Source organism: Spermophilus citellus (genome assembly GCF_964194105.1).
Source record: "Spermophilus citellus genome assembly, chromosome: X".
Taxonomy (NCBI): Eukaryota; Metazoa; Chordata; class Mammalia; order Rodentia; family Sciuridae; genus Spermophilus; species Spermophilus citellus.
The window spans coordinates 17723625-17867803 of record NC_138190.1 but is presented as its reverse complement, the minus strand read 5'-3'; positions in this window follow the sequence as shown (position 1 = coordinate 17867803).

The window sequence follows — 144179 nt, the reverse complement described above, 5'->3', positions numbered from 1 at the left end:
ATTGCATGAAGATTTTGGGCTAATGGAGTGCCCTTACTTTTCTGGTAGAGTTAACCTCAGCAATGTTGACTGATAGGCAGTGTTATAGGAATGCCATCTGTGACTGGTAATTTTACCATCATAGGGTCTTTGCAGTTTCCTTTTCTGTTGCTGGTTTTCTCCAGAAAAGGTAGACATTATTATTTCATTTTTCACATTGATGTGTCTTGAATCCTTCAACATATGCTGAATTGAAAGTATTATTTCAAATTCCTGATCAGCAGGGTTTTTGTCTTATTGTGTTCCACTCTTTTGAGACTAACCACAAATATAATACAAGTGTTTTTTTTTTGTTTGTTTGTTTGTTTATGTTTGACGGATGATCATTTCAGGTGATTGATGTAATGAAAAAAGGAAAAAGACCCTGAGGTTTCATTATGTTTCTTTTTGTGTGTCTATTACACGACTTGTTCATTCTGACTTACATCTATTTACACATGCACATGAAGCTCTTTCTACGCCCTCACCCACCTTGGCTTTTGCCTCCTAGTCATCCTTCAGATATCATACCATCATCATTTCTTCAGGGAGGCCTTCTGTGTTCCTCAGTTTTCTGTTACTGTGACAAAATACCTAAGAATAACAAGAACAGGAGGAAAGATTTATTTTGGCTCATGGTTTCAGAGGTTTTAGTCCATGACCAGCTGGTTCCATTGCTTTGAGTCTATGGTGAGGCAATACGTCATAGAGGATGTACATGCTCTTCATGGTAGAACAAAACTCCTCACCTCATGGGGCCCACATAGTAGTAAGAGAGAGAGGGAGAGAAAGGGGATGGATGGGGGGGGAAGGGTCTGGGAACAAAAGATACCCTTCCAGGGCAAGACACCAGTGACTGACTTCCTCCAAATAGGCCCTGTTTCTTATTGTTTCCACTGTCTCCCAATATTCCATTCAATTATGAACCCATTGGTGAACTAATCCACTGATAAGGTTAGAGCCCTCATGATCTATCTCCTCCTCAAATCCAAATCCCCACCTTTGAACATTGCTACATTGGGGACCAAACCTTTAATATATAAGTCTTTGAGAGACATTCTAGAACTCAACCTATGATATTCCCTGTCATTGACCAGGAAGTTTCCCTTTCTTATATACTTTCATGGTCTGTGATCACATATGTAGTTTCCACTTACTGCTTGCTGTCTGTGTAGTGTCTGCCAGTAGGATGGGGACTTGGACCTTGCCCATGACTGCATTCACCATTTGTGTTCACTATATCAGCATAGTGCCTGCTCACTGCTTGCAAATGAACGAACAACACAATGAACATCCTTGAGTAGGGCCTTCTTCTTTTTATTTTTCATGTTTGACCTGCTTATTTGTCCCAAACACATAAAGAATTGATGTACACCTTGTATTATTGATTTAAGTCATCTCATATGTAATTTTCAGTAGTGATGCCAATATTTTAGTGGACATAGCTTACCACTTACTATAAATTTATTAAACATAGTCCATTTAAAATTAGAACAATACACCAAGCAACATACAATGTACAGAAATATAATGAAGAGCACAAATTCTGAAGCCAAACTGTTAGAATTAAAATCATGATTCTGGGGTTTACTAGTTTATGGCAAAGTACAAGTTATTTAACCTCTCTGCCCCTTAATTTCCTTCTTTGCCAAATGAGGATAATAATACCTACCTCACATAATTGTTATGAGGATTAAATGAGTTAATGTATGTAAATAGCTTATATCAATGCCTTGAATATGTGTTAGCTATGATTGTTTTGTAATTATTATAAAAAAGAACAGCTGAGGCCATACTCATTAAACCCTCATAGCAAAAATGCTCTTTAAGTTCCTCTTTGCAACCTTTTCCCTTAGTTGAAAATGTATTTACAGCATTCTAAGTTTCTGCTTTTGCTCAATAAATTGATTTGATTTTTTTTCAGTTCTAATGTTTTAGCATCATGCAGATAGTAATGGAATTAGGTGGTTTTTCTATTGAAGTCTCCGCACACTCTGGAAGGCTAGTGAAAACTAGGGATATTGAGATGATGTTGATAGTATTAAATAATTTGAGAAGCTTAAAAGAGGGTGTGGGGATAAGAAAGACAATGGAATGGATCTGACATAATTTTCCTATGTACATATATGAATATATCTTAAACATTTTTATTGGAGAATAATATATACACAGAAAGGCATGTATATAATAATTGTGCAGACTGAATTTTTGTAAATGGACACACTCACAGAACCAACACCCACATAAAAACATAGCCAGCAGTCCAGAAGTCCCTTCAAATACTAACCCCCCCAACACTTATTACTGTCCTGACTTCTAACACTATAGATAAGTTTGCCTATTTTGTTCTTTATTTAGATAGTATGATACAGTGTATATACTCCTTTGTAGCTGGCTTTTACCCTCAATATTATATATATGACAGTCTTTCATATTGTTATGTGTAGCTGTATGTCATTAATTTACATGTTATATGTTATTCCATCATGTTGAAATATTTTCAGTTTTATTGTTGATGATAATTTGGTTTCTTCCAGTTGGGGGCTACTGTGTGCTGCTAGGAACATCCTCATGCATCATTTGGCACACATGTGTGTTTTTCTATTGGGAATATGCCTAGGAGTGAAATTACTGGGTCATGAGCCACATGAATGTTCAGCTTTAGTAGATTTTATGTGCATTTTTAAGTCCTAGAGGTGATTCTGACTCCTGGCCAAGGCTGAGAACCACTGATCTATATAATATCTACCCAAAAGGAAAGTTTAAAGCCACACTATCAAAGCTTAGATGAGCTCATTAAAGATGTAATATTTAAAGATGAACTATGAGGATCACCCACACTGCCTTGCTGCTAATGCTTTGCTGGGATAGTTAGCTTGCCTTTTCCATAGGGGTTGGGGTAGGCGGGTTGAAAATGAGAGATCCTGGCTCTCTCATTTTCTATTCTCCCTCAATTCGACCCTGATTTCTTTCAGGTTCAGCAAAGTGGAGTGCTGACCAAGAACTGGGACTGAGGGAAAGCATTGCCAAGTACTATTAATTATTAATGAAATGAATTTGCATCAAACCAGAGGGATTAAAGTGGCTTAAAATGAATAGCAAGTTCTTGATAAGGCTTTTCCTATTCTCAGGTGACTGGAATGATGCACTCATGTTGGAGCACATTAATTTAATAGAAGCACTGCTACCCCCAGTAGAGCTAGAGCTGGATGTAAGCCCAGCACAAGGACAGCAGTTTCCTAAGCAATTTCTGCTTATGTGGCTATCGTGAAGTGAAGTGACGTGAATACAACACGACTGGCTGGAAAAAAATGTTTTAAATATATTGCAAAGCAAAATCTCTTTACATGACACTACCGCAAGCACTGGGGAGGGGAAAAGGACTATGTTTTATCACATCAAATCTCAGTTCAAACCCCTGCTCATCTTTATCAGCTGTATGACTTTGGACAAGTTACCTAATCTCCCAGAGCCTTTAATTTCTTCATCTATAAAATGGGATAATCATACATACCTCAAGGAATTGCACGTAAGTTCTCATAATAGTAAATAACAATTATTATTGCATATGGTGCTGTGAGAGAAACTGTTGAGAGTATACCCATGTGGTAGAAAATAACATTAGAGGAAAGGTGGTGCTCTAGAAGCTAGCCTTCCAACAGATGGCAGGCCCATATTGAAAATGGAAATGTTTCCTGCTTCTATAAATCCAAAGAAAGTCTTTGAGTCTGCATAAAATATAAAGAGATTGGCTACCAGAATTTTCTATTAGTTCATTACATATATACACCCACAGCCACACAGATGTGCCAGGGAAGTATAGAAAGCTAACTATAAGACTATGAGAATGTCAGGATAACTCAGCAGGGCCTTCTTGACACATGAATGTTAAAACTAAAAATATTACTTGAGGAGCATTGTCCCCACTAAATGGAAACTCATATAGGTAGCCATGTTCTATTCCTTGTGATTCCATTGCTATTTGAGTACAGTTGAGTAGACAATGGGTGATTGTGCAAGTTGGGAACCTTTAATCTATGCTGCTCATCTTTTAAAACTGAGTTTGTGTTATCACTTAGAATGCTTTCCTTAACAATTTAGGCCATTAAGATTGAACCAACTGAGATGAGGTTGTGATATGATAGGAAGGAGCTAGTGAGCAGAGGGATATACTGGATTTTCTATCCAAGCCTTAGATGCCAACTGGCATGGAAATAATGGTAGTAACATAGGTGCAACATTTACTGAGCTCTTGTTTTGTTTAGGCATTGAGTTCAACACTATTTGTGCATGATCTTTTCTGACAACCCATTAAGGTGATATGATTATTTACCCCATTTTAGAGATGGAGACTTTCCAAACTTGAAGATTTCTTTGTTTCTAAGCTCATACCCTTACCCACCCTCTACACAATCTCACCAGTGGTGGACAACAATACCAGTATTGCATGCAGGCTGGGAACTGTTCTATTCTGTAGAAACCATGACCAGAGTGAATATACTACCATTTTGTATACATTCTTTGTATTTGGTGATTTAAGCTGGATTATTTCAAGTCATAGAAATACTGCTCTTGTTCAATTGACAGCAAGTCATTTATTTTGTGATAAAAAGGCCATTCTCTACATTTAAACAACATCTAATTCAATGAAATAAAGTCCTGCAGCAGCATTATTAGACCCAGTACCATATAATAAACATTTGAAAAGCATTCGGTATTTTTTTAAGGTGGCCAAATCACTAATTGCTTAGTTCAAATAGTCCTTATGTGATGAGTGAGTAATAAAATAATCTGTTTTAGGTAGAAGTTAAGGAAACCCTAGGTTTTTATTATCTACCCAAGTTTCCCCCTGAAAGAACGAATGCACGTTCAGCATTGAGCATTACTAATTCGTCATGCAACCAGTTCCTTGGTAATAAAAGAAATAAGCACTGACTGCATGTATTACAAACCTGTTTCAAGACTTGACCTATATGCTTTTTGGAATTTGATTCATAGACAATTCAATACTACTCTCAACAATCCTGTTAATTTTAACCCTGGTATATTTCCATCAATTCATTTATCTAATAAATTTCTATTTTGTAATTATTCTGTGTAGACACTGGGTTTCATTCTGCAGACACTAGCTGGGCCACATGAAGCTTACATTGGGAGATGCACAGGTAATCACCAGTGTATGGTGCTGATGAGAGTTGTGATTGGCAGATACTGAAGAGGCGGTGTTTAGCTGTGGTGCATAAAGTTTGGGTCTACTTTAAGAGCTGTGCTGATGTCCTAGGCTCTTGCCTGTCAGTTACAGGTTTCTTCTCTTTAGAACACTTTAAGAACTGAAGGAGTGGAACCCCAGAACTCTGTATACCAGTAGTTCTCAAACTTTTCTCAGTATAAGAATCAACTGGGCCCTTGGCAAAATACCAGGCTCTGCCCCACTTTGACAAGACTGGCCTCTGTGGTCCATCAGCTCTCCAGGTGCTTCTGACTCTGACTCAAGTCTCAGTTTGAGAACCATCCCCCCAACCTATGTGGGCCAACATTGTACCATTCCACTGGATAAACTATGGCAAGTGTGGCAGTTAAATATTTACTATGTTTTCTTTCTGGAATGTGGAATAGAACCTACTATAGAATATCTGATTTGAAGAGGCTTTGACTCATTGGAAACTGAATTACTCTAAGTGGGAGGATGCAATTTTATGTTTCTTTTCATGTTGGTTACCTTGCCCTTGACCTATGTCCTTGTTTTCTTTTTTCACTCATTTTCTTTGAAGTTGTTTCCCAAGAAGGAAACATTTTATTGAAAAGGGCTCTTCTGAATTCGAGATGTGGGATTAAGTAGAAAATACCAGCACCAAAACAGAGACAACATAATTATTGACTGAAGACTACATTCCTTTGGGAGAGAATCCCCATTTCCTATTTATTTTGTTCCTTTTCCATTTTCATTGAATTGACACAGAGTTCAAATCCAAGCTTTCTGCTTCCTACTGTGTGAGTCTGAGGAAGTCCCTTAAACCTTTCTGTGTTTCAGTTTCCTTATCTGTGTAATGGGTATGGAGTTGGTGATAATAATACTACCTACTGTTGTTTTGTTGTGATAGCTAACTAAAGTAACACATGAAAGCACTTAGAACCTGATACCTAGTGTATGCTGAATAAAAGTTCCTGCTATTATTTTTTTCCATTTTATCCTTTAAATGTCTTATACCGAGATTAATTTAAAAAGAACTGGAGCCTCATCAAAGATTAAAATCAAATTAAACTAGCCTCATAGTTACTACTAATAGTTTTGATAAACTATATAAGATTTAGAAACTGGGGATTAAAGTGTAGGAGCAGAACCTGTTGTCATCCAAGGGCAGTATGAAATTAAGCTTCTGAAATGGTAGACCAAAGACCCTCTGTATCCATTCCTCTGGGGTGCTTGCTTAAAAAAAACAGATTTCAGGGCCCTACCCCAGAGCTTCCACAGAGAAAATTAGCAATCTCTACTGAGATGTTCCTTTCTACCATGACACATGCCCTCCTCTCTCCTCCTTCCCAAATGTGGTAGTGGGCCCAAGATCAGAACCATGTGCAGGCTGGAGAATTAGGGTAGGCTACCATTTCTGAGATGGACCTTGAATTCATTCTTTCCTTCTCTCCCTCCTTTCCTAGCATATGCAAATTGTCAATTATATTTTTCTCAGTTTTGTATTAGATACTACAGAAATAATCCTTCAATTGTTCTATCAGAATGAAATCTGCAGACCTTAACTCCTGTACTGATGACTACAACCTACATAATCCAATTATAAAACACAAGGAGGAACCCAAACAAAATAATCTCTGGCTTTCTAGCTGCTGTGTTTATTTCTTATTGTTGTTATTGTTTTATTATATTTTTAATTTTGTTTTATCTTTGTTACAACCATTGGTGGTAATTCTTAGAGCACCAAAAGTGTCCCCAAGTTATCATAATGCAGCAATATTTTAAAAACAAAATTCTTATCATTGCCTTTTTACTCCATCTATTTTTAAGCTTCTGAGGCTCTTGGATTTATCTTCTCTTTTTTGGGGGGGGTACTGAGGATTGAAATCAGGGCGTTCAACCACTGAGTCACATCCCCAGTCCTATTTCGTATTTTATTTAGAGATAGGGTTTCACTGAGTTGCCTAACGCACCTCACTTTTGCTGAGGCTGGCTTTGAACTCGAGATCCTCTTGCCTCAGCCTCCCGAGCCACTGAGATTACAGGTGTGCTCCACCGCACCTGGATATCTTCTCTTTTGACTCCACATTTATCCCTTGTCCATGATTACAGAGCTCAGTGTCCCTAGCTTTTCCTCCATTGCTCTCACAAACATAGTTTGCATACCACCAGTGTTTTCTATTCCCAAGATATATTAGCTTTGGGTTCAGAGACCCACCCATTGGTCACTGTAGCCTGCATTTTACCCCTTTACAAGGTCTAACAAAGGTTAGACCTCAGACAATGTCTTGATGAACTTTTCTTTTCCTGTCCCTTGAGTTTTCTTCATTATTATATTTTCCCATTACAATAGTTGAATTGAACCCTAGATCTTCCCTCAGCTTTCCTTATTCTCCCCAGCTTCATCGAAAAGCTCTCTACTCCTGCTTTGACACTCACTTTAATTCTTTATTCACTTTACAACACCATTGCTTTAAAAAAATGTATATTCATCTCTACCCACCCTCTTCTAAGAAGAAGTGACATATATACTTTGTTTCCATATATAGAAATAGAACTACAACCGTAAGGATTTTGTGCATGGATAATTTGAGAAGTGAGAAAAATTTGTGCACTATATACATTTAAAATTATGGTTTACTTAGTTTTATTTGTGTTTAGCTGTTTTTACAGTGGGTGCATTTTTTATTAAGTACCTATATTTTCATCTTCATTCTCATATATCAATTTTTAAAAGAGACTTTCTTATATCACAATACCAAATTTAATGTTGGTGGCCACCCTTATACTGTATTAGTTTAATATTAAGTATTTTATCAGAAATTTCCCATTTGCTAAAGGATCAAGATAAAATTCTGTTCATAGTATTCATGTAACAATTCAAATATGTTTTAAAAACTTCTTATCTTGAAATAATTGTACACTCACAGAAAGTTACAAAAGTAATACATAGAGTCCGGTGTACCCTTCCTATCCCAATGGGGACATCTTACACAGCTGTAGTATATTATCAAACTTGGAAATTGACATTGATACTATACTTGACCTAAACTATAGATCTTGTTCAATTTTCACAATTTTGACATGCATTCATGTGTGTGTGTGTATTTCTGTGCACTCTAGTTCATGTAAACATTAGCTCAATAAAGATACAGAACCAATCCATCACCACAAAGTAACTCCCTTATGTTACTCCTTTATATTTGCATGTCCTAGCAACTACTAAGCTCTTCTCCATCTCTATGGTTTTAGCATTTTGAGAATATTATACATAATGTGATCATATGGTATGTAACACTTTTTTATTCCATACTGGAGATTTAACCCAGGGTAATTTAACATTGAGATACATCTCCTTTACTTTTTGTATTTTATTTTGAGACAAGGTCTCATTAAGTTGCTTAGGGCCTCACCAAGTTGCTGAGTCTGGCCTTGAACATGGGATCTTCCTGTCTCAGCCTCCCAAGTTGCTAGGATTACAGGTGTGCACCACCACACCTGTCTCCTTTGGAGAGCAACTTTTATCCATTAAGTGTAATGCTTTTAAGCTCCATCTAGGATATTGCATGTGTTGATAGTTTGTACTTATTTATTGTTGAGTAATATTCCATCTTATAGATGGACTGGAGTTTAATCATTCATCCACTGAAGGACATTGGATTGTTTCCTGGTTTTGCCATTTTGAATAAAAGCTGCTGTGAAAATTCATGTGTAGGCTTTTATGTAAGCATAAGTTTCCATCCTCTGGGATAAAGGCCCAAGAGTGTAATTGTCAAGGTATGTTAATCACGTGTTGAATTTTATAAGAAGCTGTCAAACTGTTTTCCAGGGTGATTGTACCATTTTATATTCCTCAAAGCAATATATTAGAGGTCCCATTGCTCCGCCTCCCTGCAAAAAGTTGGTCTTTCACTTAAAATTTTTGCCCCCATTTATAGGAATGTAGTGATATCTCATTGTGGTAAAGATCTGCATCTTTATAATGGCTAATGAAGTTGAACATCTTTTTTTTTAAAAAAAATATTCTAATTTGTTATACATGACAGCAGAATGCATATCAATTCATATTACACAAATAGAGCACAATATTTCATGTCTCTGGTTGTACACAAAGTAGAGTCACACCATTCATGTCTTTATACTTACAATAATGATGTCCATATCATTGCACTGCCTTTCCTACCCCCATGCTCCCTCCCTTCATCTCTCTCCCTTTTGCCCTATTTAGAGTTTGTCTATTCCTCCCATGCTCCTCCCCATCCCCATTATGAATCAGCATCCTTATATCAGAGAAAGCATTCTGCATTTGGTTTTCTGGTATTGGCTTACTTCACTTAGTATTACATTCTCCAACTCCATCCATTTACCTGCAAATGCCATGACTTTGTTCTCTTTTAATGCTGAGCAATATTCCATTGTGTATATATACCACATTTTCTTTTTAAAAATATTTATTTTTGGCAGACCATGTGCCCCAATCAGAGCAGAATGAAATAAGTCCTGCCATAGAAATACAAGCCAAGCTCTCTCTCTCTCTTTCTGTGGACCCTTAAGGTCAGAGGAGCCATCACAGCAACCCCAAAGAAAAAGCGAAATTGAGGTGCTCCAGAATCTAGTGGAGGGATTTTCATCGTGTGAGGATCGGCGGCGGGGGCTCGGTCGCGGGCGATTTCTCCGCACGGAAGGTCACACGGCTTGTTTGGCGGATTGCCCCACGGCCGGAGTCTGCGGCGCGCGCTGGGAAGCGGAGAGGTGGTGGCGAGGAGGTGCAGCGCTGTGGATTCTGTGGGCTTCTGTCAGCGGTGGAATGGCTGTGCTCAGTGCTTAGTTCTGGGTTTGAGACAGAGGAGGGAAACGGTCCAGTTTGGTTCTCCACACCGGTCAGTCCACGGAGGAGGCCAGCGGCCGCCATCTTGGAGAGCTGACGTAATCATCCCTGTTTTCTACTGATCTCAGCTCATTCAGCTACGGAACAGGTGATTTCAGGCTGTTATTTGCCTGCGTCTTGCAGACAGATAGCTCAGGCTCAGGGCTAGAGAACCTGCGGAGACGGCTTCTTGGAGCTCGCCCCTAGCAGAGCGTGCTCCGAGCTCTGAGCAGCCGGGTTCTGGTTCCCGGAGCTGCTTTGGTCCAGGGCTGGGGAACCCACGGAGACTGCTTCTTGGAGCCTGCTCCTAGCGGACCGTGCACCGAGCTCTGAGCAGCCGGGTTCTGGCTCCCGGAACCGTTTTGGCCCAGGGCTGGGGGAACCCGCGGAGTCTGCTTCTTGGAGCCCGCTCCCAGTAGAGTGTGCACTGAGCTCGGGGCGGCCGGGTTCTGGCTCCCGTAGCTGCTTTGGCCCTGGGCTGGGGATCCCGCAGAAACTGTTTCTCGGTCCGGGTCCTGCTGGGTGCTGTGGGGGCCAGAGGGGCAGAGTGGAAATGCCGCCTGCGCCCAGAACAGGCCAAGCGACTCGCCGGCGTGGTATCACGTCACCCCAACTGCAGCTGGGGCCGAAGAGAGCAGCCGCCCACGCCTGGATCAGGTCCAGCCACCCGATGGCGTGGTAGTCAAGTCACCCCATTTGGAGAAGGGGCCGAGCAGAGCCGCTGCCCGAGCCGGCAAGGTAGGCAGACCTGCGACCCACCGGCGGGACAGGCCCGGTGGCCTGCCAGCGTGGTGGACACATTGCACCAATTGGAGTGGGGGCAGAGCGGGGCCACTGCCTGTGCCCGGAAAAGGCCCAGCAACCCACCAGCGTGGCAGTCAAGTCACTCCATTTGGAGTGGGGGCCGAGCAGAGCCGCCGCCCGAGCTCGCAAGGTAGGCAGACCGGCGGCCCACAGGTGGAACAGGCCCAGCGGCCAGCCGGCGAGACAGACACGTCACACTGGTCGGAGTGGAGGTGGAGCAGAGCTGCCGCCCGCGTCCGGAAAAGGCCCAGCGACCTGCCGGAGTGGCAGTCAGGTAGCCCCATTTGGAGTGGGGGCCGAGTAGAGCTGCCGCCTGAGCCCGCAAGGTAGGCAGACCTGCGACCCACTGGCGGAACAGGCCCATGGGCCTGCCAGCGTGGTAGACACGTCACACCAATTGGAGTAGGGGCCGAGCAGAGCCACCGCCCGCATCCGGATCAGGCCCAACGACCCGTGGGCATGGTAGTCACGTCACCACAATTGGTGTGGGGCCAGAGCAGAGCTGCCACCCACGCCCGCAGGGTGGGCAGACCTGCAACCGACCGGCAGAGCAGGCCTAGCGGCCCGCCAGCGTAGTAGACAGATCACCCCAATTGGAAGAGGAGCACAGCCACTACCCGCTCTGCAAGGGAGATTTTTTAACTATACAAGACCAATATAAATAAATAGGGGGAAAATTTCAAAAACACAACAGTTTTACCAAGCAGAAAGAAACGCGAGCAGTATGAAAAGACAAGGCAAGAAAGGAACACAAGCAATGCAGGTCAACTCAACTTTAGAAGAGGTAATAGCTGCAACAGATGGAATATCAGATAAAGAATTCAGGATATACATGCTTCAGATGATCTGGAGTCTCAAGGAAGACATGAGACAGCAAAATCAGACAATGAAAGATCACTTTGACAAGGAATTACATAAACAAATCCAAGAAGCAAAGGATCAATTATACAGGGAGATAGAGGTAATAAAAAACAAACAAATAGAAATCCTAGAAATGCAGGAAGCAATAAACCAACTTAAAAACTCAATTGAGAATACTACCAGCAGAGTAGAACACTTAGAAGATAGAACATCAGACAATGAAGACAAAGTATTTCAACTTGAAAAGAACATAGACAGCTCAGCAAGACAGTTAAGAAACCATGAGCAGAACATCCAAGAGATATGGGATAACATAAAGAGACCAAACTTAAGAGTCATTGGGATACAGGAAGGCATGGAGGTCCATACCAAAGGAATAAACAATCTATTCAATGAAATAATACGAGAAAACTTCCCAGACGTGAAGAATGAGACAGAATCCCAAATCCTAGAAGCCTACAGGACGCCGAATGTGCAAAATCATAAGAGATCCACACCTAGACACATTATAATGAAGATGCCCAACATACAGAATAAGGAGAGAATTTTAAAAGCTACAAGAGAAAGGAAGCAGATTACATTTAGGGGTAAACCAATCAGGATAACAGCTGATCTTTCAACACAGACTCTGAAAGCTAGAAGATCCTGGAATAACATATTTCAAACACTGAAAGAAAATGGGTTCCAGCCAAGAATCGTGTATCCGGCAAAATTAAGCTTCAGGATAGAAGATGAAATTAAAACCATCCACGATAAACAAAAGTTAAAAGAATTTGCAGCTAGAAAACCATCTCTTCAAAAAATCCTTGGCAAAACATTACAGGAAGAGGAAATGGAAAATAACAATGAAAACCAACAGTGGGAGGTAGGACAATAAAGGGGGGAAAATAATCAAAGAAGAAAACAAATCAGGTTTAGTAACATTAATAAACAAATATGGCTGGAAGAACAAACCATATCTCAATAATAACCCTAAATGTTAATGGCTTAAACTCACCAATTAAGAGACACAGGCAAGTTGAATGGATCACAAAACAAGACCCAACAATATGCTGCCTACAGGAGATGCATTTGATAGGAAAAGATATACATAGACTGAAGGTGAAAGGTTGGGAAAAATCATATCACTCATATGGACTGCGAAAACAAGCAGGAGTGTCCATACTCATATCAAATAAAATAGATTTCAAGCCAAAGTTAATCAAAAGGGATAAAGAAGGACACTACATACTGCTCAAGGGAACCATACACCAACAAGACATAACAATCATAAATATATATGCCCCAAACAATGGAGCAGCCATGTTCATTAAGTAAACTCTTCTCAAGTTCAAGAGTCTAATAGACCACCATACAATAATCATGGGAGACTTCAACACACCTCTCTCACCACTGGACAGATCTTCCAAACAAAAGTTGAATAAGGAAACTATAGAACTCAATAACACAATTAATAACCTAGACTTAATTGACATATATAGAATATACCACCCAACATCAAGCAGTTACACTTTTTTATCAGCAGCACATGGATCCTTCTCAAAAATAGATCATATATTATGTCACAGGGCAACTCTTAGACAATATAAAGGAGTAGAGATAATACCATGCATCATATCTGATCATAATGGAATGAAACTGAAAACCAACGATAAAAGAAGGAAGGAAAAATCATGTATCACTTGGAGAATGAACAATAGGTTACTGAATGATCAATGGGTTTTAGAAGACATCAAGGAGGAAATTAAAAAATTCTTAGAGTTAAATGAAAACTCAGACACAACATATCGGAATCTATGGGACACATTGAAAGCAGTTCTAAGAGGAAAATTCATTGCTTGGAGTTCATTCCTTAAAAAAAGAAAAAAAACAACAAATAAATGACCTCATACTTCATCTCAAAATCCTAGAAAAAGAAGAGCAAAACAACAGCAAAAGAAGTAGAAGGCAAGAAATAATTAAAATCAGAGCTGAAATTAATGAAATCGAAACAAAAGAAACAATTGAAAAAATTGACAAAACTAAAAGTTGGTTCTTTGAAAAAATAAATAAAATAGACAGACCCTTAGCCATGCTAACGAAGAGAAGAAGAGAGAGAACTCAAATTACTAGCATATGGGATGAAAAAGGCAATATCACAACAGACACTTCAGAAATACAGAAGATAATCAGAAATTATTTTGAATCCTTATACTCCAATAAAATAGAAGATAGTGAAGGCATCAATAAATTTCTTAAGTCATATGATCTGCCCAGATTGAGTCAGGAGGATGTAGACAACCTAAACAGACCAATAACAATTGAGGAACTAGAAGAAACCATCAATAGACTACCAACTAAGAAAAGCCCAGGACCGGATGGGTATACAGCAGAGTTTTACAAAACCTTTAAAGAGGAACTAATACCAATACTTTTCAAACTATTTCAGGAAATAGAAAAAGAGGGAGAACTTCCAAATTCATTCTATGAGGCCAACATCACCCTGATGCCTGAACCAGACAAAGACACTTCAAAGAAAGAAAACTACAGACCAATATCTCTAATGAACATAGATGCAAAAATCCTCAATAAAATTCTGGCGAATCGGATACAAAATCATATCAAAAAAATTGTGCACCATGATCAAGTAGGATTCATCCCTGGGATGCAAGGCTGGTTCAATATACGGAAATCAATAAATGTTATTCACCACATCAATAGACTTAAAAATAAGAACCATATGATCATCTCGATAGATGCAGAAAAAGCATTGGACAAAGTACAGCATCCCTTTATGTTCAAAACTCTAGAAAAATTAGGGATGACAGGATCATACCTCAACATTGTAAAAGCAATCTATGCTAAGCCTCAGGCTAGCATCATTCTGAATGGAGAAAAATTGAAGGCATTCCCTCTAAAATCTGGAACAAGACAGGGATGCCCTCTCTCACCACTTCTGTTCAACATAGTCCTCGAAACACTGGCCAGAGCAATTAGACAGACAAAAGAAATTAAAGGCATAAAAATAGGAAAAGAAGAACTTAAATTATCACTATTTGCAGATGACATGATTCTATACCTAACAGACCCAAAAGGGTCTACAAAGAAACTATTAGAGCTAATAAATGAATTCAGCAAAGTGGCAGGATATAAAATCAACACGCATAAATCAAAGGCATTTCTGTATATCAGCGACAAAACTTCTGAAACGGAAATGAGGAAAAACACTCCATTCACAATATCCTCAAAAAAACTAAAATACTTGGGAATCAACCTAACAAAAGAGGTGAAAGACCTATACAATGAAAACTACAGAATCCTAAAGAAAGAAATAGAAGAGGATCTTAGAAGATGGAAAAATATACCTTGTTCGTGGATAGGCAGAACTAACATCATCAAAATGGCAATATTACCAAAAGTTCTCTATAGGTTCAATGCAATGCCAATCAAAATCCCAATGGCATTTCTTGTAGAAATAGATAAAGCAATCATGAAATTCATATGGAAAAATAAAAGACCCAGAATAGCAAAAACAATGCTAAGCAGGAAGTGTGAATCAGGCGGTATAGCGATACCAGACTTCAAACTATACTACAGAGCAATAGTAACAAAAACAGCATGGTACTGGTACCAAAACAGGCAGGTGGACCAATGGTATAGAATAGAGGACACAGAAACCAATCCACAAAACTACAACTATCTTATATTTGATAAAGGGGCTAAAAGCATGCAATGGAGGAAGGATAGCATCTTCAACAAATGGTACTGGGAAAATTGGAAATCCATTTGCATCAAAATGAAGCTGAATCCCTTTCTGTCGCCATGCACAAAAGTTAACTCAAAATGGATCAAGGAGCTTGATATCAAATCAGAGACATGGCGTCTGATAGAAGAAAACGTAGGCTATAATCTACATACTGTGGGGTCGGGCTCCAAATTCCTCAATAGGACACCCATAGCGCAAGAGTTAATAACTGGAATCAACAAATGGGACTTACTCAAACTAAAAAGTTTTTTCTCAGCAAAAGAAACAATAAGAGAGGTAAATAGGGAGCCTACATCCTGGGAACAAATCTTTACTCCTCGCACTTCAGATAGAGCCCTAATATCCAGAATATACAAAGAACTCAAAAAATTAGACAATAAGATAACAAATAACCCAGTCAACAAATGGGCCGAGGACCTGAATAGACACTTCTCAGAGGAGGACATACAATCAATCAACAAGTACATGAAAAAATGCTCACCATCACTAGCAGTCAGAGAAATGCAAATCAAAACCACCCTAAGATACCGTCTCACTCCAGTAAGATTGGCAGCCATTACGAAGTCAAACAACAACAAGTGCTGGCGAGGATGTGGGGAAAAGGGTACACTTGTTCATTGTTGGTGGGACTGCAAATTGGTGCAGCCAATTTGGAAAGCAATGTGGAGATTTCTTGGAAAGCTGGGAATGGAACCACCATTTGACCCAGCTATTCTCCTTCTCAGTCTATTCCCTAAAGACCTAATAAGAGCATGCTATAGGGACACTGCTACTTCGATGTTCATAGCAGCACAATTCACAATAGCAAGATTGTGGAACCAACCTAGATGCCCTTCAATAGACGAATGGATAAAAAAAATGTGGCATTTATACACAATGGAGTATTACTCTGCATTAAAAAATGACAAAATCATAGCATTTGGAGGGAAATGGATGGCATTAGATCAGATTATGCTAAGTGAAGCCAGCCAATCCCTAAAAAACAAATGCCAAATGTCTTCTTTGATATAAGGAGAGTAACTAAGAACAGAGTAGGGACGAAGAGCATGAGAAGAAGATTAACATTAAACAGGGATGAGAGGTGGGAGGGAAAGGGGGAGAGAAGGGAAATTGTATGGAAATGGAAGGTGATCCTCAGGGTTATACAAAATTACATACAAGAGGAAGTGAGGGGTAAGGGAAGAATAATACAAGTGGAAGAAATGATTTATAGTAGAGGGGGTAGAGAGAGAAGAGCGGAGGGGAGGGGAGGGGAGGGGGGATAGTAGAGGATAGGAAAGGCAGCAGAATACAACAGACACTAGAATGGCAATGTGTAGATCAATGGAAGTGTAAATGATGTGATTCAGCAATCTGTATACGGGGTAAAAATGGGAGTTCATAACCCACTTGAATCAAACTGTGAAATATGATATATCAAGAACTATGTAATGTTTTGAACGACCAACAAAAAAAATAATGATAAGTTATTGATTTAAGAGGATGAAAGTTACCTCTGTAATCCAGGTTTTTCTTAATATAGATTGAATTCTAGCATTCTATCAAAAAGAAAAAAAAGGAAAAAGCAGCTTTACATGTATGAAGACATGAATTGGTGTGAGCATATTTTATATACAAACAGAGATATGAAAAATTGTGTTTTATATGTGTAATAAGAATTGTGATGCATTCTGCTGTTGTGTATTTAAAAAATAAAAGCAATTTTTAAAAAAAATATTTATTTTTCAATTGTAGTTGGGTACAATACCTTCATTTTATTTATTTATTTATTTATTTATTTGGTGTTGAGGATTGAACCCAGGACCTCGCATGTGCTAGGCGAGCACTCTACCGCTGAGCTACAACCCCAGCCCCTATACTACACTTTCTTTATCCATTCATCTACTGAAGGGCATCTAGGTTGGTTCCACAGTTTAGCTATTGTGAATTGTGCTGCTCTAAACATTGATGTGGCTTTGTCCCTCTAGTATGCTGTTTTTAAGTCCTTTGGGTATAGACCAAGGAGTGGGATAGCTGGGTCAAATGGTGGTTCCATTCCCAATTTTCCACTGAATCTCCATTCTGCTTTCCATATTGGCTGCACCAATTTGCAGTCTGACCAGCAATGTATGAGTGTGCCTTTTCCCCCACATCCTCACCAACCCTTATTGTTGTTTGTATTCTTTTTTTTTTTTAAAGAGAGAGTGAGAGAGGAGAGAGAGAGAGAGAGAGAGAGAGAGAGAGAGAGAGAGAGAGAGAGAATTTTTTTTTTAATATTTATTTATTTATTTTTTTAGTTCTTGGCAGACACAACATCTTTGTTGGTATGTGGTGCTGAGGATGGAACCCGGGCTGCACGCATGCCAGGCGAGCGCGCTACCGCTTGAGCCACATCCCCAGCCCTTGTTTGTATTCTTATTAGCTGCCATTCTGACTGGAGTGAGATGAAATTTTAGACTGGTTTTGATTTGCATTTCTCTAATTGCTAGATATATTGAACATTTTTTCATATAGTTGTTGATTGATGGTATATTATCTTCTGAGAAGTGTCTGTTCAGTTCCTTGACCCATTTATTGATTGGGTTATTTGGTTTTTTTGGTATTAAGGTTTTTGAGTTCTTTCTATATCCTAGAGAAGAGACAAACCCACATAATTACACTTATCTTATGGTAGACAAAGGTGCCAAAAACAGGCACTGGAGAAAAGATAGCATCTTCAACAAATGGTGCTGGGAAAACTAGAAATCCATATGCAACAAAATGAAATTAAACCTCTAGCCATGCACAAAACTCAACTCAAAGTGGATCAAGGACCTAGGAATAAAACCAGAGACTCTGCATCTAATAGAAGAAAAAGTAGGCCCAAATCTCCATCATGTCGGATTAGGCCCTGACTTCCTTAATAAGACTCCTATAGTGCAAGAATTAAAATCAGGAATCAATAAATGGAATGGATTCAAACTAAAAAGCTTCTTATCAGCAAAAGAAACAATTGATGAGGTGAATAGAGAGCCTCCAGAATGGGAACAAATTTTTACCACACACACATCAGTTTTTTGAGTTCTTTACATGTTGTAGACACTAATTTTCTGCAGAAGAGTAGTTAGCAAAGATTTTCTCCCATTCTTTAGGTTCTCAGTTTACATTCTTATTTGTTTCCTTTGCTATGCAGAAGCTTTTTTTAAAAAAAAATGTTTAATTTTAGGTGTAGATGGACACAACACAATACCTTTATTTATTTATTTTATGTGGTGCTGAGGATCGAACCTGGGTCCTACCTAGTGCTAGGCTCCACTGCTGAGCCACAATCCCAGCCCCATGCAGAAGCTTTTTAATGAGATGCCATTCCATTTATTAGCTATTGGTATTATTTCCTGCACTTGAGGGTTCTGTTGAGAAAGTTGTATCCTGTGCCTATATGATGGAGTGTTGAGCTCATATTTTTTTTTCTAGGTGTTGCTTAGTTTCTGGTCTAATTCCTAGGTCTTTGATCCATTTTGAGTTGATTTCTTTTTACAGGGTGAGAAAGAAGGCCTAGTTTCATTCTTCTACATAAAGATAACCAGTTTTTCCAGCATCATTCTTTAAAGAGGTTATTTTTCTCCAAAGTATGTTTTATAGGTTTAAATTTTTTTTTAAACTATCAGAAAAAAATGATAAAAAATCTAAGGAAAATTCAATTCCCCTGAAGTCTATATACATTGATTTCAGAATTGGAGCCAATAGTGCTTTTCTCTGATTCCACAATCTTTTATTTTGGCTTTTTCTTCTCAAGAAATATGAGCAATATGAATTGTTTCAGTCTCTCTTATTTTTGAACACATCTTTGTTAACCTTTGAGTTGTTGATTAATTCCTATAGTTCTACAACCAAGGAAGCCAATATAGTTCAATAAACTAAAAGAAGATTTTGGCATATGAGGTTTATTATGAGAACTTATATTCACTATAGTTACTCAACTGTGGATAACAAACTTTTGAATAGTATTTGAGTAGGCTTCACATACTGTATTTCACCACATAATCATCACAGATTTTTTGCCATTTTTTTTTTGCAAAAAAAAGTGGAATTTGATCATTCTGTGAGTTTTTTTTAAATTTGTTCTGGCATTCCTTAAAAATAACTGTCTTTGGTGCAAGAACAGGATTTGTGGGATACTCATGAATACACATTAATATTGTGGTAATAATTATATGATGAAAAACCCATATCCCTGATCCATAGAATGGACAGCATTTTTAACTTTGAGAAACTATTGTAAAATATTTACCTCCTGTCATAGGTTCATCATTTTACATTTGCTTTTTTTTGCATGTACTTGAGTGTGTGTGTATCTTTAATCTTCTATATATGTGAGATGGTTTCAAATGTTTGAAACTTTGAATTCTTTAGCCAATTTCTTAGTATTTTAAATATTTTTAATTTCTATTATTACCAGTGTAAATCATATTCATTATGGAAGTTTCCAATTATGAAAGAGAATTTTAAAAAAAATCACCTGAAATTCTACCACTCAGAAAAAAAGCACTAGTATTTAGTATTTTATTCTGAACCCCTCCAGGGCCTTTAAAACATTCAAAGGCTTGATTCCTCCATATTAATCTATTCATTAGACTGCCGCATCCCGGCTGGCTAGGCAAAATAGCCAGGGGGAGTGAAAAGCAACTTGTGAAGGTTGAAACAGCGGAGCCGCTTTACTGTAGGACAGTAGAGGTATATATACACTTAACTAATTATACACAGCTTGTTTCAATTAACAGCATCCAGATACAGCAATCCTCATCATCTTAACAATTATACACAGCTTAACTCAATTAACATCTAGATACAGCAATTAGCCAATAAGGAATCTCTATCATCTTAATGGCTCGCTGGCGTTACTTCTCAAACTACTCCTCCTAGCATACTGCCAGGCGCCATCTTGACTTGTTTGTGGCTCTCGAATTATACCTTACTTGGTGTTAATCATCTATGGGAGCAGAGTCAGAGTGTCTGTACCCTGTGCTTAAAGGAATGAGATGTGACCAAGGGAACTCAGAGCTATATGGTCATTCCACTTTTATGGTCCAACCCTCTGTGTTGAGCATATGCTCAAATGGTGAATTGATCTAGACTTTGGAGAAACCTCAAGAATTCTCTTTATTCTCCCTGTCCCTCTAATTTTCTTTGAGACTCAGGGTGGGGAACCTCCCGGTTGAAATTCCTTCCTGAGAACACTTCCATGCCCCTTCTTGACTTTCTAAGGTGACAGTAGGTAGTCTTCTCCCAAGCAGAAGGCACCCATAGGTTCCATTTCTTCATACTAATTCCACAAAGGGAAGAAATCTAGCAGCAGGAGAGGAAGGTTACCTATGTCATTCTCTCATGGAAGCCTCTGCCTCCAGAGCATGACCTCAAAATGATGTCCTCAAATGCCTGCTAAAACTTTTCCTGCTTGAGTTTATAGGGAGGAGAAGAGAGTTGGTGGTAGCCTGTCTGCCTGTCTGCTTTTCCTTATTCAAAGCACAGGAGGAGGGCTGGAGATATGGCTCAGGCGGTAGCCGCTTGCCTGGCATGCGTGCAGCCCGGGTTGGATCCTCAGCACCACATATAAACAAAGATGTTGTGTCTGCCGAAAAAACTAAAAAATAAATAAAATTCTCTCTCTCTCTCTCTCTCTCTCTCTCTCTCTCAAAAAAAAAAAAGCACAGGAGGAAAGATGGTCTTCAGGTGATGTTAATGCGAATTCTACCATATGAGGTATATAACATAACCTAATTTCTTGCATTAGAAGAGCTCCAGGAGGAAGAGAATGAATTTCAATCCTGCCACTACTATAGGATCAATTGCCTTGCTCAGAGATGCATAGCAATACAGTGTACTCAGCAAGTCCTTCTCCCATTCCAAATAGCAGATTGAAATGTAAGATTGACATTACAGAGATAGCCTTAAATTGTCTCTAAGTCATAATAATAGTGAAATTGATCACCAATTTGTTGTTAATATAGTTAACAGATTGCTACAGCCCATCCCACAATTGATCCAGGTTTATGTATTAATTTTGTCACATAAAAGGCCTTGCTATCCCTTAGTAATGCACCATTTGTGTATTCTTGATCTCTAATGTCTTAGTCTATCTCCTTAGTTGTGTCCATCTTTACCTTACTTTTCTTGCTTCCTTTCTGGCCCTCTCTTCAATCCATTCACCATATTACTGAGATAGAGTGGTCTTGTAGGAAGGGCACATCTGTTCCTAATTGTCCCTGGCTCAACATGAGCTAGTTTCTGCCTACAACATCTAGCTTCACATTTTTTCCCCATAGAAATTCCAGTTTCTAGGACTTTCTAGAAGACATTTTCTGCCTCTATCCCTTACTGCACTGAGGTCCCTGCTAAAGTCAAACCTAGCTAGGAAAGAGTAATGCCAGGTAAGACTTAGCAGGCCTGCGAGACCAAACAAACTCACTGGTACAAGGCACAACAATTTCAGAGTCTTAACATAACAAGCATCCTGCCATGATGTTCTTCCTCTTTTTTGTTTTTAGAGTCCAACTAAACCTTCCTCCTTTTTGAAAAGGGTTCTCTGATTCCTTCTGGAATGCCTCCACCATCCCACAGCTCCTTAGACAAAATTCTGATTCAGCTGTGTCAGCTGTTCATTTGTTGTCTTTTGCATTCCATCTCTGGCCCTGCACTGAAAATGTGTGTGTGTGTGTGTGTGTGTGTGTGTGTGTGTGTGTGTGTGTTTTGCTAGGAATCAAGCCCAGGACCTCATACATCTAGGCAAGTGCCCTACCACGGAGCTACACCCCCAATCCTATGCTGTAAATATTTTGAAGGTGATTATGTTTTATTCAGTCTCACATCCTTAGTGTCTGAATAGATATGTCCCAACACATATTTGCTGAATCAATATGTATAATTAAAAACATATACATGTTTTTATCCTATATTGGTGTTCATATTTAAAATAATATTTCCCCAATATGTTTGTCAGATGGTTCACATTAGATCATCGTGGTTTTTTTTACAGTTTGTTTTTACCATTTTGAGAGTATTGATGCCATATAGCTCTTCTTTTTGCTGAGTTTCTTAAAAATATAGCATGAGAAGATTTTCATACACATGAGTTGACCCCTATAGACACTCATGATTTATATCATTATCAAAATAAGAATATGAATTCCACTTCTCATTGGTAGAACTCTACCTTTTAATATCACTGCCCAACTTTAGTAATCCCCAAGCATGTTTTATTAACCATACTTTCACAATCTCTGTACTGTGTTGTCTTCCCTTGAAAACTGGCTTGTCTTTACTAGCTCTTTGAAAGCATCATTATTAAGGCTGCTTCTAGTGATTCCTTTGCAACACCTGGCCTTCTTACCATTTATAATTTCAATAGACTCTACAGCTGTACTTCCCAGACTTGAGCACAGTGCATCAGATTCTCCTGGAGGGCTTGTAAAAACACAGGTTTCTGGGATTTACTCCCATAGTTTCTTTATTTGCTAGGTTTGGGATGGGGCTGTGTATTTATATTTCCTAACAGGTTCCTAGGTGATACCCATAATGCTGCCTGGGACTCTCAGCTCTACTAGCCTGCCTAATACACTGCCAATTTTCACAGATGTAGCCACTTCACTCCCACGCATTGATTTTGCTCCACCAAGGCTCTTAGACCAGCTGTACTGGGAAGGAATATAAGGTCTTTAGTTGGTTCAAGAACACCTACATTTGCTACTGATTTGACACTGGTCACAGATCTGAGCCTTTACTCAGGGTTTTGGTTCCTATATTTTAGCCCAACCTGGATTCCTTTGAGATGAAGATGCTTTTGTTTCCCTTGCTCAGTTCCTCTGGAAATTGAAGACCAGCAGGTAAACTTACTTCCCAAACCTGGGTATCTTCTTGCTTGTCTGAATCTCCATCTGTGCCCCTACCCTTACTCTTGTGTTCATTGTTTGCCTGTGCTGATTTCTTCCTGTTGTTTGTTGTGTTAGACTTTGAGGTTTGTGTGCCCTGTGCTAGTGAATCTGTATGGTCTTCCCGGCCTGCTAAGTCTTACTTGGCATTCTTCATTGATAGCTGAGTTTAACTTAGTGGGAACCTCAGGTTACCTTATTCTCTGCTACTCAAACTTTGACTTGTTCATTCAGGTGGTCAAATTTTTCATTTTTTTGGACTGTTGTTGGTTAATTTCCTGCCTTGATTTCTATAGGTCTCCAGATCCCTTAAGCCAAGCCTCTATCTTCCTTACACTATGAGACTCAATGCTGGCTTGTTCCTTATGTGAATGATTGCTTCCCTGATAAGGTTATGCAATGAAGCTTTAAGGTTCTAATGGTCATGTATGTACATACCTTATCAAAGTTAGTAACAAATTATAGTCTGTCTTTTAAAATCCGGTGTTGATACCTGTGGGCTTGCTATTCAAAATGTAGTATGAGGATGAACAGCATTAGCTTGTTAGGAGAGCTTATTAGAAATTCAGAGCCTCAGCCCCCACCTCAGACTGAATTAACAAGGTCCCCAGGTGACTTGCACACACATTAGAACTAATATATGACTTATCTCCTATATGATGTACTGCTACCACCTAAGACTAAACATGACTCACAATCTTAGAATGTCACTTTTCCCAACTTCCTTACTACCACTGATGTCATTATTAAAAGTCTGTGCTGGGTGAATTTCCCACTGACAAGATTATCTGTGATGAGCAACCCATGATTCTGCAGGAATCCAGAAACACTGTGTACATTTGTGATTTGTTATTTCTTAGGAAATCCCTTTGGCAAGGCACTTCCAACTATAGTAATGTACTAAAGGAATATTTCTTGAGTATGCATTTTGCTATGATCTTATGAAGGCTTGGGTGAGAGGCTGCCTGAGGATCCAGAGTGAGTGAGCACCACACCACATTTAACACTTTATTCCAGTTGCTTGGTGTAATACTGATCTGTGGTAGGCAACCACTCAAACATTTCTCACCTCTATTTATTGTGGGGGAAATTATTGGAAATTTATTACTCTGGACCTCAGTCTCCTCAACTGAAAGTAGGAAAAAATGAATTAAAAATATATGCAGATAATCTGTAACTTATTACATATATTCTTCCTAGTACATAGTGAATTTGGGAGTTTTTAGTATCTTGCAGATTAAATTAATCAGTATAATTTTCATGATTTTAGCTTTTGTAATGTAGTATAAAAATTCAAGTGTAGCTCCCACCCCCATAACCTTGAGTCTTTAGGCAGTCAATGAAGTGGAGCCATGGTGATGAGGAATAAAGCTTCATGTCTCATCCTTGAACTTAAGTCTTCTGAAATTCTAGAGTAGTTCCCTCAGATTTCAGCAGCAACTTGATTAAAAAATGAATGTTAATCTGTTTTTGAACAGAAACTCCTATGGTTGAAGGTTTAAATCTCAAAGACTGAAAGTATTCAGCTTATTTTATAATCAGTTCTTAGAAGTATATCTTTTTTCATAAGCAGACTTTTTCTGTATGGGATATATTTGCTAATGAACTTGCCTTTTTGGAGAACCTTATACCAGTGGTAAGAAGACTGAATATCACTAGAACACTTGGTAGGTCCTGTAACTTTTAGGTCTCTTCTAGAATTCTATGAAGCTTATTGCAGGTGCCATAGAGATGTGTTTACTTGCTGCTTCTCATTCTTGAGTCTAAGAATCACCTGGAAGGCTTGTTAAACTAGACTTCAGATTGCACCCTCAGATTCTGTGAGTTTTGGGTAGGGTCTGATGCTTATGTTGCTAATAGGTGGACACAGTTTGAGTAGCATAGAAATAGACTTTTTCCAACATCAGACGTAACTTTCCTATGTTCATATATGAATATGAATATATGAATACATGACCAGTGAAAATTCACATTATGTACAACTGCAAATATGAGATCCTAATTAGAATAAGTTTTACTCCATGTTTGTATAATACATCAAAATATACTCTACTGTCATGTATATCTAAAAAGAACAAATAAATAAAAAAAGAAAAAAAATTGGTCATCTTCTCTGTGTGTTCACCTGCCTCCCTCCTAAGGCAAGGGAAGAAAGGCCAAGCTGGCCCTCCTATCAGCCTGGAGTGGATTTATTCCTTCCTGTGGCTTGTATACCTTTTTGGCTCAGCAGTTTTGAAATGAAAAACTTTCTTTATGCCAAAATTTCTCAGTCTCTCCTTTTAATATTCTGGAGACTGGGTGAAAGTATCATTAGGAAACCTGATGAGCAGATGCTTGTTTGATTTGTTGCTTTCCTCTTGAATCTTAGAACTCAATGTAGAAAATAAAAACAAAAGGGAAAAATGTCAAACCTCAGTCTTGAACTCTTCCAGCTGGCTCCTTCACCTTGCTGTATAGCCTGTTCTTCTGCAGTGAGAGCTCACTGATAGGGCATGGCTGAAGGCTGCTGAATACACCATGGTGAGGCAAATGCTCTCCAGAACTTTAAGCCACAAATCCTTAGAGAAGCCACCGTAGAGACTCCTAATAATTTCTTCTGGGAATTTTTGAATTGCCTCCTGGTCCTCTGATTGGTAGATTCCCAAAGCAAAAAATCTGGGTCCTAGCTCTGGCACACCTTTGAATAGTTATGTGACATTGGAATGGTTTCTTCACCTTTTTAGCTCTTTTTCTCTGCAAATTCAATGTCTAATTCTGAACCTGGCAGTTAGACTTCTTGTCTTAACCAGTTAGAAGATGGAGTTCAGGGTGCTCCTTTTGCTGGCTGTTACTTCAGTCTTCAGAGTTGTCTAGCCTCATCCTCATGATCAGAATCGAGCAGAAACTGTTAAAGGCTAAGGGTCTCCTTGCATGGAAGAAGCAGAAAGGCTGAGGTCTCTCTGCCTAGTATAGAGGCTGGATAATTCAAATACCTACAATGGCCAAGTACCTTCTATAAATAAGGGAAAGTGGGCCAGGAATGGTGATGGGGGAGAGTTAGGACTGTGATTAATGAGGGAAGCATGTGCCTTGCCTAAAGAGGATAGCAGTTAAGGAGACTCAGCAGACTGGTACCATGTAAGGATGTAAACTAGAGCTGCAAGAGAAGTCAAAGCTCAAGGGGAATCCTCCTCCCCTTCTTAAGTGTGAGATAACAAATTATTTGGAAAGTTTGCAGATGTTTTAAATTACTCTTTAGGTTGAATTTGGCCTAAAAGCCCTCATTTTAACTCCTAGATTATAATAAATTGAGTGAGTAACTAGAAATTCAGTTTACTGGCTATTCAATTTATTTATTGATATGGATCTCTTGTTTCAGAGGTTTTTGATTCAACTTCCCATCTTCCATTAACTTATGTCTTAAGTAAAAATAATGATTCAACAACATATATTTTAATATTCACTAAGATAGAACTCAGGGTTCTTTTCCAAGCTTGGTTTAGAAACGGATCTAGATCTATGTATTCTGTTCTTCCCTGCTCATTTTCCTCTAAGAATTATCTTAAAGAATTGAACATAAGCATAAAAATGGTACAAAGTATTAATACAAATCTATGAAATTTACAATTTGAGGAAAATGAGTAGTGAATACCACTAGTTGAACAACAATGAGTAAATCAAATGAACTGCTATGAGCCTCAATTTTAGACACTCTTATTTTTCTCCAGAGATAATGTTGAATGTATTGTGTCTTAAACCCACAAAAAATAATAATTTTATAAAATGGTCCAAAAAAATTAAAGCAAAGAGAAGGGTAAGAATGAAGGAGAAGACAAACTTCAAATGGATGAGAGAAATATTAAAAAGCAACCAATGTCTTTTCCATACTTGCTCTATATCTATGCTGCTGTGGGGCTTAGTAGCCTGAAGAGGGAAGAAGATAAACAAGCAGATAGATACAAATGTGAAAATAACTGAAATATGGAAATCTCAAGGTTTTTTATACCTTTATTTTGTTTATTTGTTTTTATTTTTTATGGGGTGCTGGGGATCAAACCCAGTGCCTCACACATGCTAGGTAAGTGCTCTACCACCGAGCCACAACCCTGGCCCTGAAATATCAAGATTTTATAACAAAATCATGTTGAATCCAAGAATCTCTTCATAAATTACTCAAGTTGTGAAGACTTGCTTCCTTATTTATAAGGACTCTAAAACAGCAAATGCCTGCATAAACAAGACCATATTATAAAATTTAAGTCAAAGACCATCTAATATCTGTTCTTGACAACCCTATATATTTAAAAATTTAAATCAGAAACCATTCTTATGATCTGGATTGTATTTTTTGTGGGTTTGAGACACTCAAAGTTTAGAAAAGTTTCTAAGAAATAAAATCTCCACTATATTATTGACTACATCAGATTGGGAGAGGCTAGGAGCACTTCAAGTTCTTCTGTCAGAACTACCACCTGACTGGGGTAATTTACCATCTATCTTAGACTTCTGAGCTATCATATCCCTGCATTTTGGTATTAGGTGTACCTCATTCCTAAAACTCAGTTATTGTCTATGTCACTAGTGATAGTCCAAAATGGTATAATTTTATCCCATGCCAAGGCCTCCTATATTGTTAGCACCCAGAATGCTTCAAATTATTTTGGTTCTGAGAACTTTTATTTAAAAAAGTATCCTCTGACTAATATCACTTGTCCTTTCTCATGCTACAGGGTGTCATACCTGGCCCTTCAAACAAATACATATCTATCTCCATGTAGCTAATTGGTCAAATACAATGGGTTGGTTGGAGACTAAGGTATGCCTACTGCTTTGATACTCAAATAACTAGAATTTATTTTATGACCAAACTATGGGTTTTCAGTGTCATCTACTAACGCCAGTCTGAATCAATGCCTTTATGCGTTTACTTTTTGAGATCTATGATGTTCCTGTTTACCTCTACCTCATCCTCCAATGGACAGGGCCTTATATGAATGGGACACCTAGTGCTATATTTCGGAACTCCAGTGCCAGAGCACCTAGCATGCCTACCTAGAACCCTATCCTATATTTTTCTCTGATTCTTTCTCTCTTGCTTTCTCTCTGTTACATAGGTACTTTCAACTCCAAAAACTGAGTCCAAAATAAGTGTTGCAGAAAAAGCTAGACATCCACAGAAATGGATGTCTAAAAGCCACCAGAGGATGAATAGACATTTGCCTCCCCTGTGAACTCATATTGGTCCTTTACCCTTGCTATTCTGTGAAGACCAAGGCCATCTTGAGGATAGGGGTAAAGGAAAGTCAGAGTTAACCTTATATTCTCAAAATAACCATAAATTAGTTTTTCCTTAAAATTGGAAGAATTTATTAGCAAATAGATGTGGAGTTTAAAAACAGCCCTCCTCTATTATGTATGCTGTATATTGAGGACTGACTGTTCATGGTGACACCAGGTTAAGTCAAATATGACTGTCAGAGTTTAGCTATTACAAGTGAACCAGCTCTCTCAGGTCCTGGAATACCAACAATACAAGACTATGTTCACCTGCCCTGAAGGTAATAGCTTCAGGCAAGCAAGCAAACCATTCAAATAATTTTTTCATATTAGTTTAAGATTCTGAAATGATATAAAAGATGAGCAAAAAGGAACATGCAATTCTATAGTCCAGTACAACCCATGAGAGGGAAAAGGCAAATGATATGTGTATTTTTCCAAATAGGATCATACTTGACATTTATATCTTCCATTTTTTTTGTTTTAGTGCATTATAGTTATACATAATAGTGGGGTTCATTTTGACATATTCATATATTCATGGCATACAAGACTGAAATGGATCAAATTATATCTTCCTTTTTTATAACATGATTATTTTCTCCCAGATACTTCTCAAATGTATTATTCTTAATTAGTACCTAATATTCCATAGGGTAAAACAGCCATTCTATCTGGTTATTGTTTATTTCTTGCTATTATATATATTATTGAAATTAACAATTTTTTTAAAAAAATTAGTTGTTGATGGACCTTTATTTTATTATTTATATGTGGTGCTGAGAATCGAACCCAGTGCCTCACACGTGCTAGGTAAGTGCTCTACTACTGAGCCATGACACCAGCCCTGAAATCAACACTTTTTTACAGACACATTTTTACTACATAGGACAGTTGTGAAATTTCTTTCCAGATATATTATACTAACTTATACTGCTACTAGTACTGAGACTACCCTTTCATAGATGTCAAATACTGAAGACTTAGTTTATAGTGAATAATTGGTTGTTGTATGTCATGATTTATGGTAGAATTATTAGACTTCCATTAGGAGATAAAGTTAGGGAGATCTGAATTATTTGTTAAAATTCCACTAAAGCTAGCTGTGGTTCAGGATGGGATTCCATACTCAGGATGGAACATCTGAGGAAGTAGTTAAGACAGAAGCACAATTATGTGACAAACAAATTCTTTTTTAAATTATTTTTTTGCCATTATACATGTACTTTTTTGCATTACAATTCTTAATACACATATATACCACAATTTTTCATATCTCTGTTTGTATATAAGGTATGTTGACACCAATTTCAAAACTTCTTAAATATATTCTGTATAATGATGACCATCACATTGCCCCATGCTTGCTATTTCACTTCCCCCTCCATTTCCCTCCCACAAGTCTTCCCTATCTAGAAATAATCTTCTCCCATGATCTCCCTTAAGTATCACTTGTTTATGTATTTAAATATCCTATTAAATCTCACAATTCTCTAATTTGATTTTATTAACATCCCCTATATTACTGAGGGATATGTGAATTTGGTATTATTGCTAAGTAAAATAAAGGACAGGACACCTGTTTACATTTGAATTTCAGATAAATATTAAATTACTATAAATATGCCCCAAGTATTGCATGGTAATGGTAAATTATTCATTGTTTAGCTGAAACTTCAATTTAACGAAGTGTCCTGTATTTTTATTTGGTGAATCCATCCTAGACTTTGGGTAACTTACTTTGATAAAAAGTGACAGATGCAAGGCTTGAAGGTAGTTTTTAATTTTTTAATTGTAGATGGACACAATATCTTTATTTTTTATTTTTATGTGATGCTGTGGATCAAACCCAGGGCCTCATGTGTGTGAGGCAAGCACTCTACCACTGAGCTACAACCCCAGCTCTTGAAGGTAGTTTTGATGGAATCAAAAGCTTGTTCCCTTAACCTTGTGTACTGTCTCTTTTATTCCAGTAGTGTGGATTTGGCCAGTGTGACAGAGACCAAGGAAAGTCTAAGATTTAGCATGGGAATGAACATAGCTCAGAGCAATTACTGGGTTTATATCAGTAGGATTACATGGAGTTGAATGAACTCATAACTGCCTCATTCAGGATTGTCTTTGGGCCTTGGAAGTTGTGTCTGTTGCTCAAATTGACAGCTTGAATCTTATAATTTAAGTTTCTGTATCCTCCTTTTGTGTTCCATTCCCTACCTTCTTTTAACTTTATTGAGATATGATTTATATGCCATAAAATCTACCCATTTTAAGCATACAGTACATCTAATCAATGACATTATTTAGGAAGTCAGTTCATTAGAAGAAGACACAAAACATAGATTAAAAAAAACCCTACCAAACTGTAGTAAAAGTAGGTTTGAGAAAGGTAGTAGCAAGCCAGATATCTATCAATTAATGAATTCACAAAGTAAAGTATGATACAGTGGTATACTATTGAGCAATATAAAGAAGCTAACTACTAACATGTCCTGTTTATGGATGAACCTCAAAAAACAATCTCTCAAGTGAAAGAATCTCAGGCACCTATATTTTTGAAATGTTCAGAAAAGGTGACTGCATAGAGACTCAAAGTAGATTAGTGGTTGCCTAAGGTTGGAGGGTAGCATGGAAATAAATGTAAATGGGCATAAAGGATTTTATTGAGGGAATGGAAAGAGTTTTTTTTTTTAAGGGAGAGAGAGAGAGAGAGAGAGAGAGAGAGAGAGAATTTTTAATATTTATTTTTTAGTTCTCGGTGGACACAACATCCTTGTTGGTATGTGGTGCTGAGAATCGAACCCGGGCCGCACGCATGCCAGGCGAGCGCGCCACCGCTTGAGCCACATCCCCAGCCCTGGAAAGAGTTTTAATACTGCATTATAGCGATGGTTGTTGATATCTTAACAAAGTTATCCCATGGGGGCAGAATTTCTCTTAAGAAATTGTGGGTAAAAGCTTGGCCATTTAAATGCAGAAGATCTGATTATAATACAAATTTTGTGGTAACAAAATTTTATAGCATATTTTAATCTAAGGGGCTGTTAAGTGAATCCTATAAGTCTTGTTTTATACAGTGATTTTCTTTGAGGTGTTTTTAAAAGAGATGGATTAGGAAAGTCGGCAAACACCTGGGCCTGGGCAGTGTAATTCAGTCTTGAGTTTAGCCAGTGACTGCCTATGCAGCTAAACAGGTCACGTAATTTTTCTTATCCTCAGTTTCTTTCTCATTAAAACAATACAGGATTTTGTGAGGAGTAAATTTTATGTATAAGAAAGCACATCGCACACTGTAAAACTTGAGTGAGTTATCTTAATATGGCTAAATCCTATTGTAGTTAGAAATGCCCGATTTATTAAAAGAACTAAATTTGAATCAAATATGAGCTGTTTTAACAACGAGAACTTTCATGTTTTAAAGAAACTTAATTCCTAAAAGATTCCCTTCTGCTTTTCTCAAGAGAGCTAGTCATTGATTTGAAGGTTTGGACTCTATTCAAATGACTATAGTTGTGTTAAATCTCTCTGCTTTCTTAAAGGTACCATTCAACAAAACAGATCATAACACATATATAATAGCACAGTTAAACCTATTTGTTTTCTGAAATGAATTTTCAGGATATGATTTCATTGAAATCTGGCAAATCTTAATTCTCATGTTCAAGGAAATTGTCTTAAATGTAAGGCTATTTGTGGTGACAATTTTGAAGGACTTTCAGCACAAAGCAGGGAATGAAGATTTGTAAAATGCAGGTTTCATAGAGATGTTTTGTATTCATGTAATGACTAATCTTTATATTTTGAGGCATTTATAGATTTTCTCCTATGATTGACAGAGACAGAGGTGGAGAGATTATATAATTTAATTTTTGATTTAAAAAATGGAGCTTAAACTTAACATTATATTCAACAACTGGTTGGGCACTTTCAGAGATGACCTTTTAGACTCCCACATTTAATACTGTTCCTAGTTTGTGCTGGATGATTAAAATAATACCTTTTTCCAGTGAAAATACTCAATAATATTTCATATAATTCACCAACATTATTTGTTTCCAGTGTTAGAACTAATTTTATGTGTGGGTCACAAAACCTGGAATTCTGTCAAATGCAAGCCCCAAATTAAACTACCCAGAGGAGGCTGTTGTGGAAATTGTGCATCTTGTATAATATGCATGATGATTAGAGATAACTCTGGACAAAATAGAGTATAGATATATAAAATAAAGTAGATATATTCTAGAAGATATTCTTACCTACATGTAAAAGGATTTTCAGAAACAGGGAATGATATAGAGAGCAACAGTTGAAGAAAAAAAAACTGAAGGACATGATTCTCAGGTAGAAAATTCCCAGTTTTTCAGCAGGATTAAAAATATATGTAGACCCATTGGAATAAAACTTTAGAACATCACAGGTGAAAAGAAAAGTGTAAAGACTCAAATGGGTGAAGGCCTTACTTACAAAGCAAGAATTGATAAGGAATACCATGTTTGGATTCCAGTGGAATTTGGAGAAAAAAGTGTGGTTAAATTTTCTTGTCTGTGGTAGAGGTAGGAATAGGAAAGCTTAACTTGGTGGCAAAACATAAACTCAAGTGTGTGTATTACAAAATTTAAGCATAATTCCTAAAAGTTAAAAAAAGTAGACTATGACTCTTAGTAATTGTTTACTTTGTTTTTCTCCCCTTTTCTATCACTCTAATTGAAGGCAGAAAAATATAAATGAAGGGCAAGCATGGCAAGAAAATAGAAAAGCAAGCACGGAAAATAGAAATGAAATAGGTGACATAATTAAGTTCAATTATAGCGATTAAATTCAAGTGGACTGTGATCCTCAGTTAAGTCTGTCGGGAATATAACATCCTATTATCCATTAAAATTAGTAATATGGATCTGAAAAGTAGTGTGTTCATCAGCTTTGCATCACTGTGACCAAATACCTGATAAGAACAACTTAAAGGACAAAAAAATTAGTTTGGGCTCACAGTTTCAGATGTTCAATCCTTGAGCCAATTGCATTGCTCTGTGTCCAAGGTAAGGCAGAATATCTGCATTAAAATATTTTATGCAGCTTTAGTACTTAGCATAGCATGCACTTGGTACAGAAAGACACAAATAGACCAGGATCAGAATAGAGAACATGGGAAAAAAATGGAAAATTGTTCTATGAAGGAGATGACATTAAAAGTCAATGATGAAATTAAAGGCTATTTAGTAAATTGTGTTGCAAAAATGACCTTTTTGTTTTTAATGTCATCATTTTTATTCATTATAGTTATACATAAGATTGTGGTTCATTTTGCCATAATTATGTAAGCATGGGATATAATTTGCTCCAATTCAATCCTCTGTACTTACTCTTTCTCTCTCCTCCTCCTCCTTCCCCTGTTCTCTTTCCTATATTGATATTTCTAATACTTATTTATAGCTTTTAAAAAATATTAGTGCACTATTGATATAAATAAAGGTGAAATTCACTGTGGTATATTCATGTGTATGTACATAGGAAAGTTAGATTATATTAATTCCACTGTTATTCTGTTTTCCTACCCCTCCTCTCTCCCCCTCAGTCATCTTCTTTTCCTCCACTCATCTCTCTTCTATTTTCATGAGATCCCCCACACCCCCTATTTTCTTTTATTTTCACCACTTATTTTGATCTAGCTTCTGTGTATGAGAGAAAATATTCAAATCTGGACTTTTTGGGTCATGCTTATTTCACTAAGCATGATGTTCTCCAGTACTGTCCATTTACCAGCAAATTCTATAATTTTATTCTTCTTTACAGCTGAGTAAAACTCCATTTTTTGTGTGTATCATATTTTTTTGTCTATGCATCTGGTTACAGGCACCTAGGCTGGTGCCATAGCTTGGCTATTGTAAATTGTACTGCTATAAACATTGATGTGGCTATATCTGCATAGTATGTTGATTAGAGATCTTTAGGATATATACCAAGGAGTGGAATAGCTGGGTGATATGGTGGTTCCATTCCTAATTTTTTGGAGGAATCTCCATACTGATCTCCAGAGTAGTTGCACTAATTTGCAGTTTCACTAACAATGTATGTGTGTACCTTTTCCTTTAAATCCTTGCCAACATTTACTGTTATTTGTATTCTTGATAATTGCCATTCTGACTGGAGTAGGATGCTTACTTTTTATTTGCGTTTCTCTGCTTGCTAGAGATGTTGAATGTGTGTTGAATTTTTTTTTCATATATTTATTGGCTATCTATATTGGCCAATTCAAATATTGAGGTATATTTCTTGTTTCTCTAATGTTTCAGACATGAATGGGACTTTGTCAAATGATTTTTCTGCATCTATTGAGACAATCCTATGATTCTTGTCCTTAAATCTTATTTATTTGATGAATTATATTATTATTTTTATTTTTTAGATATACATGATAGTGTGTATTTTGACATATTATACATGGGGTGAACCCATATAGTTTTGATCACATTCTTGAACATGATGTGGAGTTCAAGTGGTCATGTATTCATATATGAGCATAGGAAAATTATGTCTTTCATTCTATGGTCTTTGCTATTCCCATCCCCCTCCTTTCCCTTCATTTCCTTTGTATAATCCAATGAACTTCTGTACTTCCCCTCCCTACTCTCCCTTGCTATGGGTTAGTATCCACATATCAGAGAGAATATTTGACCTTTGGTTTTTTGGGGACTGGCTTATTTTACTTAGCATGATAGTCTCTAGTTCCATCCATTTACCAGCAAATGCCATAATTTCATTCTTCTTAATAGCTGAGTAATATTCCATTGTATATATACACCACATTTTCTTTATTTATCTGTTGAAGGAAACCTAGGTTGTTTCTATTGCTTGGCTATTGTGAATTGAACTGGTATAAACATTGACATGGCTGCATCACTGAAGTATGCTGATTTTTTAAATGTTTTGGGTATAAGCTGAGGAGTAGGATAACTGGCCCAAATGGTGTCTCCATTCCCAGTTTTCCAAGAAATCTCCATACTGCTTTCCATAGTGGTTCCACCAATTTGCAGTCTCACCAGCAATGTATGAGTGAACCTGAACCTATTCCCCCACATCCTTGCCAACATATTGTTATTTGTATTCGTGATAATTGCCATTCTGACTGGAGTGAGATGGAATCTCAGTGTGGTTTTAATTGCAGTTGTCTAATTGCTAGAGATGTTGAACATTTTTCATATATTTTTGACCATTCATATTTCTTCTGTGAAGCGCCTGTTCAGTTCCTTTTCCTATTTATTGATTGGGTTATTTGGTTTTTAGCATTAAGTTTTGTGAGTTCTTTGTGTATCCTGGAGATTAGTGCTCAATCTGAGGTGCAGGTGGAAAAGATTTGCTTCCATTCTGTATGTTCTCTGTTTTCGTTCTTGATTATTTTCATTGCTGTGAACAAGCTTTTTAGTTTGATTACATCCCATTTATTGATTCTTGATTTTACTTCTTGTGTTTTAGGAGTCTTACTGAAGAAGTGTGTTCCTAAGCTGAAAGTTGGGCTTTCTTTTTCTTCTAGTATGCACAAGGTCTCTGGTCTAATGCCAGTGTCCTTGATCCACTTTGAGTTGAGTTTTGTGTATGGTGTGATATAGGGGTTCAATTTCAATCTACTACATATGGATTTCCAATTTTCCCAACACCATTGTTGAAGAGGCTGTCTTTTTTCCAATGTATGTTTATGGTGCCTTCGTCTAGTGAGAGATAACTGTGTTTATGTGGGTATGTCTCTGTGTCTTCTATTCTGTTCCATTCATCCTCAATTCTATTTTTTTGTGCCAATATTATGTCATTTTTGTTACCATAGCTCTGTAGTATAATTTAATGTCTGATATTGTGATGCTTCCTATATTACTTTTCTCATTAAGGATTGCTTTGGCTATCTGGGCCTCTTATTTTCCTAAATGAATTTCGTGACTTTTTCTATTTCTATGAAGAATGTCATTGGAATTTCAATGGAAATTGCATTAAATCTGTATAGTGCTTTTGGTAATATGGCCATATGCTATATTAATTCTGCCTATCCAAGAACATGGGAGATATTTCCATTTTCTAAGGCATTCTTCAACTTTTTTCTTTAGTGTCCTATAGTTTTCATTATAAAGGTCTTTTGCCTCTTTTGTTAGATTGATTCCCAAGTATTTTTTGAGCCTATTGTGAATGGAATAGTTTTCCTGATTACTCTTTCAGCTGACTCATAATTTGTGTATAGGAACACAGTTGATTTATGGGTGTTAATTTTATATCCTACTGAATTAATTTATGAGTTCAAAAACCTTTTTGGTAGAGTTTTTTTTTGGCCTTATAAATATGGAATTATTTTGTTGGCAAATAGGGTAGTTTGAGCTCTTCTTTTCCTATTCCTATCCCTTTAAAAATAGACCAAGCAAAAAGTTGGTTCTTTGGAAAAGTAAATAAAATCAGATAAACCCTTTGCCAAGCTAATGAATAAAAAGAAAAAACTCAAATCATTAAAATTCATGATGAAAAAGGAAATATCAACACAGACATTATTGAAATACACATGATAATCAGAAACTATTTTGAAAATCAATACTCCAATAAAATAGAGAATTATGATGACATAAGCAAATTTTCTAGAGACATATGACCTACCCAAATTGAAACAGGAAGACATGGAGAATTTAGAGAGAGAAATTTCAAGCAATGAAATTGAAGATGCCATCAAAAGCCTACCAACAAAGAAAAGCCCAGGACCAGATAGATTTGATCTGAAGAGCAGGTGAAAAAGATCTCCCATTCTATAGGCTTTCTCTTCAAGCTCTTATATCATTTGCTATGCAGAAGCTTTTTAATTTGACTCTGTTCCACTTATTATTGGTTTATTTCTTGTGCTTCAGGAGTTTTGTTAAGGAAGTCAATTCCTGGGCCAATATGTTGGAGTGTTGAGCCTACATTTTCTTCTAGAGGTTTCAGAGTTTTTGGTATAATTCATATGTTGTTGATCCACTTTGAATTGACTTTTATGCAGAGTGAAAGATAGGGATATATTTTCATTCTTCTAGAAATGGATATCCAGTTTTCCCTGCACCATCTTAAAAAAGGCTATTTTTCTCCAATGTATTATTTTGGTACCTCTGTTGAGTATCACGTGACTGTATCTATGTGGGTTTGAAGCCAGTATTATGATGTCTCCAACATTGCTCTTCTTGATCAGGATTGCTTTGTCTATTCTGAGTGTCTTATATTTTCAATTTTAGGACTGTTTTTTTCTAGTTCTGTGAAGAAAATAATTGACATTTTGATTGGGATTGCATTGAGTGGGTATAATGCTTTTGGTAGTATAGTTATTTTGATATATTCTGCCTATTCAAGAACATCTATTTTTCCATCTTATAAAGTCGTCTTCATCTTCTATTTCTGTCTTCAGTTTTCTTTCCCCCCCTGTTTTTAGTTTCTTATAATTTTCATTGTAGAGATGTTTCATCTCTTTGGTTAGATTTATTCTTAAGTGTTTTTTGAGATTATTGTCAATGGGAAAGTTATTCTGATTTTTTTTCTCAATAGATCCATTACTGGAATAAAGGAAAATAGTTTAATTATATTGATCTTATATCTTGTTACATTGCTTAATTTGTTTGTCAGCTCTAGAAGTCTTCTCATAGAGGTTTTTGGGTCTTTTATATGTGGAATCATGCAATTCCTAGAAGAAAACATAGGGTCAACACTCCAGAATATAGGCACAGGCAATGACTTTATAGGACCCCTGGAGCTTTGGAAACAATGACGAGTTAATAAATGGGATGACATTAATTTAAAAAGCATCTGAAAAGCAAGATAAACAATTAGGAATGTGAAGTGAGAACCTACAGAATGGGAAAAAAAATCTTTGCTAGCTATTCTGACAGAAGATTCACATCTAGAATATATAAACAACTCAAAACACCATAAAAACAAATAACCTAATTAATAAATGGGAAAATCAGTTAAACAGAGACTTCTCAAAAGAACAAATATAACAAATATGTGAAAAATTTCAACAATGAGGGAAATGCAAATCAAAACTACTCTGAGATTTCATCTCACACCAGTCAGAATAGCAGTCATCAAGAACACAACAAATCATAAATGTTGGAGAGGATGTGGAGAAAAAGGAATACTTTTACATTGTTTGTGTGATTGTAAATTTGTACAACCACTATGGAAATCAGTATGGGGATCCCTCAAAAGATTAGGAATGGAACCACTATGTGATCCAGCTATATCACTTCTTGGTATTAAGTATTAAAGGCATCTTACTCTAATGATACATGTATATCTATGTTTATAGCAACACAATTTACAATAGCCAAAAAATGTTTTCAGTTTTCCTCCATTCAATATGATGTTGGCCTTGGGTTTGTCATATATAGCCTTTACAAAGTTGATGTAAGTTCCTTCTATCCCTAATCTCTCTGTTGTTTTAAACATGAATGGGTGCTGGACTTTGTCAGATGCCTTTTCTACATCTATTGAGATAATCATGTGATTCCTGTCCTTAACTATATTGATTTGATGAATTACATTTATTGATTCGTATATGTTGAACCAACTTTACGTCCCTGGGGTGAAACCCAAGGTGTACTATCATGGTAAACTATCTTCTTGATATGTTTTAAAATGCGTTTTGCCAATATTTTATTAAGAATTTTTTTATCTTTATTCATAATCAGGGATATCGGTCAAAGTTTTCTTTCCTTGATGTATCTTTGTCTGATTTTGATATCAAGGTGATTCTGGCTTCATAGAATGAATTTGGAAGTGTTTCCTCCCTTTCTATTTTGTGGAATAATTTGAGAGGATTGGCATTAATTCTTCTCTAAAGGTCTGGAAGAACTTGGCTGAGAATGCATTTGGTCCTGGGCTTTTCTCTGTTGGAAGGCTTTTTTCCCTTTAATAGTGCTTCAGTTTCATTACTAGATATTGGTTGGTTTAAATTTGCTATAGCCTATGCTTATGGTTCAGTTTGGGTAGATCATATGTCTATAGGAATATGTCAATGTCTATGATATTTTCTAGCTTAATGGAGTATAAATTTTTAAAATACTGTGTAGTGATCATCTGGATTTCAGAAGTATCTGTGCTCATATCTCCTTTTTCAAATCTAATTTTGTTCATTTGGCATCCTTGCTCTGTTTTTTTGTTAGTTTGGTTAAGGATTTATCAATCTTGTTTATCTTTTTAAAGAATCAACTCTGTTGCATTGATCCTTTGTATTTTTAATTGTCAGTTTTAATAATTTTGGTTTAGATCTTAAATATTTCCTGTCTTACACTAATTTTGGTTTTAGGTTGTTATTCTTCTAGTCCCTGGAGGTGTAACATTAGATTATTCATTTGGTATCTTTATATTTTTTAAATGTATGAACTCAATGCTATAAACTTTCCTCTTAGAACTACATTGATACTGTGTCAGAGATTTTGATATGTTGTATCTCATTTGTGTCTAAGAATTACTTTTTATTTCTTCTCTGATTTCTTCAAATATTAATGCATTATTCACAAGTGTATTATTTAATCTCCAGGTGTTAGAATGATTTCTGGTTTTTTTGTCTTCATAATTTCTAATCTTATGATCTGAGGGGATGCAAGGAATTATCTCTATTTTTTATATTTGCTAAAATTTGTTTTGTGTCCTAATATATGATCTATTTTAGAGAATTACCCACATGTGGTTAAGAAGAAAGTGAATTCAATTATCAATATATTAAATATTCTATAGATATATTTTAGATCCATTTAATCAGTAGTATATTTTAGTTCTGAAGAGGCCTTACTTAGTTTGTATGAATGATTTATCTTGTTGTGAGAAAAATGTGTTGAAATCACCTGGTAATCTTATATTGTGGTCTAGTTGATTATTTTTAAAAAATTGTTTAATTGGTTCTTTTTATACATGTTATACATGATAGTAGAATCCATTTTGACATAATTATACAAGCATGGAATATATCTTATTCTAATTAGGACCCCATTCTTGTGGAGGTACATGATGGTGGGGTTCACTCTGTTATATTCAATTCATATATGTTCAAAATTATTTCATATTCATTCCACTCTTTTCCTTTTCCTATCCCCCCTCCCTTTGTTTGCTCTTTATATTGAGAAGGGTTTGTTTTATGTATGTGGATGCATTGTTGTTTGGGGCATAAATATTTACAATCATTATATCTTGCTGGATGATTCCTTTAGCCAGTATAAAGTTATCTTGTATTTGGTCTGTTCAGTTTTTCTCTTTCTTCATGGTATAGTCAAGATAAGGTGTATCAGTATAGGAATTTGTCTATTTCTCTTATGATCAAATTTATAGGCCTATAGTTGATATAAAATGTAATTTCTTCTTTCATTAGAATGACTAAGGTTTTTAAGTCTGAATGTAGTGAAGATATGAGGAAATGAGTCTTCTCATGAACATGGCTTATAAGGTTTTGAATTCATAAAGCCACTTTGGAGAAGCTTTGGGTAACATGAGTCACAAATGCGAAATACCCATATTCTGATGATCTAGAAGTTCCATCTGAAGGTATATGCCATACATGTTAATAACTGTATACAAAGAAGGAACAAGGATACTCCCCTAATGTCTACTTATACTAATAAAATATTGGAAACAAATGTCTTTCAAGACAAGAAGAAAATGTGGCCTTTTCACAAAATGGAATAATGAACTCAGTTAAAGGGAAAGGCAGCTGAATCTCTTTGTACAATCAGTGTGGTCAAATGTGTAAAAGTTGTGATTTAGAATGAATTTATGGTAGTGGTTGTTCTGTGGAAAGGGAGATGATAGATATAACTGAGGCTAGAGATCTAAGGGAATTTAAAACATTTTTTTGAAGTTCTGGGGATTAAACTTGGGGACTTGTGCATGTTAGGTAAATGCTCTATTTCTAAACTATACCCACAGTCCTCTGTGTGTTTTTAAGAGAATATATATGCATACAATTTTGACATAGTAAAAATACTTTCATACAAGATAAAACAGAATGCAAATTTAAAACTAGATTGAAATTACAATGTGCTTTTCCTTGCATTGTGTCCTTTGAGCTCTACACTGCCTTAAGAAATAGGCACAATTTTTTTCTGTGTTCCAGATGAGAAAATGAACCTTAGGATGCTGCAAGACATAGTTAGAAGGCTATGGTTGGAGAATAGAACATTGCCAGTGTTTCTTTTCTTTTCCACCAGGACTCATTTCCCTGAAGTTCAGTAATTGTCACCATCAGTGGTGTTGGGTTTCATCTGTTCTTTCAACTGGTTTCAATTGGGTACTTGGGTTTGGACTGAACTTACTAGTGGGAACTAAGTGTATAGGCCAACATTAAGACTAAACTTTCAACAGTTTTCTCAGCCAATCAGCTCTAGAAAACTAAATGTTTCTTAATAAAGAGTGGTTGAAAAAAAGAAACATGCCTGGTTTCTGTTTAAACCTTATTTTGTCCCATTTCAAAATGTCAGAATAAAGTGTGGTAATAGTAACTAATGTTGGTGGAGTTGGTACAGTATATTAGTGGTATTATTTTTTAAGAAGCAATTACAGTTGCTTAGGGGAAAGAACAGAGAAATAGAACAAGCTAAAGCTTATATTTCTTGATGCCAAAAGAAGCTTAAGAAAAGAGCAGCAAGGGGCAGTTATTTGCCATGAACAATTCTTAAGTTCTATATTTCTTACATTTGAGCCTGATCACTCTCAGTTGGAGGTGTATGTAAGTTTCTGTAAATAGAGGAAATATCTAGAACAGTGCTGCATTTGTTAAAGTGTATAATATTAGAGGCAAAATTATATGTGTGAATTTTAAGAAATGTTATGCTGCATTAAGAATAAAAATAATTTTGACTAAAAAGTTCTCTATTATTGTATATTTTTGTAACAAATACATTTAAGTTGAAAGAAAGGTCAGAATTAAGAGGATTTAGAGTCTAGTAAAATTTTAGTGGACTGTATATATAATGACATATATTTTCATTTGTTTTTGAATAAAAAAATTTTTCTTAAGGGTTTTCCATTGTCTATTAAAATAAATATTTTAGCCCAATAATAAATATTTTAGCCCAATAATGTATCTTAAAAGAAAGTAAATATTGGTACATGAGCCTCTTATTATAAGTGTCCAAATGAAGGATTTTTCATCCATAATATTTGGCAATGAGAAGTGACCAGAAATTGTTTGAAATGAGAGAATAATTCACCAGCTCTGAATTCAGTTAAATATAATTTTATTTCAATTTAAGTGATAAATTATGACAGATTGAAAATGATATATAATCTGTAGTATGAACCAAGAGTTGTCAATGTAAAATACATGGCACCTTATAAACTTAAAAAAGTATATTTAATGAAAATAATGTAAATTTTATTTTAGAATAGAGTAAGTATATTGGTATCCCATATAAGGTGATTAAAAATATGCCATCTCATGAATAAAGTTACAGAAAGTGAAAGAAATATTGGTGAGACATTAGCTGGAATGATAATTAATTCAAAAGTATCAGTGATATTCCAATTTCCATTTTTGTTTTAATTATTCAAATGTAGGGCATATTGAGGTATATAACACATGTGGATTATCTGAGAGGAGAAGTTAAGTTTTGCTGAGTGACTCATTTGTCAATATGGGTTCATTCAATTATTATTATTATTTTTTTGAGTTGCAACTCTGTTCTGTGCAGCAGCTTGAACTAGCAGGAAAAATTTTCAGAGAGACCAATAGTCATAATTCAATGTGATAAATACAAATCTTACTGCTCCCACTCTTCAAAAACAAAACAAACAACAAAAAGCCATCTTCAAACATCTGTTTTACTTAAAGCTCTACTTCCTTAGATTGACTCTCTAGATTCTTTTCATTTATCTACCTCTTCAGTTTCTTCCTCCAGCAATCCATGTTTCCTCTAATGGCCTCTTTCTACTCCCTCCTTCTCAATGTGAACACTCTGTTCTAGTTACAGTAATCCTCTCCTTGTTCTCTGAAATTCACTTTCTCTTTCATATAGATATGACATTCACATGCTTGTTCTCTCCACGTGATTCCCATCTTACAGTACTTACAGTTCTTTCAAGACTAAGTTCATATGCAGCCTCCTCTATGGAGCCCTCTCCAGCTTCTCATCTGTTATAGCAGAAATTTCCTTGAATTCCAGTTTTCTTTGTTTGCCTGTGTTCCTCTCCCATTAGGCTATGACTCCAGAAGGGCAGAAATCATATCCATTTTATGTCTATGCCTAATATGGTATTTGTTACACAGTCAGTTTATTAAATATTTGCTGAATGAATAAATGAGTGCAATAATGGAATGCCAGAAGGGTTGGAATGAATTCTGTTAAGCATTTTGCCTAAGAGCATACAGCATCCCCTGCACTCCCTAGAAATTTTCTTAGCTGGGTACCAAGATCATAGGTTGGGTATCCTTCTGTGAGACTAGGAGTCAAGAATTGTGAATGGTCTGGGGTTATGGTTCAGTAGTACAGCGTTTGCCTAGCATGTGCGAGGCACTGGGTTCGATCCTCAGCACCACATAAAAATAAATAAAATAAAGGTATTGTGCCCAACTACAACTAAAAAAATTATATAAAAGAATTGTGAACAGTCTGATATTTCCCTTGCTTTCAAGCTAAAAAGGGAGCATGCTATAGTTTCAAGGATGCTGGCAAAAGATGTGAGGTTCTTGAGTCAGAGACAGCTATACCATGAGTAATGAGGTCCTCTATCAGCATGAGCTTGCATTAGTTCCCCCAAGTCTATGGAAGTGAAACAGAGATGGGCCTGGGTGGGATTCTGTACATATAGTAGTGTTACATCCCAGCTTAAGATCCCTGAATATAGAAAGTCCCAGCCTTTTAAATGCTACTAGCCCAGCCTTTCCTCCAGTGAGAGATATTGCCTTTATTATTTGTACAGGAAACATATCTGCCTTTGCACTGGAGGGAGATACTATATCAGCTAAAACTATTTGCCCACGCAGTTCCAAGACTAGGGTAGCACGAATGTGAGGTACTCTCAAGGTGCTGACAGACACTTATGCAGCCCTTGGAGTATGTGTTTAACTTGGAACGCTAGGTGCCAAACTTGCCTCACTCTAGTCCTATTTCTGTGTTTTACAAACATCCTTGAAAAGATAGTCTGGAATGAAAATTGTTGTTACCTTTGTTGTACCTTTGAATGGGAGATACTAAAAAATAATTGTTTCCCAAGCAGATACAGTCCTCTAGTTATAAACACGTGGTATTTAAATGTCTCTCACCCCTGTATCTAACAGTGCCTCTGATGCTGATACTTGGAGAATGATGGAGAAAAGTTTTTCCTAAAACTTGTGTCTGAGTTTTCAAAGATACTTTAAGTTCCAATATGACTCAGCCATTCCACTTCTGGATGTTTACTCAAGAGAAATACAAGCATATATCTCTATAAAGACTTGTACGTGAATGTTCAAAGCAACTTTATTTTTATTTTTTTTTGACTTTTTTTAAATTTTATTGTTCAAAACATTACATAGTTCTAATATACCATATATTTTTTAAGTTTTATTTTAATTGAAATATAATGAGTTGTATATATCAATGTGATACAATGTGATGTTTTGCTACTTGTATGCATTGGGAAATGATCTAATTCAGCTAATTAACCTATTCACCATTTCAAATATTCATTACTTCTTTGTGGTAAGAACATTTAAAATCCTCTCTTTTAGCGATTTTGAAATACATAGCATGTAATTATTAACCATAATAACCATGCTGTGAAATAAATAGATCACCAGAACTTATTCCTCTTCTCTGATACTTTGTACCCTTTGACCAATGTGTCCCCTTTCCCTGTCCACCTCTGGTAATCACCATTCCACTCTATCCTAGGAGTTTGACTTGTTTTACATTCTACACATAACTGAACTCATGCAGTACTTGTCTATGCCTGGTTTATTTCAATTAGCCCAATATTCTTCTAGCTTCTGCCATGTCAAAAATGACAATCTCCTGCATTTTAAAGACCAAATAGTATTCTGTTGTGTATGTATGTCCCATTTTATTTATTCGATCATCTGTAAATGGGCAATTGTGGTGTTCTCATATCTTGGCTATTTAAAATAATGTTGCAATGAGTATGGGAATGCAAATATCTTTTTAATATACTGATATCAATTCATTTTTTATCCAGAAGTAGGATTATGGGATCAATTAATTAAGATTAATTAATAAAGAATTAAGTAGTTCTGTTTTTAGTATCTTGAAGAATGTTTACACTGTTTTACAAAAGGGCTTTACTGTTACAATACCACCAATAGTGTACAAAGATTCCCTTTTTTCTACATCCTCACCAACACTTGTTATTTTTAATCTTTTTGATAATAGTCAATCTAATAACTGTGAGGTAATATCTTGTTGTAGATTTAATTTGCACTTATTCCACTTGAATTAGTGGACTTTTTATTAGTACATATCATTCCAAATAATAGTGAGATTCCTTGTTACATAATTGTATATGCACACAATAGAAGGATATAATTTGGTCAATTTTGTTCTCTCCTTTTTCTCCCTTCCTCCCTCTCCCTGGTCCCCTTCCTCTATTCTACTTGTTTTCCTTATTTTTCATGACAACCCCCTCCAATTTCCTCCCCCTTTCTCTTTAGTTTCCACATATTAGAGAAAACATATGGCCCTTGACCTTCAGAAATTGACTTATTTCGCTTGATATAATGTTCTCAAGTTCCATCCATTTTCTTGCAAATTACATAATTTCATTCTTCTTTATGACCAGGTAAAACTCTATTGTGTATATATATCACATTTGCTTAATCCATTCATTTGTTGACAGTCATGTATACTGGTTCTGTAACATGGCTATTGTGAATTGTGCTGTTATAAACATGGGCATGCATGTGTTACTATAGTATGCTGATGTTAATTCTGGGTCGTATTGTGTTTCCAGTCCTAGTCTTTTGAGGAACCTCTATGCTGATGTCCTTAGTGCTCAATTTGCATTCCTTTCATTAGAGATGTTCAACATATTTTTTTTTCTGGTGCTGGGGATTGAACCCTGGAGTACTCTATCACTGAGCTATACCCCAGCCCTTTTTATTTTATTTTATTTTTTTATTTTATGAAATAGTAGAGTCTTGCTAAGTTATTGAGGCTAGACTCCAACTTAACTTGCAATTCTCCTTCCTCAGCCTCTGGAGTCACTAGGATTAGAGGCATGGGCCACCACAACTGGCTGAGCATATTTTCACATATCTCTTGTCAGTTTATATGTCTTCTATTCAGAAACATCTATTAAGTTCATTATCCATTTTTAATAGGGTTATTTGTTTCTTTTTACTGAGTAGTTTGTGTTCCTTTTGTATTTTGGATATTAACCCTTTATCTAATGTATGACTTGCAAACACTTTTCTCCCAACCTGTTCATTGTATCTTTATTCTGTTAATTGTTTCATTTGCTGGGTATTATTCTAGTATGATTTATATCTTTCTTTTTCTTTTTTTTTTGGTACCAGGGATTAAATTTAGAGGCACTTAACCACTAAACCACATTCCTAGCCCTATTTTGTATTTTATTTAGAGGCAAGTTATCACTGAATTGCTTAACACCTTGCTGTTTCTGAGGCTGGCTTTGAATTTGTGATCCTCTTTTCTCAGCCTCTGGAGCCACTGGGATTACAGGCATGTGCTACTATGCCTGGTGTATAGTTTGTATCATGAATGCCCCCCAAAGCTCATATTTAATGCAGGAACATTAAAAATTGAAATAATTAGATTTATAAGAGTTATAACCTCATCAACAGATTAGTCCATTTCATGGATTAATAATTTGAATGGATTACTGGGTGGTAGCTGTAGGTGAGTATGGCTGGAGGAAGTGGGTCACTGGGGGCATGCCCTTGGAGTTTATATCTTCTCCCTGGCTCCTAGCTCTTTTTCTTTGCATTCTGGCTTCTATGAGCTGAGCAGCTGCTCTCTTTCATGCCCTTCTGCCATGATTTTTCTGCCTCATCTCAGACCCAGTATAATGGAGTCTGCCAACCATGGATTGAGACTTCTGAAACTGAGCCTATTTAAATAAACTTTTCCTCTTATAAGTTGTTCTTGTCAGGTGATGTAGTCACAGTGACAAAATGCTGACTAACATAGATGTTATCTCACTTGTCAATTTTTGGTGTTATTGCCTATCCTTTTGGAGGCATATCCAAGAAATCATTGCCCAGAACAATGTCAAGGCACTTGTTCCCTATGTTTTCCTCTAGGAGTTTTACTCTTTCATGACATATGTTTAAGTCTTTGGTCCATTTTGAGTTGTTTCTTGTCTAATAGATGAGATAAGGGTTAATTTTCATCCTTTTGAATATGAATATATAGTTTTTTTAGAATCATTTATTGAAGAGACTCTTATTTTTCCCATTTTATATTCTTGGAACTTTTATTGAAAACCAATTGACCATAAATTGGTAGATTTATTCCTAGGATCTCTGTCCTATTTGATTGGTTTGTGTTCTGTTTTCATAATGTTTACCATGGTGTTTTGATTAGTATAGCTTTATAATGTATTTTGAAATCTGGGAGTGTATTATCTTCAGCTATTTTTTTGTCAAAATTGCTTTTGCTAGGGGCTGGGGTTGTGGCTCAGTGGTAGAGTGCTTGCCTAGCATGTATGAGGCACTGGGTTTGATCCTCAGCACCACATAAATGTAAATAAAGATATTGTGTCCACCTAAAACTAAAAAATAAATATTTTAAAAATTGCTTTGGCTATTTGTGGTCGTTTGTGGTTCCATATAAATTTTATGATTTAAAAATTTTTTCTATGATTAATTACATTGGAATTTTGATAGGTGGAATTATATATGTAGGTCACTCTGTGTAGTACAGATATATTAAGAATATTAATAATTATAATGCATGAACATGAGATCTCATTCCACTTACTTGTATCATCTTCAACTTCTTTCATCACATACCAACTTTATTTGTAATAGCCATACAATGGTAAAATCTCAAAAATCCAAAAAATGAGTGGTAAGAAAAAACTGTTATATCCTCATAGTATAATACTATTCAGCAATAAAAAGTAATGAATTATTGATACATTCAAAAACATGGTAAATAAATATCAAAGTGATTATTGCTGATTAAAATAAGCCATCCTTCCTTCCATCTATCTACACTGTATGATTTTCATTTATATAAAAAAAAAACCTAGGAGATGCAAGCTAGTGAATAGTGAAAAAGCAAATCGGTGGATTACAAAGAAATATGCAGAAACTTTTGGAGATGATGGAAATGGTTATTTTCCTGATTGCAGTGAGTATATACACATGTCAGAATTTATCAAATTTGGGCTGGGGATGTGGCTCAAGTGGTAGCGTGCTCGCCTGGCATGCGTGCAGCCCGGGTTCGAGCCTTAGCACCACATACAAAGATGTTGTGTCCGCCAAGAACTAAAACATAAATATTAAAAAAATTCTCTCTCTCTCTCTCTCTCTCTCTCTCTCTCTCTCACTCTTTAAAAAAAAGAATTTATCAAATTGTACTCTTTAAATGTGTGCATATTATTATAAGTCAACCATATCTCAATAAAGCTATTTTAGAAGATATTCTTTAGGTTGAGAAGTAGAGGAAGAAAACATGTTTGACTTGCCACTGGGTTTAGAGGGAGGTAGCTCGCTTGTTACCTGATGACTTTTTCCATTTGTAAGCTTTCTTTGTATTTGGAGTTAAATTTTAGAGTCAAAAGATTACCTTATATGAGTAAAAACAACAGAAAATTCATTCAGGAGCATTTTTCTACCCATATGGGGCTTTCATTGATTCATGTCTGGTGTGAATTAGCATGATCAGATGGTTTTTTCCCTATTGTGTAGTTTAGATCACTGTTTGAAAAAAGACCGGGCTCTGTGATTGTGTGTGTGTGTGTGTGTGTGTGTGTGTAGATCACTTTGGTAGTATTAAGCATTCAAGGCAGAGAGAAAGTCCGAGCTAGAGCTTAGGTTGGTGGAAAAATACTGGTGTCCTAGAAAGTAGTAGCGAAGGGAGATACAGATGTGTTAAAGATGGCTCATAAAGATAATATGCCATAGGTACCAGACAGTTATCCAATATATATTTAATGACATAGGTAGCATAGATAAATATTTAATTGTTAGATAAATGGACAAACTGATAAATATTGCCTAGGGCTGGCTTAAGGCAGAAGAAAAGGAGATTCCCTTCTCTTTACATTTCTAGAAAACCAAATTAACTGGATTTTCTGTGCAAAGTATATTCAAACTTTCAGACAACTGACTAATCAAAAATTACTTGGGTATAAACCTATATTAGAGTCTATTTCTTATGTATAATAATCAACAAGCATTTGTTGTATTGTGCTGGGACTTATAACACTCAGAACCATGGGGGTCCATCCAGCAGAAATGTTCACTCTTCTTTTTTTTTGAGAGAGAGAGAGAGAGAGTGAGAGAGGATAGAGAGAGAGAATTTTTAATATTTATTTTTTAGTTATTGGTGGACACAACATCTTTGTTTGTATGTGGTGCTGAGGATCGAACCCGGGCCGCACACATGCCAGGCGAGCGCGCTACCGCTTGAGCCACATCCCCAGCTTCTTCACTCTTCTTAAATGTTAAGAAACACTAAGCGTTGAAGATAATTTTGCGAGTACAAAGGATAAGCTGGGTTCTAGTTAGATCAACTCTCAACTGGGTTTCAGAAAAGGGAAGAGTTCACTGTGAGTTGAACTGCATGAGAAAGTTGTATATAAGCTAGGTATTTGAAAATGTATTGTAATTGGATTGGCAAATAGGAAGAGGGCATTCCAGGAGCAAAGACATATAAAGGGAACAGCCTGGTTCAAGTCGAGGTCCATTAGAGTGAGAGGCTCATCCCAGCTGACCTGCAGACCTGCAAATAATGAGTAGGAAGATATAGAATAAGTTAAGAACATGAAATGCCAGTTTAGATTTTTGTCAGTTAGAAAATTGAGAGCCTATACAGAATCATCTCAAGTTATACAAAAGTGACTTTAACAAATGAATTTTTAGTTTATTTACATTTTAAGACACCTAATAGTGCCATAACTTTGGCTTTCTGTACTCATGATTGTGTCACCTTCATAAAATGGCTGCTACAGCTCCAGAAATCATTTCTACATTCATACTGGAAAAATGGGAGAAATGGTGATGTCAGTCACTCTCTTCTCATACCTGTCCCTTTCTATAGGGAACAAAGTCTTTTTTAAAAGCCTCTGTTAAATTTCTGATTTTGTTTCATTGAACCAATATGGGCCATATGCTTACCCTTACAAACAAAGGAGACTGGGAAAGGAAGTATTTGGCTTCCAATCTCTCTAAATGAGATTTTAAGGAAAAGGGATTAATAATGGTCGTTGAGTAGGCTTGTACACAAATGTGCTTTAGACCTCTTGTGCAGTGGTTCTTGAGCAGGAATGGTATGTTGCAAGCATATATCCTATCCCAAATCGTTTCTTAAGTCCTATGCATACAAAAGGAGAGAGTTGAAATGACTTAGATTATTATTCAGTGAATATCCACTCCCTTCTCCCTACTATTATAGGTATTTATTTCTTATTTATTTATTATTTTCTCACTGATGTTGGGCTTGGCTATATGTTTTTTTTTTTTTTTTTGAGCAATGAAAGTAAAAATGACAGTGCACCAGATCTAAACCTGGACCTTAAGAAGTTGCTTGTGTTTTTTGATGTATTCCTGCAACTGCCCCTCCAAATGGCAATAGTCCTCCCTAGTAGCTTGCTGGCCCCAGTAGAGTGAGAGTGTCATCTCAGCTGACCTGCATACCTGCAGCTTGAAATAGAGATACCCTAGCTGCTCTGTAGGTCTATAAGAATGAAGATAAATGGCTATTCTCCTCTAGTGAGTTTTTGTAACTTCTTGTTACACAAAAATAGTGATAGATACAGTGGTCCTTGCATTAAAATAACCTCCCTCTGGCATTCTGTTATTCCTCATTTGTACTGTGCTCATACATAAATGACAACAATGGATATGGTTTATGCTGACAGAAAGGTTGAATACATATCATTATATACATTGTATAGACTAAAATAATAGAATATCAGAGAAGTAAAATGATCTGCTTAAGCTCACTTGGCTAGTGAATGCACTCTGGAAAACACTGTTCTTTTTAGCTCAAAGTCCACTATTTTTTTCTACCATACATGTTACTCTGGTAATAAATCTACAAAAGTGTCTGTTTTGGTTCTTATGATTCTTAATGTGTTTTCACATTTAAGTACCATGCCTAGATCATTGTAGGCATTTAACTGATGTTGATTGAATGAATTAAAGAATGAATGAATAAGTACTCAAGAAATCTATATGTGGTTAGAGGGTAAAAGTTTTCCTGATCTTTTCAACTATAAAATGAGTAGACACTTCTCTTGTTATAACCTTCTCAGTTTCATTCTGTGAGTCAAAATCCATTCCATTTCATTAAGGATAAACTTCAGCAAATTGGCCCCTGTCCATGCCTTTATTACAGGTTCAGGGAAACAAAGAGGTTATATGTATAAGAATATTAGGAGAAAACACAGTGTCTTATCGAGAGAGAGAGAGAGAGAGAGAGCGAGAGAGCGAGCGCACACATGCACACACCAATCATATGTGTTTGGTGTCCTATCTTTTGTCGTTTATTACACACATATATCCATAGCACCCAGGTAGACAGGAACAATGGAATGCTTGGTAGTTGGGCTATGGAGGTCTTCTTAATCACATATATGGGCCTGTTTATATGACAGACAATAGAGGGATGAGAAAGACAATGAAGCAGGCAAAGTTGGAGCAGACAAAAAGGAGGTCAAAAAAGACAAAGTAAAAGTCCTCTTCTCTGAAGTAGAACCTCAAGAAATAGGGCAAACACCATTTGAAATATTTTTAATTTTCCCTCACCATTTTAAAATAAGCAAAATTTGTTGTGTAATGACAATCTGCCCATTATTCTTAAAACCTTGCCAGATATGGTCAAAGAGAATGAAACAAACTTGGTTGGCATATACTCCTGGGGTAACATTGTATATAGGGCCAAGTAGTGTCAGGGATCTCTAAATAAAAAAAAATAAATAAAAGGGGCTTCTGTAGATCCCTATTATTCTTGAGTTAAAGCTAAATCTCTCTGGCATGGTTCTCGAGCACATTCAAACCTCTTTTTTTTTTTATAAAATAACCTAATTTCTGATTATTTCTTCACATTCTACACACCAACATTCTAACAATAAATTTTGAGATATTGAGGGTTTATTTTTCTTTTCTCAGTTTTTTAGAAACATGTGTTTGGTTTAATGAAATTTTGACCCAAGACAAATTCCCATGGATGAAATTAGCTAGATGGAATTAATTCTTCTAATTCTTTACTCCCTCCTTATAATAAAAATAATAAAATGATATATTCATGTACTTGCTGTGATATGTCTTAGTAGAAGAGATTAAGTTTATTTCCCTGCTCCAATCATGTAAGGCTTGGCTGTGTGTTTTGTTTGGAAAGTGGTATACTGGTCAATAGATGAGTAGAGGGTTTAAATGTGCTCACATGGCTTAGATTGGTCTCTTGCAGTTCTGCTGTTTATCATGGGAAGAACTTTTCACAAATACTTTCTGTGCTTAAAATGTCAAAGAAGTGCATTTTACATATAAAACTTGAAGCCTTTGAAGTTCAGCCTGGTTCAGCCAAGCCTGATCAAAATCGGCTGAATTGTAGCCTATGCATAAATCCATGGGCAAGAAAAATTAAGTTTGTTTTTCTACATTACTGAAATGAAGGTTTTCCTGTTCAGAATTGTTACTGTAAGAGTTGCTGAGTATACTGTAATTTCATTGCCATTTTCCAAGGTACTACATAATTCTAAACTATGGGAAGTTTGCCTGATAGTAGAGATCCAAGCTTGCATAAGTATAATAAATTTCATACGCAGCCTTTTATAGCAATAACTCTCAATAGGCACATTATTGAGTATCTACTATGCGTCTAGTACTTCATTAAATCTAATACCAAACCATGCATAAATGGAAATAGATTTTTTGAGAAAATTATGAAATATATTGAGATATTTTCCTCACTTGATTACTAACACCCAGATACTTTATTTTTATACAGAGTCTCTGATAGAAGATTTATCTTTTAGAAATCAACTTTAATACTAATTTGATGTCATATGCTTTGGGGCTGACGTTAACTCTTGTTTAGTTTGTCTTATGATTTGTAAGAATTTCATTTTTCCCCATCTGTCTTTGAAGAAGTTTCCCTTTGTCCCAAAGCAGGTGGGAAAAGCAGTGTATTTGTCATTGCAAGGAAAGACTTGAGAAAGTGCTTCAATAAGTTGCTTATCTGCTTTGAGCTCAGTGTTCCCATATTTCAAATGGGAACATTAATAAATTCCACTTTATCAAGTAGTTGTGAAGATAATTTAAAAATTATAGAAGTATTGAATTTCTAGCTCAAACATTCTTTCTAGGAAAAAAAAGGAAAAAAGAAAACTAAGAACAAAAATCCATGAAAATTTTACCTTGTCTTAAAGGGCCACACATATTATATCTGTAGTTGTTTCTTCTAGCCATACAAATTTTTTTTTGTTTTGTCTTCATGTTGGTTTAATATTGTATCCTTCCTTGCCATGATGGTTGATTGAAAGGGGAAAATGAGCTTTTTTTTTTTTTTTTTTTAATCTTTCCGTGACTTGATATTATCTCCTGCTTGAAACAGCGAAGAGGTCATTTATTCAATCTGTCTTTTTTTAGCTTTACTAGAATATAAGTTTGTTTCCTTTTTAGCTAGGTCCATGAGGCATGACATATAGAATGTACCCATCAATAGCCAGATCAAATATAGAATGTACCCATTTAATAGCCAGATCAAATATAAAATGGTTTAATCACAGGTAATATGTAGAAAAAGCATGATTTATAAAGTCTGTCAGTCCTATACTTCAGTCTGGCTACTTCACACTTACAACCTTCTAAACGTTTATGAGCTTCAATTTCCTCACTTGTCAAAGTGATAATTCCTGTTTCATGGGGTTTCTCAAAGGATTAAACAAGATCCATAAGTTGACTCTTCTTCATTTTGAACTTCAAAGCAAAGAAATCCCATAAACACTATAAATTACCATCTCCTATCTGTAAAACATGGATTCATATATTTTCCTTGGCTTAAATTTGTTCATGGTCCAAGTTCAAGTAATTTTTGGAAATATTTGAAAATGTTGCACTGTCTTTTTTTTCCCCAATAATCAGCTTTGAATTTACAATGTGAAGAAACAGAATTCAGATGGTGATGGCAAAATGTACTTCTCTGGCCCTGCAGTCAACCATAAATTCAAGGAACTCATTTGAAAAAAATTCACTTTTATTTTTGTCCCCTCTCCTTAGCCAGTGGTATGTTTCCTTGGCCTTTCTTCTCAAGGACAAAAAAGAACTAAAATGAAATGTGTTTACATGGGAAAACCAAAATAATTTTGGTTAAAAGTCTGCTTAATTAGATCTCTCAGTGTCACGTACCATCCTTGAAGTGACAATTTCAGTGGAAAGGATGCCTTTCATATTGTTTTCTTTACTAATAAATATATTTTACAAATTAAAGCATTATATTGTTTTTAGGGATCAAAACCAAAATTCAAAGAACATTTCATTCTTCTAATATTTCTAGTAGATATGAAAAGACTGCCAAGTCTATCATTATAAATCTCAGATGAATTGAAGGAAATATAATGAAGACTTTGCCCCTCTTTTAAACAAATAAGTTACCATGTTTTGTAGTTTCTGGAATCTACTAAATGTTCCACAAATATTCCAGGCCCATGTAATGATATCAGTTGCTTGTGTTAAGGCAATTGCCCTTTCATATTAATTGACACATATCCATAGTTCTAAAGTATAAAACTTTAAATTTTGGAGCCTATCAATGGAGGTCCAAGGACAATTCGTTTTTTAAAAATTTTTTTTATTAGACTTCTGAGGCAAGAAGTCTAATCAAAATATCCTTGTGATGTGAACTTTCCATTAGCTTGCTCATTAACTTATCTACCATGAAGGCTCCCTGATTCCATTCCTTAGGCAGATTTGGTGGCTCTATGGTACTTGTACACTCTCCATTCTCCACTGTGGCTCCCTACTGCTGTATTATAAAGAGTTAGAGTTAGTTACATGTCTCTTATTAGATTACCATCTTTTCTAGGAAGGCCATGAAGGGGCCCTGCTCACCAGTGTTTCCACAGTACTTCACACATGGCAGGCACATAGGAGGCATTGTATATTTGAGTTGACTTTTTTGGATGAATGGATGAATGAATGAACAAATCTCAGAGTTGAAGCTTCATTGCTTTTCAGTGAATTCTTCTGACTTCCTCAATTCTGAACTATGTTCCTGACATCTGGAAGCCATTAAAAACTGGGGAAAAAGGAAAATGTTCAAAGAAGCAGAATCAGTTGTCTTCTCAAGCTTCATGCATTAGAAAAGTCCTTCTGTCATCCACCCAAGGAAGACATGAGAAAAAGTGAGTTTCCAGCTGCTTAGAAGAGAGATTGGTGATGTTTACCATGTCATGGGAACCACATAGGAATTGGACAAGGATCAGAATTCAAGGTGCTTCCCCCCCCTTCCTTTTGCGATATTATCAATCAAAAAATGCTTTCCAAGGACATTATAAAATGATTCAAGGATTGTTCATGCTACTGTTCCCTGATTACTGCAGTCAATCAAGAATCCATTTTATATTATTTCAACATGATGCTACTTGGTTAACTCAGCTGCATACCTAACAGAGTCTTTGATTAAACACATTATTTGGAATTCAGAGAACATTGGTCTCATTCACTTAGTACACAGATCTCCCTTTGCAAATGACCCGCTAAGCACCACCCAGCAATTCTTATTTTAAATAAAATATAATTCTGCTTTATAGGAAAAGAAACAGTTCTATCCTAATTGTGTGTATTGTCTTCTTTATACTTTTACAAAGAAAAATATTTCTATAGTTTACATAAGAATGTAGTGCTCTTTCACATACATTTTCAAGGTATTTTTTCATTCAAACAATTTATTCATTTTTATGGTAAGCTAGGGAATGTGGTGTTCATGACAGCTGTTATCCTCCCTCATTCATCGGGGATCACCTACCCAATTTATCCCTAAACCCACAGTTGGAGAAAACTGCTTTTATTATTATAGCTATTCATCTAAATTAAGAGGGCACCTGAAAATTTTCAAACTCTTATCTATTAGTTGGTGCAGTTGTAGTGAATATGGATGGAGGTTGCTTGTGTACTTATTACTCAAACTCAATTTATCCTAAAATAAGTTTCACTGGCTTCTTTCCAGGTTTTCTGCAGTTGTAGAATTCTAGTGGCCTTACCTTGGAGAATGTTTTGGATTTTATTTTGGTGATTAACAACACTTATTGTGTTCAAAAATTTACATTTACTATATTTAGGATCATGCTCTATTTTATCAGGGACTTTTATACCTATTCACAAAATTATATGATAGAAAGCATTATTATGATGGATTAGAATGAAAGATCTCAATTTACAGGGTGGGTATACATCTGTATTATCTGTATTGGTTATCTATTGCTACAATAATGCAATAAACCTCCTAGGTGGTTTACAACAACAACAACAAAAAATGATTCGTCAGGTATAGAGAGGGCTTACTCCTGTGTCTGTGGTAAGTTTTTTTTTTTTTTTAATATTGGCTGGATTTGCTAAGCTTTGGATGTACTGTCAGTTGATCTAAGATGGTCTTGGTTGGGAAGACAAGAGTGAGCATCTCGGCTCAATTTCCACATGCCTTCATTTTCTAGTAGCCTAGCTCAGGAATGTTTTCATAGCAGTGTAAAGGGCAGTAGCAAGATGGTCTACTTGCACAAGTATCTGTCAGTCCTCTGCTCACATCATGTTTGCTAATATATCATTGGCCAAAACAAGTAATATGACTGAGCCCAAAGACTAAGTGAGCAGGTACTGCAAAGTTACAAGACAAAGGGCATGGAACTAGGGAAAAGTGAAGAACAGTCTTTGCAAGTAGTTGATTATAGAATATTCCATTCTAAGCCTGTATAAAGCCTGTTTCTATTTTGCATGGACTGTTCACATTTCTCCCCTTTCCTTGTTCCTCACAGATTTAAATAACTTATGCTCTTGCACAGTGGCGCTCGCGCATGCGCGCTCGCGCTCGCTCGCGCTCTCTCTCTCTCTCTCTCTCTCTCTCTCTCTCTCTCTCTCTCTCTCTCTCTCTCTCTCTCTCTCTCTCTCTCTCTCCCTCCATCTCTCTCCATCCTGGGCTCATTTTTATTTTCCTTTGCCAGATTCCGTTTGCTTCTCCCTACCCCTTATCCTTCCTTCTTACAGGGAAACGGAAACCGGAACACAAATCTAAAATTCTTATGCACATAGGTAAATTGCTTGAAAGCAGTGTTTTGGGTGGGGAGGGATGTCTTTGGAATTCTCATTTCTGATTAACTCCTTAGAAATAGAAATGTTGAAGCCTCTTTCTCCAGAAATTTAATAGTGTGGGCGGTTCTGAGGTGGGTAGGAATGGGAGAAGAGTCAGACTTAAGTTGTCCTGAAAGAAAAAAAAAGGAGGGAGAGAGAGAGAGAGAACTCTGTGAACCAAACACAGAAGCAAAACCTAAATAGATTTCCAATTTTTTTAAAAAAAGTTTTCTCCCAAATTTACCAACTGGAAATTTGAACTGGGCTTTTCTTTTTAATTAAGGGTTTAGAATAGACATGTATGCAGGTGGTATTTTCATTGGTAGTATGTGGTGACAATCATTGTTGCCATAGCTACCTTAAAAGTATTCAACAGAATAGCACTTCATGTTGGAACTTCAACTAAAGGCTGTAAAAGTTCTATGCTCCTCATATAGATTTAATTTAAAGGGAAAAAGGGCTTCTATATTCAGGATGAAGTCTGTTTCTTAATCTGTCCCTGAAAATATGGTTCAGTGTTCAAAACAGGTCAATGCAGGGGGGAGTAATTTCTTTAATAGGTTTAAACTGAGTTCATCTAGCTCCTTGCATAGACTTGGCTTACAAAACACTAATTGTATAACAACTTAGCAAAGTGAAATATATTAAAGTGATTTATTATGGTAAACATTTAATGAGGTTTCAGGCTTCTGACTGGTTTCAGAGGAAAAAGCCCTGCCAGTATATAATGCTCATGCAATATGTCAATCCTTGATTCAGAAAAAAATTTTATCTATAAAAGCCTCATATACAATAACATATACTTTTAGAAGGCTCAAAGACATTTTTTTTTTAAATTTTACTTCCATTAATCTATCTTGGGACAGCCTGGGCTGGATTCCATGTGGTTAATTCAAGTGAAATGGCAATTCTGCCTCTCAAAGCATATTATGTATTATGTTTAAGACATTGGAGAGTTTGATATGATTCCCCAGTTCTCTGACCCAAACCTCCTTCTCTTTAAATTAGACTTAGATTTCTTTTCTACCTACTGTTTCAATGGATCATTTCCTTATCAATTAGAGCCTCCTAGCCTAAATTTCTTTATAAGAAAAGTGAGGCTGTAATATCCACTTTATAGTTTTGTGAGGATTGAAGGACTGTGTAAATGAAAGTGATCAATATGCTCTTATGTGCCATACATATATAAGGACTTATCATAAACTGATGGTACACTAAAAATAGGGAAAATTCAGATAGATTTCCCCTAAGGAACTTTGATATTAATCCTTGATGAGGGCAGAATTATTGTACAATAATATAGTGTGAACTCTGATAAGCTTTTTCATTTCCATGGCATGGATTTCCAGGTATTCCTGGGTAAATGGAGTCTCTAAAAAGACTTAATTTTCACTTTTTGTAAGTCAGTTCCAAACCTTCAGATTAGGATTTGAAGATGCTTGACTATTAATCTGAGGCTGCACCAGCTGAGTGGCTTTAAAATGTGGGGCTGGGCAGTGATTCTATGGTCCTGTTGAAATTATGACACCCTCTAAGTTCAGTTCATTTAATTTCTCATTAGCTTTGAAAAGGGGCTATGTGACATGTATTTACTTACCTTGAAATTAGAGTATGTTTGGTTTGAGAGGTGCTTAGAATTTCTGAGATCCCTTGAAAGCTTAAGTTATCATCAAAACAGGAGTTGAAAAAGTTTGTTTAGATACTATCTGCAATGACTTGCTGTTGGGTTAATGGCCATTGGGGCACAGGGTGATTGGCTGTGTCTACTCATGAATGACTGGGGTCTTCATTCTGCTGCTTCCCAGTTCCTATTCAAGTGGTGAAAATGGAGCTGGTCTGAGGCACACAGAAGGTTATGTTATTTTCTGAAGAGAAGGTTTTCAGTTCCTTGGTGACTGGAAGGAAACAAAACAAAAATTCATCATTGTTTGGCTTTATTTACAATTACATTGTTAATTGTTAAAAATAAAACTACTCATTCAATTGTGACATCAGATTCATGAGAGGGTTAGGGAAATGAATGCTTTTCTGTGTTGATGTTGAAGCGATAATAGCATAACTGCATATGTTTAAAAATGTATCTGCATCCTGTATGTGTATTTTACATATATAAATATATACAATGTTCAAAATAGATATTATGGAGCTGCATTGCTTACTATTGTAGCCACTAGACATATATAGCTATTTAAATTTAACATCACTTCAGATAAAAAAAAATCACTTCCTCAGTTACCATAGCTGTATTTTAAGTACTCACTGTCCATATGTGACCAGTAGGTAATGAGTTGAACAATGGAGAATCAAAATATTTCTGCCATCACAAAAAGTTCCATTAGATAGTGCCTGTATAGGGAAAAGTGGGAATATTTTCCTCCACTAACTAAAATGTGAGATGTCTTAGGAGAAATATTAAGAGGCTTTGGTATTTTATGTCCTCAGAGAAAATTTAAGACAGTCAACTTACCTGCTTCAAAATTAAGAATGAGTCATAAAACATAATTGAATAGCTGCAACAATTTAGAAAATGCAAATATAGTTTCATATTATAATAGTATGCAGAGGGAAAAAAGGTTGGGGACAGTAAGAGCGACTCAGTCATTTAGATGTCCACATATATGCACATATAGAGACAGATGGGGGAAAGAAAAGGGTGCATAAACACTGAGGCCCTGGGACAGAGAGGGATAAAGAATGGTGGAGAGCAGCAGGAGGAGGAAGGGAAATAGAGGAATCAGAGGAAAATACCAGGAGGATTTCACCAGCTCCAAGGTATGTGTTCACTGAAGGTCACAGATCAGAGCCCAGTGTTGCTGAAAGCTGACATCTTTTATCTTCTGCCCTATCACTTATTGATGGGTCCCTGCTGCCAGCATTTGAAATGCTCTGAAGTGAGCTCCTTGGAGCTGATGTTTTCAACCTAGTTCTTTGGGTCCTAGATGGCAGTTCTTAGGGAATGGTTATCAGATAGAGCAGCAGCAGCATTAATAAGAACCAGTTAGACATGCAAATCCTCAGGTTCTACCCACCTCAATTAACAATCAGAAAATTTGGAGGCTTCTTTAAGATTCTCATGTACTCTCATGAGTGAAAACCACTGTCTCAGAGTTACAGGTAAAAATGGGAGGGTCTGTAAACTCCTTGAAATTCCATGCAATTTTTATTTATTTTTCCTGCAGAGAGGATTCCTAGCTTTCATCAGTTCTCAAAAAGTGTGTGGCTCCTGCCAAATTAACAAAACCCCCCTTATATTCCATACTAAGATGAAGAACAAAGTCCTATGCCAAAATAAAATCTATTCTTTGGTGCTTTGCACTTTAGCTATAGTGATAAGGTCAATGTTACTTGAGAGGCTAGATAAAAATCAAACTGAGTACCAGCTCAGGTTTGATCTGATCTTAAACCCTCTTATAGGAATTTGGCCTATTTCTATTCTCTAAAAATTGATTTTTACAACCAGATGATAAGAGGTTCTAGTATAGAATCAAGGTATTCAGGTACCCAACTTAGGAAACAGCAAACTTTCTTTGCCTCCATATCCTACCTTAAGGAGATGCATGGGCATTTGAAAGATCTAAATGAGATATTTGGTCTTTCCTACCTGGCATATTGCAGTACTTGCCTTGCATTGGATATATGAGGATTTTCTAGATATAATTAGTTAAAAATATATTAAGCAAGTACTGCACACTGTGGGATATTAATACATTGTAATTGATAATGGCAGCAGAGGTAGCATTGTTGTTGGCTGATGTGGAGACTCTGGATAGGCTGTTGTTCTGTTGACTGTGTGTCAGTGTGAAGCTTATGGGTTTCTTTGCTACTCAGGTGGTTCAAGCAGCTGTTGCAATTGTGACTTACGTAGTTCAACATCAATTTTAGCCTTGTAGGACTCCAAATCTTCAAAAGAATACTTAATCATTATAATCATTATATAAGTTATTAGCACTGGCTACATATAAGGACTGGGTTCTGCATGTGACCAAATATAGAGAGGTATTACCAACCAAAAGAAAGATTTCATTTTATTTTTCCAATTTATCTAATATTATAACAGCTAACACATCTTAAACCATTTTAGTGGGTAATATTTGTTGTTAACTATGTGCCAAGCATTCTGCTCAGTACTAGGCATAATACTCCCAAATTAGATACATTGGTATTCTCTCTTAGTTCATTGATTGATACACTCAATTTGTAGAACTTTAACACTTCACATTGTATATTTGTCAGTGTAGGCCAATAGCTATAATGAAAACCCTAATATGTGTGTTTTTTAAATTTGTTCTAATTAACTATACATGATAGCAGAATGCAGTTGAATTCATTGTACACAAATGGAACACAACTTTTCATTTCTCTGGTTGTACACCATGTATTTCTTGCTTTCTCACATCCAGTCTCATGCAGGTTAGTGGGGATGGAGGAAATAAGTGGATTGGAGTTTTGTTCCATGCTTTACTTAGGGTTGCTTCTTTCCTTTTGTGGCTTCACCCTTCTCTGGGCCCTCAGAGTCCTTTCTTCCTAGGTGGCAGATGGGGAAAGAACATGGGGTTCTTATTCAAGTGAGGTTTTGCCTGGCTCTACCTCAAAATGGCACACATTGCTTGTATTCCAGAACTCAGTCACAGGGTCACATGGAACTATGATGGAGGCTGAGGCATGTGGTCCAGATGTGGTACTCTGAAACAAGAGGGAGGCAAGGAGACCGTTGACCACCAGCAGCTTGAAGGGGCAGAGCTAGGACTGAAACTCACATTTATCTAACTCCGAAGCCCTGATCATTGTGGAAGCAAAACTTATATACTTATTCATAAGGGAGGTAGAGTAAAATATATGACAGGTTTAGCAGTTAGAAGGCAAAATCCCTTTGAACTTTGTAGTAAACCCAAAGTAACAAGTTCACCCTATCTAGTTCTCTAGATCTGATTTTACAATGAATGACATTTGTATGCTTGGATTCATCTGGCTAAAATAAGTTTAACGTTGACTCCAACAATGCTAATTTCTGAAGAAATGACACAACCTTTGATAATCACACAAAAAATTTCTGTTTTTCTACCATGAATGTACTGATAGATTAATGGAGAAAAACAGAAGATTTCTCTCTCTCTCTCTCTCTCTCTCTCTCTCTCTCTCTCTCTCTCTCTCACACACACACACACACACACACACACACACATTTTTCAAAGTATTAATTCAGAAGCCCAATTCCTTTGTATTTTATTGCAAGACCCCTTTTATGTTCTAAATGTTTTGTCTTTAATTTTTTGACATCACATTAGTTCTCACTCTCAAATTTATTTCATGTCTTGATTAATTTCCTAAGTATTTTACTTCATATGATAGTTATGTTTCTAAAAAGTTCAGTATAAAGCAAGTTGTTTTCACGTTGAATCCATTTTAATGCAGCAGAGGACTTGTTATTTAAAGAAAATCTGTTCTTTGTGTTTTTCTCAGCTGAGTGAATGGCACCAGCACTTTAATCAAGTGTATAGTTCCCATATAATTTGCATGTCATTATTAATAGCAGAGATTTCACATTCAAATGCTTTCATGGATCATGCAGTTACCAAATGTGTGAAGTGGCTACTTATAAAGCAATAGGGAATGTTAGGGACTATGGGAAACTGTAAAATACATGCTGTATCCAAAGGCATACAAAGTTAGAGTTCTTAAAATTACTGTTCTAGTGAGGAAAAAATGTGCACGTGAACTGAATTGCACCAATAATCTTACATGTAATGTAAATCTTTTAAATTTTTTTTTAGTTGTAGATGGACATAATACCTTTATTTTGTTCTTAGGTGGTACTGAGGATTGAACCCAGTGCCTTCCGCATGTGAGGTAAACACTTTACCACTGAGCCACAACCCCAGCCCACATGATATAAATATTAACCATTTTCTTAAGCCAAAGTATATATTAGACAAGCATAATTACCTAAACTATCAAGAGCATGACCAAATTACTGTTGGAAAAAAACATCTAGTTATGATTTTTGCTACTCTTTTATAATATCTACTTTATGGCAACTATCTGTATTTACTTCTATAAAACAAAACAAAAAGCTTTTCCAATGTTTAACTTTTAAAAAATTAGTATTTAAAGCATTTATAATCCGGATCCAGGACCAAGCCATACTCTTTCTAGGGAATGTATGTATTCTTAAAATACTTCCTTGTATGTTGGTCTTCTGCATTGGGAGCACAGTTGGACCATGTATAAATGCCAATATTCACCTTTTTTTTAACTTACAAAGCCACAGATTTCATGTGGTTAATATAGTGAAGACTTCAATTCACAGAAAAGTGAAAATGTACATTCTTCTCTCCTGAGAGTTAAGTTTGGTAGTCCAAATTTCAGAAAGACAAACTGTCTGGATTTTGGCAAATTGATCTACAAGTTAGAAAGGTCATATTGCTGTTTTCATCATTGACTCTGGAGCTTTGTTATTTCAGAAAAATATGATCACAGTTTAAAACCAGATCACTCGGGCCTGGATATGTAGCCTGAAGACTAATTGATTTGGTAAATGGCATTTTCTCTATCTCAATGATAGAGGGCAGCTAGCCTCACTTTTTAATTGGGAAAGTTGGCAATACCATAGATGTATATTGCCACAATGTCATAAAACTTGCCTCCTAATGGCAGAGCATTCTTTGAAACTTATTGGGCACAACACTACTGTTCACTAGATAAATCCATCAACACATCAATGAATTCCTAATTAATGGAGAGATGGAATGGCGCCACACACTCCAATAGTAATGGTGGATTACATATGATTCATAGAATGGAAAGGTAAATGAAAAAATTTCAATGACTGATGAGGTTTATTATGTCATTTGAAATTCAGTAGATTAATAAACTGTAAGTTATTACCAATTAGAATAGATTGATGTCATGTATAACCAATTAAAACAAATAAAAAATTAAAAAAATAAAAAGAATAGATTGATGGCTTTAATACTGTCCTTCTTAAAACATGTGATTCTGGTTCTAGAGAATATTTGCATCCCACTTAGGGTACTTCTGACTGGTGTTATTTAGCTATGTTGGAAATGCATGAATTTGCATGGATAGTGAAATAGTTTCCTGCTCTAGAAAAAAATTAAAGCAGGGTACACATATACATATATCATGACTTTGACATTCTAGGTGGCAAATCTTCATGTCTGCTTGAGCTTGTGCCAAAACCAGGAAAGGGGTCAAATTATGAACTCGAAGAATTCTGAATTGGGTACTTCCTGGACACTCAGACTTTGAGAAATAGCTGTTAGCATTTTTCTGGTCATGAGTGTCTATTATAAGGAATGCTGTATTTAACTACATAATCTTTGTAGATTCTATGCCAAATTTCTTTTGCAAAAATGTTGTGTATGACCATTATTTGAGACATTTTTTAAAAATGTGTCACTATTACTTAAAAATAATTTTCCCTAAACTCTTTGATGCAAGATTATGATGCATAGAATATTCACAAGTATGTGTTAAAATTGAATAGTTCAAATTGATACATATCGTTTCTTTGTGACAGTTTAGCAAACATTTCTCCAGTCTGAAAAAAATGTTACCACATTAGTTGCTGTTGATTTGTGCATTATGGTCAAATTATTACACTTGAGAAATATATTATAATGTTGTGAAGTATGGACATAACAAAATTTAATCTTCTGTGCCTGAAGATATCTCCACTGCTGTCATTGGTTTCATTATCTGATGTGCAGTTCTCAGTGCCAGTCATATAGGGTATGTATTAGTACTGTAGCACTCTAAATAAACAAACCCACATTAGCTTTCAGAAATATATTGACAATACATGTGTGCTGAGAATTCTAGGCTTGTGGCTTACAATATGTGAGAAGACAAATATGTATCCATATGCTACTGGTGAATACATTGCAGCTCTGTTTACTTTTTCACTGGCACTATGAACAAAATTATACCATGTGATTATGCAATGAAAGATATAAACCAATTTTGGGGCTAAAAACGGGGTGCAACAATTATGTGGTGGTCATGATTATGCAATGGCAATGGTAATGTAGTAAAATATGGTACTGCAAACATGGTATAAACTATCAGTTGGATATTTCCATTCTGGATTAGGCAGTGTAGGACTTTTGTTCACACAGGGTTGACCAGGCCTGAATGGATTCCATGGACAAGAAGAAATGATATATGCAAGAATTGGTTAAGTTGGGCACCACAAAAGTTTGCATCCTCCAGAAAAGTGCCAGATGATATATAAATGAAAGTGAGTTAGAGCCCTCCAAGTCTCATACACTTCCCAAAGTAACATGGCTCTGGAAGAACAAGAGTAAGTATGATTTACTGATGGGGCAAATATGTATGTTCATAGTGTAGGCTACTGGAAAGCAGTGGCCACTCACCTAATAATTTGATGCCCTCTGGCAGATGGGAAGATACGAAAATCAGCTCAGTGGACAGAGATAAATGCGACAAATGGAATCTATAAGGAATTTCTAGTTAAGAGGAAAATCATATCACCATGATTTACAGATATTTGGGCTGTCAAAATGGATTCGATATAGTAGCTGGAACCCGTAAAACCCAGGGATGAATTAGTTGGAGAACCTTCTGTTGGGGTAACAACTATGGCAAAACCATGAATAGTATGTTGAAGTTATAATTTAGCAAGTTACTGCATTCTAAAGTAAGGTCGACACTTTGGCTCATAGGAATCATGTGGTTCTTCCTTACCAGACAGGTTCTGAACTATAGGATAGAGAAAACGTATCACAATGTTGTTCTGGGTTCAGAGTCACATGGTTCTAATATTGAACAATTAATAAGTACATGCCTGGAATTTGTCTTCCATGCCAACAGTTGCAATCCAATGTCAATCTTCAGTATCATCAAATACTGATTTGAGATGGACATAATTGGCAGGCAAATTGCACAGGACCTACATGGTTACTAATAGGATCTAACCACAATACGCATATTGTTCAAGTGAAAACTAGTTCATATGCAACCTTGGATACTTTTAAGCCTATTATCAACTATGCTTCCATTCTCTTAACAAAATCTGCAATTCTCTGCCCTGCTTTATACTTCAGGGAGGACATTATTTTGAACTTTATCATCTAACTTTCCTTGATAGTTGGTATCTACCAAAGAGAGGCCTTAGCAGATGACTGGAGATATGAAAAGAAAGTGATCTAGTCTAGCTTACTTGAGTCTTTGAAATCTGTGAAGAGAGCACTTGCATGTCTAAGCTTTATACTTACTGTACCTGTTCATTTGTTAAGGGAGATTCAGTCAGTATTACTCTGAATACTGTTTCCTAATCATTTCCAGGACATACTGTGGTATCAGCATAGTGACACTCTTAAGTGAAATGCATTTAGAAGCCCTGTGGCTTTTCATATCTATGATGGCATAAACGATCCCTCAGAGTTTTAATATTTGCCTAGTGTAGTTAACAAGTTATATGTGACAGGGTAGTTAGAAAAAAAATTATTTAGGAAAGACATAGAGAGGCAGTGTGTCTGTTATGACCAAAAGTTAAGGACTTTAATCAGGTTTTAAAATTTAAATCAAATAAAGAAATGTATATAAACACATCTCAACCATGTAAAAATACTTGGGGATAAAATTAGCCCCAAACATTAATAACACATTATTTTTATTGTTAAAATTTTTTATTTGTTCTTTTTAGTTATACATGACAGTAGAATCTATTTTGATATATTTATAAAAGCATGGAAAACATCTTATTCTAATTAAGATCCTAGACAATAGTACTTATTTTCAATGTGGAGGGATTTAAAGTGTACATTTTACATATTTTTTTTTTACTTTCTGATCTTATTTAAATTTAGCTTAACAGAATTAAGTAGAATAGTGATAATAGGGACAGATAGGGAAGAGTTTGAATTTAACTTTAATAAACTGTGACTTTTACCTTTTTATTGCTAAAATTATAACTATCATTGTGGACATTGTGTTTTAAAGAAAGAGAATTTATCACTATTAGTCCACTGTGCTGCCAAAAGTACCATAGTCTAGGTGTTTTAAATAACAGAAATTATTATTTTTTTTTTACAATTCTGGAGGCTGGACTTCTGAGATCATTGTGTCAGCAGGGTTGGTTCTGTTGAGGACTATCTTCCTGGCCTGAAGATGACCACTCTATTGCTGTGTTATTACATGGTGGAAGAGTATGGGAGCAAGTTATTTGGTATCTCTTATAAGGATATTCCTGCGAGTAGGACAGAATGGGGTCTGACTTTGAGGAGTTCTAACAAACCAGGTGTGCACACTTGCCCAAGAAATCAAATGAATAAAATGATGAAGTAGGAAAGGAATTTATTTAGTATATTTATATTGGGAATACAGGGGGACAAGCATCCTCAGCTCCACCTTTAGGACTACTGCATGAACTTCATGTTTAAATAGGGAAAGAATTGGGGTTAGAAGCAAGAGGTATGCATAATTAAGCAGTCTTGGTCAAACTGCTCTGGGGGATCATCTTCTGGTTCAACAAGGTCCTAGAGAGGCCATTATTGCTTGAAGTGAATTGCTATTTCACTTCCTATCTCAAGATGATTTCTCCTTCTTTTGTGTGTGTGTGTGTGTGTGTGTGTGTGTGTGTGTGTGTGTGTGTGTGAAGGGGCGCGGGGCTCATCATGGGCTCATCTGTCTGCAAGGCTTGCTGTGCCTGGAAGATTTAGGGCACTAGAGACTTATAGAAACCACCTGGTCTAGAATGACACTGTTGACTATGATTTCCCTGTAAATCTTAAAAATACCTCAGTTAGTCTTACCTTGTTGTCTCTTGACTATGATGTCCTTGCCAAAAGCAGTATGCTACCTTTTCCACCTGCTTTATTTCAAACATGACTGAATTTACTTTGAAATTAGACTTTTTTAATTTTGAAATTCACCCTTTCATTACTCCAAGGCCTTTTGCTAGGGTTATTAGGAATGACCACGGAAGTCGAAGAATTTGATTATCACCTGAAAGGACAATCTTAGAGATCAATAAGTCTCAAATTTGTCTGTATCCTGGATCATCTGAGGAACACCAAAGTTACTGATGTCAGTATCCTCCAGATATTGTAATTTAATTGGTATGGGGGTATTGCCTGAGCACTGAAAATTTAAATTTAAATTACTCTCCCTAGGTAATTCTATGTACAGAGACAGATTTGGAAACCACTAGTATTGATCAGGGATTGGCAAACTATGGCTTGTTGGGCCCATCTCTTGCCAATTTTTACATACTCTATGAGCTAAAATGTTTTTTATTATTCTAAAAGGTTGAAGAAACACATCTAAAGAAGAACAGTATTTTATGATCATACTCCGTAGTCAGTGGCCCTACAAGATTGCAGCTTCTGGGGAAAGAGACAGTGTGTGGTTACTACATTTGATTGTGTATGAGAATGTCAGGTCAGACACTTGGTCTTAATTATAGATTAGTAAAAACAACTCACCCACTATGCCTGTCCACACCCATGCTTTCTTCTAGCAAAACAAAAACATTGAGTTACATTCATGTAAGAAATATATTGAATAGAAGAAAAACAGCTTTTGTAAAGCTTCTGTGCAGCTAAAGAGGAGGAAGGAATTTTCCAGCATGTTTCTTTTTAGGTAGTTGCATGTGTGCATGTGTAGTTTTAGTTTCAGCATAGTGAAAATGCATTACTCTCCACAACAAAAGCTTTAATGTGATTTTTTTTTAAGATTTTTCCAGTGATGGTAGAAGTGGGAGGGGGAGTTGTTGGGTAGTCTTTAGAAAGCTAAATTTATGGTGGTTTGTATTTGTTGTTTTCTTCCATTCATGTGAATGAATTATAGGAACAGGCATACAATATGTTTGGCCTTGATATGTATAGGGAATGAAGTCATCCAAACTAGATGACAGAGGCCAGCAGTGTTATTGGTAATGAATTAAACTCAAGTCTACTCAATCAGTAGTGTGGACTAAGTGAATTCCATTACTGTTTAAAAATCATGAGAAACCCCTGGACACTTAGTCAGCTGGTTTAGAACCTCTTCTTTACTCTGTGGCACCCTTGTGTATATTTATTTCACTACTTATAACAAATCTGGAAGTAAAGATGCAATCTAACTCCAATCAATAATTATCTATTTTGCTTTTAATCCATACCTGTAGGGCTAATTGGATGTAATATGTGCTTACGCTGCAGTTCAGATGAAAACACTGAAATGCAAAGAGGCTTAAAGATTTGGTCAAAGAAAAGAGCCAAAATAGAAGTCTTCTCAGTGTGCAAATAAGCACACAGTACTCCTTCTCTCTGATATTTCATTATTTTTAACTCCAAAGTCTCAGGGTCTTTATAACTAAGTAATACATCTTGAATCCAAAATGAGTGATCAAGGGCATTAAAATGGGCATGTGACAGGACATTTGTCTATAAATAAGTGACTGGCAATGGTTGATGTGATAAAACTTGTAGGTTCAAATATGGTGTTTTAAAACCTAATTAAATGTGGTCTCTGAATTTTATGTACAAATTATCCTCTTAGGAAAGCCATGCTATCTCACTTTGATACTGCAGCCTGCTTGGGAAAGCTGCCTTAACTTTAGAGAATAGTTTTCAGCTAAATATAATCAAGTTTTAAAATTTAAATTTCTTTTTCTTTTCTTAAAAAGGGTGAATGTTTCAAAGTGGTAAAAAAAATTAAAAATACACCATTCCTTTTGAGATGTGAAATGGTTGCCCTAGTTCACCCATAACATTCTGAAAGCTGGGGAGGAGGGGGTGCTACAAGGAAATAGCTCTCTCCTTGTTAAAACAGAATACAAGGCTCCAAGTTTTGGCTTTGGAAACGGTGTCCCTGCTGTGTGTGGTGAAGTGGGTATGGCTTATTCAGTTACTTCATTAGTTCATCTGAACTTCAACTCTTCCCTCTTAAACTCTCTGGCCCAAACAATGATTAGTTGGTGTTTACACATAGGTTTTGTACTAGAATACAACAGGCAAGTACAATAAGATACAAGCAAGATGAGGACTCTGACTTACAGAGCTCTTATCTTGTCACAGCAAACTTTCTCTCGCAGGCTTTCAGACTTCATCCTATCCCATATAGGACAGGGATCTAACTTGTTTCACCTGTTAATCTCTTGGCCCCTTATCTGTCTGCTATTGCACAAAGTTAGTTCCTTTACTGAGGATAGTTTCCCTGACTGACTGTAGTGGATGCCATGGTGTTTATTTCAGATTCTCTCTATAAAGGGTTGAAGCTCTCATTCCTTAGCTGTTGTGGCTATTGCTTGCTGATGGTTCTCACCTCACTTCCTCTCAAGGCCTTACCCTTGGCTGAAGGGTACTACCTTTTCTAAGGTTATATCCTTCCCCAAGGGGTTGCCTTCATCCATTGATTTAGAGGTTAAATGTACAGGCACAGAAATTTGGCCCCTTACTTTGGATCTAGAAAATTCTGAAGGGCCCTCTTCACTCCATTGTGTCCCCACAGAATTGGCTGAAGTCTCTGTTGCAAGTGCATTACCGCTTAACTTCTTCCTCTGCCCAATCTGGCTTTCTTTGCCTCCTGACTAGTGGTATTCCTGAGAGCTCTCCCCAATGAATGTCCTTTGCAAATCTATCTTTCAAAGTCTGTTTCCAGGGGAACCTGACCTAAGACATAAACACATGCATATGTGCCTTTTCAACAAATAATATAGTATTCACCCGTTTAGCTGGGAAGCAGTTCATAATTTCCTTATTTAAAAGTGAGATTTAGATCACCAAAGACATGGATCTAGTAAGCAGTTGCACCAGGCATCTCAAACCAAATCCTGCATTCTTATCTACTCTGACATATTGTTCCCTTTTATTATTGTGATTTTTTTCAAATATACAGAAAATAATAAAATAGACGCACACATATCCACTTGGCAGATTTGATGGAAGTTATTATTTTACCATCCTTCTTTCAAATCTTTAAAGAAATGATACATTGCACATTGGCTAAATCCTTCTCCCCCAAACCTTTCACCTTCATTCTTTCCTGATTCCTTAAAAACAAACTATCAGTCAAATAATAAATGTACACATATAAATAAATTAACATGATATTCTTACTGATGAAAAATTTATTGTAAGTTGGCCCACTTGCTGGAAGCAAAAAATAAAGCCATATTTTAATCTCAATTAACATATCTTACTTAATTTTGTACATTCAGCATGACTCAAGAATGTTTTGCTAAATGTTTTTTACTCTCAACTTTCACAACTATATTTAATTTGAGGGAAATCAGTTCCCATATGTTTCTAATTAATATACTTTACTACTCATCAGACTGTTGTTTGTATAGTCAACTGACAACCGAAAAAAGCTTTTTCAGCTTTTATCCTTAGGTTGAACAGGAGGAACTTGTCAGCAAGAAATAAAATTGAACTAAATACTTTATTTGAAGCATGAACTTAACTATAACAGAGTTTCAGCTCATTCTGGATTTGGGAAAGCAGTCCTATACTGCTTACTCATGCATTTATTCCTCTTGCTCTTCTCATTTTTTCTTCCTCACCATTATACTATTAAGTGTTTGAATGTGAGTATAAGGTCAGGATGTTAGTGGCTTTAGGCTAAAGTAGCCTAATGTTGCCTGACTGCAGTAATTCAATTATAACCAAAGAAATCAAGAGTTTTAGGATGAAAGCCCATTTATGCTAAAAAACATGGGGTTTGATGGTATCAGGCATAAAATAGCATTTGTGTTCTATGATTGTGTCCACATGATTGTCAGGAAGTGACAGAGGGTCAAGGGACTGTATAAATTAGACTGTATGCTGGAATAGAAGCAGCAGTAATGATATCTTGGAATAACATCTCCTTTCCAGTATCCTTGAAGTACTGATGCTATCCATTTGCCCAGGGCCAGGACAGTTGAGCCATTTGATCCTGGACAGTCATGTGGAGGTAGCATCCATAAATTAGGGGGTAGAATAAATGATATAGTGATGTATAGAAGTACAGTTTGAAACCATTGCCTTTGACAGACATATCCCCCAAATTAGGAATGCTACCGAGACCAGTAATTAACAGTTTGAATTTGGTATCATGTCACTTAACAGAAACCAGGAAATATGTCTTAAAGTTTGGAAAATTTTCTGATATTATTTGATTGAAAAGATTGTGCATGTCTTTAGTTTGTATTTTGGAGTCTTCATCTATCCTAATGAATATTAAATGTGGCCTTTTAATGTTATCCCAGATTTTTTGAATATTCTGTTCATGGTCTCTCTCTTTTTTAATGGTTGACTTTATTTTCAAGATTATCTTTAAGGGCTAAAAATCTATCTTCAAAGTTGTTTAATCAATTGGTAATACTTTCCATTGAGTTTTTAATTTGTTTTATTGATTCCTTCATTCCAAGGATTTGTGTTTCTTTTTCAGAAACTCTATCACTTTATTGAAGTGATCTTTTACTTCCTGTATTTTATCTCTGATTTCACTCTTTACTTTCTCTTTTAGCTCATAGAACAGTTTATGAGCTTTCTAAATTCCTTGTCTGACATTTCCTCCACTGTGCTGTCAATGAAGTTGAAGCATTATGGACAATTTGGAATGTTTTTTTTCCTTTGTTTTTCCATATTGTTTGTATGTCTACCCATCTATTGCTATAGTTATGATTTCTTTTAAACAAATGACTACTTTGTGAGCCTTTTTTCCTTAAGAGCCCTGGATGGGATGAATATCCAGATAATGACATTTTTAAGTCAATGTGTGACCTCTGCTGATCCCAATATCAGCACCACTTTAAGAGATGCCACTGAGCCATATTTACTATAATCACTTCTGAGCCAAGCCTTGTTCTATTCAATCTTACAAGAAACAAACTGGTTGCAATTTTTCTTTATGGTTCCTCAAATTCAGGTATAAACTGGTCATAAAGTTCTAGAATAGGTAATAAAATTATTTGTTAAATTTAGTAAATACTAAGTGAGGGCTAAAAGTAGAAGGGAGGATTGTGCAAAAATTACAGGGAAAACCAAAAAAGGATGTAAAAGGATAAATACATCAAAGTAGAAAAGAGAGACGAATGGTCGGTATTTGAGGTTGTAGCAAAGAGGATGAGTAGTGGGTAAGAGGAGCAGGTATAAACTAGAGCTGGCAAAACACAGGAAGATTTTGTTTTTACAATTAATGCTTTAAACCATTAGATGAAATACATTCAAATGGGTTGAAGGTATCATTGTTGGCTATTTGGTTAATAATTATTATTCAAGTTAAAGAGTTATTTATATGATCAAAGTTGACATTAGATTTATTTATAGTAAACCATGTCAAGATGAAGAAAATTCTTGTTTAATCTTGTTTTGGATTTCATTGGGGTGTGGACATTCAGCAGTCTTTGGTCAATTCCCTAGTTGCTATGAACCTCCTATCAGGAGGTTCAGCTCAGGTTTGTCAGCTCAGGTTCCTATAGCTGATTTCTTGGGGTGGGGTGCAGTGTGGTGGGTTGGCTGTTTCTATTGTATGCAGTAGTTCAGGATGCAGGCTCTGGAATGTATCTGTTCCCCTCTATAGGATCTTTTCCACAGTAGTGAAGATGCTGGTGGCTGTCTGTGAGCACAGGAACTCTGGTTGTGGGTTTTCCGTGGGTATTCTGTAGTGCAGTAGTATTCCCTGAGGCATTGCCACTCTCTGAGGTACTATAGTGAAGGATCACAGGTAGTTAGTTCATTTGGACTCTTTTCTATTGCAACAGATTGTGAATGGTGGGTTTTGATTCTCTCCATTTACTAAGTCTGATTTAAGGTCCTTCCTGCAAGTATTCAAACAATGCCCTATCACTTGCCAGTTGTGATCATGGTTCAGGCTGTGTACCAATGAAGGCTGTGATCAGCCCCTTTCTGCTGTGTGGACTCTGGTAATTTCCCACTGTGCATCTATGTCACTGATACTCAGGCAGCTTCTCTTTGGTATTGACCAGCAATCCAGGGGATCATCCCCTAGGCTTCCATCAATGTCAGTGATCAGGACCTGGTGAATCTGCTTTCTTTTGTTTGGAGCTACATCTTCTTCATTTTTGTCTGTGAGCAGATACTGCACAGAGCTTTCTGCCCTTTTCTGGGTCACAGAAGTTGAGTAGGACTAGGTGTACTTCCTGGCACAGGTCCCCTCCAGCCCATTCAATTCCCCTTGTTTGTGGTAAGGGGGAGGTAGAGAGGGTTTTAGCAAATTTCTGCTAGCAGTGTTCCTTCTAGAAGATTTTTCTGGCTCTGGATTCTTAAGAGGTCCCACTGCAGAGGACTTCTCTTTGGTTTAATTTGAAGCTATCTGGGTATGGGAAGACACCAGGCTGATTTAAGGGGGTGACTGGTTGCTTGTGGAGCCTTCAGTTTTCTTTTCACAATTTGGGTTTAAAATGTATGCGCTGTTTTAAGGACCCTTCTGTTACAGTTGCATTTTAAATTTTGTCTCTTTCCAACTCTTTTCAAGTGGGTGAGCTTAAGAGATTTTATGATCCTCCCTTTTTCTTTCTCTGTTGTCCTTCCTCCTTCTCATCCCCAGATCTAGGTTGGGGTTAGGGGACTCTGAGTTTGTTTTCTACTCTAGTAACTTGTCTTTGAGTCTCTCCAGGACTCACACTTTGTAATAATGAGTCATAGAGCATGTATTTTGTCACCAAACTCTCAATTCTGCTTTTTCTTCACTGCCTTCTTTCTGTGTTGTGAGGAGATCAGGACTCCTTACCTCATTCACTTCTGCCATCTTGCCCTGGCTTCTCTTTATAGATTATTAAGTGAGGGTGATTCTTGCTATTGTGTTGGTCATTATTTTAGGTTAGTCATATTTTCAATACATTTATTGGCATAGAATCATTTTGGTCCTGACTACCAATATGAGAACAGTTTGATAGAAATTATTTCTCTCACTTCCTTTGTTTAGGATCCCTCTCATGACCCCTTAAAGGAACACTTTGCTGTTGGGCTATTCAAATGTGAAAGTCTTTAAGAGAATTAACAAAACAACACAGGGAGAAAAGAACAGTAATGTGAAGGGATCAAATACTAAAAACATCTGCAAATCTGTGACTCACATAGTACCAAAACTGTTTTATTTTGAGTTGTGACTGCTTTAAGTAGTTAGCTGGAGTTGAGCAATTTTCAGGGCTGAGGTTTCAGGTAAGAGGTCTCAGGATGATGATGAGGAGACACTTTTACTGTTCCCAGCATGAGAGCCACTGGCAGAATCTTTAGGGGATTTGACCTGTATCAGGTCCACCTGAATTCTCTGCTGCAGGTTTATTTCAAGCTCACAGAGTTAACCTCCAGGCACCAGACATCAACAGAGGGATTTTCCTTCCATGTCATTGTGTGCTTTTTCTTCAGCACTCAATGGGACTAGTCAGTGTTTATCAGGCCTTTTAATCTTTTGATCTTTCGATCTTTTAATGGCTGTGCTAGTGGGAAACAGAGCACTGGATCCAATCAAAATGTTTTCATAACCACATGATCCATCTTGCACCCATGCTTCCCAGATGAGCAATGGGTGTGGGATGTATGCAGTGTCTGGAGACTAAGTGCTCTGGCCTCGATGGCTAAGAGGGTTGCCCAATCAAATATAGGATGCCTAATTAAAGTTAAATTTCAGATAAAGAATTTTTCCAAGTCTTACATGGAACATACCTATGCTGATAAATTATTTGTTGTTTATCTGAAATTCATATTTAACCAGGTGTTCTATATTTTTATTTGCTAAACTGGACCATATACTGTGAGCTCTGTAGGAGCCTGTGGTAAGTAAGAGAGAGACTCTATGCCCAACAGCTAGCTAAAAAACCAAAGGTCAACAGAGCCATATAGAAGCAGAAGGAACAATGAGAATGATGAATAACATCACAGTTTATGAAGTTTCCATGCCTTCTTCTCTTTTCTGGCCCCACTTAATTGACAGTGGAACCCATAATTGATAATTTGGGTGGGGATTTAGAACCAGATTTAATTTGATTTAAAAAAAAAAAAAGGAATTTGGCATTCTTGCACTTACATATCATGGAGAAAATTCTCACTGACTCAGCTTTTTAATAGATAAAATAAGAAAAACATTACCTATTTCATAGGCTTGTTGCAAGAATGAAATATTTTAGTTGAAACAATTGACACAATATTTGTCCCTTTATGCTTATTAAGGGCTCAATTATATCTATCTATCATCTATCATCATCATGATCATCATCAGAGAATGAAGGAAAGCTAAAGAGAAATTTCAGAATATCCTTAGAGCTATTCCTAGAGAAGCTACTTAAAAATAAAATAGCCATATTGAACAGTTTCCTTCCATAACTTAGATATTTTCTCACTCTCAGTTCTTGGGCTTTTTAAGCTTTGTGTTCTATCTTCATAGATTAGAAATGTACAAACTTTGCTGCAAGGAGAAATGCAAGTTTGGCTAAAGCTTGGACAAATACAAGTATTTCAGATATTTCCTTTAAAATATGGTGGTATCTCCTAAGAATACAGAAGGAAAAAATGTTTCTTCCCAAGGTTTTTCTAAGCATTATCCTAAGACCCTGAAACTAAATCTTCCCTGCTGAGTATAGTTGATAGTTGAGATATTGTTAAAATAATCAACCCCAGGAAGTTTGGTTTATGATGGTGAATCAATGATTGGTTTGTAATACAATGTAAAATACATTGAGAGTGATAATTACAGATAAATTTCTATGTTGTAAGACGATGAAGATCTACTATATGAATATTGATCTGATAAAGAATTTCCTATCAACTTACTCAGTCTCTCAATTGCTAAAAATCTTAGACCTGGTAAACAGGTAGTAATCTTATAGCCTTTAAACTTTTAAAGTAGTTTTTCAGAAGACCTGGAAATATAGTACATAAATTTCCCATATACCATTCACCCAGCTTGTGAGATCGTTTTATACCCTTCAGTTACTCCTATTTCTAGAATTATCCTAGGTGCTGATCACAATAGGTACACTCCTGCCAAAGAGATTTATTTAGAAAGAAACTTTCAAAAATGCCAACAAACAATTCCTACAACATAATGGGCCTCAAACATCCCCCCCCCTTTTTTTCTTTCCAATAGATGAAGAAAAGAGCTGAAAGCAAAACAACACTGTTTACTGTTGAGCCTGACCAAAATTCAAGTGGTGTCCTTTGCCAATGATGAACATGGGATAATATTTGGTGTGTTGACAATCTAAAATAGACCATTAAGCATTAAAAATCTGAATTCTCTGCTTAATATACTTAATATTATGAGGAGTGACTTTTTAGACAAAGCACTGGCTAGTGACTGCCCCAATGGTATCCATAGTAGTCCTGAAGGTGCTGTCATCTAAACTGAGGACATTAGCCTTTTTGCTGCTGAAACTGATGTCACCAAAGCAGCTGGTGGCCTACTCTGAAGCTCAGTTGGTATTCCCCTCCTTTTATAAATAAACTTCACTCTAACAGGGTATACAGTGGTATAGGGCCAGAAGGGATAATCTGAATTGAAAACAGTGCACACATCCCTCTATTATTTTGGAACTTCTTAGTTCTTAAAACATAACTCTGGTTATACTTCCATTCAAATCTCCCTGTGTGCCCAAACTCAAGTTGAAACTGGAGTGTGGTTTCAAACAAGCAGTTTAATTGTCTAATCAGCTATTATAGTTTCCCTAATTATTTCATATATATCATCTATTGAGACAGAAAGAGTGAGTTTATGTGTGTGCACACACACGTGTGCGTGTGTAGAACTCTCAACTCAAATGCCTATAGTGGTCACTTTCCTAACTTAAATGGATCAGGTGGAGACAGTGGCAAAAAAGAAGGCATTCTATCTAAAGAGGGCAGTAGGTTTTCATCATCAGGTGGTGGCTGCAAAATGTGATTATTTGGGCAATGTTGCTTGAGTTTCTTATTTTTCAAAAGGAACTGGAAATCAAGATATTTATACTAAATCTTATGATTTAAATGCCATCAACTAATTTAACATTTTTAAAAAATATTTTTATAGTGGATGCACACAATACCTTTATTTTATTTTTATGTGGTGCTCTAGGATTGAACCCAGTGCCTCATATGTGCTAGGCAAGTGCTCTACCAACTGAGCTATAGCCCCAGCCCTAATTTAACATTTTAAATGAGTACTGTTCCAATCAAGAAAAACTTATTTGTTTGCTGTACTGGGTCCACATACCTCCCTTTTGCTTGCTTTAGTGCCTAAGTACTTTTTGTCAGCAGGAGAGGAGAGACCAGAGGATTAGATCATATTTAGATAAACTCTTAGGTCATCATCATCATTAATCCCTTAAGATCATCTGATACAAAGGGACTTATGATGACAAAACTGCAATATTTTCTTTTAATGAGCTTATTATCTTTATTAGAAAATTGCAATAATAATTTAAAAGAAAAATTTCACCTTATATGCAGAATTATTATTGAAGAAATTCGATCATATTTACATATATATGTTAATGTTTTTATTAATACATTATAGTTATACTTAATAGTGGGGTTCATTTTGATGTATTCATGCATGCATGTAATATAACTTTCTCCATTTCAATCTCCAGTAATTTCCCTTTTTCTCCCCTCCGTCCTCTCCCTGATCCCTTTTCTCTACTGGCTTTCCTTGTATTCATTTATTGTTTTAATTGTACTTTAGAGATATACATAAAAGTGGAATTCACTATAATATACTGATACACATACATAGCATAATTTGGTCAATTTCTTTCCTCGATTCTTTCCCTTTTTCATCACTTTCTCTCCACCTCATTTTATCCCATTTATAGAGAAGAAAATCAAAACTGAAAGAATTATTAATATTTAATTTCCCCTAGTGCAAGCCACACATATAGGAAGTCACAGAGCTGGAATTAGAATCACAAAAAACTCACTTTTGACCATGTCACATCACCCATAACACTAGAACTCAATGTAATACACAGTAAGTACAGATTAGGGAAGAACTTGTTCTTTTGGTGATACATCAAGTCTAATTATTCTTCTAATATAAGAGGAATCTAATATTAACGTGTAGTAAGAAGACATCTGTGTGTCAAAAGAGAACTCTAATCACAAATGCCATGATAATCATTTAACACAAAGAGTAATTGTTCATTCCTGTGGAGGCCTTCATCTTCTTAAGATCCTTCCTCCCCCTCCTCCTCCATCTACAGTTTAGTTTTTGGTACTGAGAATTTGATTCTGTTAATCATTTAATTATATTGAATAGAAACCTAGTCCCACTATGTCAACATGTCAGGCTTCCATTCTTCCTGGAAGAATTTAAAAGTGACTTTGATATTTGGTCATAGTAGAATCTAATGGAATCAAAGGACTCAGCTGAGACACTTGAAGATATTACTATACATGTTATTTTATTATTAATAAGGGAGAAATATTGAAAGAAGAAAGACTACATTTATATTTATCTTCAAAATATATTAAAGAATAAATATAAATAGGTAGATCTTTGTTTAAAATTCTCACTTTAATTGAAACATTAGTTTGAACACTTGAGAAAGGTTGCAATTGCTTTAAAGTTGTTTATGGCAAAAGGCTAGGCATTGGGAGTTTTGAAGGCACATTTCTAAGTGCTGCTTTTAAGTGCAAATGACCTTTCATTTCTTTAGACAAGGGGTAAAAGCATGAGTTATGTACTTACAAAGAGGACAGGGAAAGGGGCAAGTTGACTTCTTGCCTGCCTTCCAATTCTATTTCACTAATATGCATTTCTTTTTTCAAAATCTTGCCTTCATGCCTTTCCCTTTTGAATTTCATCAATCTTGGGTTTAGTTAATCTTATTTTCTCATGTGATTTTCTAAATTATTTCTTTTAGAACTTTGTGTACTTATTGTTGAACTAAAATTCTGAACTATATAAAACTGAACTAAAATAATATTGTTGAACAGAAAATACTTAGGACCATGTGTAAAGATGACCTAGGAAGAATAAAGATTTGTTTTCATTGAAAACTCTGCAAGAAAGGTATAAAGATGATTTCAAAAACCCCTGCAGGACAGCATTTTATAGAATTACAGAGTTTTGTTCATTATTAGGCATACCAGAGCACCCTGCACTTTTCGTAGTATTCGTCACTTCATTTTGCAATTCTCGATGTTGCTCAAGATGAGGTCCATGGACCAGCAGCATTAAGTGTCTCATCTGGGAGCTTGTTAGAAATGCAGTCTGAGGCCCTACCTTAGACCTACAAAGTTGGAACGTGCATTTTAACAAGATCCCTAGGTGATTCATGTAGACATTAAAGTTTGAGCAGCTCTGCTCTTTCTATCTGGCTCAGATGTCTTTTTCATTCTTGCATTTCCAGCACTGAACATGGAACCTGGTGGATAGTTGGAACTTTATGAATATTTATTGACTTTTGAGTTGGTTCTCTGTACTTGAAGATCTAGTTTAAAGCCCTTATTTAGAAATGTTAGGAAGTCTAGGAGACACAGTTAACTAAATGTAGAACTTGATCTTCTCAAGGAGTCTTCAGACTTTGCTGTACACAGGAGACATGGAAGAAGAGACTTTTTAGAATACCAATACCTAGATGCTATCCACTCATAGAAATTTTAATTTAATTAGTATAGGGTGTGATTTGGGCATTGAAATTTTAAAATATCCCCAGATTATTCAATGGGCAGCCAAGTTGAGATCTGTTGCAGTAGAAATAGTTTCAAAATAAGATTTTAAATAACAAAATGATGAATTTCTAGGACAAGAAAATTGGAAATTAATAATGGGTATAAACTTGAGTCTCTATCATTACTAACTAATGAACCAGAATATGATGTCACAGGAACCGAATTTATATGTCCCTACAATTTTGGAATATTAGTAACACAGAACATTTTCAGAAAATGAAAATGTTCTGTTTTCTTGACATAATCATATAGAGGAACAGTAGAAAGATTCATGTTGATCAAGAGAGTGACACTGATGAGTCTTGGGAGAAACTATAACTTTAAAATCATAGTTAAAAATCAGTGAAAATATTTTCATATTGTATCTAATTGATTTGGTTCTTTTGTTAGATGAAGGACCAATACATGATTTATCAATTTTAAAACTATCACTCCTAAATAAAGCAGTCTAAACTGTACCCTTCATATTTACAGAAGGGCACACTACTTGCTAAGTATATGTCATGTGTCTTTTCTTTCTTTCTTGTTTTTTTTTCTTTCTTTTTTTTTCATACTGGGGATTGAATTCAGGGACACTTAACCACTGAGCCACATCCCCAGCCTTTTTTAGTTTTTATTTTGAGGCAGTGTCAATATAAGTTGCTTAGGGCCTTGCTAAGTTGCTGAGGCTGGCTTTGAACTTGTGATTCTCCTGCCTTAGCCTCCTGAGCTTCTGGGATTATAGGCATGTGCCACTGTGACCAGCTCATGCATCTTTCTTAATGACTTTTGCAGCTATCCTCTTTTGGGCAACCAAAAGTCATTTTGTCTAGGTTAGGGAACAATTCTGTTTATGAACATCTCTCTCCTCTTTCCTCCTTGGCTGAAGAACTTTGATGAGTAAAGTCTTTCACTCAGATGCAGGCTTTCGGTAGGGAAAATTACGTAATTTCTGATGATATCAATGTAACATGTAGCTAATTTGGTTGAACTGACATTATGAGCACATTAGAAATATGGTTGATCAAGTTGAAGTACATTTTCATGTTGTTCTCTTAACATTCTTAGCTTTGGGGGGGAATTTTAAGCAAATTTGAGATCTGTACTTAGTGGCTAAAGTTCCTGTAAAGGATTTTATGCTTCTGTCAGCATGTCAAAACTCATGAAAGTTGGAGATGACATTGAGAAGACTCTTCAGGATTAAAAATGTGATAAAAGTGGGGGATCTGGGTCTCAGAGCTGACAGCATCATTGTTGCACAGATGTGGAATTTGCTTAGAGGTTTACCCTATAGTGATGGTATGTCCTGATATGCTACCTTACAGATGATGGTTTTTGCAGATTTTATTTGACTACTGAATTGGAGTTTAAAAAGTTTGAGGACATTCCTATTGTACCTTGTCATTCAGGAACTTTACATGTCATTGATCTTTCATTCTCTAAGATGTTGTCTCTGTAGACATGGTTGAAGCCAATTCTCTAGAACATCCATGTTGCTATGTGTAGACAGGAGGAAACAAAAGAAATTTATGGCAAATGATTTCTTTGAAGCAAGTCGAGTGGAAGACATATATACCGTAGCTCATATTTTATTGGTCACAATTTGTCACACAGCTTCATTCATGTGTAAGGGAGGCTGGGACATATGGCCTTTATTGTTATAGCCATGTTTGTGTGTATGTGGGTATGGGACAGAAGTATGGAACATGACTGCACATAATGGCATCTGAGAGGCAAGGGTGCAGGGGAATATATATACCAACTCCTGGCAGTCATTGGTTGAAAGCTATTCCCGGTGGTGTGTTAATTCTGCCACACTTGTAACCTGCTATCCGTTTGGAAATAGTGGACTTTGGAAACTATAGAAAGCCCCCAGACAAATAAATAGAAATGTTGGTAGTTGCAATTTGACATTTAGAAACTGATGAGAAGAAAATGGGAGGTATGGGTGGGACATTGATAAAATCTGTTACAACATTTATTATTGACTTCACAGCTTTTACTTCTATCAATTACCAGCCATTCCTGTACCAATCTTAAACACTGAAGAAACATATTTTATCCTTAACCTAGAGCCATAACTATTCTTGGTTCTAAAATGAAGATGACCAATTGTATAACCAAAATTGCAATTTATAAAGTTTAGATCTGGGTTCACATGTTTTATATAAATTACATGAAGATGGATTAAAAATAATTCAGAGTGAGTGAGTGGTGAGTGATTTTTCTTATGAGTTATTTAGAAGGAATTTTCAAAGGATTGGGTAGTAAAAACTATCTTACATTTTGTTTTAACATTTGTCTTTTTGCTTTTTTAAAACATCTAATTGCCAACTCACTTAAATTCAGCTCATTAAAATGTAGTTTTGTAAAGCTAATGCTGCTTTAAGATTACAAATATATGTAAACAAATTTTGGTATGACCAATTGATCCTTACATTTTTTTCTAAGAATGGTGGGTAATAGCAACACTTACTCAATTACATGATATACAAGGCTTGTTTAAAAACTAAAATGTGTCATGAAGTATAAGTTCACATGAGCATTGCTTTTAATTACTCCAGTGTGAGAGTATCCACAGGCAGTCATTGTGTAGAGGCATCCAAAAAAAAAGTCAAAATACAGGCATTCTTGCTTGAAATTACATATTAAAACAAGCTAAGCATAAATAAATTATTAAATGATGAAATCAACATGAGAGTATTTTTTTCCTTTGTAGAATTAGAGGAAATGAACATTCTTTCCATGATTCCTTATCCAGGAACAAATAAAGAAGTTAGAAGCTTTATTTATTTTTCCCTCTTTAGTTCAAATTAAGAATTCTGCCAACAAACCAATTGGAGGAAAACTCTTTGAAAAGTGAATTTAATTCTAGTTTCAAGTAGATTGACATCCTAGCTTATTCACAGATTTCTAAAATGTGCTCAACAGAACCTTTAAACAGAGCTCTTCTATGGAGGAACTCTGCTAGAGTGGTGCAAAACATTTTAAACTGAGGTGACCTTAATGCCCACCTAGTTACACCATAAATCTACAAAATTTTAGAAAATCCTTGTAGAATGATATGCTAGAACCTGGCTTGAAACCATTGCCCAATCTTCTAGCAGAGTCTCTGCTGCTCATATTTTTGGGATCTCAAAATTTTGACTACACCATTTCCCCCCTTTTATATTAGCCCTTCACAGAAGAAACAGTTATTGTAAGACAGTTTGGAAATTCCCAAATCTAAGACCTTATACTTGTGCCTTGTTGAAATATTATGATTCTGAATATTCCCTCAGTCAACCCAATTTCTATGTGAGGAGTCTGTTCCCTGAGAATGTTTCTGGTCACAAATAATTATTTTTAAACTCGAGATGGCTATAGTTAACCTATTGCTTTTTAAAAGGTGGTAAAATAAAAATAACACAAATTATCAGTTTATCTAGTTTAAAATATACAACTGTGGACTTCAGTTATATTCAAAATGTCCTGCAACAATAACCCATGTTTAGTTCCAATACATTTTACTTATCCTAAATGAGACTCTGTAATCATTAAGCAGTCACTCCTCAATTCCTCTCCCCTCAATTCCTAACAATCATTAATCTGACTTGTGTTTCTGTAGATTTACCTATTCTGGATGTTTCAGACAAATGGAATTGTACAATATATGGCCTTTTATGTTTGATCTTTTTCACTTAGCAAAATGTTTTTGTGGTTCATCCCCATTATAGTATGCATCAAAACTTCATTCCTTTTTATGCTTAAATAATATCTTATAGATATATATTGCATTTTGTTTTTTCATTGATGGAAATTTGGGTTGTTATCACTTTATGGGTATTATGAATAGTACTCTTATAAACATTTGTGTTCAAGTGTTTATTTAAATGCTGTTTTTTAAAATTCTTTGTGGTATATACCCATGGGTGGCTGTATGTAATTCTACATTTAATTTCTTGAGGAACCAACCCTATTACTTCCAACTCAAAGAGCAGCAATGCAATAAATGCAATAAATTTATTAACAATGCTTTGCCTAGAAGCACCTTAAAATGTTTATAATTATTGATTTTTCCTGGTAGTGGAAATATTAAATAAAGTTAGCCTGAATTGCACAATGCAAACATTTTGTTTAACACTCACTCTAGTTCTTATACATGCAATGACATAACAGTGATAAAGATAAAATAATCTTGATTATGAAAGTTATTTCACTATGTGCCAGAAATTACATTTGACTACTCACAAGATAGACTAGAAATAACAGAGGTGTTTATTCTAGAACACAGGCTTCATAATCTCAAAATTATTGGCATTTGGGGTGGGATGAATCTTTATTGTGGAAGACTCTCTTAATCATTGCAGAATGTTTAGTGTTATCCTTGATCCTTACTCACTAAATAACAGTACACCCCTCCCCCAAGTTGTAACAATCAAACAAGTCTCCAGTCATTGCCAAATGTCCCTTAGGTGATAATGTAGAAGAAATCACGGCTGCTTTGGCAGCTGTACAATTTTACAAGATTATATATATGCATATATACATTACATATATATACATTTTTGCATGTGTATGGCAGAAAGGGATGAGGCTTGAACCCAGGGCTTCATGTTTGCTAAGCATGTGCTATACCACTGAGTTATATCCTGAGCCATCCTTCTGTTTTTTTTTTTTTAACTCTTCCATTCTTAAAATCTAATTCATTGTGCAAAGATGGCTACAGCAGCTCAGCCATATGTTTCAGGTAAGAAAAAGAAGGAGCTATGTTGGGTCCCTATAAAAAGAATTCCTAAAAGCCATGCCAAAAATCTTGTGTCTACATTTCATCAGCCACCTCTGTCTGCCCTAGAAGCTTGGATAAATATTTCATTGCTTGGCTCATTATCATACCCAACAAAGTAATCTTTCATTTACCAAGGATAAGAAGAAAAATAAATATTGCATAGTCAACTAGCAGTCTCAATCACAAAATAGCAGGTTTATCTTTGATTGTTGAGATGGGAAGTCACATCCTGATTAGGGGTGGTAGCTTTTTATCTGAGGGCAACAGGTCTTCACAGAAAGAAATTTATCCTATGACAGGAGGTGGTTGATTTTAGTGGTATAGAAAGAGCCTTAAATTGGTTTTGACTCTAAAGCATAAATAAAATTGATGTAATTTTGACGATGTAAATACAGTTCCCTTGAACATGGATAGAACAATTTAGGTTGGTCAACACTTGCCTTCATATGTTATTGAAGGCAAAGATATCTGTAGCAACAACATTCCCACAAGGAGTTAGCCAGGCAGAGATTTTAAAGTTTGTAGCCTTAAGTAGGTGTGTCTCGGCTCCAGTCCTATCGGTAGTATCCACAAATCCAAGGCTAGAATGAGAATTAGTAGGAGTTCCCAGCATACATAGCTGTGTGAGACACCCTGTCATTTTCACAAAGACAAAGATCATCAGTATCCAAAGTAGCTTTATGACAATAGGATGGGAAGGTCAGAGCAAAAGTAAAGGGGAACTCTTTCTGGATTTGCTAGGGAAAAATTGCTAGGACACTTAAGGAAAACTAGAAAACAAGACATGTAAATAGAGGGAAGACTATTAGAGAGTAGGAAGGGAATTGGGGGATGGAGAGTAGAAGATAAAGGAGGGGCATAAGGAGTGGTGGATATGATCAATATATGTTACTTGCATGTATGAACATGCCAGAATTAAACATATTATTCTGTGTAAATAAAATGCACTAAAATAGTAATTTTGTGGTGAGCAGGTGTCAGGATTCAAGCAGGGATTATAACATTTGGAGTATAAAGAGACAAACACTTTATTGTCACTGATTGGTAAGAGTGGTATCATGGGTTGTATTATGCCCTCCCAAAGACATATTGAAATCCTAAACCATGATAACTGTGAATGTGGACTTATTAGGAAATAGTCTTTACCTATTTAATTAATTAAGTTAAAATAGGATCGTGCTCTATTTGGGTGGATCCTAATCTAATACAACCTGTGTATTTACAAGAAAACAGAAACACATTCATAAAGACATATGAAGAATGCCATATGAAGGTAGAGGCAGATATTGGAATGGTTAATCTAAATGCCAAGGAAAGCTATGGATTGCTGGCAACCACTGGAAGCTAAAAAAGGGATATAGGATAAAAAAGGGATATAGGATAGACTCTTCCTCAGAGCCTCTAGAAAGAATCAACCTTTGCAATATCTTGTTTGTAGATTTTTGGTCTCCAGAGCTGAGAGAGTATTTTTTTTTCTGTTTTACCACCAATTTATGGTATTTTGTTATGGCAGCCTGAGAAAATTAATATAGCTAGAACATATGTTTGATACACATAAAATATAAACTTGCATTTACTTAGAATCTGTCTAGTTGCATTTGTCTTTTATATATAATTTAATGTGGATTTTTGTGATGGGTATTACCAATCCCATCTCATTAACTTGCCCTGGAAATACTCTAAACTATTTTAGTTGTGGGAGCTTCTAACAAACACTTTTTTGATAACATTTATTGAAAAGTTACTGCCTCAGAGATTTTCCATGAGATTTACATGAAAGGACTTTATCAATGATAAAATGTGATATTATTAGATTCAATTGTGTTGTCAGTATTGTTTTATAATTGTGCACCTGAAAAATAAGTGGCCAGAGGAGTGTCAACAAATTTAATTAGATTTTTAACCTGTATGAGTCCAAGAGCAAAGCAAATGATTGTGAGAAATGAAGTTAAGAAAGGCTTCTCAATAAACAGCCCTAACAATTGCATCTTGTTACAAAATTCATCAGTAAAATAAAATGGTCAGAAAAGCATCTGGAACAGGAAAATGCCAACAGGGTACACTGGAGCTTCATTGTTCTGTAATGTTGGAACTGTCAAAGCCTGGCATTCTATGTGCTTGACAGATCATTTCAGAGCTACCTCAGGCTACCAGCAATGCATGACCTGCCCTTTTCTGTAATGGAGAGGCACCAAGAAGATGCTATTTTGACCCTCCCAGAAATATCCTGGTAAGCAAACAATTAAGGCAGTCTAAGTTTTGAGAGAATATTCTTAACAGTGTTGCTAAATAAAATTTAAAATAATAAAATAAAATAGAATAAAATGAAGGATAAGCTCAAAGCTCCTAAATTTAGGCTCAGACATATTTATGCCCTGAGCTATAAGGGCTGTGGTGGAAACAGCTCTAATAATATGGTCTAATGAGTTGGAAAAATGATGGCTTGGTGGTTGCATTGCTGAACCCTACGGCTGACAGCCCAGGCAGAGCCTGTGGAGTGTTTCAGAAAGACATATAAAATGGGAAGAATAGAATCATGATGGAAAAGCTTCTTGAATGACAAAAAATATTGAGTGATGTTTTATTTTTCATGGTTCAGTTACTTCCTAGGCACTGCCTAAATCTATCTTAACCTTTCTAGAATACAAAATCTAAAGGGGTCCCTGCAAATTTATTAGAAAATTCTCTAAGAGGTGAGCCAAATTTTTTTCTGTTTTACTGATCAGAAAATCAAGGCACAATATTAAGAGTAAAACCATGTCCTTTACAACATCTATCCTCTATTTGATTACTTGCAGGGAGCTCACCATCTAGGAAGCATTTACAAATGGCTTTGATTAACTTTTAGAAAAATCTTCTGTACAGTGTTTAGAAATGGGCTGTTCTATAACCAATGACTTCCTATCTTCCCCTCCTTTCTCTCTTTTTTCCCTTTCACATGCTAGTCTTTCAAGTGTTTGAAAATTTTTTCATGTATATAAGAAAATATACTTTTTTCCCCTGTATCAACTGTCCTTGGATGCTTCAACTATTTGTCTTGTAAAATGTTTTTCTAACCTTTTATCATAGATCACTCAAAACTAAATGGGATCTTAACTGATCAGATTTCCACCTTAAAATGTGGTACCTGCAATTTGTTGTTGTTGTTTTGATATTGGGGATTAAACCCAGGGGTGCTTTACACTGTGCTACATTCCCAGTACTTTTTAATTTTATTATATTTTGAGACAGTATCATGCTAAGTTGATTAGGGTCTTACTAAGTTGCTGGAACTGAACTTGGGATCCTCCTGTCTCAGCCTCCCAAGTTGCTGCAATTATTGACGTGTGTCACTGCACCTGGCAGTAGCTGGAATTTTGTATGAACCTCCACAACAGAATGATTTTCTCCCTTGTCTTGGATGTTAGATATTTATCAGCATAGGTTAATTTTTTATTGTTAGCTCTTTTGGAAATTAGTTCACCACTTTTGAGTAGTATGTAGTTCAAATTATGGTCAACTGAGGCCTTTGAGTATTGTATACATGAATTTCTATGTAAGGTCACCTGAAATGCATAAATTATTGATTTTTATTGGTACATATTACTTACACAGAATGGTGGGTATCATTGTAGCATATTTATGCATACATAAAATAATTTGATCGATTTCACTCTACCATATCTTATGATTCCCTTGTGTCTTCCACTGATTTCCTTTTTCTACTATATTGATCTTCTTTTTATTTTCATGGATTCTTTTGTTTTGTTTTCCTTTTTTCCCTATAGCTTTCACATATGAAAAAAAAATATGGTACTTTTCTCTCTAACTTATTTCACTAAAAATTATGTTTTTAAGTTCCATCCTGTTCAAGTAATGACAGTTATCTTCCTCTTTATGGCTAATAAAATTCCATTGTGTATATTTTTTATCCATTTATCTGTTGACAGAGATAATAACTTAGCTATTGTAAACTGTGCTATAATTAACATGAGTATTCATGAATCTCTAAAGTATGATTATTTTAATTCTTTTGGATAAATACCAAGGACTGGTATAAGTAGATCTTGTCAATTTCTAGGTTTTGTGATGAACCTCCATACTTATTTCCTTAGTGGCTGTACTAATTCACATTCTGACCAATAGTGCATAAGAGTTTCTATTTCCCCTACATCTTCACCAGCATTTAATGTTATTTGTATTCTTGATGGTTGCCATTCTGAGTGGAATGAGATGAAACTTCAGTGAAGTTTTGATTTGTATTTTCTTGATTACTAAATAATGTTAAATATTTTTTTCACAACCATTTGTACTTCTTCTTTTGAGAAATGTCTGTTCCAGTCATTTGCTCATTTACTGATTGGTTATTTTTTTATGGTGTTGAGTTTTTGTAGTTCTTTATAAAGTCTGGATATTAATCCTCTGTTAGAAGAATATTTGGTAAAGACTTTCTCTCCATTATGTCAGTAGTCTCTTTTCTTCATTTATAATAGTTTCCTTTGCTATGCAGAAGCTTCTTAATTTGATGTCATCCCATTTATAAATTCATTCTTTTATTTCTGGAGCTATAGGGTTCTCATTTAGGAAGTCTTTGTGCCTATATGTTGAAATATTTTCCCTGTTTTTTTTTTCTTTTAATAGTTGCCAAATTTTTATTCTTATAATTAGGTTTTTTATTTATTTTAGTTGACTTTTGTGAGAATGAATGATAGGGATTTAGTTTTATTCTTCTACATATGGATATTCAGTGTTTGTAACCACTTGTTAAAGAGGTTGATTTTTATTCAGTGCATGTTTTTGGCAACTTTGTCAAGAATCAGATGACTACAGCTATGTGGGTTTCTCTCTGTGTCTTCCAGTCTGTTTCATTGGTCTTGTCTATGAGTCTGTTTTTATGCCAGTACTGTGCTATTTTCCTACTATAGCTCTGTAGTATAATTTGAAATTGGGTATTGTGATACCTCCAGAATTCCTCTTCCAGCTCAGGATTGCTTTGGCTATTGTTACATATGAAATTTAAAATTGTCATTTTCTAGTTCTGTGAAGAATATCATTGAATATTACACTGGTTAGTAGAGCATTGTAGCAACCAGCATAAAATTATAAAATATTTTATAACAATATTTTCCTGGATATCAATTAATAAATTATCAACACAAACTCAGTGACATGAAAATAGATAAATCAATAATAGCAGAGAAATAGATTATTGTAGTTTGAAATCTTATTACAACATTCAGAAATTCAATTTATGAACTGATTCTTATGTAATTACTAATATTTCAGAAATTGACTGTTGGATATAATTAGACTTTTGGGGGTTTAATTTTTAATTATGGCTCCATATCTGGCATCTGGGGCACATCCCGGGGCAAGATGTGAATCCCAAAGGACTAGAACAACCTTACCACGATGGCATTGCCAATTATAATGAGCATTACTTCTGTCTTGGGCTGGCTTTGCTCACTACCTTCAACTATCCTTAACAGATATATTATGTTCCTGGTATCACCTTGGTGTCTCCATTGCAGCTTTGGAATCATTCTCTTGGGCTTCCCATAGGAATTCTGCCCTGTGACACACCATATGGGCTTGTAGGCCTTCCTTTGAAATCTGTGCGGAAATGCTTATGACCGTATAACTCTTGCATTCTTCATGATTGCAAACTAACACCATGTGGAAGATGCCAAGGATTGATGCCAGATGGAGCAGTAGCTGAGCCCTCTTAGAACATAATTTCCATGGCCTCTGAGTGTCTGGGAGCCAAGCATGTTGAAATGATGAAATGAAGCATAGGAAATAGCTTCCTAGGCAGCATTGTGCCAGCAGGGTGCTCTGGAACTCTCTTCTCCAACCAGAGTCTTGCAAACAAGTTTTGACTTTTACTCCTTTGAGCCTATAATGGGTGGGGTCTTTCTCATTCTGGAGATGTGCTCAAGACATCTTATATATTATCTCAGTACAAAGTGTTTGGTTTCTCTTTAATGACACTAATCTCTTCCACAATCGCACCTTCCTTGACCTTAATATCACATGTGCTTTTGGGCCTAAACTGTAAATTTTTCAAAACTTTTAAATGTTCTTACTCTCAATTTTCACTATAAATCAGACTAAAAGCTGGCAGCAGTACCCATGTCACAGTCTGAATGTGTTGATGCCTTGATAGTTCCTGCACAAGATTAATTAAGGTTTTGGGACATGGACAAAATGTAGACAGGTTCTTTGCCAGAATGTAACATGTATGCTCTCTAGTCACTGAAGTCCTTGTTCCCATCTGAAACCTCATGAACACAATCTTTGTTCTCTACTTTCCTTTTGGCATTCTGATCTTCTGAGATACCACCAGAATTGCCGATTAAACTTTTCTTGCAACATAGTAAGGCTTCCCTGCCTTGCATCTCTAAGTTTTCCCCTGCTACTGTCACAAATTGGTTCCATATGCTTCTGAACCACTTGGTCAGGTATAGTTACAGCAATGATAACCATTTCTCAGTGCCAATTTTCTCTTTTGGTCTGCTTTTCATTGCTGTGACCAAAATATGTGACATAAACAAATTAAAGGAGGAAAGATTTATTTTGGCTCACAGTTTCAGAGGTTTCAGTCCATGGTCAGCTGGCTCCATTGATTTGGGCCTAAGATGAGGCAGAACATCATGGTGGATAGGCATGGTGAAAGAAAAGTCCTCAGCTCATGGAAGTTAAGAAACAGGGGAGGGAGAGGGAAAGAAGAAGAAAGGGAGAGGGGAAGGGATATAATCTCTGAGGATACTCCCCCTAGTGACTTAATATCTCTAACCATTCCCTATCTGCCTATACTTTCTACCATCATCCAGTAGTCCATTCAGGTATCGGTAGATTAAGCCACTGATAAGGTCAGAACCATAGTTATCTATTCACTCTCTAAAAGTCCCAGCTCTGAATATTGCTGTTTTGGAGATCAAACCTTGAATACATGAGCTTTTGTGGGTCATTTCAGATTCAAACCATAATAGATTATGTAAAAAATGTGGGGGCTGAGATTGTGGCTCAGTGTTAGAGCACTTGCCTAGCATTTGTGAGGCACTGGGTTCAATCCTTAGCACCACATAAAAATAAATGAAATAGAAGTTCCTCAACAACTAATTTTTTTTTCAAAAATGCAGGTGTTTCTGATCTCCTATGTGGTAAGCTCAGACAATAGGACCCTTCTTAAGATGGCTTCATATTACAGCACTCTATGAATCTTCTGGGAATTGCAAGGAAACTCTTCTCCCATGCAGGCTTGCTATGTAGATCCCAGATCTCTTTTCTGCTCAGAATGTGTATTTTCCTGCTGGCAGACTCTGAACTCCTAGATTGCTTCTCCTAAAAAAGCTGTTGGGGCTGGGGTTGTGGCTCAGCAGTAGAGCGCTTGCCTAGCACATGTGAGGCCCTTGGTTCGATCTTTAGCACCACATAAAAATAAATAAAATAAAGGTATTGTGTCCAACTACAACTGAAAAATAAATATTAAAAAGTTGTGTATTTGGTGTTGGTGTACTCTATTTTTCTTATTTCAAAATCAAGTATTTCTGGGTTTAGCCTAGTTACTGACCTCTCCACAATTGTACTCTAGCCCTTTGCTACAATTTCCCACTTCAATGGAGGTTGGGTTCAATCTTGTGGAGCAGTAGGTAAATGATTAATGCTATTAATCTGTCACATTCAAAAGCCACCATTATTTATTTATTTTTATTGTATGCTTTCTTCTAGAATGCCAGTTTCAACCATAGCAATTTCAGCAGTTGCTATCTTTAGACTTCTATTATCATAAAAAGTTCTTCCTCTCAGTTGTATGTCATCTTAAGCATATTTTACTTATCCTCATACTTACTACTAATAATTAAACACAATGGGACTAATTAGAGAGTAATGACCAGATCTAAGAACCTTCCTACAGGGTAACAGCAATTTGTTAATCTAGAATCTTACTGTAAAACAGAGATTTACTTTCATTGAACATTGTTACATAGTATACAATTTTCTATTTTGTTCAAATGAATTTTACTCATACAGAAAATTATTATTGGATAGAACAGGGTGGGCAAACTACTGCCAAATCTAGCCAGCTTCCTATTTTTAAAATAAAATTGTATTGGAACACAACCAGGCTCATTTATTTACATATTGGCTATGCCTGCTTCAGCAGTTTACAATGACAGAGTTGACTATTATGGCCCACAAAGCCTAAACTATTTACTATTGGCCCTTTTCAGAAAAAAATTTGATGACCTCTGGAATAGAAAGACTTTACTCCTGCAATTGCCAATTTTTTCCTTTATACATGATTTTTTTCTACCAATAATCTATAATATCTTCCATTTAAAACAAAAATTAAAAGCATACTTATCTAGACCCCTCCCCTTCCAGATAGCATCCTTCTCAGTTTTCTATTTTTGTTTGCAAAAACTTCAGTTTTCTCTATTTCCTGTCTCTCCTTTTTCTCTTCATTCTCACTTGAATGTACTCTAGTGTGGCATTCATCCCTCACTATTCCTCTGAAATTACTTTCTTCAAGTTCCCCAAGTGACTTTCAGATTGCCAGCCTGAGAATGAAACATTCTCAGTTCTCATCTTACTTGACCTATCATTTCTCTTCAGATGCAATGTAGTTTCTCTTCCTTAAATCACTTTCTCCCCTTAGCCTTCAGAACATGGCTTTCTCTCACTTTCCTTTGTGTTCTTTTCATCTTCTTAGTTTTAAACACTGGAATGCTCTTGGACACCATCCTTATATCTTTATTTTTCCTTTTGTCTTTATGCACTCCCTAGGTGTTCTCATCACATTTCACAATTGTAAAGACTGTCTCTATATGTGATGACTTTCATGTATATATTGTTAGCTTGTTCCTTTCCTCTTCACTGAGCTTCAATGCCAACCAGACATTTCCACTTGGATGACTAACAAATATCTTAAAATTAGTATGTTATAAAACAAAGTCTTAATTTAATTTACTCTATACAATGCAACTCCTCTTGCAGTCATCTTCATTTTATTAAATACAAATACCAAGTGTTCATTGTTTACATTGAGTGTATGGGTCTCATTCTTGATTCATTTCTTTCTCTTATACTCCATATGTATTCATCAGTAAGTCCAGTCATTTTAAGTTTCAAATCATTTAAGTTTCAAAACATACCACAAACTAGACTATTACACACTCCTTATAGTGTTGCTATGCTAGTCTAAGGTACCATTATCTCACAGTTGAATTATTTCAAAACTCTCCCAACTAGGTTGCTTCTACCCTTGACCCATGCTCCACTCTGGCCCCATAATCCTTGGTAACCATGGCATTTACTTTAATTCTATTAAAATATAAGTGAGATCATATTTTTTTCTCAGTAACATCTAATAGCTTTCCCTCTTATTCAGACTAAATTCTTAAAGCCTCTGTGGCTTATGAATCCCTACATGATCTAGCCCCACTTCCTTTCTATTTCATTTTTTAAAACTTTTAACCTTGCTCATTCCTCTGCAGCCTCACTTGTCTTCTAGCTGGCTTGCAAATACACCAAAAATGTTTTAGCACTTACCTATGCTGTTCCCTTAACATAAAACCTTTTCATTTCTTTCCATATGGTCACATGGCAACTATTCTCCCTCATTCTGCTCAAAACTTACCTTAGCAGGAAGCTTCCCCAGAGTACCCCTCCATAATTCTCTATATACTTACCTTTTAACATATTAAGACAAACATAAGCCAAACTAATTCTACAGTACATATATTAATATTAGGCAATATTTTGAAACAAAACACCTTGTCAGAGTGAAGAAGATTATTAAATAAAAAATGTTCATTTAAACAGGAATATGTAACAAGCCTTAATTTATATGCAATTAACACATAATATCTATTAATTACATGGGCAATATAGTAAAAATGCTACAAAATGCAAAGAAAATTTGACAAACTGACAAATGCAACTCTTAGTAGTTGGTAGATCAAGCTGACAAAACTTATAAACTTGGGGAAGATTTTGATATTATAATTAAGAGCCTCAATACATATCTAAAATCCTGCATTTAAGAATTGCAGAGTATATTTCTGTAGAACAAAATTTAAATTAAATATGGCCACCTGCTAATCCATAAGGCAAACCTGATCACAGTGCCATTAATGATTAGTAAAAATGATAATAGAAAACTTATATTTCAAATTTTGAATAGCTTTGTAAGTAATTCATGGGTCATAGAACTACAGACAAAATTTTAAATACACTTAGAAGTGAAATATAATAACATACATCAAATCCTGTGAGATGTAGCTGGATAGATACATTAAAAAAAAGAATAAAATTTTCTTTTTATGTATCAATTTATTTTTTATTTTTTATTTTTATTGGTTGTTCAAAACATTACAAAGCTCATGACATATCATCTTCCATACATTTGATTCAAGTGGGTTATGAACTCCCCTTTTTTACCCCAAATACAAGTTGCAGAATCACATCGGTTACACATCCACATTTTTACATAATACCATATTAATGACTGTTGTATTTTGCTACCTTTCCTATCCCCTACTATTCCCTCTCCCCTTCCCTCTCATTTTCCCTCTCTATCCCATCTGCTGTTGTTTAATTCTCTCCCTTGTTTTTTTCCCCTTTCCCCTCACAAACTCTTATATGTAATTTTGTGCAACAATGAGGGTCTCCTTCCATTTCCATACATTTTCCCTTCTCTCTCCCTTTCTCCCACCCCACTCGTCCCTGTTTAATGTTAATCTTTTCCTCATGCTCTTCTTCCCTGTTCTGATCTTAGTTGCTCTCTTTATATCAAAGAAGACAAAGAAGACATTTGTTTTTTTAAGGATTGGCTAGCTTCACTTAGCATTATCTGCTCTAATGCCATCCATTTCCCTGCAAAATCCATGGTTTTGTCATTTTTTAGTGCTGCGTAATACTCCATTGTGAATAAATGCCACAGTTTTTTAATCCATTCATCTATTGAAGGGCTTGTAGAAACAGATAAAGCTATCATGAAGTTCATATGGAAAAACAAAAGACCCAGAATAGCAAAAGCAATTCTAAGCAGGAAGTGTGAATCACGCAGTATAGTGATACCAGATTTCAAACTATATTACAGAGCAATAGTAACAAAAACAGCATGGTACTGGTACCAAAACAGGCAGGTGGACCAATGGTACAGAATAGAGGACACAGAGACCAATCCACAAAATTACAACTTTCTTATATTTGATAAAGGCGCTAAAAGCATGCAATGGAGGAAGGATAGCATCTTCAACAAATGGTGTTGGGAAAACTGGAAATCCATATGCAACAAAATGAAACTGAACCCCTTTCTCTCGCCATGCACAAAAGTTAATTCAAAATGGATCAAGGATGGTTCAATATACGGAAATCAATAAATGTTATTCACCACATCAATAGACTTAAAGATAAGAACCATATGATCATCTCGATAGATGCAGAAAAAGCATTCGACAATGTACAGCATCCCTTCATGTTCAAAACTCTAGAAACACTAGGGATAACAGGAACTTACCTCGACATTGTAAAAGCTATCTATGCTAAGCCTCAGGCTAGCATCATTCTGAATGGAGAAAAATTGAAGGCATTCCCTCTAAAATCTGGAACAAGACAGGGATGCCCCCTATCACCACTTCTATTCAATATAGTTCTCGAAACACTGGCCAGAGCAATTAGACAGACGAAAGAAATTAAAGGCATAAAAATAGGAAAAGAAGAACTTAAATTATCACTATTTGCGGATGACATGATTCTATACCTAGAAGACCCAAAAGGGTCTACAAAAAAACTACTAGAACTAATAAATGAATTCAGCAAAGTGGCAGGATATAAAATCAACACACATAAATCAAAGGCATTTCTGTATATCAGCGACAAAACTTCTGAAACGGAAATGAGGAAAAACACTCCATTCACAATATCCTCAAAAAAAAATAAAATACTTGGGAATCAACCTAACAAAAGAGGTGAAAGACCTATACAATGAAAACTACAGAACCCTAAAGAAAGAAATAGAAGAGGATCTTAGAAGATGGAAAAATATACCTTGTTCATGGATAGGCAGAACTAACATCATCAAAATGGCGATATTACCAAAAGTTCTCTATAGGTTTAATGCAATGCCAATCAAAATCCCAATGGCATTTCTTGTAGAAATAGATAAAGCAATCATGAAATTCATATGGAAAAATAAAAGACCCAGAATAGCAAAAACAATTCTAAGCAGGAAGTGTGAATCAGGAGGTATAGCGATACCAGATTTCAAACTATATTACAGAGCAATAGTAATAAAAACAGCATGGTACTGGTACCAGAACAGGCAGGTGGACCAATGGTACAGAATAGAGGACACAGAGACTAATCCACAAAGCTACAACTATCTTATATTTGATAAAGGAGCTAAAAACATGCAATGGAGAAAGGATAGCATCTTCAACAAATGGTGTTGGGAAAACTGGAAATCCATATGCAACAAAATGAAACTGAATCCCCTCCTCTCGCCATGCACAAAAGTCAACTCAAAGTGGATAAAGGAGCTAGATATCAAATCAGAGACTCTCCGTCTGATAGAAGAAAAAGTTGGCTCCGATCTACAGATTGTGGGGACGGGCTCAAAATTCCTTTACAGGACACCCATAGCACAAGAGTTAATAACAAGAATCAACAAATGGGACTTTCTTAAACTGAAAAGTTTTTTCTCAGCAAGAGAAACAATAAGAGAGGTAAATAGGGAGCCTACATCATGGGAACAAATTTTTACTCCTCACACTTCAGATAGAGCCCTAATATCCAGAGTATACAAAGAACTCAAAAAAATTAGACAATAAGATAACAAATAACCCAATCAACAAATGGGCCAAGGACCTGAACAGACACTTCACAGAGGAGGACATACAATCAATCAACAAGTACATGAAAAAATGCTCACCATCTCTAGCAGTCAGAGAAATGCAAATCAAAACCACCCTAAGATACCCCCTCACCCCAGTAAGATTGGCAGCCATGATGAAGTCAAACAACAACGAGTGCTGGCGAGGATGTGGGGAAAAGGGTACACTTGCACATTGCTGGTGGGAGTGCAAATTGGTGTGGCCAATTTGGAAAGCAGTATGGAGATTCCTGGGAAAGCTGGGAATGGAACCACCATTTGACCCAGCTATTGCCCTTCTCGGACTATTTCCTGAATACCTTAAAAGAGCACAGTACAGGGATACTGCCACATCGATGTTCATAGCAGCACAATTCACAATTGCTAGACTGTGGAACCAACCCAGATGCCCTTCAATAGATGAATGGATAAAAAAAATGTGGCATTTATACACCATGGAGTATTACGCAGCACTAAAAAATGACAAAATCACGGAATTTTCAGGGAAATGGATGGCACTAGAGCAGATTATGCTTAGTGAAGCTAGCCAATCCCTAAAAAACAAATACCAAATGTCTTCTTTGATATAATGAGAGCAACTAAGAACAGAACAGGGAGGAAGAGCAGGAAGAAAAGTTTAACATTAAACAGAGACATGAGGTGGGAGGGAAAGGGAGAAAAAAAGGGAAATCACATGGAAATGGAGGGAGACCCTCATTGTTATACAAAATTATATATAAGAGGTTATGAGGGGAATGGGATAACAAACATGGAGGGAAATGAATTACAGTAGATGGGGTAGAGAGAGAAGATGGGAGGGGAGGGGAGGGGGGATAGTAGAGGATAGGAAAGGTAGCAGAATACAACAGTCACTAATATGGCAGTATGTAAAAACGTGATGTGTAACCGATGTGATTCTGCAATCTGTGTTTGGGGTAAAAATGGGAGTTCATAACCCACTTGATTCTAATGTATGAAATATGATTTGTCAGGAGCTTTGTAATGTTGTGAACAACCAATAAAAAAATGGATCAAGGAGCTAGATATCAAATCAGAGACTCTGCATCTGATAGAAGAAAAAGTTGGCTCCGATCTATATATTGTGGGGTCGGGCTTCATATTCCTAAATAGGATGCCCATAGCCCAAGAGTTAAATACAAGAATAAACAAATGGGACTTACTTAAACTAAAAAGTTTTTTCTCAGCAAGAGAAACAATAAGAGAGGTAAATAGGGAGCCTACATTCTGGGAACACATTTTTACTCCTCACACTTCAGATAGAGCCCTAATATTCAGAGTATACAAAGAACTCAAAAAATTAGACAATATGATAACAAATAACCCAATCAACAAATGGGCCAAGGACCTGAACAGACACTTCTCAGAGGAGGACATACAATCAATCAACAAGAAAAAAAATGCTCACCATCTCTAGCAGTCAGAGAAATGCAAATCAAAACCACCCTAAGATACCATCTCAGTCCAGTAAGATTGGCAGCCATTATGAAGTCCAACAACAAGTGCTGGCGAGGATGTGGGGAAAAGGGTACACTTGTACATTGCTGGTGGGACTGCAAATTGGTGCGGCCAATATGGAAAGCAGTATGGAGATTCCTAAGAAAGCTGGGAATGGAACCACCATTTGACCCAGCTATTCCCCTTCTTGGTCTATTCCCTGAAGACCTTAAAAGAGCATGCTACAGGGACACTGCTACATCAATGATCATAGCAGCACAATTCACAATAGCTAGACTTTGGAAAATTTTATTCTTAAATAACTATATTAGACAAAGAAGGCTGAGAATAAGTTTAGCATCTAACTTAAAACAATAGTCAACTATAAAACCAAGATAATAGTCTTAGAGGAAGTAGAATGAAGGAAATAATGCATAGATAATTGAATGGTTTATTTTTATGTGACAAGTAAAAATCGAATATATTTATTTGTAGAACATGATGTTTTGATATAAATGTACATTATGGAATGCCTAAGTCAAGCTTATTAACATATGCATTACCTCACATTCTCTTTTTGTGGTGAGAACACTTTAACATTTATTCTCTTAGCAATTTTCAAGTACAGATGGTTACTGACTTAGGATGGTTTTATAGTAGTGCAAAAGTTATGTATACTTGAAATTTTAAATTTTGATCTTTTCCCTGGATAGAGATATGTGGTGTGTTAATTTCTTGCAATACTGTACAGCAGCAATGAGTTGCATCTCCAGTCAAGAAGGTGATCACAAGGGTCAATAACTGATACATTGTAGTTTATTGTATTGCTAAACTAGGATTTTGAAGAAGTTAAGTGTGCTAAATTAATTTCCTTTTTCTTTTTTACTGTGCAGTAGCAACCAGAACTTCCTGCTCCTATCTAAATGTAACAGTACACATCAATTAACCTTTGCCTATCCCTACTTGCAGCCCTTTTTCCTGACCTCTGGTGACCACCATGCTACTGTTAATTTCTATGAGATCAACTTTTCTAGATTCTTCATGTAAATGGAATAATGCAGTATTTCTCTTTCTGTGCCTGACTTGTCCCTTAGCATAATGATCTCTAGAACCATCTGTATTATTGAAAAGGATGGATTTCATTGTTTTATGGTTGAATAGTATTCCATGGTATATGTGTACCACACTATCTTTATCCATTCATCAGTTGATGGCCACTTAGGTTGTTTCCATTTCTTGGTCATTGTGAATAGTGCGACAGTGAAAATGAGAATGCAAGTGTCTTTTTAAAAAATATATATTTTGTAGTTTTTGATGGGCATTTATTTTATTCATTTATTTATATGTAGTGCTGAGAATTGAACCTAGTGCCTCACACATGAGGCAAACGCTGTACTACTGAGCCACAACACCAGTCCGCAAATGTCTTTTTGACATACTAATTCATTTCCTTTGGATACATACCCTAGATTGGGATTGCTGTATCATTAAGTTAGTTTCTATTTTTCATTTGTTTGAATAAGCTTCTTTCTGCTTTCCACAATAGCTACACTAAATTTATACCAACAGTGTTCAAGTTTTCTGCTTTTTCCCCATCCACACCAATATTTGTTATTGTTGGTCATTTTTTATAATAGCCACTCTTTCTGGGGTCAGATTTTCTGTGGTTTTGATTTTCAATCCCCCCAATTATTGGTGAAGTTTAGCATTTTTTTCATGAATCTTTTGGACATTTGAATATCTTCCTTTGAGAAATGTCCATTTAGATCTGTTGCTCAGTTTTAATTGGGGTATTTATTCTATTGCTATTGAGTTTGGGGAGTTCTTTATACATTCTGAATATCAGCCCCTTGTCAGATGTATAGTTTGCAAATATTTTATCCCATCTATAGCTTGTCTTTTCACTATCTTGTTTTTTTCCTTTGCCGTGCAGAAGTTTTTTAGTTTGATGTAATTCCATTTGTCTAAATTTGCTTTTGGTGTCTTTTCCAAAAAATCTTAGCTTATTCCAATGTATTAAAGTATTTCCCTCATCATTTCTTCCAGTAGTTTCATTTTTTTAGGCCTTACAGTTAAGGTTTTAATTCACTTTAGATTAAATTCTTTCTTTTGCATTTGAAATCTAGTTTTTTGATCATTATTTATTGAAAATATTGTCCTTTCTCCAATGTGTGTTCTTAGCACCTTTATCAAAAATCAGTTGTCTAAGAGCTGTGGTTCTAGGTCAGTGGTAGAGCACTTTCGTAGCATGTGTGAGGCACTAGGTTTGATCTTCAGCACCACATAAAATAAATAAAATAAAATAAAAGTTGTGTCCATCTACAACTAAACATTTTTTTTAAAAAATCAGTTGGCTCTAGAAATTAGTGGTTTACTTCTAGGTAATGTATTTTGTTCCCTTGGTCCAATTGTTTTTTTTTTTTTTTGCCAATATCATGTTGTTTTTGTTACTATAACTTTGACAATGTTTTGAAGTCAGGTGATGTAATGCTTCCTGCTTTGTTCTGTTTGCTCAAAATGTTTTGTGTCATTTGGGGCATTTTCTATGATTCCGTATAATTTTTAGAAACATCTTTTCTAGTTCTGTGAAGAATGCATTTGGTAATTTGACTGGAATTGCATTGAATCTGTAAATTGCTTGTGTAGTATTGATATGGTTAAAGTGCATTTTTGACCTATCATATTTTCAACTTAGGGATTTATTGAGATATAACACCTTCATAAGTCAAAGAATACCTGTGCACAATATATTGTTATTAACTGTAATCACCATAATGTAAATGCATCCCTTGAGATTATTTCTCCTGTCTCATTGAAATACTGTGTCCTTTGACCAACATCTGCCCAGTGCCCTACTTCAGCCTCTGAAATATCATGTTATTGTTTTTTTGAATCCTGCTTTTAAAAATTCCATGAGTGAGATTAACAGTGGTTTGTCTTTTCTTTTCGTGCTCATCTTGTTTCACTTAACATAATACTCTCCCGTTCCATTCATGTCACAAATAAGAGGAATTTATTCTATTTAAATGACTTAATAGTGTTCCATGGTGTACGTATACCATATTTTCTTTTACCATTTATCAGCTGAAGGACACTATTTTTTCATTCTTTGACTCTTGTGAATAGTGCAGTAGTGAATGTGGGAGTGCAGATGTCCTTTGACATACTGATTTAATTTCCTTTGAATATATACTCAGGAATTAGTTAGTTCTGTTTTTCAGAAATCTCCATACTGTTTTTCATAATGGCTATATTAATTTACACTTCTGCCAACATTGTGCAAGTATTTCCTTTTCTACATATCTTTGCCAGTAGTTGTTATCTATTCTAACAGGAGTAAGATGATATTTTCTTGTTCACTAATACATTTTCCAAAAGAACTATGTTTCGGTGTGTGTATGCAAGCACACAAAAATCATACATTTTAACATGCTAAATTTAGTTGCTCTCCATTTTCTAATTTTATATCCTGTTTTATTTCTGGGAAAAAGACATCCACTTTTAATCCGAGGAGCTGAAATCCTGACAATTGGAAAGGAATCCACTTCCTTTCCTTGATTGAAGTATCTTCTCATTTCTACACTTAAAGAACCAGAACAGAGTGCCTGGAAGTATATGTGTGGCTTTTAACTAGATATTTTATAAGAAATTTGAATACAAAAGTCTTAAGATTGTTTTATAGTCATAATAATCCCATAAAACCTGTAATGAAAGAGTGGAATTATAATCTACAAAATCTAAGAGGAAACTCAATTTCATTATACATTAAAATTTTTAAATCAATATTCCAAGATAGTGGAAGTTGTTGAGTAGAAACTGCTAAGCTCCATTCCTTCTTCTCTTAGGGTTCTGTTGGTGTGAATATATGCAACTGCTGCCCTATGCTGGAAATTTTAGTTTGTACCTGGAACTCAGTGGTCGATTTGACTTCCACCCTGAATCTGCACTTAGCTGTAATGAGATATGGTTCTATAGGGCAGTTTTAGAGATTACTAAACAGAAACGTAGATCTGTTCCATATATTGTAACCATCAGGACTGCAAGCCTTATTTGACTCACAAACATAGATGGGTTTGTCATAAAAAAAATAGGAAACAGAGAAGAAGGAAGACCTGTTCCATTTTTGAGCAATTTGGTGAGAGCAAAAGAGCAGGCTAGCCATCTTTAACCTTCTTAATCCCTGTGTTAGAAAATATAGCACAATAAATGTCAGGCTTTCATCAATCAGGTTAGCTATGCTTGGGAAAGAATGAATAAAAAGATGAGTAGACATTTCCTCTGAAAGGAATTTCTAGAAGTATAAAACTCTTGACAGAACATGTTTTCTAGAATGAAATATGGGGTTCTTATGCCAACTTTAATCAGACTTAGAATTTTTTTGTATAATAAACAACCAGAAAATTTAGGAACTTAAAACAACAATCATTTTTTAGCTCATGAGATTTTGATCAGCAATTTAGGTTTATCTCTACTGAATTTGCTTAGGTGTCTGTTAGGTCAATTACGTGCGAGCCTGTCTGGTATGATGTTAGCTGGGAGACCTTGCCTCTGACACACGAGGTCACTCATCCATTATCAGACTATCCTGAGGTTGCTCAATTTGGTGGCTGATTCCAAGAGAACAAGAACCAGGCTCACAACTGGCATACTGTTACTTCTATCACATTCGTTTTTGCCAAATCAAGTCATAGGGGCTGTTCAGATTCAAAGAGTAGGAAAAGAGACAACACTTTGTGATCAGAGGAACTTCCAAACTACATTACAAAAGATTTTTTATTCAATTTACAAATAAAGTGAAGGGCAGACAATTAGGACCATTTTTATAAACAATCTAACACGTCTAAACAGCTTAACTCATACCAGTGTAATATGCTATTATATGAAAGACAAATAAGAATTTATTAGATGATTGGTGCACATTTTAGAATGTATTAGGAGCTACAAATTTTACCAAAAGATATATAGAAATGATCTTTCTAATGCAGATGAAAAATTTTACCCCTGGAATAAAATGGAAGCATTTTATTTCTGAAAGAGTTGAATGTGAACAAGTCTGAACATAGGTGCCAATCTTTTAGAGGTCTCAGAGGTATATAATAACAATCATTTTTTTCTGTTCTTTAACCTGGATTACATCCTGACAGTTACATAATAAGGGATTCTAAATCAACCATATCCTATAATATGAAGGAAACATACTGCTTAAAAACCTGTATAAAGAGGTTGGGGTCTAGCTCAGTGGTAGAGCATGTGTTTAGCATGTTCCAGGTCCTGGTTTCAATCTTTAGTACCAACAAAAATCAAACACCAAAACAAAACAAAAAGCATTTAGTAGCTTTTGGAGATTCCCAAATTTGCAATTTAGTCACAGAGAACAATGGAAAAAGGAAAATAATCTGCTTTGGTATGGATTATTATTTTCCCAGCATATGCGGTATTTGTTCACTATAAATAATAGATAAAATAAGAAAATTCATTCGTTCTCATAATGTTATATATTTTGGAACAGAAGGGAAAACAGTAACTCAATTACTTTAAGCATTTTTAATTCAGTGTGTCTTTGAAATAGGACAAGACTTTCATTGTGTAATTGAAACCACTTTATCTCACCACTTGCTTTTAATGACAGCAGTAAAATATTGTGTGAGATCATAAATCTTTCTTGAGGGTGTTATGGACTAACCTCAAGCTTTCATAAAGGGCATAATCTTGTTCTGTTTGGGGTAAATAAACACAACTTAATAGAAAAAGTAGATAAGGAGCCCACTAACAGTCTCTTTATGTGAAATAATAATATGTAACATTTTAAAAGGCCAATGTGAAAACAAATATGCCATTCTGGCAAAATGTCTGTGATATTCTACAAAAATAAACCCACAGAATTTGGAGTTAGGAGACCTCAATTCTTATCCTGATATCATCACTGAACTTACATAGGGATTTAAGCAAATCAGATCATGTTTTTAGCTAGAAGTTAAATCAGTCTCTCTAGTGGAGAATGAAATCCCAGACTGATCCTTTCACTAGATAGTAGTGAAGCTCAAATAATCAATTGTGAATCTACCATGCACCTATGTGATTTCAGGTAGATTTTTCAGGCAAATTCTTCTAAATATAAAAAAATGGAGCTAAAATGTCACAATTCAATTAAAAGCAAGTCAAGCTTAACTTTTAAGTAACAAGAATTTTACAAATTTTAAAATTATCTTTTTTAAAAAAGATAATGTTATTGTATTTTTTGTACATTCATTTTATTTTTATTTACTTTTATGTGGTGCTGAGGATTGAACCCAGGGTCTCACCCATGCTAGGAAAGTGCTCTGCCACTGAGCTACAACCAAAGCCCAAAGTTATCCATCTTTATTTGTAATTTCTGTAATAAAGTTAAGAAGAACTATGTATTGCATTGCAAAATTATGCTTTCTTTAAATGTCATTTTTGAGAAAGAAATATATAGTTCTTTTTTCATATCCATTTTATTTTTAAGTTTATATTGCTTTTTTGGTATGCGGGGGATGCCAGGGATTGAACCCAGAGGCACTTACCCATTGAGCAACATCCTCAGTCCATTTTTATTTTTTATTTTGAGACAGTGTCTCATTAAGTTGCTTAGAACCTTGCTGAGTGGCTGAGGCTGGCTTTGATCTTGCAATCCTCCTGCCTCAGCCTCCTGAGCCACTGGGATTATAGGTGTATGCCACAGTGATGGGCATATTTATACCACTTTATGGAGTAAGTATGATAATCCAATACATTTATGCAACATGTAGTGATTAAACTAGGGTAATAAACACTTTCAATTCTTTTTTCCATTCAATGGATTGATGGGCCATTGCTTTTTTGGAACTTATCTCTCCTGTCTGGAGCTGCCTAATCATAATTCAGTCATGATTTTTTTTTTCTCTTCTAGCAACTTGTTTCCCAGAAGAGGAAAAAAAAAAGTTTTCCTTTTTCTTTATTCTGCATTTTCTATATCATACCCCAAGCAAATGTTTACCAATACATTTCCACATTGTTACCAGCTCTAAAATCTCATAATCTCCCTGAAAATGAACTCTTCTCTAAATTATTGTTACCATTTTCAAAAAGATATAATTTATTTTTAATGTTCTTAATTTTTTAATTTGTTTTTTTAGAGGCTTGAGTTTATTGAAGGAATACAAAAAGGGGGACATTCTCTTTTAATTTATTTCTATTTGTTCTTTTTAGATATACATGGCAATAGAGATAATCTAAAGGCCAGTACTTAAAACCTTAGTGTCATCTTTGTTTCCTCCTTTGCCACAGGCCTCACGAAGTCCTATTGCTCTCTTTCCAAATTATCTTTCTTGTCTCACCAACATTAAGTGACATTTATCTTTCAAAAACACTGTAAAGATCTGGGGCTGTGGCTCAGTGGTAGAGTGTGCTTGCCTTCCACATGTGAGGCACTGGGTTCTATCCTCAGCACTACATAAAAATAATGAAGATATTGTATCTATCCACAACTGAAAAAAATAAAAAAAAAAAAACACTGTGAGATCTACTTAGTTCTCCACATCTCAAAAATGTCCTTGCCTCTGAAAGAGTTAGCACGTATCAACTACAGAATAATGCCTCCATTACTCCATGTCAGAGATTGCTAATGGATTATGAAGTCCTTTCTTACTGTACTTAGTATAACTTGAGTCTTTTTCAACCTGGTAAAGACATAGCCTTCCCTAACAATTGGCATTGGCATGAGAAATAATGTCTAGTTGTCATACTGATTTTGCATGAGAAAGTTCAATATCCATAGGCCTAAATTGAGGATTCCCTATAATTAGGTTCTAACCTAGATATATATATATATATATATATATATATATTATATATTTTTTAAATTGTTTGGTTGTTAGTAGGCCCCCCTTTTTTTTTGATTTCTATGCAGTACTGAGTCGAACCCAGTGCCTCACACATGCCAGGCAAGTGCACTACCACCCAGCCTAACCTATATTTTTAATATTAGCTTCACTACTTCTTAGTAAAGAGAGTCTATTCCAATGAAATTCATCAATTTAATGTTTATTCTTATTCTATGCTTACTCACTTTTCTATACTCCCTCATCATGTTGTCAAAACTGGACCATCTCTGTTATATTTTTTTAAAATTTTTTTTGTAGTTGTAGATGGATGCAATGCCTTTATTTTATTGTTTATTTTTGTGTGGTGCTGAGAATTGAACCCAGCGCTTCACATGTGCTAGGCAAGCGCTCTATCACTGAGCTACATCCCCAGCCCTCTATCCTATTTCTTATGTGAAACTCTTTTGGGAATTTCTTCTTAATTTCATTTTTATAGTCCTTACTACCAGGAACATTGTATGCATATGCTGCTTTGATCTCTCAAATTTTTATATGCACATTTCGTTTTCCTAATTAGTAAGTAAGGTCATTGAAACAGGACTGGAGGCTTGTCTTAGTCACTGTAGGCTAACTGGTATAACAACTCCAAATTCTCTGAGGCTAAACTCAATAAATGTTCATTTCTTGTTCATGTCACAGTCCAACAAAGTAAGGAAGGGATAGGAGGTTTTTTTTTAATTTATTTAATTGTAGATGAATATCTTTATTTTTATGTGGTGCTGAGGATCAAACCCAGTGCCTTCCACATGTGAGGCAAGCACTTTACCACTGAGCTAGAGCCCCATCCCCGAGATAGGAGGTATTTATCAAGTTGTTTTTAATATACATTTAATGATTTGGAAGGTATGTTTTAATTATACTATTGGTTGACATTAAGGAATTGTTTTAGTTTGCAAAATTTACATTAAAATGCAAAATACATGTATTTTTACTTTAAGTAAGATTTTTAAACTTTAAGTAAAATTAGCTTGAAAAAGAAGATTCTTTTCCATCACAATTCCTAATCCTCAGTGTACCCATTAACAGTTTGATTTGTATGTGTTTTAGTCAAATTTTTCACTGCCATGACCAAAAGACCTGACAATATTTAGAGGAGGAAAAGTTTATTTGGGGACTCATGGTTTCAAATGTCTTAGTCCATAGACTGCCAACTCCATTCTTTGGAACCCAAGGTGAGGCAGGATATCATGGTGGAAGATTGTGGCAGATGAAAGCAGCTCAGGACATCACATGAGGAAACAGAGAGACTCTACTCACCAGGGACAAAATCTATACCCCAACGGCATGCTCCCAATGATTTACCTCCTCCAGCCACAACCTACCTGCTTTTAGTTACCCATCAGTTAATCCCTATCAGAGAATTAATTCACTGATTGGATTAAGGTTCTCCTAATGTGATCATTTCATCTCTAAAACTCCTGCATGTCTTACACATGAGTTTTGGGGAGACATCTCATATTTACACTATAAAAGAATGTCTTTAGAAGTTTTCAGTATTTAAACAAATATACAGACATTTGTATATACAGAAGAAGGATTTGTTTCAATAGGTTTGTAATGTATATATTTTTCTTTAACAGGCTAACCTACATATATTGTTGGCATTTTTATACATTCCTCAAAAATGCTGCAAAGTATTCTATCATGTAGATATTGTAATTGATTTAATCTGTATCCTATTAATAATAATTTAGATCAAAGCATTGACTTTTAAAATTAATGTTATTAGGACAATTATCTACCAATTTGGAAAGTATAAAGTTAAATCTTTTTTTATGGAATGCTTCATGAATTTCTGTGTCATCCTTGTGCAGGAGCCATGCTAATCTTCTCTGTATCACTCCAATTTTAGTATATACGCTGCTGAAGAAAGCATGGAGTTAAGTTTTTAAAAAAAATTTTTTTTTCAGTTGTAGCTGGTCACAATGTCTTTATTATTTTTTATTTATTTTTATGTGGTGCTTAGAATTGAACTTGTGGCCTCACGTGTATGAGGCAAATGCTCTACCACTGAGCTACAACACCCACCCCACAAAGTTAAGTCTTTGTAACAATAAATTCCAGATAGATTGAAGATTTAAAAAGTAAAGGTACTTATAGATAACTTGAGGGAATATTTCCATTAATTTATGGAAAGGAGAATTTGCAAGAATTTAGACACCAAAGTTTAAAGAATAAACTGACTTGATTTCATGTAAATTAAAATATTCTAAATTATAAAACCACTATAAATTATATAAAAGGGTTTATAATCTGGGAGTGGACTCAGCATTTTGTGTGATAGACAATTTATGGACCATCTAGCAGAAGTGCACATAAATGTGGTATGGCATTTTTAGCATATAATGCTCTTGAATGTACGTAACATCTCATGTTGGTAACTCATATAACCTGGGCTGGCTTGTTCCATCATGACCAACTCCAGACACAAACTATTTGCACATATGTCACTGTTTGTCGAGCCCCCAAAGACCAATATAACACACCCAACTGTCCCCTCATTTTCAAGTTTAACAGTTTAAAATATACCTGCAAAATTGGGGAAGGCAAACTTCCATTGAGTTGTTTTTAGTTGTTAATACTTGAGTTTGGCTTGATTACTGAGAGTAGCTAGTGAAGATTTTGATTTTAAGAAAATGAGACATAAAATGAGTAAGTTCTGAAGAGAGTCTTCAGAAAATAAATGATCAGAGTTTCATCCCAGAGAAAGTCAACTTGAATGGGGCATTAGGTTGAAGAATCTTGAGGAATGTCATAAGATATGTTTCTTCAAAGTAGCTAAAATGTTGAAATAAGCACTAAATTCCTAAACAAAATTCACTTGTTCCATAGTTATTTCTGGAGGGGGTATTGCATTCCTTGACAAAAGTACAGTTGCATTATTTCAAGAAACAGTTGAAATAAAGTCAGATTCTGATTTTCTCGACTATAAAATAAAATGTTTGAAAAAATTTTAGAAATTGCAAAGTGATAGTGCTTCATTTTATAAATTATGTGATGTAACATCAATGCTATGTATTAAAAAGTGCTGTGTACTTTAAATGCCTGAGTGCTTACAAGCCCAGGACCAAATTAATCCCTTTAAGGTATTTGGATGTATATATAGATATAGATATAGATAGATGTATAAAGAAATAATCTTTTCAATATTTGTTCCAAGGATTTATTCCAAGCATGATTAATGTCTTGGAATTATCTGTAACTAATTATGCTACTTAGCAGTTTGAATGTCCCGTTGGTGTGAAATCATTGGAACTGTAATAGCATGGCACACATCAGAATGCCCTGATTTATTATCTGTCACTGATAAGTTTAGATTCACACCATCTGGGATGATTAGTGATTATTTACTATCCCAGGAGGAAGCTGGTAAGGATGTCCTTTGTGTGGAAATAGATTACACTGGAGATTCACAGGGCTGGTTCCCTGACTACCTCTATGGATATGAGTATATTTCCCTCACAGCTTGACAGAACTTTATTTAGAAAGGTGTAAGCAAACATTCTTACTTTTGCCTTAGGGAAGAATCTTTTTTGGTCTCAGCAATTTACATGCTTGGTTTTCGACTTGACAGAGCAGTGATTTATAACTCCTTCTTTTTCCACTGGCTAATTTCATGCTAGACTTGAGGCAGGTGGAATGAACTTTCACTTTAGTTTTAGGAGAATGGGCATATGGTATGGATTCCAAGTTTTTAACAGGTTTTAGTGGCATTGGATTGCATTAAAAGAAAACCACCTGTACAGTTTAGTATTTGGGAATTCATCTATATCGTAGAGGTGGCAGGTGTCCAACATTTGTCTTTAAAGCATGTATTTTGTGGTTGTATTTTAAATGGAAATAAGGGTTCTTTTACAGTCCATAGCATCTGTTACAAGACACTTTCTTCTAAAACTTATTTTTCCAAAGAACATAATTTTATTTGTCTCATGATTCTGAAAACACTTGGTTTTGAGTATCTATATTAGTGCTAATGGTTTGTGTAAGAGTTAGGAATTTTAATGGAAATTAAAATGTTAGGTGGTCAGCCAACTTTACAAATCTTTTTAACCACTCTTCCCACTTTTTAAAGAGCAGGTGCCATTTTCTTTCGAAATTCTTGTAATTGTATCTTATGTGCTCATAATGTTCTACTTGATACCAAATATCATTCTCTTTCTAAAGTTGTTTGATAAGTAGAGTCTCAAGATCCTTCTTAAATCATATTTTATTTATTGTTCACATAAAAAACTGATAGTTGTAGATGGACTGAATGTCTTTGTTTATTTTTATGTGGTGCTAAGGACTGAACCCAGTGTCTCAGGATACTAAGCAAGCACTCTGCCCCTGAGCTATAGCCCCAGCCCCTATTTACTGTTCCTTAGAGTAGTAATTGGCTCAGATCCTAGAGGATGGGTAATTTTATAACTTTATCTTTAAAGTTCTTGCTTTGAAATACCTTTAGCTTTTAAAATCCAACTAAGTCAGCAGATCTTTTACATCCAGCTTCCAAACTCTTTTTAAAAATTAATTTGATTCATTTATGCTGATATTTTCATCAAAGTCATTTTGATGTTGGTAGGGAACAAAGGATTCACCTGTACTATAGCAATTAATGTTGTGTTTCTCTGAGTATAAATCTTTATCTATATGTTAAAAAGGTAAATTTTAAAGAACTTTGATATTTTCTTCCTTGAATATTTTGCTTATTACTGAAATTATGAGATGTGAAAGCTTTGCAGACACTTGCTTGGGTTTTAATGCATTTGCTTTTGTTATGGAAACCCTAAGTTTTATCTTGCAATTTTATCAGTCATCCTCATCTACTATAGGAATTATTTCCATGGTTGAGTCAATGTGTCTATTTTAGCATTCCTGAAGAGTATTGTAAACAGTGGATAAAGGCTGAAAGCAAATCTGAGAAATCTTTATAACCCAAGAGTTGGTGATTCTCTATTCCTTTTATTGTGAACCATTGATTCAGAGCAATATGGCCTTGTTATTGGCCTAAAGGGGGCATTGATAATCTCACATATACACATCCTATTTGTTGCTGAGTCCCTGTATTTTAATGGTATAGAGGATATATTTGTGAATGTCCCTATGAGTTCACTGTTCTGTTAAACTTTGAAAACACCAACATCTGTCTTAGGAGCATTATGCTCCCTCATCTTCTATCTATAGAAAGAAACCAGGCAAATACAATGGGTAGCTACAGATTGCAATAAATACTTATTGGATCAGGTGGCAAGTTGGGTCACCAGAACCTTAACATAAACTCACACAGGAAATGTTACCCAAATAGTTTACTGCAGGGGTGGAAACTATGTTGATAGAAGGTATTTCCTTCAGAAGGCTCCAAATATAGGTATTATTCCATATAGAAGTTTTGGGAGTTTGTGATGTTTTAATAGCAAGCATTTATATAAAGTTTCAAAAAACTATCCATTTATATAAATCATAAATATATACTGAGAAATTGCTATAGTCCTTTCCCAAATAGTTCATAGTGACTGGAGAGTGCCATTTACTCAGTAACACTGTCTTATAAACAGTTAGTGCAGGTGTGGACCAAGATTCAGTCCTGTATATTTAAAATTTTTTTTAGTTGTAAATGGACACAATACCTTTATTTTATTTATTATTTATGTGGTGCTGAGGCTCAAACACAGTACCTCACACATGCTAGTCAAGTGCTCTACCATTGAGCAGCAACCCCAGACCCAGTCCTGCATACTTGTTACACTAAAAGTAACTTATACTGTATGATTTGACTTCAAAATATTATTCACTCAATCATTAAAGTGTTATTTTACTATAAAAATAAAGATGCACACATATGATAGTGTAAACAGACAGGGAAGACATTGTGAAATGTAGCTGTATTAAGGTTGCACCCATTAACAATATATCTATTCCTTATGAAGGGATTAATAGATAGCCTTGTGGGCAAAAACAACTTTAAAATGATTATTTTCTCCAGTTATGGCATTAGCAATATTAGGTAAATACAAAGATATTAGAACAGAATAGCATATGCAATTTTACTTTTCTTTTTGGAACAATTTTAAAGTTCACTTTCGTTTTAAGATCCTGAAAGAATAAGAGCCAAGTTGGGCAAGTAGGCTGTCAAACTTGATTGGAGAGACACCTTTATTAGAATCACATTAGAAAGTATTAATTATTATCCAGCCCATTCACATTATAGATTCTAAGAATTAAAGCACTTTATATACTCAATAATTAATTTTCTAAAATGGATTATTTTTCTTGGATGAATAATTATGTATTCAAATTATTACCGAATGAAGGTGACATTTTTATAGAACACTTTTTCTAGTTTAATAGATCATTTTAATGGTGAAAAAATACAATACAGGGGAAGGAAATTTAGGAGATAAATGAATATTTCAACCTAGGTTTTGTTAGGTTCATAGCAATGCCTTGGACAGTCACATGTCTTTTCTCTGTCTAGTTTTTACTTATATAAAGTGACAGATGGTGTAGATGCCTTTGATTTTTAAAAAAATATCTTCTTAGGGAATAGTGTTTGTGGGATCCACACAATACAAAATTTGTTTTTGGCTCCATATCATTCTGGCTGAATTGGCAGCAGGACACATAAAATATGATTCCACATGACCTATACAAGGAAGAAAATGTACTAGTGCACACATGGAGACATGCAGCAGTGAAGTGGGCTTCAGAGACATATCATTCAGTGATTTTAGGCTTCATTTCCCTGTGATTCTCATTCCTTTACTTCCTTTTGAGTATTGACTTCTTCCTTTGGTTGAATCTCACATTCATGCATGACAGCCTCCAAAATAAAGAGAAGGAAGAGTTCCTCTGAAAGCTGTCCTAGAAAAAATAAAGAGTGATTATCTTGGGACTCGCTCCCACTCAAAGGCCTCTCATCGGAAGTCTCACTGGCTCTAAGTGAATTTGTGACTATTTATGAACCAATCACTTGCAAGGAGGAAGACTGGATTATTCTTAGTCCAGTCAGACCTTTCTCACAATTTAGTGGGGGATGGAATATGAGTGGACGTATACAAGTTGGGGGTGTAGTTTGGGAGGTAGAATAGGGATGTTGAGTAGGAAAGAAAAACTATAAGATTTACTGATCACTCTTTTGCTGTCCTGTCACTTCAACACCCATATGCACCCACTCTTAAAAGTGTTCTACATTCTAGATCTAACTCAAAAATTATCCAAATTTCCAACATACCTATCTTCACAGGTCTTTAGTTAAAATCTGAGAAAATCATGTGGTTTAAGGACAAGGTATGATAAAAGATGGTAATATCCTCAAGGAATATTTACATTTTTATGTAGATAGTAGTTAGAAACTTAATTTTACCTCAAAGTATAAGACTTTTTCCTGGTCATGAGAAGGAAGAATTATGACAGGATGGACCACCTGAGGCTCTCAAATCCACACCACACAGGCAGATGATTGTGCATCATCAGAATTGCAGAACATTAACATAATAAGACAGATTGCCAGATGTATGCCCCAAGGACTGTTGAAACAATAATTACTGGGGGGAAATGAGATGAAGTTAATAAACTTGATTGATTTATGCTTTAGAAGTTGGGTGTTTGTGAGATACATATACATAATATCTACGTGGATCTATCTAAATAGCAGTATATGTTATTCTAAAGGTGTTAGGTGCTTTCTTTGAGATTAGGAAATGCCAAAAACCACACCCATGTTTTAAATATTTTGAACTCATACTAATTCTCAAGCTTCTAGATAATTCTTTAAGTTATAAACATGGATTTCATAACACATTCATTTTGTTAGATGAGTTACTTATTCTTTGTAATGCTAAGAGTAAATTGTAAAATTTATGAGGCTGCTTCTGGAATAACAACATTGGTAGAAAAACAATTTGATTTTTGAAAGATAAAACCCTTTTAAAAAGTCAGCTGAAAATATTAAGAGTAATGACCACCCCTTTTCTGAAATGAAGTTTTATCTCATTTTATTTTCACTCCCACTCTGTAAATAAAGATTTCCATTATTCAGATGAAGAAATGGAGGTTCAGAGTCATTTGATCTCATTTATTATAGGTCACACAGGTCACATGTGGTAGAAAACTTGTTTCCTGTTTGCATTTTACCACAGCTGGTGTCCCAAATTGGTGAAAATGTTATATAGGATCTTGTAATGGTATAGTTTGAAACTTCCCAAGTATTTCTCCCCTCTAGTTTTAGCAGTTCTAGAAATTGTAATAGTAATTCCTTTCATTGTTTTAATGAATGCTCTTTCATAGCATTTCTTTTAAAATGTTTTTATTATGTATTGTCATTATCCATAATATTGGTGTTCACTTTTACATAATCATATATGCATGGAATATAATTTGCCCCAGTTCAGTCCCCAATACTTCCCTTTTCCCTCTCCTCCTCCTTCACCCACTTCTTCCTCTACTCTACTTGTCTTTCCAGCACTTCTAATGCAAAATCTCACTTTGAAGCATAGTTAGTACCTTTCTAACCCATTAGTATGACTAAATTTTCTTCTCTCAGAGGGAGAAATCACACTGAGAGCATAGGATCTTTGGGAAAGAAATGAATTGAGCCTCAAAGCTGCACCTTCCATATGAATTCTGCTGGAAGGCAGCTTACTTCTTCTATGTTTTTAACATTGTTTGTGGGAGGCAGCAAGACCTATAGATGGTTTGGAGTCCAATTGCTTTAATATAAGTTTGGACTCTATGACACTTTCTAACTGAGTGGTATAGTCAGTTAAATCCTTTTTCTCTTGTGTAAAATGTGACTATTAATGCTTGCCTTTTCCCCTCAAATAGTTCATGTAATGGTCATGTAGGATAAAATAAAGATGTTTTGAACATTATGAAATGTCCTACAAAATTTAATTAGCAGTATTATTTTGAAATGTAAGTTTTGTGGGTACTAACCTAACATTACATCTCAAAGCCCTAGAAAAAAGAACAACAAATCAACACTAAAATCAGAATAATGAAGGAAATAATTAAAATTAGAGCTGAAATCAATGAAATTAAAACAAAAGAAACAATTGAAAAATTTGACAAAACAAAAAGTTGGTTCTTTGTAAAATAAATAAAATTGATAGACCCTTAGCTATGCTAACAAACGGAAGGAGAGAGAAAACTCAAATTACTAATGCACATGATGAAAAAGGTAATATCACAACAGACACTATAGAAATAGGGAAGATAATTAGAAATTATTTTAAAAACTTGTATTCCAATAAAATAGAAAATATCGAATGCATGGACATATTTTCTTGAGTCTTATGATTTGCTCAAATTGAATCAGGATGATATACACAATTTAAACAGAGCAATATTAAGTGATGAAATAGAAGATGCCATCAGAAGCCTACCATCAAGAAAAGCCCAGGACCGGATGGATATACAGCTGAGTTCTACAAGACCTTTAAAGAACTAATACCAATACTTTTCAATTTATTTCAGGAAATAGAAAAGGGGACCACTTCCAAACTCATTCTGTGAGGCCAATATTACCCTGATTCCAAAACCAGACAAAGACGCATCAAAAAAGAAAACTTCAGACCAATATCTATAATGAACATAGATGAGAAAATTCTCAATAAAATTCTGGCAAATTGAATACAAAATCGTATCAGAAAGATCGTGCACCACAATGAAGTGTGATTCATCCCAGGGATGCAAGGTTGGTTCAACATATGAAATCAATAAATGTAATTCATCACATCAATAGACTTAAAGATAAGAATCATATGATCATCTCAATACATGCAGAAAAAGCATTCGACAAAGTACAGCACCCCTTCATGTTCAAAACACTAGAAAACTTGGGGATAACAGGAATTTATCTCAACATCATAAAGGCTATCTATGCTAATCCCCAGGCCAACATCATTCTAAATGTAGAAAATTTAAGGCATTCCCTCTAAAAACTGGAACAAGACAGGGATGCCCTCTTTCACTACTTCTATTTAACATAGTTCTTGAAACACTGGCCAGAGCAATTAGATGAAAGAAATTAAAAGGATATGGACAGGAAAAGAACTCAAATTAGCACTATTTGGGGCTGGAGTTGTGGTTCAATGGTAGAGTGTTTGCCTAGAACATGTGAGGCACTGGGTTTGGTCCTCAGCAGCACATAAAAACAAAATAAACATCATTCTGTCCACCTACAACTAAAATGAATATTTTAAAAAATTAGCACTATTTACTGACAATATTATTTTATACCTAGAAGACCCAAAAAGTTGCACCAGAAAACTTCTAGAACTAGTAAATGAATTCAGCAAAGTAGCAGGATATAAATTCAACACCCATTAATCAAAGGCATTTCTGTGTTTCAGTGACAAATCCTCTGAAAGGGAAATGAGGAAAACTACCCCACTTACAAAAGCCTCAAAAAAAAAAAAAACTTGGTAATCAACAAAAGAGGTGAAAGACCTCTACAATGAAAACTACAGAACCCTAAAGAAAGAAATCAAAAAAGGCCTTAGAAGATGGAAAGATCTATCTTGCTCTTGGATAGACTAAATTAATATTATTAAAATGACCATACTACCAAAAGCCTTATATAGATTTAATGCAATTCCAATCAAAATCCCAATGACATTCCTCATAGAAATAGAAAAAGCAGTCGTGAAATTCATCTGGAAAAATAAGAGACCCAGAATAGCTAAAGCAATCCTTAGAAAAAAGAGTGAAGCGGGTGCAATCACTATACCAGACCTTAAACTATACTACAGAGCAATAGTAACAAAATAGCATGGTATTGGCACCAAAATAGACTGTTAGCCTCTGTGTCCTCTATTCTGTACCATTGGTCTAACCCCCAATTATCTTATATTAGACAAAGGTACCAAAAACATACATTGGAGAAAAGATAGCATCTTCAACAAATGGTGCTGGGAAACTGGAAATACATATGGAACAAAATGAAATTAAATCCCTATCTCTCACCATGCATAAAACTCAACTCAAAGTGGATCAAAAACCTAGGGATTAAACCAGAAACCCTGCATCTAGTAGAAGAAAAAGTAGGCTCAAATCTTCATCATGTCATATTAGGCTCCAACTTCCTTAATAAGACTCCTGTAGCACAAAAATTAAAATTGAGAATCAATAAATGGGATGGATTCAAATTAAAAAGCTTCCTCTCAGCAAAAGAATCTGTGAGGTGAATAGAGAGCATACATCCTGGGAGCAAATTTTTACCCCTCACACATCAGGTAGAGCACTAATCTCTAAGGTACATAAAGAACTAAAAAAACTAAACACCAAGAAAATAAATAACCCAATCAATAAATGTGCCAAGGACCTGAACAGACACTTCTCAGAAGATGATGTACAATCAATCAACAAATATATGAAAAAATATTCAACATCTCTATTAGAGAAATGCAAATAAAAACTAAGATTTGATCTCATTCCAGTCAGAATGGCAGCTATTAAGAATACAAACAACAATAAGTGTTGGTGAGGATGCACTGCCGGTGGAACTGCAAATTGATGCAGCCAATATGGAAAGCAATATGGAGATTTCTTGGAAAATTGGGAATGGAACCACCATTTGGACCAGCTCTCTCTCTCCTTGGTCTAAACCCAAAGGACTTAAAAACGACATACTAGAGGGACACAGCAATGTTTATAACAGCATAATTCACAACAGTTAAACTGTGGAACCATCCTAGTTGTCCTTCAGTAGACGAATGGACAGAAAAAAATGTGATATACACACACATACATACACATACACACATACACACTGGAATATTAATCATCAATAAGAGAATAAAATCATGGCATTTGCAGGTAAATTGATGGAGAATATAATGCTAAGTGAAGTTAGCCAATCCCCAAAAACCAAATGCTGAATGTTTTCTCTGATACAAGGAGGCTGACTCATAGTGGAGTAGGGAGGAGAGGTATGGGAGAAATAGACAAACTCTAGATAGGGAAAAGGGGTAAGAGGGGAAGGGAGGGGGCATGGGGTTAGAAATGGCAGTGGAATGAGAAAGACATTATTATCCAAAGTACATGTATGGAGACACTAATGGTGTGAATATACTTTGTATACAACCAGAGATACGAAAAATTGTGCTCTATATGTGTAATATGAATTGTAATGCATTCTGCTGTCTTATGCAAAAAATTAGAATAAAAAATTTTTTAAAAAATGTTTTTATTTTTTGTGGGCAGTAATCTAGGCTTTCAAATAATTTTCCAAAGTTACATACTAAATATGAAGAGTGACATAATTCTATTGATTTACCCCATGTTGAGATGTGTGCATTCTATTGTGTAGAGTATAAGTAGCCTATAAAAATTATAATTTGTGCTTATTTTTTCATTGTTTTTTTGTTTTCCTCCAAGAAGCTAGAGTTACTCTCAGTGCTGTCATTATTGAATCCATCATTTTGAAGGGATTCCTACCAGTGAGATTTTAGTATTCCCTGGACACACTTGATAGCTAAAACTAATAAAATCTAGGTCTCTGATTATAAGCTGTCACCAACACTTCAGCCATTTTGGTAATAGAGGTAGAAATCCTCCACTGCATCTATCTACAGTTACTCCTCTGAGACATATTGCATGTGGGAACTGAGATGACAGTTCACTTGGCAATATTATTAGTCTCTGAATTAGGCTAATTCATCATTGGCCTCTAGTCTGATCATTTTCCACAAATGCTGAGCTGACACTTATTTGGTCTTAGACTGTTGTAGGATCACTCTTCCTTTTTAATTACAACAAAGTTTAGACAGAAGTAGAATGACAGCAGTTCTTCCCTTGGCAATAATAAAATACTATTATATATAAAGATATTGTCCCTGAAGCCCCATTGGTTTGTCATGCTATTGCTTACTTTTATACAAAGTAATGGTATTTAAAAAATCATAGAAAATAGAGAACAATCATCCATAATTCTCCCAGAACTGTAACCTTTATTTTTATATTGTAGATGCCCTTTCAGGTTTTCTCTGAATATATATTCTAAAAATAGTTGTAATTACAGTTTCTTAGAAATCAGAGTGAAGTCTAAACAATTAAAATAGCAAATAATAAGATTAAATGATCTGATAAAAGAAACTGTTATAGCAAATCAGCATAAGGAAAATGTTCATGAAAAAGATCACTAGCATTTAGACAAGGCATGGCAAAAAGAGATCCAGAATGTACCAGCAAAAACATAAAACTATATGTATATACACATACAGTTGTCTCTCAGTATCTGTGGGGAATTGGTTCCATTACTCCCTGTGGGTAGAAAAATCCATAGATGCTCAAGTCCCTTATATAAAATGCTGTAGTATTTGCATATTACCTATATGTATCCTCCTAAATATTTAAATAATCTCTAGATTACCTAATACAATGTAAATACTATAAAAATATTCATTTGGCTGTACTGTTGAGGAAGTAATGATAAGGAAAAATGTCTGTACATGTTGAGTATGTGTGCAGTTTTTTTTCCTGAATATTTTTAAAGTATTTTTTTAGTTGTAAATGGACACAATACCTTTATTTTATTTTTTTATGTGGTGCTGGGGATCAAACCCTGTGCCTCACACATGCTAGATGAGCACTTTACCACTGAGCCACAACCCCAGCCCATCCTGAATATTTTTGATATGTGGTTGTTTGAATCTATTTTCAGAATCCATGGATATGAAAGGCAGACTATATTATAGATTTTATATACTTACATATTAAATAAGGATTTTTACCATTTGTCAAGCAGAAGAAACATGTATAGCGCACATCTCCTCTGTGTATCCTTTTCTGGTATGCTGTATATGACATGTGCAGATTATATTCTTCTTGTCTATGGCTCTACATGCCAAACTTCTAAGAGTATGCATCATTCAGGAAGGACTCAAAATGCTTATTGAATTAGTAGATTAATTAAACTGGATCTTGAGGGAAGGGAGGAAGTTTTCCAGGTAGAGAAAGGAGACAAACATATTTGGGGAAGATGTATAAACATGAATAAGTTATAAAGATATGAGTCAACATGAATCATTAAATGGACAGCTTTAAGAACAATGTGATTATGGTTGTAAAAAATAATGTGTGTCATTGAATGGGCCTTGGATATTATGGGGGAGCAAATGAAGCTAGATGATAAAAGATCATGAACCCCATACATAGAAGCTTAGATTTATCCTGTGGATCAAGTGGGAAATTAATATTATAAACCTAACTATGTTTCAGAAACAGTACAATGGTGATATATGAAGGATGTATCAAAGGCAATCTTGCCTCTGTCATAGTTTTGCTTAAGACCAGCTTTGGTGATTGCACTGAAGTGGTAGGTAGTAAAAAGAAGTATGAAAAAGAACATCTCTTTCTCCTTCACCAACTCTACCTTCTTCAACTGTACAATGAGTGCATCAGTGGTTAGATCTGGGACTCATTTGAGCAAAGGGTCAATATGGAGAATATCTGGTTTTCAAGCCCAAATCTTTCTTGTGAGTTCTGGATACTTATCTAACCATCTACTATATATTTCTGTAGTAGGTTGCTTAATAAGCATCTCAAATGTAATATGTACAAATTGAATTTGGCACCTTCCTTTCCCAGAACTTGCTCCTAGATTTTCTTAGTAAATGCCACCCATACCACCAAGTTGTCTGATTCCCAAATCTGAGTATACATATTGAATTCATCTCTATTACTTTCCCTTATTTAAGGACTAATAAATCCCAAATATCCCTAAATGTATTTTAACAAGTATCTCTTTCATTATAGTCCTTTCTTTTCTTTTCCTTTATTTTTTATTTTATTTTTGGGGGTACAAGAAGTGGAACCTATGGGACCTAACCACTGAGCAACATCTACAGCCCTTTTATTTTTACTTTTTATTTTGAGACAGGGTCTCACTAAGTTACTTTAGGGTCTCACTACATTGCTGAGGCTGGCCTTGAACTTGTGATCTTCCCACTTCAGCCTCCCAAGTTTCTGGGATTAAAGGCATGTTGTTATAGTTTTTTCTTAACAAGTTATTCTCTTCAATATTAGTTATTATTCAGTATCTATCTGTCTTCCTGAGTATGTATTAGGCTCCACGAAGGAAGGAACCATTTCTATTTGTCAACCATGGTATCTCTAATGCTCAGTATTGTGACTAGCACATAGAAAATTTTATGAAAACATTTTCAACCCACCTTTGGTTAAATGCCCTTATGTTTCTAGAATCTAACTATTCAAGCAAAACAGCCAAGAAACTATAGAGCTGTCCTGGGTCTTAGAGGTTTCAACTAGAGATGGTTCAATTACTTTGTTTTAGTAGTAGCAGGCCCTGGGATGCTTCTGGCCTATTGATTCCTGGATAGATTCCAAACTATGTTCATGTTGGAATGGGAAGTTTTTTATCTATCTCTTATAGTAAGACGTTTAACTAGGAGCTTTGTAGGAACATCACATATGTTTAGTGGTTGACTGGTAAAATTGGCTGTGATTTTTCTGCTATTTTTTATTATATATATAGTTTAATTTTTAATTTTTGAGTTTAAATTACAGTAGTGTAATTTCCTTCCTCTGTTTACATTTCTTCCTTTGGTTTTCCTGATCAAGGGATTTAAAGTTCCACTATATTTGAATGAAAGATAATGAAGGCTGCCCAATGATCCTCTCACACTGCCATAGTCTAAAGAAAACAGAAGATCCCTACTAGTGATGAAAGTAAATATTATCATTTTGGATGAAATGCCATTGAGGTTAATTAAAATTTTATCCAAAATAACCATATGGATCTCATCTGTTCTTTAATTCTATCAGAACTTCTGTTTTTCTATAATCCATCATCTTCTTTTTTTCTTCTCTTTCCATCCAACTTGGATTCCATATACACCATTTCCATAACTGTGTGTTCCATTACCATGTGTGACTCCCTTGTCTCTTTTCTTTTTGTTGTACTTACCTGGAATGGAAGAATCCATTATGGATAAACTTCATTCTTGTACATATAAATTAGTAACAGCTTTTCTTAGAAGAGTGCTCCAAACTACTTGGCAGTTCTGACCACTTTTTCTGATCAGATCATTCCACAAAAACCATCCTAATAGTTATCCACTCTCTACAAACTTTTGCCTGATACCTGTCCTTCCCATGCTATTTTCAACTCATGCTTTGCCTTCTACTTAAGAATGTTCAAATCTGATAATTTTTTCCCTCTTATCTTTACTATTCAAAATATAGCCATTGTCTTTGCTTTAATTCTACTTATCTTCCATCTTGGATTAAGGGAGAAGATGTTCTCCTTATTTAAAGGTAAGCTTTCCCCATGTTCTTAGAATTTCACCTAAGATCTCAGCTTTGTATAATATTTACACTGTTTGCTGTTTAATTCTTTTTTTCATAGTTTTTCATTTCCAGTTGGTTCCTTTGCACTGAATTTTAAATTAATTTATCTCTATCATATGTAATAAAGCAAAACATCTTACTTAATTGAACAACCATTTCCAGCTACCACCCCATACCTCTTTCTCACTGTGTCTCCATTGTCTTTCTCCATTTTTTTTCACCACCAACTTTTTGCCTAATCTGGTTCCATTGGCTTCAGTCTTCTCAGTAAACTGAAAATATTTGTCCATGAGGTTAGTAATGTCTCTATGATGAAGATATCTTATTTCATATCTGAGTTCCCCACTCAATAGTCATTTGACAAAATTGACTATTTTCTCCTTGTTCGACACACTCATGTTTCTGTACTCATGTGAACATCTCCCATTTTTTCCCATACCTCTGGCTACTTACTCTCTCAGTTGACAGTTCATCTTCCAACTGGCCAGTAAATGTTTCATTTTTCATGATTCTCTCTTAGCCCTTCTTCTTTCCTTCTGTATGTTTGCCCTACAGTAGTTCTCCATCCTGAATGATTATTAAAATCATAGAAAGGTGCTTAAAATATAGTGATAACACATCATTAGCTTTTGTAAAATAACAACTCCCCAGACACATCTAATGTCCAGCCAGGGTTAAGGAGTACTGGTCCAAGTGATCTCATGCAACCTATGGTTTTTACTACCATTTGTAGGCAGATGAGATGCAAATATCTCTCTAGTCTGAACTGTTCATCAATGTTCCCCAGTGTGTGTTGAACTGCCTTCCTGATTTGTTTTCTAGAATGTCTCAAAGAAACCTCAAACTCGCCAATCTGATTCTCTTCTCTATTGTCTTCTGTTGATGTTAATAGACTTATCATGCATATCCTGAAGAAGCCAAAAGCATAGGGCTCATTCTTAACATATCTCCTTCCCCTTCTGTATCCCACCATTACATCATGTGTGTTTTACTTCAATCTTTTGAATGCATCATGTTCCTATCTTTCTAGCTTATATTTCCAGTTTACAACATTATCTATCAAGTGGACTACTGCATTATCTCCTAACTAGCTTTATCCTTATTACTCTTATCCTTCTAATTCTTATCTGAAGTACAGAAACTAAGCAATTGTTTTGAAATATATATCTAATTCCTTTACTAACCTCAATATATTTAAAAGCTTTCTATAAATTTACATTGCTATTAGTAGAAAGAAAAATCATCATAAATGGTTGTGTCAGTTTAGAATTCTTGGATATAAGCAACAGAATTTGATATGGGCTAACTCAAGAAACTGGGAATTTACTAGATGAATATCATTTGATATTAGAAATGATGGGAAGATGAGATAATTTGGAAGTTGAAAGGAAGGAAAATCATTTTATATATATTAGGGGTTGGTAAGGACTATGAAATCAATATACCATTTTTCCACATTATGAACAATCTGCTCTGGATATAGCTTCTTAATTAGTTTAGCGATCAATATATTGTACAATCTAGGACACTTTTGAAAATCAAAGGAAATGAAAATCATAGTTGTGCCAGGAAGAGGGATATAACCAGGCAAACCAGAATCTCAGTTCAACCTAATAAATGACTTTAGCCCTGGATAAACCATTCTCAAATTCCTGACCCATAGACACTGTATTTTTGTTTTAAGCTACTAGCTTTTGAGATAATTTGTTATGTACTGATTCATACTTAATACAATATTTTTAATATGATTGATGAAAAGTAATTCTTCCCCATGAGGCTGCTACCTCCCCAAGGGCACAGTTTCTTTTGCTTACCATTGTATCTTTAGAATTTTATGAATGAATAAATAAATGAATGAATCACTGTAATTTGACTGCATATTGAGAGCCACTATGCTGCAGTTACTAACTGGTTCTGTTAGACTGACTTACACATATTCTTTCAGAAATTCATGAGCCTGTGGGCGTTTGGAAAACAAAATTTGATAATTGTGAAAAGAAAAATCCCAGATTTTCACCTGCTTAATTATCTTGTTAGATCCAAACTTTATTTTAAAGAGGGGTATTATATTTTCAATGACTGAATAAATGAATAAATCATACAGAAGCTGTCACTTTTAACTATAAAGCTTTTGGAAAGGAAAACACTGTTACAAACAAGTGGTGTACTGTGAATAATGCAATTTGAAATAATCTCAAGAAAAGAGATGGGCCCAGTTAAACTAGACAGTAACCTTTCACTTGCAAAGTCATTTTCTATGAATGACTTTTGCCGCTTTGGCTCCTTGATCTTCATGCAAAATTAACTGTCATCAAAATTTCATGGTCTATAAACTAAACCACTTCAGCTTTGTGTCACCCTTATGACACATTGAAGTGTGACCACAGATGAGAGAATAAACCATGACAGAAATGAGAAAATGGTGGTGGGGGAACCATGACATAAATGATAAACAAACAATGTGTGCAAAGATATAAACCAGGCATTTGCAAATTAGCATTCTATTGCAAAGACTTTTTCCCCCATTGTGGGAGACTGGTGACAGGGAGTAAGGGGGGACTTCGAGGTTACTTATTCAATAAAGGTAAGCCTATTAATGAATAGAATCACTGTATCAGTTAGATACCAGCTATAGTGCTTAGGAACACTATAGCATGGAAGTAATTTTATCATAACAAAGGAAGGAAAGCTCTGAATTATACAGGGCCACTGAATACATTAAGGAGATTTGTTTGGTTTATTTCTATTTGTTTTTGAGAGCAGAGCAAACCAAATTTCAAAATGTAATGAACCCTTGGATGGCATGTTAGAATTAAATGAAACATTATTAAAAGGACTGATTTCATATACTATCCTACCTTGAGGATTTGCTGTCACACAGGATACTGACTTTGAGTGACTGCTCTAAGGTAACCTGCCTACCTGTGCCATTTGTATCTCATAGAAAAAATTCAGTGTTCAACCCCTCAGAAGGCCATTTTTTAAACTTTAGATCTTATAATACTAGTGTTATATGACCTTTGTTTCTAAGCAGGCATTCCATTTTACCCAACATCTATGAAAAAACCTTAACAAATTAGCTTATTTCTCTGTTCAAAATAAAATGGCATTAAGTACCACAATAAACTCACAATTTGAAAACATGGTAATTTATTCTCTCCATGCTGACATCTGTAAACCAAAATCACATTTCTTAATCAGCATAATTTAAAACATATTACTATTATAAAATTAATGGATTTTGAAAAAATGATCATTTTTATTGGCCATATTACCAAAAGTAATCTACAGATTCAATGTAATACCCCTAAACAAAACAATGGTATTCTTCTCAGAACTAGATAAAACAATCCTAAAATTTATATGGAAGAATAAATGACCCAGAATATCCAAAGCAATCTTGAGCAAAGTGAGTAACGCTCGAGGCATCACAATACCTGACTTCAAATGATACTACAGAGCCCCAGTAACATAAAAGGTATGGTACTGGCATAAAAATGGACAAGAAGACAAATGGAATAGAACAGAAGACACATAAATAACCCACACAGCTATAGTCTCCTGATTTGTGATAATGTGCCCAAAACAAACATTGGAAAAAGGATAGCTTCTTTTTTTAAAATTAATTTTGTTTACCTCTTTTTTATTAGTTCTTTTTAGATATGCATGACAATAAAATATACTATGACATAATGGAATATAATTTGTTCTAATTCAGTACCCAGTATTTCCTCCTTCTGCCCCTGTTCCCTCCTCTCTACTATTCTTCTATTTACATATATAATATATATTAGTGTCTATGGATGCACATGATGATATTTACTGTGGTATGTTCACATATGAACATAGGAAATTTAAATCAGATTAATTTTTTTTCTTGGTTTTGGTAATGACTTCTAAGTGCATATTTACATAAAATCATGATATTGTAGGGCTGGGGTTGTAGTTCAGTGGTAGAGCACTTGCCTCACATTCCTGAGGCGCTGGGTTCTATCCTCAGCACTACATAAAATATATTAACACAACCCATTCAATCAATGGGCAAATTAACTGATCAGAAAAATTTTAAAAAGTACAAATGGCCACAAATTATTTAAAACCACATAAAAATAAATAAAAATAAAAATATTTTGTTCATCTACAGCTAAAAAATATTTTTTAAAAATCATATTGTACACACTTTAATTATATACAATTTTTTAAGTTATACTTCAGTCAATCTGGAATAAAATAAAAGTATTAATGCCTTCTGTTTTATGGTTGCTGTGTTATTTTTACAGAATGTCTTGTTCTTTAAAATTCTATAACAAGTAGGATTTGGCTATAGATGTCTTCAAATATAATTTAGATAATTTTAGAATTTTTTCCAGTGGGAAGATTCTGTATCTATGAAAAATTTTTCTTTTTAAAAAATGTTTTTTATTTATATATGACAGCAGAATGCATTACAACTCTTATTACACATATAATTTTTTAAATCTCTGGTTGTATATAAAGTATATTCACAACAATTTGTGTCTTCATACATGTACTGTGGATAATAATGACCATCATGTTCCACCATCATTTCTAACCCCATACCCTCTCCCTTCCCCTCCAACTCCTCTGCCCTATCTAGAGTTCGTCTATTCCTCCCATGCTCCCTCTCCCTATCCCACTATTAATTAGCCTCTTTATATCAAAGCAAACATTCAGCATTTGGTTATTTGAGATTGGTTAACTTCACTTAGCATTATCTTCTCTAACTCCATCCATTTACCTGCAAATGCCATAATTTTATTCTCTTTTATTGCTGAGTACTATTCCATTGTGTATATATGCTACATTATTTTTACCCATTTTCATCTATTGAAGGGCATCTACGTTGGTTCCACAGTTTAGCTATTGTGCATTGTGCTGCTATAAATATTGATGTGGCTGTGTCCCTGTAGTATGCTGTTTTTAAGTTCTCATTTCTGTATATCAGTGATAAATCCTCAAAATGGAAATGAGGAAAACTACCCCATTCACAATAGCCTAAAAAATATTTGGGAATCAACTTAACGAAAGAGGTGAAAGATCTATATAATGAAAATTACAGACCCTAAAGAGAAAAATTAAAAAAAGACCTTAGAAGATGGAAAGATGTACCTTGTTCTTGGATAGGCAGAATTAATATTATCAAAATGACCATACTTCCAAAAGCACTATACAGATTTAATGCAATTCCAATCAAAATCCCAATGACATTCCTCTTGGAAATAGAAAAGCCAATCATGAAATTCATCTAGATCAGATTAATTCCACTGACTTTTCCTATCCCGTCCCTCTTCCATTCCCCTTTATGTACTCCTCTGATCTTCTGTTCTTTCCCTTATTTTGAATTGACTTTTGCATATCAGAGAAAACATTCAACCTTTGACGTTTTGGGATTGGCTTATTTCACTTAGCATAATAGTCTCCAGTTACATCCCTTTATCTGAAAATGCCATAGTCATTCTTTTTAATAGCTGAGTAATACCCTATTGTGCATATATAACACATTTTCTTTCTTTAACAAATGGTGCTGGAAAACCCAGATATTCATATGTAGGAGAATGAAACTAGATCTCTAGCTCTCACTCTGCACAAAAATAAACTCAAAATAAAACAAACTATGTATAAGACCAGAAACTTTACAACTCTTAAAAGAAAACATAGGAGAAACACTTCAACATAGGCACAGGAAACCACTTACTGAATAAGACTCCTATAGCCATGAAATAAAAGCAAGAATGAATAAATGGGATGGTATCAAAGTTTAAACTTCTGCACCATAAAGGAAATTACCAGTGGAGAGAAAACTGAAAAAAAAAGGGAGAAAATCTTTGCTAAGTACTTTTATGATAGAGTATTAATATCAAGAATATATTAAGAACTCAAAAATATTAGCACAACCCATTCAATCAATGGGCAAATTAACTGATCAGAAAAAAATTTAAAAGTACAAATGGCCACAGATTATTTAAAATGTTCAACATATATAGTAATCATGGAACTGCAAATCAAAACTACTCTGAGATTTCATCTCGCTCATCAGAATGGTGATTCACCAAGAATATAAATAAAATAAATGTCTATGAGGATTTAGAGAAGAAATAAATTATTATACACTATTGGTGGGAATGCAAATTAGTACAGCCACTATGGAAATAAGTATGGAAGTTTCTCAAAAAAACTAAAAATTAAATTATCATGTGATCCAGCTATACAACTTCTTAATATTCACCCAAAAGAACTATAGGTATCAGGCCAATGTTTATTTAGCAGATTTCCTAATATCTGTGGTATGGAATCAACATCCATCAACAGATGAATGGACTAAAAAAAAGATCTCTCTCTCTCTCTCTCTCTCTCTCTCTCACTCTCACTCTCTCACTCACACACACACACACACACACACACACACACACACACAGTTTCATTCAGCCATAAAGAAGAAAGAAATTATATCATTGGCAGGAAAATGGGTGGAACAGGAGAGGATCACATTAAGCCAAACACAGAAAGACAAGGATGGTATGTTTTCTCTCTGAAATCTACAGGGGGGAAAAGATGTCATAAAGTAGAAGGGAAACTATTAGGTTAGAGGTAGGGGAGCAGGGGTAGGGTAATGGGAGGTATTGGGTGGTAATATTGACAAAACTATATTATATGCATGAACAAATATGCCACAATGAAACCCGTTATCTGTGTAATTAATATGCACCAACAAATATTTTTAAATCCAACATTTTAATCCAATATTTAATTCATATCATTCACATATCATGCTTTATACTTTCTTTTAGATAAAAAGGCAACTATGAGTAATTTTAGCTTTTTTTCATAAAAATATAAAGACAATATTTCTCAATAAAAAGGTTGCTAACTACCTGGCTTACTTGAATATTCACCATGGAATTCTTCTGTAATAAATCTTGATTATTATAGTCATTGTTTCCATCAGTGCCCAACAATCTGTAACAGGTCGTAGAAATATGTCTGCATGAGCAATTTCATGTCCTGGCTTATTACCTTATTAAATGTTGAAACTAATTAGTGCAAGTCTCAGAGACAGAAATGGTATTTTCCCTACATACCCTTGTATCCAGGGATACTTTATTAGGATTCCCTAAGACCATGTTTTGCTTTGTTATATAATGTACTTTAGGTAATGTAAACTCTGAAGTTTATCCTCATTTATTTTTGGTCTCTAAGGATAGCACTGGGGATGATTTCTGACTCAAAGAATGAGGAAATGAGGATAAGAGTAGGTGAATAGAGAAGAATGTTGATTTAAACATACTCCCTTGTGCAGCCAAATAATAACCTGAAATGCTACTGGGAAACAGAGGAGGAGCACTTGACTCTGCCTGGAAAAAAAAATTGAGGTTCCATAGAAAGATTCACAAGATGAGATTAGACAGCAGGACAAGGGAGGAATGGTGAGGAGACTATTAAGTGAGTTTAGGTCAGGGCAAATTATTTGGCTGAGGAAAAAATGCTTTTGGTTTCTAGAATGTTTTAAATTTTGAAATTGTAGACTAGGGATTGTGGACCTGCCATATCTTTATAGATAGAAAAACTGAACAATGAGAATTTGGAGTAACTTTCTAAAGAGGGTCTCTCCTAGCTTCTCTGAAAAGGGGGTTACATAATTCAGACAGCAGATATGGAATTCCATAACAAGAAAAAATTAAGGATGTTATTGACTAGCTAAAGCCTACAATAGGATGCAAATAGCTCAGTAATAGAGCACTTGCCCAACACATGTGAGTCTCTGGGTTTGATCTCCAGGACCACACATACAAACACAAAAGCCACCATAAAGGACAACTCATTTTATTTGGTTACTTCAGTCTCATCTGATCATTATTATGGAGTTCTGTTGAGTTAAGATTGAGTACAAGTTTTGGGACTGAGTGGCCCGAGTTTGAATCGCTGTTCTACCACTTACTAGCTAGCTCTATGGTCTGGATAAATTATTTCAATTCTGTTTCTCAGGTTCTCTAAAATGGGGATAATATTAGCACTAACCACTTAGGTTTATTGTAAGTGTTAAATGAGTTAATGCATTGAAGTGCTCAAGAGTTTATGGTACATAGTTAAGTACTTACTAAAATTACTATGTATTTGTTAGCATACTATTACTAGAATTATTTGTGGACTTCCTCCTGTAAACAGCTATCAACTGGGAGAAAAATAAATAAAACACATATTGCTGAATTTCACTTTGCCTACCTTCTGATGCCACTTATTTGGGGGATATCTTAATATGTACACATTATAATTTTAAATTCAAGTAAAGGCTACAGAACGAAAGTACAATTATTCATATTAAAAAAATACTTGTAGCAACTATTTTTTTAATTTGGAAAGCTTTTTATTTTTTTTTAAAGAGAGTGAGAGAGGAGAGAGAGAGAGAGAGAGAGAGAGAGAGAGAGAGAGAGAGAGAGAGAGAATTTTTAATATTCTTTACTTCTCGGCAGACACAACATCTTTGTTGGTATGTGGTGCTGAGGATCGAACCCGGGTCACACGCATGCCAGGCGAGCGCGCTACCGCTTGAGCCACATCCCCAGCCCGGAAAGCTTTTTCTTAAAATGTTTTCTTTTTTGTACACTTTACCAGTCCATATAATCTTCCTATTTTTGATAAACTTAAATATTAGTATTTCTTAGGAGAAAACTAAAGTGTAAGGTCACTTACAAGAAATTCAGTTTTAACTGAAAATAGAAGGTGCCTCTCCTGGATTCCTGTCTGCTTATGTTCAATCAGGGACTTCAGAAAATGTTCAAATGTCAGTGCTTAGAAATAGTGGACTGCAATAGCATTATTTCAGAATTTCATTAATATGGCTAACTCATATCTGTTTTAAAAATCCTACTCCCCTTCAGAGTCCTTGAAAATAAATAGCCAGTAAACAGATTTATTGTCAGTGACATTGAGAATGAGGTTAAATGTAAATTGTTCAGTTTATATGGGTTCTGAATGGGAGAGTGTGAGGGATACAGGGTGTTTTTTTTCTCTGTCTCATTAGGATATTTACTGAGGATTGGAAGTTAAAATGCCCTTTTTGTTAATTTTTTAAGGAATCCTGGTGTGGAAACCTAGAGCCATGGTAGATTTTTAAAAATTTCTTTCACCCTAGAGGGCTAATTTTCTCATAGCATTTCAGCTTGGCTTCAGCCTTCTCTGTCTCTTGTGACAGTATCACTACTCTTACAGCTGTGACTACATTATTAAATAAGAATGCCAAACAAAGGAAGGCACAAACCAGTCAACCAACACTGAGTTCAGTTGTCAAAATTATATCAAGGAAATGAAACAGTCTTTGGTTATTTTCTAGCATTCTGCCATTGGACCTATGGTTATTTTATTATTATATTAGATCAGATTCAATCCCTAAGATATTATAGGGGTTAAACTGTTTTCATAAATAGGAATAATCAAGTTATTAAAATAGTTATTTTGTTTTAGAAATATAACTATTTTTGTAAATATTTATATTGCCTAATTTAAGCCTAAATGTAGATTTGAAAACTTAGTGATTTACTTTTTCTTTTATCCATAGATTCCATTCTCATCACACCATAGGCTGCCATTTTTATAGGTTATCGTTTTGATGTAGTTTTGTTATAAAATTTGTAGTGTTGTTTTGCAAATGAGTATTTTAACTTCCTTTAAAGGTTGTTTTTGAAAGACTCATTCATTTGTTTTTCCAATGCACCACATATTTAGGAACCTTCATATGTTAAAGTACATTTTTTCAGATACCTGTGTTATCATCCTAATTAAAGTGACATCCAGGTAGTATGTAAATTGAAAACTTCTGGGAAGGCTTGTCTGCCTAAAGATTTAGTTCTCATTTACCCCAAATCATTGCCTATATTGTGAAATATATTTTGAAATATTAATAAACTGAGCTACAGAAAGATTTGTAACTTGGCCAAAGTTTATTCTAAGTCTCTAGGTTTTTGTCAAGTATCCTTCCCAGTACAACCAGTCTTGATATGCATTTGGAAACTATTATTAAATCAAAGCAAATAGTAGAGTTAATTATATTTATTAGTTCAAGGTGCATCATTTGTCAATGCAATGACTATATTTGTTTTCTTTTGTATTTCACTTTCCTTCTTTTTTTCGTCTTACTTTCTCCAATCTTCTCCCCTGTCCATAAACAAATATTTATTTTGTTGAGATGTAATAATCTTTGGGGTTTTGAAAATGTATATTGTTTTTAATGCATGCATTTTAATAAACAGAAATATTGTGCTAAGAATCTCATTCTTTTCCTTCTTTTTCATTACCTTAATTTTAATAATCTATTCCGTTTATTGTGTGTATACTTACTCTGTTGCTTCAGACTGCTGCATAATAATTCATAGTATGCATCTATCACATTTTACCTACTCATTCCCCTCATGATTAAATAGAGATCATCTTCAATTCCCTGTTACCTCAAATAATGTTGTGATAAATAACCTTGTATAAGTCTTTGTATTGGCTGTGAAAAAAATTTGGGGGAATATAAAGCTAGGAATGAAAATTCGTGTTTAAATTATAGAGATACACTTTAAGAACTTGCAGATTATCTCCCAGAATATCTGTACCACTCTACACTTAATCATCAGGACTTAGTATCTAGCCACGGCAGGATGCATTCTTCAAAAATGGCTGCAATCTCCTATCCCATATACTCTTCTAGAAACTTGACACTCACTATCAAGGAGTAGAGTCCAATTTTGCCCTTGAATGTGGGCAGGCTTTTGAAACTGACTTGGCCAAAACAACATGGCAAAGGTAACACTATGTGACATTTGAAACCAGATCTTAAAAGGTCAATTAGCTTTCACCTCCTTTTTTTTTAGTATTTTAATGTAATTTTTAAAATTTATATATGACAGCAGAATGCATTACAATTCTTATTACATATACAGAGCACAATTTTTCATATCTCTGGTTGTATACAGAGTATATTCACACCAATTCGTGTCTTTATACAAGTGCTTTGGATAGTAATGATCAGTTGGTAGAGTGCTTGCCTCACATGCGCAAGCCCTGGATTCAATCTCTAGCACCACACACACACACACACACACACACACACACACACACACACACAAAATAATAATCTTTCACTTTTCTTGATAGAATGCTTGTTCTGGAATACTGAGCTACCATGTAAGAAGTATGACTTCCCTGAGGTCATAATGCTGTGAGGAGTCCCAAACTAGCCCCTATGGTAGACCATTGGGATAAAAATATGTGAGAGACATGCCTGATCAATCCTGGCTTCTCTGGCTCCAAACATTTTCTGCTTCTGGGCCAGAATTTCCCATACAAGCCTTTCTGAATCTCTCTTCCACAAAGATAATGAGAAATAATAACTTGATGCTCTTTTGAGTAGCCGAGTTTTGTGGTGATTTGTTATATGGCAATAACAATAGGAATAATAGTTTTCTATTTTTTGCTAATAAGATATATTACAAGTGTCATACATTAAAGTGATATATTTCTCTAATTACTAGTGAGTTTGAGCATCTCTCTTAAATCTGCTAGTGTTTCTTATCTATTTAACTGCCTGTTCATTTTTATAATCCACTTTTTTGGAGTCCTTGTTATATAGATGTTCCTTCTATACTCTGGATGTTTGTTCCCTATAAATTTAGATACTTCTATCACCTCTCAATTTTGTCATTGAACAAAATTATTAATTTTGACATAATCTCATTTTTGTTTTGCTTTAGAGTTTGTGCTTTTTGAATTTTGTTTAAATCTTTTTCCATTCCAAGGTTATGAGTTTGTTCTCTAACATTACTTGTTATTACTTTATAGTTTTACTTTTCATATTTAGGCCTTTGTTCCAGTTGCTGTATGACTTTTATAAGATATTATATAGGAATTCAGTTCTTTTTTTTCAAAAGGATTTTCCAACAGTTCATCCTTTGTCCTGTGGTTTGTGTACAGTAAGATCTTTATTGTATATTAAAGACATAAGTCTATCATGACTCACTCTTTTGCTCTACTGATCTATTTGTTCATTATTGCACCAAGACCTTTCTTTTTTTATTATGACTTTTAGTATGTCTTAATATCTCATAGACAAATTGCTTACTCTTTAATCTTCTTTTTCAAAAGTTTACTTAGGTATTTGTAGACCTTTTAGAAGAGGTTTGTCCAAAATAAATCCAGTTGGAATCTTTTTCCTCTGAATTAATAGATCAATTTGGGGAAAATTGAAATATTTATGATATTAATTTATCCCTTAAAGAATATGGAATGCTCTTTATTTGTTAAGATTTTATTTAAGGTTTTTTCATAGAATTAAAAATTTTCTATAACAGTCATGTGTATTATAAATAAAGTTAATTCCTAGAAATTTGGTCAAATTTGGTGCTCTCATTAATGATATCTGATGTTTAGATATATTTTCTAACTGGTTGTTCCTGATATAGAGAAAGGATATTGATTTTTCAATTTGATATTTCAAAAACCTTGCCGAACTCTCCTATTAGTTCTGAGTGGTGATTTGATTATATTTTTATTAGTTTGATTATATTGTCTACAAATAATGATAGTTTTAACTATTCCTTTTAAAGAAGCTAAGATCAAATTAATTTCATATGTTCAACTCCATGCACTCGAAATGCATTTGAAGAAGCATGCTCAGTACTATGGGGCTTAATGATATTCAGACAAGAGCTTTCCTGAATCAAGGCTACTGTATGCAGAAGGAAATATTTTACATACATTTTTTTAGGATCAATATTCTGAGTTCAGTATTTTGTGGTTTTCTTTAGTTGTGGTCCATGAAAATTCAAATAGTCTTGGAAATTGCAATAACATTTAATTTTGGCTAAGGCTAATTGAATACTTTTGTTCTAGAGGACACACACACACACACACACACACACACAAAGATAAAAAAATATAAAATTCCCCATGCTAAAGTTGTTTCAAGAGTAGGAGTGGGGTGAGGGATTGGAGAAAGTGACAATTACTTAACATTATGAAAAATGCTGTAGAATAGCAAATGAACAAGGAAGAGTAAATGCCTAACTTTCTGGCTATTTAGGGATGGCTTTGAGGATAAATTTAGAATATGCTAAGATTTTACTCATTTCTTTATTACATTTTCCTTTGGTTTGACCATGAAGGTGATAGGGAATCAGGTAATAAATCTTCCTAATTACTTTTTTGTTAATTTTGTAGATGACATTTATTAAAATTCTGAACAGCCATTTCATGACTACAAACATACTATTGATTAATAACTTCTCATTAGGGACACAAAAAACTTGGCTAAATTTCATGTGAGGTTTTGCAGATACAACCAAACAGTTCAGATAAAGTTTTATGATTCTTAGCTTCTAGACTGGAGCAGACACAGAAGTTGGAAATAAAAAAAAAAAACACACCAAAACATTTGTGCTTGGGATGGGTGTAAATGAAAGAGATTCTGCATTCTTATATCAAGTGTGTTGTAATGGAAAATTATTTCTCTCACGAACATGCACACAGAGGAGGCGAACCAGATTGGTGGAATCTCTCAGTTAATCTAACAGTTTAGTTTATAATCATAAACAAATAAACAATAGTGTTGGAGAGGCCATCTATGAATGCAAAATATACACAAAATGAATAGGTCTTAAGAGCAGTTGCTTTCAAAGTGAACACCAAACGGTGTACCAGGTGATTTATTGAGTCAATTGGACTCAGAGAGAGGAGAGGAGGGGGAAGCACAAGTTTATTGATATTAAATATAAGGATTGACCTTTAAACCCTTATCTGTTAATGATTGCTGATTGGTCATACTTTACATTACTTAAGTGAGTTTCATTTGGGAAGTGTGAGTATTCCACTGCATGGAGATCTTGTCAGTGACCTCTTTTTTTTTTTTTTTTTTTTTGAGAGAGAGAGAGAGAGAGAGAGAGAGAGAGAGAGAGAGAGAGAGAGAGAATTATTTAATATTTATTTTTCAGTTTTCGGTGGACACAACATCTTTATTTTTATGTGGTGCTGAGGATGGAACCCAGTGCCCCGCACATGCCAGGCTACCGCTTGAGCCACATCCGAAGCCCCACAATGACCTCTTTAATCCTTTCTTTGCCTGGTGTACAGTTAGGTAGTATATTTATGTGCCTTAAATTATAGTAATGATACTTGGTTGCTTCAAGCCATATAAGTGTGTCATTTATTTAAAAAAACCTCTGATCAATGTACTTCATCAGTTCAGAAACATCTTCAAAAATATTTAAAGATTTCATTGAATTTCTATTTATTTATAGAGGAATTAAAAATGTTTATTTACCTTCAAATATTTGCCTTCCAATTACTTGGCAGTAACAATCCATTTACACTGAGGAAGATGTAAATATATAAGCCCAAAATTTAATGAAACTTTTTGCATAATTAGAGAATAAGATTTAAAACTGTTAATCTTGGTTTAATAAGCACAGCCAATAATGCAGTTCTCACATTTGAAGCCATACATTTTTGTGAGATGTATTTTCCAATATGACAACCATCAAAAAAAAAATTCTGCAACAACTGGTTTATAACTGAGTCATACAATGTTAAACTATGATTTTAAAAATATACTGATGTTAATTCAAAGCAGTACAACATTTTGGTAACATTGCACACATTAAAATATAAAGGTAGTGAAAAAATGATGAGTATCAAAAATAAAATTTAAAACATCTTAAAATAGTTACTTCAATCTCATGGTTTAAAATCTAATTGCTTTAATATGCATTGGATGAATTTTAAGATGTATACAGTTTTTATATGCTGTTATACAAATATAACTTAGAAATAAATACATGTACATATTTGGAGGGTACATGGTAATTTTCTACTGATTTCATTAGCATGTATACTCCATGAAGAAAGGAAAATTTGTCTGCTTTGTTCACTGATATTTTACAAGAGTCAAGCCAAAGGTTGGCAAACTTCTGCCCATGAGTTGAATATGGTCTTTCTCCTGTTTTTGCAAATAGCCTTTTCTTGGAACAAAACCATATTGGTTTGTTTGCTTTTTGTCTATGACCGCTTTTACATAAGATTTGAATTGAGTGGGTGTGGCAGGGAACATACAGCTTCCAAAGGTGAAAACACAATCTGGCCCTTTACAGAAAAAGTTTGCTAACCCCTGGTCTGGAAGTATGACTAATACATAACAGATGTTCAATAAACATGTATTTAATAAATGAATGAATAAATTATGTGTGTGATCACAGAAGTTTATAGATTATAGCTTAAGACCATGGATCCAGTAACTTCTACAATTCAGGGTCAGTTTATAAGATTATTTTCCCCAAAGTTGAGATATGATTGACAATGTAAAATTGTATATATCTAAGTATACATAATTGATGATTTGATATATTCGTGCATTAGGAAATATTCACTGTCAAGCTAATTAACATACCCATCACCTCACTTAGTTGACAGTTTTTTTTTTGTAGTGAGAACACTTAAGATCTATCCTCTCAGCGAATTTGAATATAATATTATTAATGGGTAGTCACGTTGTTGTACATTAGATCTCCAGAACATATTCTTCTTATATAACTGAAACATTTTAAAAAATAATTAAGTTGTAGATGCAATACCTTTGTTTTATTTATTTTTATGTGGTGCTGAGGATCAAACCCAATGCCCCACACATATGAGGCAAGTGCTCTACCATTGAGCCACAACCCCAGTCCACATAATTGAAACTTTTTACCCTTTTTAAAAATTTATATATGACAGCAGAATGCATTACAATTCTTATTACATATATAGAGCACAATTTTTCATATCTCTGGTTGTATACATACTATAGGGCAGAGGGGTTGGAGGGGAAGAGAGGGGATATGGGGTAATTAATGATGGTGGAATGTGATGATTATTATTATCCAAAGTATAGGTATGAATATGTGTGAATAAACTTTTTACCTCTTTACCAGCATTTCTCTACTTACTTCCTTCCTCATACATAGCAGTAGCCACCATTATCATCTCTGTTTAATATTTGTCTTTCTGCATCTGATTAATTTCACTTAACATAATATCCTTCAGGTAATTCAAATGGCAGGATTTCCTTCTCTAATAAGGCTGGGAAATATTCTATTTTGTGTGTGTATATCTCACATTTTTCATTAGTCATTCATCCACTAACAGACATTTAGATTATTCCCATATCTCAGCTATTGTGAATATTGCTGAAAATGAACCTTGGGAGTGCAAATATCTATTTGAAATAATGATTTCATTTCCTTTGGATATATATCCAGATATGGAATTGCTATATTATAAGGTAGTTCTATTGATAATTTTTGTAGAAACCTACATCTTGTTTACCATAATGGTTATACCAATTTACATTTCAGACTAGCAGTGTGCAAGGGTTCTCTTTTATCAACCTTCTTACTAACATTTGTCATATTGTTTTTGTAATGATAGATTCTAACAATATGACATATTTCATTCTGGATTTGATTTGCTTTTCCCTGATGATTATTGATTGATGTTTAGCATTTTTTATATACTTGTTGATCATCTGTATGTCTTCTTTTGAGAAATGTCTATTGAGACCCATTGCCTATTTTCAGTTTGGCCATTTATTGTTTGTGGAGATTTTGTGTATACATGTGTGCACTAGTGAGTTGTATAAATTTTTCATATATTTTGGATATTAACATTTCATTAGATATACAGTTTACAAATATGTTCTCTTATTCTATAGGTTGCTTTTTTACTCTGTTAATTATTTTCAGTGCAGAAGGTTTTTAGTTTGATGCAATCCATTTGTATGTTTTCACTTTTATTGCCTATGCTTTTGGTATCATAACCAAAATAAGGCATTGCCAAGACCAACATCTAAAATTTTTCCCCTTGTGGTTTCTTCTTTATGATTTCAGATCTTAACATCTAAGTTTTTAGTCCATTTTGGTTGTGTTTTGTATATGGTGTAAAATAAAGATCCATTTTCATTATTTTACATGTGGATATTCAGTTTTAATAGCACCATTTGTTAAAGTGACTGTCCACATCCCTGTTGTGTGTTCTTGGTACCCTTGTTGAAGATTAGTTGATCATAGAAGTATAGCTCTAATTCTAGGTTTTCTATTCTGTTCTGTTAGCTTATGTGTCTGTTTTTATGCCATTATCATACTGTTCCTATTAGTGTAATTTACTAATATATTTTGAAATCAAGGAGTATGTTGCCTCTGGCTTTTTTCTTTTTATTCAAGATTGCTCTGGATTATGTTTTCATATGAATTTTAGGGTTTCTCTTTCTGTTTCTGCAAGAACACTATTGATATTTTCCTAGGAATGTCATTGTATTTGTAATCTTTTTGGTAGTAAGGACATTTAAAGAGTATTAATTTTTCTAATCTATGAATATAAGGTATCTTTCCATTTGTGTGTCTTTAAATTTTCCTTATTAATACTTTATAAATTTTAATGTAAATAAGCCTACTGCCTCTTTGTCTGCTCCTTTAAGACTTCCATAATGTATGTATTGTTTTGCTTGATGGTGTTCCATAAGTCCCATAAGCTATTTTCTTTTTACATTTTTCTTTGCTTTTTTTCATTCTTTTTTTCCTTTTTGTTCCTCTGGCTGGATAATTTCAAATGAAATCTTTAATTTTGCTGATTCTCTACTCTGCTTGATCAAATCTGCCATTTAAGCTCTATATTGAACTTTTCAGTTGTTCTATTTTTCAGTCCCAGAATTTCTGTTTGGTTCTTTTTTTTTTAATGATTTCTCTTTGTTAATCGAATAATTTTGTTTATCTATTGTTTTCCTGATTTCATTTGGTGCTCCATCTTTGTTGTAGCTCTCTTGAGTTTCTTTTGTCAGGAAACTCATGGGTCTGTATTTCCTCGGGGTCAGTTACTAGAGAATTATTGTGTTCCTTTGGTATTATCGGTAGTTTTAACTGTGCACAGGGTTTGTCAGCATAGTGTCCATCTACCTCCATCAGCTGAGGTTACTGTTAACAATGACTGTGGTTTCCTTATGGACCAAGGCTATAGATGTCTGCAGTCATAGCAAAAGCTGTGGGAGGTCCTCTAGTGAAGGCTTCTAGGGTACTTCTGTTATCGTTTTGCCACATGGGGGAAAAGTCACAGCCAAGGGGATCCCTCTTGGGACTATGTCTGATATTTGAGCATGCTTATAATGGCAGTGATGCTGGTGTTTGGTTTATGAACGCATAGCATGCAGGTGACATTTTTATGCACATTGGTTGATTTGGGCATAAACATGTATAATCAGTGTATAAATGTAATGCTTTTCCTTTTTTCTGGTTATGTTATGGAAGTTCTCAATACCTATTTTGAATTTCCAAGGAGTTCACAAAGAAATATCTATGACATGGCACTACTTTGGAATTTTAAATAAATTAAGTAAATGCTTTCATTCTACTTTACTGTAATATTATATTTCTTTGAAGAACTGAGGGATAGTAAAACCATGACTCTAATTTAGACTTCTCTAGAGGCAGAGGTGATGATCACATTAACAACTGTGAGACTTAGGTGCTGAACAATCTGAATATAAATCTGCTTGTAGTTATCCTGTATCTTTACCATCTTTACTGATATAACCATGAATTTCAACTCTGTATAGAGGTATCATATGGCATGTTAGGGAAGCTGAGGTTATGATTGGGGACTTCATTAGTTATTGTAGAACCTCAGCTCTATAGTAGCAGGGATTTCATCTAGTTTTGTCTGACTCAAAAGAAACATTTAGAATATATAGCACCTTTAGTATAAAGTTATATAGGAGTAGTTTGTGCTTATTTTAAGACAGATAAGTTATTAACTCATGAAAAACTCTATTCTACCATTGACAGCTCTGGTTTTAGGATTTTCTCCGTTTGATTGGGTCAGTAACAATATAATTTCACTGTCTTTATTTAAAATTCCAAAGTAGTGCCATGTCATAGATATTTCTTTTATTTTTCTTGATATAATTGTAGCTATTTTTGTTCTGATATTTTTGGGGAGACATTTTTAAATAGAAATAACATCATTAGTATCATTATACTCCAAATTACATAAATTGAAAATTTTAACATAGAGAAATTGTGGGACTTTCAACTTAAGAGTTAGAAATTGGAGTCACTGTTATAAAAGCAAAATATACAGGCCCCTCCCTACCCATATTTCAATATAATTAAAATATGTATTTTAGGTATCTGATTTGGTCTTGATGTTTTGTAGAGTGTTTGATATTATACCTT